A 134053-nucleotide genomic window follows, 5' to 3' on the forward strand; every position below is an offset into this window, starting at 1 on the left:
CTAAGGATATACACCAACATAGCTACACCATCCCCTCCACCTCCCTGCCTGTCCTTTCAAAACAATGTGTATCCTTGGATGTTAAACTCCTATCTATAATATTCTTTCAGCCACAACTCAGGAATGCCCATATCATACCTGCCAATCTCTAACTGCTCTGCAAGATCATCTACCTTATTTTGTATACCGCATGTATTCAAATACATCACCTTCAGTCCTATATTTAATCAGCATTTTCAATTTTGTCCCCATTACACTGCAATTCATTCTATTGACTGCAAGTTTGCCCTATAATCTGCCCGTCCTTCCCGACAATCTCACTACATACTGTTTCTCAGCCCTATAACTCAGTTTCCCATCCCCCTGCAAAATTAGTTTAAACCCTCCCTAACAGTTCTAGAAAAACTGCCTGCAAGAATATTGGTACTGCTCAGGTTCCTGTGAAGTCCGCCCCTTTTGCACAGATCCTACCTTCCCCAGAAGAGATGCCAATGATGCAGAAATCTGAAACCCTGCCCCCGTTCCTCAGCCACACATTCATCTGCCAAATCATCCAATTCTTACCTTCAATGGCACGCGGCACAGGCAGACCCTGGAGGGTCTGTTTTTTCCCCCCAGCTTCCTCCCTAGCTCCCTAAATTCTCCATTCAGGACCACCTCCTCTTTCCTACCCATGTTACTGGTGATTTACCAAGACTTCTGACTGTTCACCCTCCCGCTGTGGACCCAATTCGGGATGCCTCTGACTCTGGTACGGGGGCTGTGCGCAGCGCAGCGCAATATACCATCCGGGTGGCTCTATCACGGCCACAGAATCTTGTCTGCCCCTCTCACTACGGAATACCCTATCACTACTACAGCCCTCTTCCCTTCTAAACCAGAGGGCCAGACTCAGTGCCAGAGGGCCAGACTCAGTGCCAGAGACCCAACTGTTGCAGCTTCCCCATGGCAGGTTGTTCCCCCCACCCACCCAAAACATTATCCAAAATGGTATACTTATTGAAGGGAACAGCCACAGGGGTACTCTGCACTGGCAGCCCATTTACCTTCCCTCTTCTGACAGCCACCCAAGTACCTGCATCCTGCAAGTTAGGGGTCACTGCCTCCCTGTAGCTCCCATCACCACCTCAGTTTCCCATATGAGCCCAAGATAGTGCTCCAGTTCCTTAACACATTCTCCAAGGAGCTGCAACTCGATAGATGTGATACAGATGTGGTTATCTAGGAGACTGGCGGTTTCCCCAAATCTCAAAACAAAGAACAGCCCCTGGAGCCATCCTCATTGCACTATGTACAAACAGAGGAAGAATGAAGAAAAACTTACTAGGTACTTACCTCACCCAAGCCTGATGAGCCAAAGCCTCTCACTCCAGCACTGGTCCACTGACAACGGCTGGTCCATTTGTTCCTGCCCTATGTTTATTTGCCCTTGCTATTGAATCATGGTTTGATTGGGCTGACAGAAAACACTTAAAACCATGTTTAGCTAACATCTACACCGTCTCTTGGGCATCCACTACTTCCAAAGAACAGTTTTTTCAGCTTTTGTGTAATATTCTACAATGACCAATAGCCCTCTAATGCGTGGAGGGCCAAATCCTCAGGAAAAATTTGTCATCACTATAATAAATGACCATGCCCTTTCTTCAAGACTAATACTACAAGTATCCCATTATTCCTTCTCAGAATCTTAATGTTGCAGAAAGACTAGCTCTATTTTTCAACGCACAGGAAAGCTGGAATTCAGCAGGCCTCAAGGACAGTCTTAACTGCATCGAAGTTTTACCTCCAAAGTGAATTCTTACTGTTTTCCCATTGGTGGTACGTAGAACTGCCCTTGCAGTTGTGGTATCAGTCTCAGAAGCAACATCTTTTGATTGGCCCAATATAAAACTAAAATCTCAAAAGTTATAAAAAGGCACATCATTTGATCTAATGTGTGCAACACATTAAGCATGCAAATAGCTGGCTATGTTAAGTTATAAATAAAAATGTCTAGAAATTGAGTAAAGGAAAACTTGTCAAAAACAGTCAACTGGTTAAATTAAACTGAGCATTGATTTAAATGTTTCAAACATGTAAATTTGTACTCTCACATGCAAAACATTAATTTCATATCTTTAGTTTCAGAATACAATAAATCTATTCATTTGTAATGTGTCATGTTAATTTCACTTTTCAACTGGATTTTTAACTCACCTTTTGTCATATAATTTAGCAAAACGTTCATTCAGGATCAGAGTACATGCTAAAATGTGTGCATAATGAAGTCTATATTAATAGTTCAGTACTTATGTAAACTATGGAAACCTTCACTTGAACCCTAGAATTCAATCCAGAATTGTATAGAAAGGCAGACACTGGGACTGGTCACTGTTAGAGCAGGTCATCCTCCATAAAGGGATGTACAGTTGCAAGAAAAGGTTTGTGAACCCTTTGCAATTACCTGGTTTTCTACATTAATTACGCAAAATGTGTTCTGATCTTCATCTTAGTCACAATAATAGACAAACAATCTGCTTAAACTAATAACACAAATAATTGTACTTTTCACGTCTTCATTGAATACATTGTTTAGTCACTCACAGGCCAGGTTGAAAGAGTATGCAAATCCTTGTATTTATTAACTCAGGGGTCCCCACCCTTTTTTGCACTGCTGACCGGCCGACCTGGGGGGGGCGGGTAGGGTTGCCAACGGACAAGAGTAGCAGTCAAATACGTTATGCTTACCCCGAGAAAGATTACAATGACCATGAAGCCTTGCACGGGCACCTGTGTACGCATGCGTGTATGTGCTGATTTTTTTTTTTCCAAATATCGTTTTTGACGATTCTGTTCGGGGGTGGGGGGGGGGGGTTGGTGTTAATCACGACTGGAATATAGGAGATAAGTGGCTAATACACTCAATTTCATTTCCAAAAGGGTTTATCTAACAAATTTAATATTAAACACAGAGCATATTTTCCTCGCATGAATATACTGATAAGTCAATTATCAGGGGAGGACCGGGGAGCTTGAAGTAAGTGTTGAACGAACTTCCAGTAGAAATGGTTGAGGCAGGTTCGATATCATCACTTAAAGAAAAATTGGATAGGTATATGGACAGGAAAGGAATGGAGGTTATGGGTTGAGTGCAGGTTGGTGGGACTAGGTGAGAGTAGTGTTCAGCACGGACTAGAAGAGCAGAGGTGGCCTGTTTCCGTGCTGTAATTGTTATATGGTTATATAAGTCACTTATAAGTCAATAGCATCATAACATTTTAAGTAACGTTTGGATATTAAACACACAGCACATATTTTCCCCGTTAAGAACATATAAAATCATTGCAACACACCAATATCGCTGAATCAGTGGGAGCCCTGGGCTTGTTTCCCTGCAACAAGACGGTGCCATCAAGGGGTGATGGGAGACGGTGATACGCAAAGGGGGTTCCTTATGTCCAGTCTATTCTGCAATTTAGTTTTCATTGCATTCATTGCAGAGATATGTTGGAAATGGAAGCAACGTTTTCAGTGCTTTCGTGGCTATCTCAGGATATTCAGCCTTGACTTTGATCCAGAATGCCAGCAGAGATGTTATGTCAAACATACTTTTCAGCCCGCCGTCATTTGCAAGCTCGAGGAGTTGATCTCCTTCCCACGCTGACATGGATGACGCGTGCGTAATGACCGCACACGCACTCAAGCTCAACAGTGGGCGTAACAGGGAATGAGGAAAGGTGCAGCTGACTCATATCGCCAAATCATATTTCCTTGCGGCCCAGTAGCATATGCTTTGCGGCCTGGTGGTTGGGGACCGCTGTATTAACTGATAGAACCTCCTTGAGTAGCAATAACCTCCACCAAACATTTCCTGTAGCTGCTAACGAGACTTCCACATTGGCAAGGAGGAATTTTAGACAATTCCTTCATACAATACTTTCAGTTCATCAATATTTCTGGGATACCTTACATGAAAAGCCCTCTTCGGGTCATACCACAGCATCTCAATTGGATTAAGGTTGGGTCTCTGACTCAGCCATTCCAAAATATGAATTTTCTTCTTTTTAAACTATTCTGTTGATTTACTCGTGCTTCAGATCATTGTCCTGTTGCATCATCCAACTTCTATTAAGCTCAGGTGATGGACTGCTACCCTGTAAAATGTCTTAATATAATTTTGAATTCATTGTTCCCTCCAATGACTGCAAGCTGTCCAGTTCCTGAGGCAACAAAGCAGCCCCAAACCAAACCTTTCTCCGCATAGCATCTTTTAATACCTCATGGAAAATTACACTTAAGCCTTTCATTCCTGAACCTGTACAATACGTAAAACAATTAGAGAAATAAGGGAGCAAAACTTGTTTTTACAATTTTATTGTTAACCAATGAATGTTCAAAATAGTTATGCTCAGTTGTACAACACAGTACATGGTGCCAGGGAAAAGCATTTGTAGTTATTTTTAGAAGAAACAAACCAATGTATTTTATAACAGGTGTTCTATAATGCTAGTGATAGCAACTTTAGCCTTTCAGTCAATATACACTGGAAATTATGGATGATCAAGGAGTTGCACAATTTGATAAGTGGAACTCTAATCAGGATTACAGTTTTATTAAACTGCATTGTCCAATACCGATACCAATGTACTAACATCAATGTTAGTGCGGACATTTCAGAAAAATCCACTGGAATCCACAGTATTTCAACTTGCTCCTGTAAATCTATTGTCCAGTATAAAAATACTAATGCGCATGCCTTAGTGCATGTTTCTATGCATTAACAGTATTACACTGCAAGTAGAAATACTTCAAAACATTTTTTAAGCATATGCACAACATTCACTAATCAGTCCTCAGAAATTGCCTGCTGTCCCTCTAGAAAAGTTTGGTATGCAATTACAAAAAAAAACTAGATGTTAACTCATGATGCAAATCAAAACTTTACCTGTAATTATAGTCACAAAGAGCGCAACAAAATTGTTCATTATTTTGCCTACCAGGCATGTTAAATGCTCAACTATAAATGGCAATTTAAATAAACCATCATTACAGATATTGAATGCTGATTTATAATGCATAATACCAACAGGAATTTAGCTGAACCAACTACAGAGGAAGCAAGGACAAATCAGAAGTGAATTTATTGCAGTAAAATGGTTATTCAGGAAATGTAGAGAGTTTGATAACAAATGTTAAAACACCATTCACTGTCTGTCCTAATGTAATTTACTCATTACTTGAATTTTATTATGCAAGTTACCTCAAACATCATTCACCTGAAATGTGTGCACATACACATTTGGAAAAAAGCATCCTGGGTTCCAACACAATTATTAAATGCAATACAAATACTTGTCAGCCAATTTTATTTCTAATGCACAGATTAGACCACTCTATATAGTAGGTATTGCAGCCGTACACTTCAGATTTTAGAATAACAGGTACCAAAGATGCAAGAATTTTAAAAAAAACATCTTTTATATGATTCACATGTATTGAGAGGGTGTTTGATTGGCCATTCATCATGTGTATAATATTGAGGTAGTATACTGTCCCCACCTTGGGACTGATGTTTTCATATGCTCCCCTGCCAGAAAGGCCCAATATTAAGAATTGTTCACTAACAGATGCTGTATTAAATTTGATTTATGTAAACATAAAACCCTATGACTCTTCATTACTTGCTGTGTCTTAGAGTAGTTTCTAGCTGAACTATTATCATTTAAGTCTTTGTGAACAGGTAGGCAAAGAAAACCATCTATGATGATAAGACATGAAACACCAACTTTAAAGATATTTAGTTTGATATTTTACTGTATTCAGATAATATTACATTTCAGTCACTGAAATTAGACCTGAATTATGCAGGCTTTGCCATTTAAGGCAGATTGCTTAAATCCTAAGTTCTATACTAACTTTATACAACTTTTAAGAAAAGCTACAGAGATTAAGCCAACTTCACACATGCATTTTACTGATATTAAACATGCCTATTCAACAAAAAGCAACAGTATTTTCTGAATAACTCCAGCTGTTAACTGTTGTGCTATAAAATGTTTTAAGGATAGTTACCAACTGCCTTAAAAAATTTACATCTAACTCCTGCAGATCTAACAAGTACAATACTTTGGCAAGGTGAATTAATGTTACAGTTCCAGAATGCTACTTGTTCCTCTGCTAGTGGTTCAGCTGTTTTAAAGAACATTATAAAGTAACTGCACGCTCACATAGCTTCAAATTCATCAATGCGCTGTTTTGTGTTGCCTTGTCGTATCTGTCGCAGGGTCTTATATTTGTCACGGCCTGCCTTAACATTCTCAGCATGGATGACATCATTTACAGTCTTCTTTGTCTCATCACGGGCATGAGCCAATTCAGAACTTAATGCCTGTTAAACAAATTAAGTAGTTTCAAAAGAGAAAAAAAAAACATGCTTTTAAATTAGAAAAATATGAACAAATATTTTAAGATTGAATATGCAAGGAAAATAATGTTTATCAATTATTAAAAGATTATTCATTCAAGAGTGTGCTTCATCCAGTGTACCAAATAATTCAGACAATATATTCAATCTCTAAGTTGTCTACTGTCTGAAACTTTATTTCAAAAGACTTGTTTTTGCAGAGCTATCACACTTAACAAACACAGATTTAGAATGGATAAAAATTATGAAGTTAATTGCACAATTCCTTTAAAAATAAAGCACAATTGAAAAGTCACGTGATTAAATCTGTGTGATTTTAGAGAGTCAAAAACTCATTTCCTTTTCTGCTCTGAAAAGCCAAATATGTCAACATGGTTCAAATTAAGTTACGTTTGCAGTGTGATGGAAGCACCAAATTGTAACCACCTCTGGAAAGGTTAACAAGTTCTTTTTGATGTTTAAAAGCATTTAAAACGTCACCACTAAGATCCCACAGTGAGTGCAATAGGGTAGGTCATCACTGACCAGCAAATTGACTGGCTCAAAATATTAGGTATCCTACAGGGGACAATTCTGGTCCCTCGTCCCCAGAATCAGTACATTGGCAAGGCATGTGACAAGAAACTGAAGTACAAGAAATAGGAATTTGGTCATATTTGAGATAAACAATCTATAGGGAAGGTGAGGATTGAGATGGATTAATGATGGCATTTTAGGGAGATTCTCACCAAATGTCAGTAGCACTATGGAACCAATGTGTGCTACATAATTCAGGATTTGCATGCATATGTGAAGTCCCACATTTGCTGATTGTACTTCACCAGCAATTCCCCAGTTGTACCCCCTGCAGAATGTTTGCTTACTGCCACCAGACCCATATCCCAGGACTTCCTCAGGGTCAACTTCAAGCAACATTAGTCTTGGTGCAGGAAAAGAAATTCCATTCACTTGCACAGAAGCAACAGAAGTGCCAAGGGAAAACATTAGACATGATTTTAACAAAGTTAGCTTTAATGTTTTTAATTAACTCAGTGATTAAAAAAGTAACAACTTAAATGGTTCTAAATGTCAGGGATATTCAAAAATACTCGTTAAAGTTTTCAGCAGCGATGGGCAGAACAGGTTTGGTTCACCCCATGACATTATTATATTATTCATTTCTATTTTGGATTAGAAAGATTCTGTGGAATTCTTTGCAAGATAGTCGGTCAATTTTCAAATTAGTGAAAATTCAAGTACATATTTGAAGGCACACAATTTAACTGTCAACAACACTGCAAGTTAAAAAATGTGGAGTCAAGATTTGCTAATTATTAATTTGCTTACATTCAATGATTTTACATGGATATATTTCGCATAAAGCTTCAAAGTCTTATTATTTTAAAAACTTAACCTACTTCAGAGCATACACTCAGTAGCCACTTTATTAGATACCCTTGCATCAGAACAGGTATCAACTGCTGGCCAAATTACATTGTGTACTTCTCACACAGGCTTCCAAATTTGCAAACTGAATTTACTTCTCCAACATTGACAAGTTTTGAGTGCTAACATGTGCTTCAAAAAGGTACTGTCTATAAGCAGGAAATCTCACAACAAGTGAATAAAATTTACCAGTGGCTATGAGCAGAGATAAACAGATTTGTTAACCACAAAATTACAAACAGTTGCACAAAATTGCAATACGCAAGAAGCAAAATGAACAAATAAACACTGATGATAGAAATCCAAAAAGTAGAAAAGCTGAAACTTCAGAAGATCAGGTAACATCTGCAGAGTGTAAAACAGTATCTTAGACCTTCAGAAATAGCAAGTTAGAGATAAGACAGGGAAATACAGAGTGGGAAGACTGCAAGAGTACATGACTCAATGGAATAATGGTGCGAAGCAACAGCAGATGAAACTTAAAAATCCAGAATGTCTCTAGCTCAAAAATATACACAACATACAAGTCCACATGTATTTAAGGTTGTGTTGGGTTCCCTTAAGAAACTGCTCTTCAGAAAATAAACTCAACAGGTGCTTTTTCTTCTAAATTAATTAGTTTTGACCAGGAAATATTCAAAATGTGTTTAAAGAGTACAAAGGTGATGAGATGGTATCAGAAGGAACCTGGCAGGCATAGATCGGGAAGGGCTGTTTTCTGGCAAAGAGATGCTTTATAAGTAGGAGGCCCTCAAAAGTGAAAATATTGAGAATACAGAATTAGTATGTTCCTGGTGAGATAAAAAGAAAGGCCAACAGGTTTAGGGAACCTTAGTTATTGAGGGATATGGAAGTACTAGTAAAGAGGTGGCAGCACATATCAGGCCTAGGCAGTTAGGATCAAAAAAGGCACTAGGAGTACCTGAAATGCAATAGAATACAGAGAAATCAGGAAGACTAAAAGACATGACTGCTCTGGTAGACAAAATGAAAGATAATCCCAAGGGCTTCTATAGTTATATTAAGAGCTAAAGGATAGCAAGGGACAAAATTGATCCTCTTAAACATCAGCATGATCATCTATGCATGGAGCCCAAAGAGGTAGGAGATCTTAAATGAACTTTTTGTATCTGTATTTACCTAGGAGACAGCTTATAGAATTGAGGCAAATGAGTAGTGAGGTCATGGACTGTATCCAGATTACAGAAGAGTTAGTGCTGGCTGTCTTGGAGGCAAATTAGGGTGAACAAATCCCTAGGGTAATATATACAAATGATGGAGGAATAGAAAATGAAATGAACAATCAACGTTTCGGGCCAAGACACTTCCTTAGAACTGAAAAGGAAGGGAGAAGAAGCCAGAATAAGGTGGCGGGGGAGGGAAGTAGTACAAGCTAGAAGGTGATAGGTGAAACCAGTTGAGGGGAAGGGAGGTGGGTGGGGAGTAGGGATGAAGTGAGAAGTTGGGAGCTGATAGGTGGAAGAGGTACGGGGCTGAAAAAGGGATCTGATAGAGAATAGTAGACTATGGGAGAAAGGGAAAGTAGGGGGGTGGGGAAGAGGGTGGGTCTAGAGAGATGATCCTGCTGAAGATGGTGCAATTTGCAGAGAATGACGTGTTGCATATGGAGGCTCATGGCGTGGTAGGCAAGAGCAAGAGGAACTCTAGCCCTGTGAAAGCGGTGGGTGAGGATGGAAGTCTGGGAAATAGAGGATATGTGGGGGAGGGAAACCCTGCTCTTTGGAGGAGGAGAACATCTCAGATGTTCAGGAAAAGAAAGCCTCATACTTGGGAAGTGATATGACAGAGACTGAGGAACTGATAAAAGTAAATGGCATTTTTTTTTTTAAACAAGCAACAGGGTGGGAAGTAGTATGATAACTATAGTAAATACACTATACTTCTTCCCACCCTGTCCCTTGTACACTGTACTACTTCCCATCCGCATCACATCAGATCAGTAAGGATTGTGTCACAAGTGTTGCTGCACCTCTGGTATCAACATAGCGTACCCATAATTCACTAATCCTAACCATATATTTATTTAATTAGCGGTACAGGGCAGAGGAATGTGGGAGCAAATCAGAGAACCTGGAGGAAAAATTGTCATGGGCAGAACATACAAACTCCTTACAGACGGCAGTAGGAATAGAACCACACTCTTATAGCTGGGGGTGTAATAACATTAGACTAACCTCTACTCCTTAGCCACAGGTGAGCTGACAAGAGGACTGGAGGATAGCTAATGTTCCACTGCTCAAGAAAGCCAAGAATAAGCCGGTGACCTTGACATCAGTTGTGGATAAATTATTGGAAGATATCATAAGGGATGAGATATATAAGTATTTGGATAGACAGCAACTGATCAGAGATAATTAGCATGGCTTTTTACAGGTTTAACCAACAAAGAGTATTTTGAGGTGGTTACCAAGAAGATTGATGAAGGAAAGATGGTGGAAATTGTTTCCATGAGCTTTAGCAAGGCTTTTGACAGTCCCAAATGGGAAGCTGGTCCAGAAGGTTAAGCCATTTGGCATTAAGAATGAAGTAGTCAATTGGTTTAGTGAGAGAAGTCAGATTAGTAGATGGTTGTCTCTCTGGCTGATGGCCTATATCCCACAGGGATCAGCACTGGGTCCACTACTGTTTATCATCTACATTACTAATTTAGATGATAATATGGTAAACTAGATCAGCAAATTTGCAGATGACTTTAAGACTGGGGGGCACAGTGGACAATGAGGAAGGCTATGAAAACTTGCAGCGGGATCTTGATCAGCTGACAAAAATGGGTTCAAAACTGGCAGATGACAATGCTGATGAGCGCGAGGCGTTGCAATCTGGGAGGACAAACCAGAGTCGGGCTTACATAATGAATGCCAGGACTGTGGTGGAACAGGTGGAGCTGGGAATACACATCTATAGTTCCTTGCAAGTGGTATCACAAGTAGAAACAGTCACAAACAGAACTTCTGGCTTATTGGCCTTCACAAATCAGGGCATGTAGTACTGGAGTTGTGATGTTATGTGTATAAAATATTGAGGCAAAATTTCAAGTATCATGTGCCATTTTGATCACCTACAATACCTGCAGGAAAGAAGGGGAGGAGGCAAAAAGATATTATAGGACAGTTAACCTGACTTCAGTGGTTGGGAAGATGTTGTGGAGTCCATCAAAGATGAGATTTCAGGATACTTGCAGGCACATGATAAAAAGACCAAAGTCAGCAGTTTCCTTAAGGGGAAATCTTGTCTGACAAATCTGTTGGAATTCTTTGAGGAAATAATATGCAGGATGGACAAAGCAGAGTGGATGTTGTTTACTTGGATTTCTGAAGGCCTCTGACAAGGTGTCACATGAGGCTGTTTAACAAAGTAACAGCCCACAGTATCACAGGAAAGAATAGCAGGGGCAGAAGATTGGCTGACTGGCAGGAGGGAAAGAGTCAGAATAAAGGGGGCTTTTCTGGTTGGCTGCTTGTGCCACAGTATTGGACTATTTCATTTCACGTGGTCATACACTTTGGTACAAGGAATAAAGGAAAAGACTATTTTCTAAATGGGGAGAAAATTCACAAATCAGAGGTGTAAAAGGACTTAGGAGTTCTCATGCAAGATTCCCTAAAGGTTAACTTGCCAGTTGAATCTGTGGCAAGAAAGGCAAATGGAATGCTAGCATTTGTTTTGCAAGAACTAGAATAGAAAAGCAATGATGTAATACTGAGGCTTTAAAAGGCATTAGTCAGACGGCACTTGAAGTATTGTGAACAGTTTAAGTCCCCTTATTTAAAAGATGTGCTGGCATAGGAGAGGTCCAGAGGAGGTTCACGAAAATTATTCTGGGAACGAAAGGGTTAATGTGGGAGTACCATTTGATGGCTCTGGACCTGTATTTGCTGGTGTTCAGAAGAATGTGGGGGGTCCTCATTGAAAGCTATCAAATATTGAAAGACCCAGACAGAGCAGATGTGGAAAGGATGTTTCCTATAGTTGGGGGGGGGGGGGGGAGGGAGTCTGAGACCAGAAGGCACAGCCTCAGAATAGAGGGACATCCACTTCGAACAAGGATGAAGGAATTCCTGTAGCTGGAGGGTTGGGAATCTGTGGAATCCATTGCCACCGATGGCTATGGAGGCAGTCATTGGGTATATCTAAAGCAAAAGCTGCTATGCTCTTAATCAGTAAAAGTGTCAAATGTTATGGGGAGAGTGCAGGAGAAGATTGGCAGAGCAGACTTGATGGGCCAAATGGCCTAATTCTGCTCCTATGTCTTACTATCTTATGAAAAGATGTCAATAAGCTGAAACAGTGCAGAGAAAATTTACAAAGATGCTCCCCCAACTTGAAAACCCAAATTACAGCAGAAAATTTAAATAGATTAGGACCATTTCCTGGAGCATAGTATAAGAGAAGATCTTAGAGTTTTGCATGATTATGAGGAGAAAGTTAATGTAGACATCCCTCCCCCCAACCAGGATGAATGAGATGAGGTGATAAGTTTAAGGTGAAAGGTAAAATATTTAAGGGGAATCTGAGGGGAAACATCTTGACTGAGTGGTGCAAATGTGAAGCGAGCAGCCAGCACAAGTGGTAAATGCGGGTTCAGTTGTAACATATTGGAGAACTTTGGAAAGGTACAAAGAGTGGAGCATAGTGGGCTATGGTATGGGTACAGGTAGATAGGACTATGTGGGCGAACAGGTCAGCATAGATTAGATGGGCAGAAAGGCTTGATTCTGTGCTGTAGTAGTCTATGATTTTGAGATCCAGACCTGAATGGAAAAAATCAAGTGCCTTGGATTCTTAATTGCCACTCAACCCTTCTAAGATAATAAAATTAATTTTAGTTTGACGAGGAAAGTATCCTATTACTCAAGTTAAGCTTAACAGCAAGTAGAAAAGAAATAATAACTCATACATGTCAACTATATGGTCTGTAACTGAGTGATATTGATTGATGAAATGACAAGCGGTCTATAAATTCCACTCATTTGAAAATTAGAGTGGAATTACTATGTATCCTGGATGCAAGTTTACGTCATTAAAAAGACCAAAAAAAAGAACATTTTTGATGTAGGGAGAAAGGTTGATTTTAATTATAAAACTACCCAAACTACAAATTCAGAAAAAGTTAAAATATTGAATTAATATTTATTCAAATCTTGGTATAATGTTTTGTTAAACCATATTGAGGAGTGGGCATTCTTACAAACTTAAACCCCAATAAGAATTTCACATTTGGTATAACTGACATCCTGTCGAACTCACCTGCAGCTGTTTCTTTACACGTTCATTCTTCTGTGTTTCAGTTATGCGCTCCTCCTCACTGCGATGGTTTGCTACTCCTTCTGATAAGAGTTCAGCACTGGCTTCAGCATTATTCTCATCCTGCTCATCATCATGCTCGTTTTCAGCTTGTGGAATAACAAGTGGAGGTGGCAGAGGAGGAGCTGTCATCACAATCTTCAACTCTTCCTTGGTTTTTTCCAAGTCTTCCTGAGCCGTGACTGCCTAAAGTTAGGGGGGAAACAAACAGCTTTTGCCAATTTGTACTGTCAGAAATTCTTCACTCATTTTCCAAATACAATTATGACCAAGATTAACCTACTAAATGTATAAGAATTCTCTGCTAGTGTTGTTTGGTAGAAAAATCAGGCATTTTAATCTAATTAGAAGCATTACTGAAAGGCAATATTCCAATAGAATATGCAGCTCGGTACATTTCTGATGAAACAGTTTAATTACTTTCTGCTGCCATTCTGTGGCCTCTTCTTCCTTCTTTCTCTTTGCATCCTCCAGAAGAGCAATTTTGGCAGTAAATTCAGCGAGTTCAGCTGCCTAAAAAAAAAGGAAACTATGATTACTCGAAGTTGCTGAAACGTATGCACCATCACAATCATACATTTTCTGCACCTGAAAATTAGCCACTAGGCATGTAGAAATATAAGAATAAGCGAAGCATTAACAATTTTCCTTCAGCAATAAACATTGAGTGTAAACTAATCAAGGGCAGGTGGTGCCAAACGTTAAACTAAGCAGACTTCAAAGAACTGCCCAAATAGGCAAAGAAATTGGAGATCCTTTTATTTTGGATACAGTTGCTTACTTGGCTTAAGAAAAAGTTACATTGCACAAATGGTGCATTTTTACAAGCGTACCAGTTTGGAGTTAAGGTTATTCAGCCCACCTCAAGGTTGCAGAAGAAAAAAGTTTCATAAACTTGTCTTGTAAACAACAGCGCAGAAGTATCTGTGAACTGGGCAACTGTCAAGAATAGCTAGACAAGTTTATTGCTGAAGCTGACAATACTTCCTACAAAAGTTAGGGAGATGCTGAACATGTACCTCATGGCTGCAGTGTTCACTTGTAATATTTTGTTAATTATACACCCTAATACCTGTTTGGCTGATTTATGCCTATGAAATAATCTTGAAAATTTTATTACGTTACAGCAGGGGGCTGCCAACCTTTTCTATGCCACAGACTCCTACCATTAACAAAGGGGTCTGTGGACCCCAGGTTGGGAACCCAGGTAGAGCAGTGGTCCCCAACCACCGGGCCACAAAGCACGTGAAACCAGGCCGCAAGGAAACAATATGATTTGGCAATATGAAACGATATGAGTCAGCTGCACCTTTCCTCATTCCCTGTCACACACTATTGAACTTGAACATAGGGTTGCCAACTGCCCCGTATTAGCCGGGACATCCCGTATATTGGGCTAAATTGGTTTGTCCCATACGGGACCACCCTTGTCCCATATTTCCCCCGCTAAGGCAGAGCGTTCCTATGAAATCATTCGTAAGCCGAAATGGTGTAAAGTGAAGAAGCAATTACCACTAATTTATATGGGGAAAATTTTTTTGAGCGTTCCCAGACCCAAAAAATAACCTACCAAGTCACATCAATAACACTTAAAACCTAAAATAACACTAACATATAGTAAAAGCAGGAATATGATAAATACACAGCCTATATAAAGTAGAAATAATGTATGTACAGTGTAGTTTCACTTAACAGAATCGGGAAGATGAAGCCAAAACCAATTTGTAGTTTAAAAGAAATCAGCACGTTCGTGCATGCGCACACAGGTGCCCGTGCAAAGCTTCATAGTCATTCTAGTCTTTCTCGGGGTAAACACAAATGTCCCGTATTTGACTGCTACTTTTGTCTCTTATTTGGGAGTGAGAAAGTTGGCAACCCTACTTGAATACCCCCCACACCCCCCTCACTTCGTCGGCCAGTCCGCAAGAATATTGTCAATGTTAAGCCAGTCCGCAGTACAAAAAAGGTCGAGGACCCCTGGTGTAGAGCATCCAGACAGGATTGGGCTTTACTCCAATTAAAGTCTCAACTCAAAAGTAGTTTCACCCTATTAAAAATAAGGATATTTTGAAATTTGTAAAGACAACCTTCTCATTGAAGCCATTTATTGTGAAGAGGGGATGGAGGATAGCTAGAATACTCTGGCAATGCTTGGGATGCTCCATGATAGGGATCAGTCAAGCTAAAGCTAATTATATTCAAAAGATGACCTTTATTTGAAACAGAGAAAGTACATTTGGAGGGAAAAAAGTGACTCAAGAACAATCCAAATTTTTGCACTCGCAGCCAAGACAAGCTGGGAAATCTCTTATATTGTAAAGCTCCCAATGGTTTCACCTTGAATCATCTTTTTTTGTTTCATTTTGTCTTTTTTAACCAAACAAACTCCTGCCCTGCTCAAAAGGACAGGAAGCAGGTGAAAGGGTAACGTTTGCAATAGATTTCTAGTCAAACAAAACAAAAAAAAGAAAAATAGGGTGTTAACTTCTGAGCGGGGAAGAAAGGAAGATTGGTTGAAAAGCTTTTGATTTTGCTTTCTGCATACCTGGCTCTGTAAGTGTACAAATTTGTAGACAAGCTTTTAGAGGAACATTCAAGGACACATCAAGCAATGTTTGCTGAAATGCTCCCATCAACCGATTTTTCCATTCAGATCCAGCTTAACAGAATGCAAGATTTCTTTCAAACAGCCCACAAGATCCTCATTACCTTGCAGAAAAAAGTCCTCATACAAAATGGGGATGAAGCATTAGTTTTTCAAGTAACTTATAGCTGGACTTCAAGATTTGATTCTCAAGTTTTTGAGCTAGTTTGTAGAACATTCTAAAGATACAAGCACAATAGGCAAGTTTTATTTTATGAAGATCAGCTAGGGAAGGGGAGGTTTAGTAGAGGGGTTGGTCTTTTACTCCTCAACCTCTTGCTGGATTCAAACCCAATGAAATATGATTTTATAAAACAAAAATATTTATATTAGTTATGGAGAGAAGGGTCCACAAATTAGTGTCTTCCAAGGGCAAAGATAGCAAATTTAAGGAAGCTGACTGACAAGGAATATTGAGGCACTGGTCAATTGGGATCAAGGAAATCTCAGGAGTATAAGATAGAGAATAGAAAGAACATGAGATAGCTTTGGCAGATAAGGTAAAGGAGAATCCCACAAGATTCTAGAAGAACGTTAATAGCAACAGGGTAACGAAGGAGAAAAGAAATCCTGTTAGGATTAGGGTCAATATGGTCAACTATGTCAGGAATCACATGATTGCATGAGGTACGAACATTCTTCATCAGTATTTACTGTGGAGAAGGTCATAGAGGCTAATGAATTTGAGGAAATGAGTAGCAATGTAACTAAGCAGATCACTGTTGTAAAAAGGTGCTGGTTCTCACAGTAGGAGTCAGGTGTTAATGGAGGGTTCACTTATTTTTTATGTAAATAGAGCCACCGCATGGAACAGGTACTTTCAGCCTCACTGTCCAGCAACCCACTAGCTTAACCCTAGCCTAACCACAGAAAAATTTACCATGTCGCTGGTTCAGTGCTGTTGGTGTTACATAAAACATAGAATTCTACATCACATTACAGGCTCTTCTGCCAACAATGTTGTGCCAACCACATAACCTACTCTAGAAACTGCCTAGAATTACCCTTCTGCATAGCCCTCTATTTTTCTAAGCTCCATGAACCTAACAGTCTTTTAAAAGACCCTATTGTATCCCCCTCCACCACCGTCGCTGGCAGTGCATTCCACGCACCCATCACTCCCTGCATGAAAATCTTACCTCTGACATCCCCCTACTTCCAAACACTTTAAAACTATGACCCTCTCATGTTAGCCATTTCAGCCCTGGGAAACAGCCTCTGGCTATCTACACCATCAATGCCTCTCATCATTTTATACACCTCTATCTGGTCACCTCTCATCATTGCTCTAAGGAGAAAAGGCCAAGTACACTCAACCTATTCGCACAAGGTATGCCCTCCAATTCAGGCAACATCCTTGTAAATCTCCTCTGCATTCTCTCTATAGTATCCACTATAGTAGTGAGGTGAACAGAACTGAACACAGTACTCCAAGTGGGATCTAACTAAGGTCTGGTATAGCTTTAACATTACCTCACGGCTCTTGAACTCAATCCCACGGTTGATGAAGGCCTACACACCATACCTCTTCTTAACAACACTGTCAACCTGCACAGCAGCTTTGAGTGGACACAGACCCCAAGATCTCACTGAGCCTCCACACTGCCAAGAGTCTTACCATTAATATTATATTCAGCCTTCAAATCTGACCTACCAAAATGAATCACTTCATACTTATCTAGGTTGAAGTTCATCTGCCACTTCTCAGCCCAGTTCTGCATCCTATCGATGTCCCGCTGTAACCTCTGACAACCCTCCAGATTATCCATAACACCCCTAACTTTTGTATCATCAGCAAACTTACTAACCCACCCTTCTACTTCCTCATCCAGGTCATTTATAAAAATCAAAGAGGAGAAGCCCCAGAACAGATTCCTTCAGAACACCACAGGTCACGAACCTCCATGTAGAATATGACTCATCTACAACCACCCTTTTGCCTTTTGTGCGCAAGCCAATTCTGGATCCAGAAAGCAAGGTCTCCTTGGATCCCATGCCTCATTACTTTCTGAATGAGCCTTGCATGGGGAACCTTATCAAATGCCCTAATGAAATCCATATACACTACATCCACTGCTCTACCTTCAATGTACTTTGTTACTTCCTCAAAAAATTCAATCAGGCTCGTAAGGCATGACCTGCCCTTGACAAAGCCATGCTGATTATCCTTAATCAGATTATGTCTTTCCAAATGCTCATAAATCCTGCCTCTCAGATTTTCTTCAACAACTTGCCCACCACTGAAGTAGGACTCACTGGTCTATAATTTCCTGGGTTATCTCTACTCTCTTTCTTGAACAAGGAAACAATGTTTGCAACCCTCCAATCCTCTGGTACTTCTCCCGTCCCTACTGATGATGCAAAGATCATCGCCAGAGGCTCAGCAATCTCCTCCCTTGCTCCCCACAGTAGCCTGGGATACATCTTGTCCGGCCTAACTTAATACTTTTCAAAAGCTCCAGCACATCCCTTTTCTTAATGTCGATATGCTCAAGTGTTTCAGTCCACTAAGTCATCCCCACAATTGCCAAAGTCCCTTTCACTGGTGAATAATGAAGCAAGGTATTAAGTACCTCCGCTACCTCCTCCGACTCCATACAGACATTTCCACTATCGCACCTTATTTGTCGTTTTCTCACAAAACTCATCCTCTTACTCTTCACATAGTTGCAGAAAGTCTTGGGAGTTTTCCTCAATTCTGCTCCCCAAGGCCTTCTCATGGCCCCTTAAAAAAAAAAAGAGGATGCTCATTCTTGAGCATCTTCCTGGCACCCTAGTAATTTTCTAGAGCTCTAACAGTACCTAGTTTCTTGAACCTTCTATAAGCTTTTCTTTTCCTCTTAACTAGATTTTCCACATCCTTTGTACACCATGGTTCTTTTACCCTACCACCCTCTCCCTGCCTCAATGGAACATACCTATGCAGAACACCATGCAAATGTTCCCTGAACATTTGCCACATTTCTGCTGCGCATTTCACTGAGAACATCTGCCCCCAGTTTATGGTCCCAAGTTCCTGCCTTTTAGCATCACATTTCCCCCAGCCCAATTAAATGTTTTCCCAAATTGTCTGCTCCTATCCCTCTCCAGCACTATGGTAAGGGAGATAGAGTTGTAATCACTACCACCAAAATGCTCTCCCACCGAGACCTGACATCTGACCAGGTTCATTTCCCAATACCAGATAAAGTAAAGCTTCTCCCCTAGTTGGCTTATCTACATATTGCATCAAGAAACCTTCCTGAACACACTGAACAAACTCCACCCCATCTAAACCCTTTGTTCTAAGGAGATGCCAGTCAATATTAGGAAAGTTAAAATCTCCCATCACAACAACCCTATTATTATTGCACCGTTCCAGAATCTGCCTCCCTATCTACTCCTAGATGTCTGTTACTATTGGTGGGGGGGGGGAGGGGTCTCTAAAAAACACCCAGTAGAGTTATTGCCCCCTTCCTGTTTCTGACTTCCACCCACACCGACTCAATAGATAATCCCTCCATGACTTCCTCTTTTTCTGCAGCCATGATACCATCTCTGATTAGCAGTGCCACGCCCCCATCTCTTATGCCTCCCTCTGTCCTTTTTGAAACATCTAAAACCTGGCACACTCAGCAGCCTTCCTGTCCCTGAAACATCCAAGACTCTGTAATGGCCACAACGTCATAGTTCCACGTATTGATCCATGCTCCAAGTTCATCCGCCTTGTTTATTAAAATAAACACATCTCAAACCATCCGGCTGAGTACATCTTTGCTCTATCAGCTGTCTATCCTTCCTCATAAACTCCCTACAAGCTGTCTCTACTTGTGCGCCAACTGCTCAATCCTCTGCCTCTTCACTTCGGTCCCCACCCCTCCTGCATCATAAAACAGATTCAATATCTTTCCTGTAATACTGTGGCTTCTTACTTAGCAGCCTCATGTCAAGGCAAGTTGCTTTTATCGTCATTTCAACCATAACTGCTGGTACAATACACAGTAAAAATAAAGCAACGTTCCTCCAGGATCATGGTGCTACATGAAACAACACAAAACTACACTAGACTTCAGACCCACACGGGACTACATAAAGTGTACAAAACAGCTTGTCAAAGCACCTTGTCGAAGGCTTTCGATATTCAATAGGTTTCAATGAAATCCTTTCCATTCTTCAAAACTGTATCTACCTACTAACTGGTACATCTTTGGACTATGGGAGGAAACCAGAGTACTCAGCGGAAACCCAGGCATTTACAGGAAAGACAGACAAACACCTTATAGATGATGTCAGAATTGAACTCAGACATCCCATGCTGTAATAGTAACACACCAACAGCTACACTGCTGTGGCACCCCAAGATATAGGAGCTGAACTAGGCCATTCAGCCCATTGAGTCTACTCCACTATTCAACCCCTCCTGAGGTGTTTTCTGAAGCCATTCACTGGCTCATCAACTTGCATTCGCCAACCTCTCCAATTAGTCCTGGCAAATCTCCTCTGTGGGAGGGATTCAGAGCAGCCGGGTGGGAGTGGGAACCCACATGGTCACAGAAAGGACATGCAAACTCCTCGTGCAGGCGGTGCCAGAGGTTGGGATCAAACAGAAGTCTCTGGCAATGTGGGGCAGCGACTCTACACACTGCACTACCTTTCTGAATATCTGCTGAACCGAATGGGTCGTTATCAAGTCAGACTGGAAGCCTGTGACCAGTGGTGCAGAGGTCACCATTGTCTGTCACCTCGATTAGTAACTTAGATGACAATGCTATTAAGTAGGAAGTTATGGATTAACAGCAGAGTTGGTAATATGAAGGCAAGCTAGCCAATAATATAAAAGATAATAGCGATTTCAGATATACAAGATGAAGAATGCAAGAGGCAAAACTGGGTATTAAACCTCCGGAAAATGATGCTGGACCGGTAGTAACGAGGGACAAAGAAATAACGAACAAGCTCAATAAGTATTTTGCATCACTCTTCGTTGTAGGAGGCACTAGCAGTATGCCAGAAATTCGAGTGCGCCAGTAAGCAGAAGTGAGTGCAGCTTCTATTACTAAGGTGGTGTCACTTGGGAAGCTGAAAGGTCTAAAGGTAGATAAACTACCTGGACCAGATGGAATTTGCTCCAGGGTTCTGAAAGAGGTGGCTGAAGAAATTGTGGAGGCATTAGAAATGATCTTTCAAGAATCAGCAGATTCTGGAATGGTTCCAGAGGACAGGGAAATTGCAGTGTCACTCCACTCTAAGGGAAGGAAGAAAAAGAAAGGAAATTATTAAATAAAAATAAAGAAAGTCAGTTAGCCTGACTTCAGTGGTTGGGAAGATGTTGGAGTCCATTATTAAGGACGAGGATTCGGGATACTTGGAGGGGGCATGATAAAATATGCCAAAGTCAGCATGAGTTAAAGGGAAATCTTGCCTGACAAATCTGTTGGAGTTCTTTGAAGAAATAACAGTCAGAATAGACAAGGAGAGTCAGTGGTTGATGTTTTGCAGGCCCAGGACTGAAAGGGTTAACATACGAGAAGCATTTGATAATTCTGGACCCGTACTTACTGCAGTTTCAAAGAATGGGAGGGATCTCATTGAAACCGATTGAATATTGAAAGCCAAGACTCAAGGTCTTAGACTATATTTTTTGTGTGGCATTCGCTTACTGCTATCATATACTGTATGTGCTAAATGTGCCTTGTGTTGTGTGAGAATGTCAGTACTGTTTTGATCCTTGTCCCTGGAGTAACACTGTTCCACTTGGCTGTATTTGAATTTGAATTTGAATTTATTTAGATCTCACATCCATACCACAAGGTGGGGGGGGGCGGGGGGGGAGAGGAGTAAAAATCTTGTGTTATGACTCTGTTGTAATGTACAGACATGTGAATTTACAAGTCTAATGGCTTGTAGCAAAAAGGCGTCTCGTAGCCTGACAGTCCTGGCTTTTATGCTGCGCTACTGTTTGCCAGACAGAAGCAGCTGAAACAGTTTATGGTTGGGGTGCACATACATATTTGGAAAAAAGCATCCTGGGTTCCAACATAATTATTAAAAGCAATATAAATACTTCTCAGCCGATTTTATTTCTAATGCACTGATTAGACCACTTTATATAGTTGTATTACAGCCTAACTTACACCAGAATTTGAGGGCAACAGATTGGCTGGCTGGCAGGTGGCAAAAGGTAGGAATAAAGGGGGCCTTTTCTAGTTCACTGCCAGTGACTAGTGGCATTACACACGGGCCTGTCTAGTGACTGCTTTTTTTCACATTATATGTCAATGATTTGGATGATGGAATCATTGGCTTTGTGGCCATGTCTGTGGAAAATACAAAGATAGGTGGAGGGCCAGATAGTGTTGAAGAAGCAGGGACTTTTCAAAGGACTTGGACAAATTAGAAGAATGGGCAAAGAAGTGACAGATGGAATATAGTCTAGGATAGTGTATGGTCATGGACATTGGTAGAAGGAATAAAGGTGCAGATTATGTTCTAAATGCAGAGAAAATTCACAAATCAGAGGTGCAAAGGGACTTGGAAGTCCTCATTGAGAGAACTAAAATATAAAAGCAAGGATGTAATGCTGAGGCTTTATAAGGCATTTGTCACACTGCATTTGGAGTATTGTAAGCAGTTTCAGGTCCCTCATCTTAAAAAAAAAAGCTGGCATTGAAGAGAGACCAGAGGTGGTTCACAAGAATGAACCCAGGAATACAAGGGTTAACATGAGCATTTGGTAACTCAGGACCTGTCCCCTCACTGGAGTTTAGCAGAATGAGGGTGAATCTCGTTGAAACCTACTGAATATTGAAAGGCCTAGATAGAGTGGATGTAGTGAGGATGTTTCCTATAGTGGAAGAGTCTAGGACCAGAGGGCACAGCCTCACAATAAAGGGATGTCCCTTTTCAATAGAAATGAGGAGAAATCTCTTTATCCAGAGGGTGCTGAGTCTGTGGAATTCGTTGCCACAGATAGCTGTGGAGGTCAAGTCATTGGGTACATTTAAAGCAGAAATTGATAGGTTCTTGTTTAGTTAGAATAAAAGACTATGGGGAGAAGACAGGAGAATGAGATTGAGAGGGATAATAAATCAGCCATGATGGAATGGCAGAACAGACTTGAATAGCATAATTCTGCTCCTTTTGTGTTATAATTGACAGTGAGGGTTACTTAAGGTTACAACACGATCTAGATGAACTGGGAAGTGGATCAAGGAATTGCAGATGGAATTTAACTGTGACAAGGACACTGTGTTGTAAGACAAGTTAAACCAAGACAAGACTGGAGCTGTAACAGGTATAGCACTGGGGAGTATTGTAGAGCAGATAGTCAGAGGATTCAGGGAAATGGTTCCCAAAAGGTGACAAGATAAGTAGACTAGGGTGACAAAGTTGTTTGGCATGATTACCTTCACTGGTAAAAGGCAATGATTACAGAAATTGAAACAGCATGTTAAAAGTGTAGGTATGAAGCATGAGTGAAACCACACTAGCAGTATCTTGTGCAGCTACGGTTACCCAGCTATACAAAAGTTACCAAGCTAGAAAGGTTGCGGGGTGTAGAAACAATTCATGAGGATGTTACCAGGGACTGAAGGGCTTGAGTTATAAAGGATTGTGGGGACTTTCACCCCCTCCCAGAGTTCAGGTGGTTGAGGGGTGATCTTACAGAAATATACAAAATCGTGAGAACTGTAGATAAGGTGGACAGTCTCTCTTTCTTTCCACCCCCCCCCCCGCCCCCACCAAGATGGAGTGTCTAGAACTCAGGAAATGGATCTAAAGTGGGAGGAAAAAAAGAAACCTGAAAAGCATTTTTCCCCCATACAGAGGGTGATGGGGAAAGAGATAGCTACGGGGAACAGACAGCTGGGGGAAGGCAGGCATAACTGCAGTGTTTAAAAGACGTATGGACGGATGAACAGACAACAAAATCTAGAGAGATCGGGGCCAAACACAGACAAATGGGACCAGCTTAGAGAGACATGCTGGATGATATGGACGAGTTGGGCTGAAGTGCCCGTGCCCACACTGCACACCCGCCTGCTCTCTCCAGATCTAAAAATATTTTTCCTGATGCTGCAGAACCCTAGTTTTTCCACGCTGTTTCACTTTAGATTTCCAGTATTTGCCATTTTTGTTTTTACTCTTCAGAAAACAAATCTGCTTCATTTTACAATAGCTGACAATTAATTTATTGATCCGTTTTTGTTCTGCTCAACCCACCAAACTCAGACATTGTTCATGCCTACATGTTCAGAGGACTCTGCTTTAAAATTCACAGAACTACAACAAACCATTGAAATCAGTTTTGGCATCTCTTAGGCACAAATGGTCCGAACTTCGGCGATACAGTAGCACTGTGGTTAGCGTTACACTACTACAGAGCAAGTGACCCAAGTCCAATTCTGTTATTGTCTGTAAGGAGCTTATATGTTCTCCCCATGAAGGAATGGGTTTCCTCCCACATTCTAAAGATGTGCAGGTTAGTAGGTTAATTGGTCATGAGTGTAATGGGCCAATGTGGACTCTGAGGCAGAAGGACCTGTTAGTGCTGTCTCTCCAAATTAACAAAGCTGTATTTTTACTACAAATATTACAAAATGTACAAAAATATTAGTAGGAATTAATCATATTTATACCTACCATCTAATCCTAGCTATAACTAATCCCCCTTGCCTTGATCCCCAGCCTACTATACCTTTGCAATTCAAGTACTTGCAATTTTCTAAAAATACCCCAATGCAATATGATAGGGATTTAGTTTCCATTCCTCCATATCACACCTCAAATCCGGAGTACTCAGAACCTGTAAGTTATCAAGTAGATTTCCAGTTGAGTGATTTGTGATTTGTGATTTGGGAAAAGACCCATTGCCATACCAATTGCTCCTGATTTTTCATTTGATCTTCAGCCTGTTTGGCCAAGGCAGCTTTAGCTTCTTCCGCACTGCGACGCTCTTTTTCCAGTCTCTCAGCCTCCTCCTTTGCTTTTTTCCTTTCCTGCTCAAGCTCTAAAGCCCGTCGGGTTTGATCTTCTAGCTCTATTGGAAACAATTAAAGTAACTTTTGTTTTCATTCTTGAAAGCCAAAGAATTGTTGATAAAATAATGTGTACATGGAAATAAAGACAAAACAGACCACCTACATGAAATTGCACCAATTTCACTATCAAAATAGGTTAACATTGAACTTAAAGGTTGAAACAATTGCTGATATTGAGCTAAACAATTTATGCAAGCCAGGCAGCTTTACAAAAATAAGCCTCTTATGCAAGTCATCTCACCACAACTTTAATTTCTCAATAACAATTTGACATCCATCTGCGGAGTTGATTTGAATGATGGCTTGTATTCTTACACACTTTCGTTTACCATGCCTTTCATCAAAAGAGAAACATCTTTGCAGTGGAGTTGACTTGTAAATTGCAAGGTACTGCTCAAGCTCCAAGACCAATTAATTGTTACCTTAGTACATCATTTAAATCCTAACTCCATTTATGGGAATATATTGATGTCTTCTCCCCAGGGTTGGGGAGTCCAACTTTAGAACAAACAGATACAAGAGGGGAGATATTCAAAAGAGACTGAGTGCTAATTTCTTTACACAGAGGATAGTGAACTCCTCGAACAATCTGCCAGAGGGAAGTGCTGAAGGCAGATTGAACACAGAGCAGCACAGCCAGCTCAGGCCTTTTGGCCTGTGATGTGCTGACCTTTAACCTACTCCACAATCAATCTAGCCCAACATCTTACACATCCCACAGCCATCTATCTTGTTTACATCCCATAGCCTAACAGCCTCTTAATGATCACATTGTGTCATCCTCCACTCCAAAAAGAAAGGCCTCAACCTTCCCTCTAAAGGCATGTTCTCTCATTCAAGCAGGATCTTGGCAAATCTCCTCTGCACCCTCTCTAAAGCTTCCAAATCCTTCCTATAATGAGACAACCAAAACTGAACTCAACACTCCAAGAGTGGTCTAATCAGAGTTTTACAGAGCTGCAACATTGTGTCAAGGCTTGAACTCAATCCCCTGACCATGGCGAGAACACTGTACAGCTTCTCAACCATCTTATTAACTTGCACGGCAACTTTGGGATCCATGAACTTGGACCCCAAGATCCCTCGGTTTCCCTACATTGCTAAGAAATCTGCATTAATCTTGTATTCTGCCTTCAAGATTAAGGAAAACTCCAAGATGATCATCACATATTTAAGGAATGTGATGACTAGAGTGAGGGTAGGAGTGATCAGGAATAAATGGAGAAACATGCCTGGAGGAGGCGGTGGTGGTAGGGGAGGTCATTAATGAATAAATGTTCACCAGTGACAGGGAGCTCAATGTATGTTAATACACTATCTGTAACATCACCACCCTTCCTGTCATAGGTGGCCTTGATGGTCTTCAAGAGGACCTAGTCTCCCCTTTACTGTTAATACCTTTTGGAATTATCTTCAACCTTGACTACCAAATCCATCTCATACCCTCTTTTGTCCTCCTAATTTCCCTCTTAAGATTGCTCTTAAACTTATATTCATCAAGGGATAAATTTTTTATTAGGGCCTAAAAGCAATGCATGTTTCCTTTTTCCTCACCAAAGCCTTGATAGCTCTCATCAGGCAGACTTCCCTGAAGGTGCTATGTCTACCCCAACAAGAATATAATGCCCCTGGATGCTTGGTAAAACCTTTGTAAAAGTCTCTCACTTGCCATGTATTCCTTTGCGTTTAAATAGTCACCCAGTCGACTCCAGCTAGTTTCTACCCAATGCCCTCAAGGTTGACCCTGCTCCAACTCAGTTCTTTAACCTGTGGACTTGTTCTATCTTTTCCCATAGATATTTTTAAAATAATAGATTTGTGACCAGTAGATCCGAAGTGCTCTCCAACTGGCACTTCAGTTACTTGGCCCACCTTGATCCCCAAGAGGTGGTCCAGTGTTGCTCCTTCCCCAGTGCTCCATCTCCAAATAATGTCCCCTTCCTGTTGTATCACATAGTCTGCAGCTCAGGGTACAGCTCAACATCTGAGTTTGCTTTGAAATCACACTGATGTCCAGGAGCTCCCACCCAGTTCAGCCATGTCACCTGTTGTACTGTTTACATAGCAGGCCAGGCAGCATCTCTAGGAAGAGGTGCAGTCGACGTTTCAGGCCGAGACCCTTCGTCAGGAGTAACTGAAGGAAGAGTGAGTAAGGGATTTGAAAGTGGGAGGGGGAGGGGGAGATCCAAAATGATAGGAGAAGACAGGAGGGGGAGGGATGGAGCCAAGAGCTGGACAGGTGATTGGCAAAAGGGGATACGAGAGGATCATAAGACAGGAGGTCCGGGAAGAAAGACAAGGGGGGGGACCCAGAGGATGGGCAAGGGGTATATTCAGAGGGACACAGGGAGAAAAAGGAGAGTGAGAGAAAGAATGTGTGTATAAAAATAAGTAACAGATGGGGTACGAGGGGGAGGTGGGGCATTAGCGGAAGTTAGAGAAGTCGATGTTCATGCCATCAGGTTGGAGGCTACCCAGACAAAATATAAGGTGTTGCTCCTCCAACCTGAGTGTGGCTTCATCTTTACAGTAGTGGAGGCCGTGGATAGACATGTCAGAATGGGAATGGGATGTGGAATTAAAATGTGTGGCCACTGGGAGATCCTGCTTTCTCTGGCGGACAGAGCGTAGATTTTCAGCAAAGCGGTCTCCCAGTCTGCGTCAGGTCTCGCCAATATATAAAAGGCCACATCGGGAGCACCGGACGCAGTATATCACCCCAGCCGACTCACAGGTGAAGTGTTGCCTCACCTGGAAGGACTGTTTGGGGCCCTGAATGGTGGTAAGGGAGGAAGTGTAAGGGCATGTGTAGCACCTGTTCCGCTTACACCGATAAGTGCCAGGAGGGAGATCAGTGGGGAGGGATGGGGGGGGACGAATGGACAAGGGAGTTGAGTAGGGAGCGATCCCTGCGGAATGCAGGGGGGGGGGGGAGGGAAAGATGTGCTTAGTGGTGGGATCCCGTTGGAGGAACAACACCTTATATTCCGTCTGGGTAGCCTCCAACCTGATGGCATGAACATTGACTTCTCTAACTTCCACTAATGCCCCACCTCCCCCTCGTACCCCATCTGTTACTTATTTTTATACACACATTCTTTCCTCTCACTCTCCTTTTTCTCCCTCTGTCCCTCTGAATATACCCCTTGCCCATCCTCTGGGTCCCCCCCCCCACTCCTTGTCTTTCTTCCCGGACCTCCTGTCCCATGATCCTCTCGAATCCCTTTTGCCAATCACCTGTCCAGCTCTTGGCTCCATCCCTCCCCTTCCTGTCTTCTCCTATCATTTTGGATCTCCCCCTCCAACTTTCAAATCCCTTACTCACTCTTCCTTCAGTTAGTCCTGACGAAGGGTCTCGGCCTGAAACGTCGACTGTACCTCTTCCTAGAGATGCTGCCTGGCCTGCTGCGTTCACCAGCAACTTTGATGTGTGTTGCTTGAATTTCCAGCATCTGCAGAATTCCTGTTGTTGTACTGTTTACATGTTTTAATCAACTAAACCTTCTGCCTGCTTTTATTTGAATTTTTTTTCAGATAATCAGCAAACAATTCCCCAATACTTGGAACTGAATGTTGCACTCTTTTCCATTAGCTTAAAAAAGTCTGTAAGAAAATCATTAAACATCTACTCAACTCCCACCAATTTTCCACTTCTAAATCAATGCATCTGTTCAGCTGCTATCCCATTCTTTCATTGCCACTCCTTCCCACTGAAAGGTCCTTGCTTAAGCGTTGCTCATGTCCATGATTACCAGATTGCAATCTAAAACAGCCAAAAAAATTTTGAGATGCAAGGCTACCTTGTACAAGAGGAAGGCCATTTACCTTTCTGGGCTTTTAAAGTCTGCTCTTCAATTTGTCTAAGTCTCTCCATGAGCTCTTCTTTTTCATGTTCTATCCTCTCTTTTTCCTTTTCCGCCAGTTCTCTTTTCTTTTTCTCGTTTTCCAACTGTGCCCTTTTAAAACAAAATTAATCAAAATTAATAATGCATTTTATATTTGTTGTTTATCAGAACAAGTGAATTTGTGGTTTTCACTGTAATGAAAGGATTGTGCTTTTGCCCCCCAAAAAAGTGAATCTGTATATGTTGGGGAAGATGCAAAGGAAAATCAGACATTGATATATCTTGTCTTATCTCAAAGCTGGGATCAAAGGAACAAGAGCACGATGGGGAGAAAGTGATGCAATTAGAAGTTGCACCAATCTGAAAACTGCTTCACAGTCACACAGATAAGGATCAATTAAAGAAAGATTTTTTTTAAAGTACTGAAAATCAAAGTTTTGGTCAGTCTGTCTGGCAGAGGAAAGGAATCCTGACATTTAAGGCAAGTTGTCTTCCTTAGAAATGAATTAGTATATTGGCCTAAGCTGTGCCAGTATCTTATTTATTTAGGATATAGTCACAATTATCAGAAAGGGGGAGGAGGATCTTCCACTCAGGCCTAAAAGGCCAGCGTCGGGCATTTTCATGCCTTACAAGGCGCGGAACGAAAGACTGTGTGGCGCGCCACTCCTCACACAGACATAGAGCAATGTGCCTTGCTCAAGGACACGACACGCTATCTCAGCTAAGGCTCAAACTGGCGACCTTCAGGTCACTAGACGAACGCCTTAACCACTTGGCTACGTGCCCAATTATCAGAAAGGAGCAAGTAAATAGAATTAAATCCAAGGTAAGAATGAAGCATTAAACTTGAATTTAAACATCAAAACTGTAAACAGTGAAGGGTTCCAGAGAATGATCAAAGTGTAAGATTCCCATACAACTGTGGGGGGGGGGCGGGGGGGGGAGAAGCATAGAGAATATGGTTTATCCATGAACTTCAGAATAAAAAGATGAAATGGAAGAAATAGTTAAAGCAGAAGCCCAAACCAAGTGACAAAAAACCTTAAAAAAGGTGAAAAAGAAAGACAATTCAATCCAAAGATATAGAACAGAGATTGACAAAGATGCAATGAGTAACATAGAAAAAATGGATAGTCTGCAATTTATACTCCAGCCAATTTACAGCCAGGCGGTAAAAACAATATCCAGCGCTGAAGAATATCCATTTTAAGATGTTTTTCAAAACTGTCCAAATTCCTGACTGCATGATAAACTTTCTCCACTCAAAGCCTTATTCACTGTTGCTTCAATTGTATAGCACTTGTACCCAACTCTATGCATTCCATTTTTAAGACAATAAGTTAAGTTTGCAAGCCTCATTTTTTTCCCCAGCTGAAGCACCAATTTCTGTAGCCATAGCCTTGATCACTCACCAGATTTCACAATCAGATTCATTTTCCCCCTTGCAAGCATAAATAACTGTACATGAGAAATGCTCTCATATTCACCCGTTGTTAAAGCTCAATCCAAACAGTGCTGGGCTGTGGGAGTGGTTAGAGGAATTTTTCCAGAGTGTGGACTGAGAAGGCTAATACCCAATTGCCAGAGGTAATAATTGTCAATTGCCACTTTCAATTTCTCGTGGGAGCTAACGTCACCATTGTGGCTTATGAAAGTCAGTCAATGATTAACATACTCTGTTAGACCCAGTAAGTGCAGGCTTTCTTCTGACAATCTGATAACCCCATGATCATCTAATGTCACTAAATCTGTAACGAACAGAATTCCTGTCTTTTCTCTGGGTTCACTCTGAGTCCATTCTCTGTATTACTGTAGTTCATCACCAATCTCCAAGTACTAGCTTTCTTAACTGCTTACTTGGATTGAAGTTTAATTATCAAAAGTATTATTCAAAAGGGTAATAACATCCTCTTTATCGAGATGGGAGATTAAAGACAAGAGTCAAACCAATGTCAACACATTGTACAGGGATACTTAAAGCTGACTAACTTACCTTTCTAACTGCTTCTGGTGTTTTTCTTCTCTGGCCTGTGCTTTCATTTGTTGTACTTCAATAGTGTCAGGTTTTCTCCTTCGCATATACAACTCATGATTTCCCATACAAAGTGCTAGAATTCGTTTGTTGATCCGCAGGCGTGGAGCATAGAATACAAAATCCTAAATAAAAAAAAATTAACAAAAATCAAACTGAAGAAACTGATATTACTGGCGCCTCATACAAAATGCTGGAGGAACTCAGCAAGTCAGACAGCATCTATGGAGGGGAATTAACAGTCAGTGTTCTGACAATGCTGCCTGACTTGCTGAATTCCTCCAGCATTTTGTGTGCGTTTCTTAAGATTTCCAGTATCTGCAGAATCACTTGCGTTTATGTGCACCTTCTCTTCCCATTTGCTACTTAAATGTTCACAAGACTATAATTAAGAGTGGCATGAGTTCAGAGCTTTGATCTGATCCGTTAGTGTGGGCTTGTTTAGCTGTCTACTACCTGTATTAAGCACATGGCCCAGGTGTTGTAGCTTCACCAGGTTAGCGCTGATTTGACAGATGCTAATCCCAGCGTTCTCCTTCACTTCTTAATATGGATTATAATTAAAAATCACTGCACAATTTAGAACTGGTTTCAGTAATTAAGCAAATGTAGGAAGATGGGGAAAATAGCTGAACAGAGGAGCACTTTCAGTAATAGACTAAGGTAACTATGCTGCTCCAAAGAGTGCTATATGGGGGTAATTCTTACACTCGGCCATTAGGCTCTATAATGAGTCAACCTACAGCCGGGGAAGTGATGACCCCCTCCTGTTAGAGACTGTTATTAATCTGTTTACTAGAGTTCTGCTTACCACACCCTATCACAGACACCCTGTTCAATACTACCATCACTTCTTATCAGAACAGTGTGAATACACACCCAGTGTATACTATTATAGTAATTCTTGCACTATCATCTCATCTGTGTGAACTTGGAAATCTTGTAACCTTTGTCTTGCAAGCCTTGTACATCTTATTTTTAAGGTAACTTGTCCTTTTATTTTTTCTTACCTCTCTTCTAATATTTGTATATCCGTGCACCTGTAATGCTACTGTGATACTGTAGTTTCCTTTGGGAACAATGAAGTATCTATCTAAAACCAAGTTAAAATTCAGAAATTCTCCAGAGACACCAAGTTTCAAATTTCTTTCACACTGGCACTGAAAATTAGCCCACTGATTTACTTTCTCAGAGGTCCAACATCTTTCTCCACAGCCTAATATTTTAAAAACTTCAACTCAGTTTTGCAGCATTAGCAAACAGAGCACTGAGGATAAACTAAGTAAACGGTGAGGGAAACCGGGATAGGCCAGCAACCGAGCAGATAAAACATGGCATAGAAACATAGAAAATAGGTGGAGTAGGCCATTCGGCCCTTCGAGCCTGCACCGCCATTTATTATGATCATGGCTGATCATCCAACTCAGAACCCCGCCCCAGCCTTCCCTCCATACCCCCTGACCCCCGTAGCCACAAGGGCCATATCTAACGCCCTCTTAAATATAGCCAATGAACTGGCCTCAACAGTTTCCTGTGGCAGAGAATTCCACAGATTCACCACTCTCTGTGTGAAGAAGTTTTTCCTAATCTCGGTCCTAAAAGGCTTCCCCTCTATCCTCAAACTGTGACCCCTCATTCTGGACTTCCCCAACATCGGGAACAATCTTCCTGCATCTAGCCTGTCCAATCCCTTTAGGATCTTATACGTTTCAATCAGATCCCCCCTCAATCTTCTAAATTCCAACGAGTACAAGCCCAATTCATCCAGTCTTTCTTCATATGAAAGTCCCGCCATCCCAGGAATCAATCTGGTGAACCTTCTTTGTACTCCCTCTATGGCAAAGATGTCTTTCCTCAGATTAGGGGACCAAAACTGCACACAATACTCCAGGTGTGGTCTCACCAAGGCCTTGTACAACTGCAGTAGTACCTCCCTGCTCCTGTACTCGAATCCTCTCGCTATAAGTGCCAGCATACCATTCGCCTTTTTCACCGCCTGCTGTACCTGCATGCCCACTTTCAATGACTGGTGTATAATGACATCCAGGTCTCGTTGCACCTCCCCTTTTCCTAATCGGCCACCATTCAGATAATAATCTGTTTTCCTATTTTTGCCACCAAAGTGGATAACTTCACATTTATCCACATTAAATTGCATCTGCCATGAATTTGCCCACTCACCCAACCTATCCAAGTCACCCTGCATCCTCCTCACTGCTAACACTGCCAACACTGCCACCCAGCTTCGTGTCATCCGCAAACTTGGAGATGCTGCATTTAATTCCCTCATCCAAGTCATTAATATATATTGTAAACAACTGGGGTCCCAGCACTGAGCCTTGCGGTACCCCACTAGTCACCGCCTGCCATTCTGAAAAGGTCCCGTTTATTCCCACTCTTTGCTTCCTGTCTGCTAACCAATTCTCCACCCACACCAATATCTTACCCCCAATACCGTGTGCTTTAAGTTTGCACACTAATCTCCTGTGTGGGACCTTGTCAAAAGCCTTTTGAAAATCCAAATATACCACATCCACTGGTTCTCCCCTATCCATTCTACTAGTTACATCCTCAAAAAATTCTATGAGATTCGTCAGACATGATTTTCCTTTCACGAATCCATGCTGACTTTGTCCGATCATTTCACCGCTTTCCAAATGTGCTGTTATCACATCCTTGATAACTGACTCCAGCAGTTTCCCCACCACCGACGTTAGGCTAACCGGTCTATAATTCCCCGGTTTCTCTCTCCCTCCTTTTTTAAAAAGTGGGGTTACATTAGCCACCCTCCAATCCTCAGGAACTAGTCCAGAATCTAACGAGTTTTGAAAAATTATCACTAATGCATCCACTATTTCTTGGGCTACTTCCTTAAGCACTCTAGGATGCAGACCATCTGGCCCTGGGGATTTATCTGCCTTCAATCCCTTCAATTTACCTAACACCACTTCCCTACTAACATGTATTTCGCTCAGTTCCTCCATCCCACTGGACCCTCTGTCCCTTACTATTTCTGGAAGATTATTTATGTCCTCCTTAGTGAAGACAGAACCAAAGTAACTATTCAATTGGTCTGCCATGTCCTTGCTCCCCATAATCAATTCATGCAAAGTCATCTCCTTTAGGAGGTGCTTTTAAAAAAAAAAAAAAATTCATTTTTGAAAAAGTGGAGCAATTAGCAAATGGGCCAAGTTGTCCTGAACCCACCCACTGTACAATGCCCATTCACACTGACTTCCCAACTCCGAGGCTGGATCAGCTTAACTTCCTGAACCAGAAGTCAGATAGGAAAAAAAATGTTGCCACTAAACTGACAGTGGGCCTTAGCATATCCTGAAGCTGTGCCCCCATAATTAATGGTCAGAAATGCCCAAAATCTATTCAGTTTAAAAAGTTTCAGCCATTTTCAAAATGAGTCAAAATAAAGCTTAAAAAAAATTGCATTTCTCCATGTGGAAAGCAACACCATTCAAGTGAATGGAATAGAGATCAAGTTTCTACAAGTAAAGCAGTAAATTCTTGATCACATAGTCCTGTCCTCAAACATACCATCCATTCCATTTTTGATCCTCAAAACAGTTCTGAGCAAATGATGAAAAGGCACAACACAAACCAAATTATAAAGCCTACTTTGCCATAAAAGGTACTAAACGTTCTGTTCCCAGAGAAAATATGAGATTAATGAATTCCTGTTTAAGGATAAAAATATTTGTAACTGATTTGATTCCAAGGATGAATATTAGGTAATAAATACTTACAGGTGCCTTCTTATCAATAGGTTTTATGACAAACTTTTTGTCATTGAAGGATATATTTCTTATTTCACTCCAAGGAAATCCTATTTTAGGTGTCAGTCTGTTGAGTAGTAATTACAAAAAGCATTAGACAAAAGCGTATTCTGACTTTTTTCTTACACTGAATAGAGAGGTCTGGACTCACCCCCACCCCGCAGTCTACTTTTGTAGTTAAGATCCATTTTTGCATACAATTCTTTCAAAAGCATATTTTTTTCAACATGTACTTAAACATTTCCCAAATTTAACTCTACAAATCAGGATATGTCTAATACTTAGCTAATGGAAAGGTCATCTGTAAATTACACGACTAGCCAACATTCATCTCCTCACCCTACTCCCAGTGACTTGAGGACAAGAATCACCGGATGAGTTTTTAAATTGTCATGCTACAGAGTGAAATAACTCTGCTTTGAGAAAGGTGGGGAAACAAGTGTACATAGACGATTGGAAAAAGAAAGCCAAAGGTAAATTTCTGTGACGGAGTACAGATGTATGCAGGGGGAAACCAAATGGGTGCAAGATCTAATGTATAACCAAACTACTTGCAAGCCAGATGTGAATCAAGGATTGTGTCATTGCGCAGAGTAACAAGCCCAACTGGAACCTAGAGCTGCAGGTCACCGAGGCAAACTCACTTGAGAAGATCGCAGAAGAGGGTTTCAACAATACAGATGAACTGAAGAGGAGAAATACAATGAGTAGAGACAGTGTAGAACTGCGGTCCCCAACCACCGGGCCACGAGGAAACAATATGATTTGGCGATATGAGTCAGCTGCACCTTTCCTCGTTCCCTGTCACGCCCACTGTTGAGCCATTACGCATGCAAGGTTGACTTATCGCTATATTCATGCGAGGAAATATGCGCTGTGTGTTTAATATTAAATTCGTTAGATAAACCCTTTTAGAAACGAAATTGAGTGTATTGGCCACTTATCACCTACATTCCCCGGGGTCGGCCAGTCCACAAGAATATTGTCAATATGAAACTGGTCTGCAGTGCGAGAAAGGTTGGGGACCCCTGGTGTAGAAGCTGACCTAGTCCTGTCAAAAGACCGCAGGTCTATGGATTTGATAGTAATTGCACAGCGGAGGTGGGCAAAATGTGACAGGGCACAGGAATCTAGACATTAGAGAAGGGGAATTGAAATGAAAACACAAAAAAAAGGCCAAGTTGCATGATGCACAGGGAAAAGGGGAGAAAATTTCAGATCTAGAAGGGGGATAGAACAAAGATGTTCAAAATGATGAGGTCGGAGCCAATATGTCAGGGGAATAGAATGGGGAAAAAATGCACAATTAAAGGATATAGGCCCTATTGCCAGTATGATGCCAAGCTCTGGAAAGACGGATGAGGGAGTCACCATATGAATACATCAAATCAAGGATATCAATGCAAACATGACTATCAACAGCACACTCAAGAGCAAGCAGATGTTCTGGTATGAATTCGAAGGTCAGGGATTGTGGATCTTCTGGCACTATCCAAGGACGCAGTAAAGAATAGGAAAAGCTAGGAGCTGTTCTCAGTGTGCCCATTGATTGGAAAGGACAGTAATATGCAACTGTGAAAAAGACAGTCAAAATTAATACTTGGTAACAAGGTATGTAGTGATGTTATTAGTCCTCCACTGACCTTTCACTAAAAGAAAATTCATTTGATTCAGCATTTATTCTAAATACATGTCACTTTTTGAAATATAATTTGTCATCTTACTTATCGTCATGTTCATAGATGTTAAGTCCAAGAGCATCAACACCAAGCCACAGCTCTGTTCCCTTTTTGTTCTTGATTTCAAAGTAATTCACACCATACATTTCAAGATCTTGAGCAATTTTGAGGTATTCCATCATTGAATCTTCCCTATTAATAGTAAAAATAATTACTCTATAGCACTATCAATTGAGAATGTAGGCACGGCAGTCAGGCCATTAATTGAATCACAGATTTGAAACAATCTCAACTAATCCAGCCCCATTTATAACTAATTGATCTATTAATATCCTTGTGCCCAGACTTCATGAAAATGCAATTAAAAAGGTTTGTAGTTTGTGGGGTGGGGGGAATTAACTTGCTTATGCTACAATGTAGTTCAGAATGCTGAAAGTTGCTCGGAACAATTTTATAGACAGTGTGGACATTTCAAGTAATAACCTCCTCCCCTTCCCTTCCTTCCATGGCCTTCTGTCCTCTCCCATCAGATTCCCTTTTCTCCAACCCTTTATCTCTTTCGCCAAACGCCTTTCTAGCTCTTTACTTCGACCCCCTCCCCCTCCCAGTTTCACCTATCACCTACTCCCTTGTATTTCTTCCTCCCCTCCCCCACCTTCTTACTATGACTTCTCATCTTTTTTTTCTTCAGTCCTGATGAAGGGTCTTGGCCCAAAACATCGACTGTTTACTCTTTTCCCAAAGATGCTGCCTGGCGGAGTTCCTCCAGCATTTTGTGTGTGTTGCTTCGCTTTCCAGCATCTGCAGATTTTCTCGTTTATGATTACAAGTTATAATTTGTTTCTGCTGTGTCCAGGTGCAAAGATTACAATGGTTTTTATAGCAAATCCAGATATTGGTGGAGTTAAGGGAGGGTCTATTGCCAATCTTAATAACGTCTGCTGCCCACAGATAACTTGCTACCTGTATCATTTTCTCTGTCTCAGTTTGTTCAGACAAAAAAAAAATCAGTTCTTGTATTACTAATACCAGCCTTTTTCCAAGCTCCCAAAAATCTTTCAAATATTATCACAATTGCATATTCACATTTCTTAACTTTGTCTACTGAAGGTACTTGATTCATTTTCTATTTATTCAAACATGAATTGAATGTATTTGGATTACAAATTGAAGCCCCTATTAAACATCATCTTATAAACACTCCATGCAATCTCTTTGGCAAAGGAAATCTTCTGGTGTTGGTTAATCATCCACCTAGTATGGAAATATATTGTATTTCCATTGCATTAAATCACAGAAATTACTATCATTACTTGTGGAGGTCAATGCAATGGATAAACAATCTAAATAGGAAACTAGAATGAGAGATCTTATAAGGCTAATTTACACAATAAGACTCACCTTCTATATTAGTTTAAATTATTTATGAATAACAGGAAAATATTTGTAATGCTCCAACCAAAATTAGCACAATAAACATTCATTGAGAGGCCCACAGCAAAACATACTTAATTCTTTCAGACACCTCAGGACATGAGTATGACTCAATGAGCATTACCTTAACATTCCTCGATGTTCTTCATGCCATGTCTGTATCCTGTCTTCCCACTGTTCTTTTGTCAACTTGTGCTGTTCCAAGACACTGACAAAGAGCATGTAGTACAAACATGAAGGCATCAAGGAGATGACTTGTTTTTGTTTAATATTGCTCATTAATATATTAATCCTGCGGCAAAATTTCTGGCACTTCAATAAGTAATATTAATTCCATGTATTAAATAGGCTCAACAAGTATAAGCTTGATTTGTGTTAGAGAAGTACTTTTCAAACATCAGTTAAGTGGCGGAGGTGAAATTATTAAAAAAAACACTCCAACCAACTTTAGGTTTTAGTTCTTTCAAACCATACAGAAGCAACTCAGCAAATTTTGAATCTAAATCAGCAAAAACACTTCAGAACAATCAGACCAAGGGAATTCAGAACTTCTATCAAAATGTTGAACAAAATGCTGAGTACATAACTAAAATTTAAAGTTTAATAGATGCCCATTTGGAATGGGTTTTTTTTTAATTCTCAACTAATGTTATTGGCACAGTTTGAGTGAAAGTCAGACTTAATTTCACATTATACCACTTCACAGCTAACTAAATCGCATCTACAAATGGAGTTCATAATTTTCAAATTCGAAAACGCAGTGAGGCAAGACAGTCATAAAGTGCAGAATCAGTGTCTTTGGGCCAACTGTACCATGCTGACTATCTAAGCTAGAACCATCTGCCTACATCCTTCTAAACCTTTCCTATCTACGTACACATCCAAATGCCTTTTAAATGCTGTTCATGGACCTGACTCAACCACTTCTTCTGGCAACTCATTCCATAAATGGACAATCCTCTGGACAAAAAGGTTACCCCTCAGGTTATATCTCCTCTCTCAAGCTACACAACTGTGTCCTCATCCTTGATTTCCCAACACTGGGAATATATTGTGCACATTCACATCACTCATGATTCTAAACACTTAAATAAGATCACTTCCTCGTTCTCCTACACTCCAATGAGCAACATACTTGTAAATCTCCTTAGTGCTTTTTCTAGGTTAACAGCATCTTTCCTCTAGCATGGTAACCATAACTGAACACAACATTCCAAATACTGTCTCGCCAACATCTTGCTAAACTGCAACATGACATCTCACCTTCTGCACTCAAATGTCCTGACCAACATGTCACAAGCCTTCTTCCAGCATCCTACTTCCAGTGAACACCTGCATTTGTACTCCTTGGTTCCTGCTTTTATAACACTTCCCGGTGCCTTACCATTCACTGTAAAAGCCTGATTGGTTTCCCCAAGAATGTAACACCTCACACACCATCTACCATTCCTCTGCCCACTTACACAGCTGACCAGGGCACCTCCAATTCCTGATAACCAACTTACTGTATGACACCACCTATTTTAGTGTCATCTGCAGACTTATTAACGATACCTTGCACATTAGTATAGAGGATAGTGATTTGAATGGAAAACAGCAAAAAGTCGGTGGGGGGAGGGGTCATAATTCAGGTGGAATGCAAAACTCAAGCCCCTCAACTCTCTATTTGAAAGTATGAATAGTCAGGGGACCCTAGCCACATGGACAATAGTTTCTTAATATCACCCCACTTCCTTTACTTTCAATACTCAGGGTGGGAACTCCCAGGAACCAGTGGGGATTTGCATTTGTTCAAGGTAGCTCTTAAGGATTAAGGAATCTTTTCAACTATTCACCCATAATCTCTTCCCAAAGAGCTCTTCAGATAAATTTTTCTCCTCAGGCCAGCCAAAGACTGATGAAGGTGAATTTCAAGGTGGCACTCACTATGTAGTGTGTGGTCCACCATTGTGGAAAAACCCTACAGTAAACCATTATTGTAAGGAAGCAGTGTAACAAAGCAGGAGACTTTCGCTTTGTGAATGTCAAGTGCAAGGCCCTTTCTCATGGGCTTCAGCAAATGAGTCAGAGACAACATGGCAGTCTCTGAACATACAAACACAAGCATTAGCAACACACTGCAGTCTCATCATACCAAAATTCTGTAAGGTCAATGATGACACAGTGTTGTCAATGACGACGTGACTGGCTTCTCATCAATCCCATTTCAGCACAGTCTTAGCTAACATCCACAACACTATATAACCTTCCATATGTTCCAGCTAACACTGTTTATTCCAAAATAATTCACTAGTTGAAGTTCTTTGAATATTAAATTCAGAATACATTTTGCTGCTAAATAAGTGCTAAAACCTGAAAAAAGGGAAAAGTTAAATTAAAAAGGACAAACATTTGGGATTGACAACCTTTCTCACTGAAATACAGATCATCAATTCTCCTACCTAATCCACCATCATTCCTCTGCAGAGATTTTACTATATAAAAATCAAGCTGATATGGTAATTCAGATGTTTAGCACCCATTGTTTGCTATTCCAGCTATTAAACAGCATTAGTTCAATACATGACTTTTTAGATAGCGTCTCAAGTATACACCACCCCAGGTCTTTGAATTTATGAGAGATTTGAACTCTTACAACAGAGCAAAGAATCACTAGCATTTTAAACTGTAGCTGGCAGTTTCAACGCAGCAGAGTTAAGTGATGTTTGCTTTGGTAACATAAGCTTTTATAACAGCCCAGTTAGGAAAGCTATCAAGATGCTTCAGGTGCTCGAACTTGGTAAAGGGAAGAAAAGAAAGCAAGCAATAACTACTGGACATGAATCATGCTCAAGTTATTTTTGTCATACAGTGACCCAAAATATTGCCAATGGGTTGGTGCCCTAATCACAAAGTTGTAAAGATGCCAACCTTTGTTTTTGACCATGTTGACCCCTGCCAAAAAAAAGGAGCCTTTTGAAGGAATTTCAAAATAGATCTGTTGCAAGTAGGAGATCAATTTGTAATTGAAAATTATTCAATGTTGAAATCAAAAGCAACTGACAAGCTACACAACTCAAAGCATTTTGTGCATATTGTTTAAATACTGCACAAGTACTTCTGCATGCAGTGCTACAAGTAAAGAAATGCATGCCCAGTTAGATGCAATTGACTTTTATTGAGAAGAGAATGTCAGGCTGAGCATTCCTCTAAATATAGGAATCAAGGACCTCAAAAAATTCCACACAAAAGGTTAAACCAAAGTTGTGGGTATTCAGAGTAAAACTGAGAAGAAAACTAGCTGAAGGGCAAGTTAGAAGCAGCCAGTGATCAATTACATCTTGAAGAACTTAATTAGTTGGGAACCTGGGAAGATCAAGGACAAGAATATTTAATGCTTGCTTTCTTCCCCTCCCTTGACGACTTATGAGGTAGTGGAAAGTATAGTGTACTGCAAAACTTAATGTAGTTTTTAAATCTATAATTTGAATTCAAAACCTGATACTGAATTGAGTATTTTATTTTTCAAACCAATTTTCTACAAGTTCTACTACTTTGCATTATTAAAAAAATCCATATGCAAATGAATAACATAGAAACTAAGAATATATCAGAGAATTCAATGCCTTTGAAGACCGGGAAGAAGATTCAATTAAGTACAACTCCCTGTCACATATATATTATGATTTATTGCCATGGATTTTCTGGTTTTCACATGAGCACCATTTAAAACAAACTCCTATGATGAGAACAAAAAAATCTTGATTATGTAATTGGTGGACCTCCATTTTCATTGATGATAAAATAATTAAATTTATCCAATTTTTAAATTCAATTACTGTGTAACAAACACTTGAAAAAAAAATCTCCACTTCAAAGTCAACAATTTTAGCAAAACTCTACCCTCTCCTTCCCAAGTTAATCTGAAAGATGACAGGATATAACATGATAACTTTGGCAGTTTTCAAGTGGGGAAGAAGTCACAACTTCGCTTCGATTTGTTACAACACACTTATGTAATATTCTAAGCTGGGTTGTTTTCTAGATCGTGAAGTAGACATGGCCAGATTAATTCACAAGGAGACATTTCAATACTTCTAAAATGGAAATAATCCAGTTTTAAGATATTTTCTAATTGGCTGTCCTTTCATATCCACCAAGCTGTGGCTGTGATATGAAAATATAATATGTGGAGTTAGAAGCACATTCATTTTCCACAGAGCAGTTACTGAACACAAAAATACACTACAGAACCCTAGGGCTACTTACCGCTGGGGAAGAAGTCTGTCACTGGCCAGGTAACCCGATTTATGGACCTCTTTGTTAAAATCTGCATACTTGGCTTGCACAGCATATGAAGCAAGCAGGACTGCAGTTTCAGGTGGGCAGTAGATTTCGTCATTTAGAATACCCTCCTTTACTTGCAAGAAGAATAGACGCTGTGTAATTTCTTGGATCAACTCCTCAGACACATCTTCTGGAAAGAATTTTGCTCTGAATTTAAACTGTAGTGGATTCTCTTTTCTTACATCCTGCTGAGTTACCTAGAACATACACAAATTACAGAAAATATTTTCCTCAGCTTCAACACAGAACAACTGCACACTTCATCTAAGCTCATAAAAGAGATTTTTGTGGGACCTCATAAAATTTGTGATACCTTAACTGTATATTATTCCAATGTTTATACTCTACACATAAAACCCACAGTGATACGTGTATCAGTCCAAAAGTGAATATTCCCTAGGTTAAGATACAAAACAATACACTTGTGTTATTTATAAAAAGGATAGTTATGGAGAAATATACAAACCAAAGTGAATATTATCATCAGCTCATATTTCATTAGAACAATAGAGGGAGGAAGACAAGGAATAGCCAGAACTACTCAACTATTTTCTGGCTAGTCCAACCAGAGGCTCAGCTCTAAAGATTGACTATGAGGGCCAATACTAGGATCACTGACATTTATGTTAAAAACATGAATATGAATGTAGGAAGTATAATAAGCAAGGTTGAGGATGACTCGACAATTGGTTTTATGGGTAGCAAGAAGGGCTGTCCAAGGCTACATCACAATACAGATCAGCTAGAAAGTTGGGCACAGCAAGAGCACATGGAATTTAAATCCCAACCAAGGAAGGTAATGCATCTTGCAAGGGAAAACAAGGATAGGACAAGCAAAGTAAAATGATACTGCCCTATGGAGTGCTGATGAACAGGGGGGCCTTGTGATACATAAATTCCTGAAAAATTGGCACCACAGATGCAGCGGGTAAAGGCATAACAGGGAAACTGGAAAACAATGCTACAACTTCCTAAAGCATTGGTTAGGCCATACACTAAGTTATAAATGCAGCTCTGGTTGCTATTGCACTGAAGAGGGTGCAGAGGAGGTTGTGTAGAATGGAGCATTTCAGTTACAAGGAGAGAATAGAGGGGCTGTAAATTGCTTTCCTTGGAGCAAAGGAAACTAAGGTACACAAACATTAGGAAGGGATAGACAAGGCAGATAACAACATTGGTTGGGAGTATCTAAGATAAGGCAGAGACTTAATGTGGGAGGTAGGAGACTGAGGTGACACAAGGAGGATTTTTTTCTTTATTCAGCACGCCCCCGCCCCCCCCCCACAACAGTAGCTGCAACCTAGAATATATTGCCCAAGGTGATGGTGGTTATACTCTTATAACATTGAAGCATCTAGATAAGTACTTAAATTATCAAGGCATAGTCAGCTATGAACCTAATGTGGGTAAACTGGGTTAGTATAGGTGGGTGCTATTGACAGTGTGGTTTGAAGGGACCACTTCTATATTTGCAACTATGGCACCACACTAACCTTGTGCAGATGCCTCTTGATCTCAGAGTCCAGTAACAAAGTGGACTACCAGACATGCTGGGATGTGTCACTCAGTTTGTCCTAGACTTAAGCTCCAGCAGCTCAAAAACTTTGCATACAAATGGCCAAATGGTAAGACTCTTGGCCGTGTGGAGGATCAGCGAGATCTTGCGATCCATGTCCATAGGGCACTCAGAGCTGCTACGCAGATTGACAGTGTTGTTAAGAAGGCATATGGTGTGTTGGCCTTCATCAACTGTGGGATTGAGTTCAAGAGTCGTGAATTAATGTTACAGCTATACAAGACCTTGGTCAGACCCTGCTTGGAGTACCGTGTTCAGTTCTGGTCACCTCATTACAGGAAGGATGTGGATGCTACAGAGAGAGTGCAAGGATGCCATCTGGATTGGAGAACATGCTTTGAGAATAGGTTGAGTGAACTTCGCCTTTTCTCCTTGGAGCGACAGAGGGTGAGAGAGGTGTACAAGGTGATGAGAGGCATTGATCGTGTGGACAGCCAGAGGCTGAAATGGCTAACACTAGGGGGCATAGTTTTAAGGTGCTTGGAAGTAGGTACAGTGGGGATGTCAGGGGTAACTTTTGCCACACAGAGAATGGTGGGTGCGTGGAATGTACTGCCAGCGACTGTGATAGAGGCAGATACAATAGGATCTTTTAAGAAACTCTTAGATAGGTACATGGAGCTTAGAGAAATTGAGGGCTATGTGGTAGGGAAATTCTTGGCAGCTTCTAGAGTAGGTTACATACATCAAAGTTGCTGGTGAACGCAGCAGGCCAAGCAGCATCTGTAGGAAGAGGTGCAGTCGACGTTTCAGGCCGAGACTCTTCATCCTGAAACGTTGACTGCACCTCTTCCTACAGATGCTGCTTGGCCTGCTGCGTTCACCAGCAACTTTGATGTATGTTGCTTGAATTTCCAGCATCTGCAAAATTCCTGTTGTTTGCGTCTAGAGTAGGTTACGTGGTCAGCACAACATTGTGGGCTGAAGGGCCTGTAATGTGCTGTAGATTTCTATGTTTCTATGATGCTGAATCGCTTCACATCCCCTGTCCACAACCAGCTGCAGGTGGCCCAAAGGCTACAGCAAACATTATGGAAAAAAACTCAAACTACCAAAGCACCTAATGAAAAAGGTGCTCCAAGTACTGATTAAACAGTACTTCTTGTGACTTGCAATAAATGTCAGTTAATCAGCATCTGTTAAAATGCAAGCTCTTCATGTTTACAAGGCACATTAAACAAAAACCAATAGCTCAGTACCCCCTCCCCCCTCTGATCCCAGCTCTCATCCGTGCCGGGTCTTTACCATCCCCTCCGACCTTCAACTGTCGGAGGCAGAACGCTCTGTTCTCAGTAAGGGCCTCACGTTTGTCCCCCTTCGCCCACACCTCAGCGAGTTCCGTGTTCGCCATGATGCGGAACTTTTCTTCCGCCGTCTCCGTCTCCGAGCCTACTTCTTCGGCAAGGACTCTTCCACCCCCACCGATGACCCCTTCTCCCGTCTTCATCCCTCCTCTTCTTCATGGACACCCCGCTCTGGTCTTCTGCCTGCTCTGGATCTCTTTATTGCCAACTGCCGACGGGACATCAACCGTCTCGACTTCACCGCACCTTGTCCCCATTCCAATCTCACTCCTTCGGAACGCTCTGCTCTCCACTCCCTCCGCACTAATCCTAACATTATTATTAAACCCGCTGATAAGGGGGGTGCTGTTGTAGTCTGGCGTACTGACCTCTACCTTGCCGAGGCACAGCGACAACTCACGGATACCTCCTCTTATTTACCCCTCGATCGTGACCCCACTAAGGAGCACCAGGCCATTGTCTCCCACACTATCAACGACTTTATCCGCTCAGGGGATCTCCCATCCACTGCTACCAACCTTATAGTTCCCACACCCCGCACTTCCCGTTTCTACCTCCTACCCAAGATCCACAAACCTGCCTGTCCTGGCCGACCTATTGTCTCAGCTTGCTCCTGCCCCACCGAACTCGTTTCTGCATATCTCGACACTGTTTTATCACCCCTCGTTCAATCCCTTCCGACCTATGTTCGTGACACTTCTCACGCTCTTAAACTTTTCGATGATTTTAAGTTCCCTGGCCCCCACCGCTTTATTTTCACCTTGGATGTCCAGTCCCTATATACTTCCATCCCCCATCAGGAAGGTCTCAAAGCTCTACACTTCTTTTTGGATTCCAGACCTAATCAGTTCCCCTCTACCACCACTCTGCTCCGTCTAGCGGAATTAGTCCTTACTCTTAATAATTTCTCCTTTTGCTCCTCCCATTTCCTCCAAACTAAAGGTGTAGCTATGGGCACCCGTATGGGTCCTAGCTATGCCTGCCTTTTTGTTGGGTTTGTGGAACAATCTATGTTCCGTGCCTATTCTGGTATCTGTCCCCCACTTTTCCTTCGCTACATCGACGACTGCATTGGCGCTGCTTCCTGCACGCATGCAGAACTCGTTGACTTTATTAACTTTGCCTCCAACTTTCACCCTGCCCTCAAGTTTACCTGGTCCATTTCTGACACCTCCCTCCCCTTTCTAGATCTTTCTGTCTCTGTCTCTGGAGACAGCTTATCTACTGATGTCTACTATAAACCTACTGACTCTCACAACTATCTGGACTATTCCTCTTCTCACCCTGTCTCTTGCAAAAACGCCATCCCCTTCTCGCAATTCCTCCGTCTCCGCCGCATCTGCTCTCAGGATGAGGCTTTTCATTCTAGGACGAGGGAGATGTCTTCATTTTTTAAAGAAAGGGGCTTCCCTTCCTCCACTATCAACTCTGCTCTTAAACGCATCTCCCCCATTTCACGTACATCTGCTCTCACTCCATCCTCCCACCACCCCACTAGGAATAGCGTTCCCCTGGTCCTCACCTACCACCCCACCAGCCTCCGGGTCCAACATATTATTCTCCGTAACTTCCGCCACCTCCAACGGGATCCCACCACTAAGCATATCTTTCCCTCCCCGCCTCTCTCTGCATTCCGCAGGGATCGCTCCCTACACAACTCCCTTGTCCATTCGTCCCCCCCATCCCTCCCCACTGATCTCCCTCCTGGCACTTATCCGTGTAAGCGGAACAAGTGCTACACATGCCCTTACACTTCCTCCCTTACCACCATTCAGGGCCCCAAACAGTCCTTCCAGGTGAGGCATCACTTCACCTGTGAGTCGACTGGGGTGATATACTGCGTCCGGTGCTCCCGATGTGGCCTTTTATATATTGGTGAGACCCGACGCAGACTGGGAGACCGCTTTGCTGAACATCTACGCTCTGTCCGCCAGAGAAAGCAGGATCTCCCAGTGGCCACACATTTTAATTCCACATCTCATTCCCATTCTGACATGTCTATCCACGGCCTCCTCTACTGTAAAGATGAAGCCACACTCAGGTTGGAGGAACAACACCTTATATTCCGTCTGGGTAGCCTCCAACCTGATGGCATGAACATTGACTTCTCTAACTTCCGCTAGGCCCCACCTCCCCCTCGTACCCCACCTGTTACTCTTTTTAATGCACACATTCTTTCTCTCACTCTCCTTTTTCTCCCTCTGTCCCTCTGAATATACCTCTTGCCCATCCTCTGGGTCACCCCCCCCCGTCTTTCTTCCCGGACCTCCTGTCCCATGATCCTCTCGTATCCCCTTCTGCCTATCACCTGTCCAGCTCTCAGCTCCATCCCTCCCCCTCCTGTCTTCTCCTATCATTTTGCATCTCCCCCTCCCCCTCCAGCTTTCAAATCCCTTACTCACTCTTCCTTCAGTTAGTCCTGACGAAGGGTCTCGGCCTGAAACGTCGACTGCGCCTCTTTCTATAGATGCCGCCTGGCCTGCTGCGTTCACCAGCAACTTTGATGTATGTTGCTTGAATTTCCAGCATCTGCAGAATTCCTGTTGTTTGAGCTCAGTACCCTTCCAACTTTGGTAATGTCAGACTTGAAGATTTCCTGCACTACTGGATGTTGCTCCAATACCCCAAGACAGTTATTTCACTTTATAACTCTGCCCATTACTGTCACCCACCCACACTACATAGTATCACAGATATTCTCCCAGTGAGCTGATAGGGAGCAGGAAATGCACAAGGAGTCCAGAGCACAATTCCAGATTCCTTGGGTTTCAGATCCCAACCCTTTCCAGGCTGCACACCTGAACACCACTCAAGCAGCAGCATCCTGAGCTGTACTCCAGATACCAAATGGACAAATTAGTGAGCCAGGTATTAAACTATCATGTATTCTGAACAAATGGATACTGGATTAGAATTTTACTCTATATTGAAATATGCATCCCAATTACTACACATTTTCAAAGTTCCTTGGCTGATACATTTCTACCCCTTAAACATTATTTTTAAAAAATACCTTTTTGTTCAACTTCAGCCATGTAGTATAACCTTTACTGTCTATGTACTGTAGGCCAAAGAACCACACTTCTCTTAGTCCAACAGTTTTCACAACCTGAAAGAAAATCAATATAGTCACACTAATAAGTAAACAGCATTATATCTTTATACCAAGGCTGAAGATTAGTTTATAACCAGAAATCCATCCTATTCCAATTCATAACACATGATTTTGGTATTTCTTTTAGCAATACTTTTAGTATTAAATCATAACTTTTCACTGAAAGCAAAAAACACTGCGAACACTGGAAATTTGTTCATCTGCCAGCATTCCTGGAAAGACCAATTGTTCTGATGAAAGTCAGAGCTGAAATGTGAACTCTTTCCTCTAACAATGGATGCTGCCTCACAACACGCTGGAGGAACTCAGCGGGTCAGGCAGTATCCGTGGAACCGTTGACTGATCGTTTCCACGGATGCTGCCCGACCTGCTGAGTTCCTCCAGCATGTTGTGAGTGTTGCTTTGACACCAGCATCTGCAGAGTATTCTGTGTAATGGATGTTGCCTGACCTGCTCAGTATTTCCAGCATTTTCTTCCCCCGCCCCTTCGCCTATTCCTACTGGAAAGTATCACAAAGAATACATTTCATCTTACTTTCTAAACAGCATTGCAGATGGTACCAAATGGTTGCAGCAACAAAGGAACCAGACAAAGCCATTTAACCCAGTTCCAACATCGAACTGGGATGCTTAAATCTTTCTATTCCTTTATTTTTGCAAACTGCCCAAGGAGAATGTGTGCAAGATGACCAGATACGCTATTGCGAACCCTATTTAAGCCAGAGGAAAGGGGTAAATAGATGTACACAACACAGATGTAGGAAGCGTTATTCATTCAGCATCATTTTTATATCCTCACCACTTCCCCTGAAGATCACTTTCAACTGCCAAAAGTTTGGTTCCCATTTCTACTTGCACTTACACTTATTACTTCGCCACCCAGTCCCATTTAAATCATATTGGGACCATATCAAGCATCCCCTTCCTTTACACAACTTTTTTCCTAACCAAGAACCAACTGCCATACCATATACTGTACATACCAAATAAACCCATCTGTTTTGATCCTCTTCACTAACTGTACTGAGTTACATCAGAACATTCCCCAGAGGCTAGCATTATAGCACCACTGATTTTATTCCATTCCTGTATCTTGACTTTATTAGTTCCAAATTCATTCTTAAATTCCCTCCTCAGCAGCCTTTTGAACTCCACACTAGATATTGACTGACATTTAAATGACAAAGCAGTTAATCCGGAAAGTTTATGCTGATATTGAATCTGCTTGCCAACATAGTCTCGTCTCCTTTCTCAACACTTTGAATTTAAACACATTATCCACAATTTAAAATCTCTCAATGTTCTTGCATCACACATCTGCTTTAAAAGACTGTTGTCCTTCATTCAAATCCTACTCTAATCCCAACCTTCACAAAATGATTCAGCAATCTATTCTATTTTGAAACATTCTCATTAATTCTACTTGCCCTGAAATAATCCAAACTGTTTGACATAGTTTATTACTTCTGTTTTTTTCCTATTGTTCAAAACACAATGCAAATGGGAATTGCAGTGTTAAATTGCAACTTTAGAACTTCACTACTTCATAATCTTCAAATACACTTAAATATAAAAATTAAGCTGCACACAAGAGTGAACTGTAAATAACTGTGTGCTTACCTGATCAAAGAGCTGCTTGCCAGTTGTATTTGGCTGGATGGCAAACTCGAGCTCTGCATCCATGGTAGTAACCCGTACATTGATCTGTAAACAGGTAGAGAATTACATCCGTTAAACTAATGCTGTTAAGAAAGAAAAAAAAGGGGAAAGAGGAAGATAGAAAGGAAAAGAGATCGTGAAAATACTAACTAATTTTGCAGTCTGGTAAGGGACCAGCATTTTAACCCTCTTCCATTTTGAACAGCCTGAAAGTGCCATTTATGTAAGACCTGTCAAGTATAACCATTTGTCCCAGAAGAAAAATATTTTTGAAGTCAGACTGAAGCATCAGGGGATTGCATTCATCTATAAAAAGAATTAGTGGCACATGACGTGCCAATTACCGGTTAGGCTACGAAAAGAAAAACAACCTTACACTTTCAAAACTGAGAAAAATCAGGACATTAATTCAGAATCAGGATCCAGTATATTTTCTGGATACAATACAATTATGGGCTGTATACAAATAATCAAGGTCATTCCTCATTGCAATATTTTAGAAACACCCTAAGTTTCTACCATCTCTATCCTGCAAGCAGACTGAACAATTTCAAACATTACCAATGTAGCAAATTTTGAAAATCCATGACATACCCCAGAGCATCATAAAATAATATTTTTCTACAAATAACAATTTACTTCATGTCTAGACTGCTAAGTGACTTTGTGCCTCTGCAAAACAAAGTATCATGGATACCATCCTTTAAAACCCATTGCATCAAGTACTCCCATTGACAAACTCCGCAAGCAACCTCTGATTAAAACAAAGTGGGAAATTTCAAACCTTGGGTTGCTAGGAATGCAAAACTGCACCATAGTCAAATATCATTGTACTTAGAACGGAAGACGACAGAGTACTTCATGTTTTAGCAGATCCTGGGATCCTATGAGCATACATATTCGTGCACTGTGTTCATTGAATCAAGAACTTCAGCTTCCATTCTTCCAGGATTGACATATCCTCCAGGTGCCACACACAAAGTTGTCCACTTTTGTTCAAATTTCCCACTTTTCCTTTGTGGAAAATTAGGCCATTTTAAAACCAAACCAAGTGTTTTCCACTATTATGTAGTGTTAAATGTTAAAGAAACAGGCCCACAGATAATTAAAGCAACACACACACAAAATGCTGGAGGAACTCAACAGGCCAGGTGGCATCTATGGAAAAGAGTACAGTCAACCCTTCGGCAGGAAGGGTCTCCACCCAAAACGTCGACTGCACCCTTATCCATAGATGCTGTCTGGCCTGCTGAGTTCCTCCAGCATTTTGTGCGTGTTGCTTAGATTTCCAGCATCTGGAGATTTTCTCTTGTCTGTCCACAGATAATTCAGTGCTTACTTCAAAGCCATGTATTCTGCCCGTAATTCTATACAGTGCTTAGATTTTATGTTAATTAGAAAAGTGAAGGGAGTAGATTGGATAGCAAAGCAAAGCTCAGAGGCATTTCATCAGATTCAAACTGATTGGCAGTAGAGAAATACCAACCACATGCAAGCAAATGGGATTATTTTAATTTGGTATCATGGTTTCTGCTGACATGGCGGGCCACAGGTCATGTTCCTGTACCGCACTTTCCTTGCTTCTCTGTACACAGTCTGCCATTAAACTGAGCTTTCTCCACAATTTATCAAAACCATACTTCTGCCCCCAAAACATTTTCCTGAAATGTCTCCATACTACTCCATTTCCACAATATCCATTGTAAACAAACTCAATGATAGGTTTTAGAGGCTCTAACTCATCTTATTCATATGTATGTATTATTCCTAGGCCCCACCTCCCCCTCGTACCCCATCTGTTAGGCCCCACCTCCCCCTCGTACCCCATCTGTTACTCTTTTTTATGCACACATTCTTTCTCTCACTCTCCTTTTTCTCCCTCTGTCCCTCTGAATATACCTCTTGCCCATCCTCTGGGTCACCCCCCCCCCCGTCTTTCTTCCCGGACCTCCTGTTCCATGATCCTCTCGTATCCCCTTCTGCCTATCACCTGTCCAGCTCTCGGCTCCATCCCTCCCCCTCCTGTCTTCTCCTATCATTTTGCATCTCCCCCTCCCCCTCCAGCTTTCAAATCCCTTACTCTTCCTTCAGTTAGTCCTGACGAAGGGTCTCGGCCTGAAACGTCGACTGCGCCTCTTCCTATAGATGCTGCCTGGCCTGCTGCGTTCACCAGCAACTTTGATGTGTGTTGCTTGAATTTCCAGCATCTGCAGAATTCCTGTTGTTTTTATTCCTATGTCTTCTTGTTTTAGATACCTCCACCATTGGAAAGGTTCTGCCTATCTACTCACACCACCGCCCCACACACACACACACACAATTCTGTATACTTCTATCGAGTCATTCCGTCCTCAGCTCTAGATGAAACAGACTCAATTTCTGCATATAACAGAAATGCTTCAATCTAGGCAACATATTGGCAAACCTCCTCTGCATCTTCACCAGTACAATTTTGCTCTTATAGTGTTGTGACCAGAACTACACACATTAATCCAAGTGTAGCCCAAGCAATGTTCTATAAAGTGACCATTTTTAAAAATATATTATGTGCCATGACTGAATAAAACAAACCCCCACCCCATGTGCCCTCTGCACCACTATCTGCCTGGATACAAGGACTGGTATCCCAAGTTCCCTCTATTCATCAACCATAAAATGGGCCTTACCTGTTTAAGTCAAACCTTTATTCGACCTTTCAAAGAGCATCACTATGCAATTGACAGGATTACATTCCAACTTCCATTCTTCTGCCCAGCTTCCCATTCACAGATCCTGATTGTGCTACAGTCCAACAACCCTCCTCTTACCTACAAGACCATGTTATCTAATCGTACCTCCTCGTTCACATCCAGGTCACAAACATTACTAAGGGTTCCACATACAATCCTTGGTGGTATACCACTGACCACAGATTTCTAATCAAAAAAGCAACCAGCAAAGCTATTCTTTGCAACACACATAAAAGTTGCTGGTGAACGCAGCAGGCCAGGCAGTATCTCTAGGAAGAGGTGCAGTCGACGTTTCAGGCCGAGACCCTTCGTCAGGACTAACTGAAGGAAGAGTGAGTAAGGGATTTGAAAGTTGGAGGGGGAGGGGGAGATGCAAAATGATAGGAGAAGACAGGAGGGGGAGGGATGGAGCCAAGAGCTGGACAGGTGATAGGCAAAAGGGATATGAAAGGATCATGGGACAGGAGGTCCGGGAAGAAAGACGGGGGGGGCGGGGGGGGGGACCCAGAGGATGGGCAAGGGGTATATTCAGAGGGACAAAGGGAGAAAAAGGAGAGTGAGAGAAAGAATCTGTGTATATAAATAAATAACGGATGGGTTACGAGGGGGAGGTGGGGCATTAGCGGAAGTTAGAGAAGTTGATGTTCATGCCATCAGGTTGGAGGCTACCCAGACGGAATATAAGGTTACAAAGAAGGTTCACCAGATTGATTCCTGGGTTGGCAGGACTTTCATATGAAGAAAGACTGGATCAACTAGGCTTATACTCGCTGGAATTTAGAAGGTTGAGGGGGGATCTGATTGAAATGTATAAAATTCTAAAGGGATTGGACAGGCTAGATGCAGGAAGATTGTTCCCGATGTTGGGGAAGTCCAGAATGAGGGGTCACAGTTTAAGGATAAAGGGGAAGCCTTTTAGGACTGAGATGAGGAAAAGCTTCTTCACCCAGAGAGTGGTGAATCTATGGAATTCTGTGCAGCAGGAAACAGTTGAGGCCAGTTCATTGGCTATATTTAAGAGGGAGTTAGATATAGCCCTTGTGGCTAAAGGGATCGGGGGTATGGAGGGAAGGCTGGTACAGGGTTCTGAGTTGGATGATCAGTCATGATCATACTGAATGGCAGTGCAGGCTCGAAGGGCCGAATGGCCTACTCCTGCACCTATTTTCCTATTTTCTATGTTCCTCCAACCTGAGTGTGGCTTCATCTTTACAGTAGAGGAGGCCGTGGATAGACATATCAGAATGGGAATGGGACGTGGAATTAAAATGTGTGGCCACTGGGAGATCCTGCTTTCTCTGGCGGACAGAGCGTAGGTGTTCAGCAAAGCGGTCTCCCAGTCTGCGTCGGGTCTCGCCAATATATAAAAGGCCACATCGGGAGCACCGGAGCAGTATATCACCCCAGCCGACTCACAGGTGAAGTGTTGCCTCACCTGGAATGACTGTTTGGGGCCCTGAATGGTGGTAAGGGAGGAAGTGTAAGGGCACGTGTAGCACTTGTTCCGCTTACACGGATAAGTGCCAGGAGGGAGATCAGTGGGGAGGGATGGGGGGGACGAATGGACAAGGGAGTTGCGTAGGGAGCGATCCCTGCAGAATGCAGAGTGGGGGGGGGGGGAAGAGAGGGAAAGATGTGCTTAGTGGTGGGATCCCGTTGGAGGTGACGGAAGTTACGGAGAATAATATGTTGGACCTGGAGGCTGGTGGGGTGGTAGCTGAGGACCAGGGGAACCCTATTCCTAGTGGGGTGGCAGGAGGATGGAGTGAGAGCAGATTACAGAGAATAATATGTTGGACCCGGAGGCTGGTGGGGTGGTATTATGGAGAATAATATGTTGGACCCGGAGGCTGGTGGGGTGGTATTATGGAGAATAATATGTTGGACCCGGAAGCTGGTGGGGTGGTATTACGGAGAATAATATGTTGGACCCGGAGGCTGGTGGGGTGGTATTACGGAGAATAATATGTTGGACTCTGCTCTTAAACGCATCTCCCCCATTTCACGTACATTTGCTCTCACTCCATCCTCCCGCCACCCCACTAGGAATAGGGTTCCCCTGGTCCTCACCTACCACCCCACCAGCCTCCGGGTCCAACATATTATTCTCCGTAACTTCCGCCACCTCCAACGGGATCCCACCACTAAGCACATCTTTCCCTCCCCCCCCCCTGCATTCCGCAGGGGTCGCTCCCTACGCAACTCCCTTGTCCATTCGTTCCCCCCCATCCCTCCCCACTGATCTCCCTCCTGGCACTTATCCGTGTAAGCGGAACAAGTGCTACACATGCCCTTACACTTCCTCCCTTACCACCATTCAGGGCCCCAAACAGTCCTTCCAGGTGAGGCAACACTTCACTTGTGAGTCGGCTGGGGTGATACACTGCGTCCGGTGCTCCCGATGTGGCCTTTTATATATTGGCGAGACCCGACGCAGACTGGGAGACCGCTTTGCTGAACACCTACGCTCTGTCCGCCAGAGAAAGCAGGATCTCCCAGTGGCCATACATTTTAATTCCACGTCCCATTCCCATTCTGATATGTCTATCCACGGCCTCCTCTACTGTAAAGATGAAGCCACACTCAGGTTGGAGGAACATAGAAAATAGGAAAATAGGTGCAGGAGTAGGCCATTCGGCCCTTCGAGCCTGCACTGCCATTCAGTATGATCATGACTGATCATCCAACTCAGAACCCTGTACCAGCCTTCCCTCCATACACCCGATCCCTTTAGCCACAAGGGCTATATCTAACTCCCTCTTAAATATAGCCAATGAACTGGCCTCAACTGTTTCCTGCTGCACAGAATTCCATAGATTCACCACTCTCTGGGTGAAGAAGCTTTTCCTCATCTCAGTCCTAAAAGGCTTCCCCTTTATCCTTAAACTGTGACCCCTCATTCTGGACTTTCCCAACATCGGGAACAATCTTCTTGCATCTAGCCTGTCCAATCCCTTTAGAATTTTATACATTTCAATAAGATCCTCCCTCAATCTTCTAAATTTCAGCGAGTATAAGCCTAGTTGATCCAGTCTTTCTTCATATGAAAGTCCTGCCAACCCAGGAATCAATCTGGTGAACCTTCTTTGTAACCTTATATTCCGTCCGGGTAGCCTCCAACCTGATGACATGAACATCAACTTCTCTATCTTCCACTAATGCCCCACCTCCCCCTCGTACCCCATCCGTTACTTATTTTTATACACACATTCTTTCTCACTCTCCTTTTTCTCCCTCTGTCCCTCTGAATATACCCCTTGCCCATCCTCTGGGTCACCCCCACCCCTTGTCTTTCTTCCCGGACCTCCTGTCCCATGATCCTCTCGTATCCCTTTTGCCTATCACCTGTCCAGCTCTCGGCTCTATCCCTCCCCCTCCTGTCTTCTCCTATCATTTTGGATCTCCCCCTCCCCCTCCCACTTTCAAATCCCTTACTCACTCTTCCTTCAGTTAGTCCTGACGAAGGGTCTCAGCCTGAAACGTCGACTGCACCTCTTCCTAGAGATGCTGCCTGGCCTGCTGTGTTCACCAGCAACTTTTATGTGTGTTGCTTGAATTTCCAGCATCTGCAGAATTCCAGTTGTTTGCGTTCAAAAAAAGCTATTCTTTGCCTCCCTTTACAAAGCCAGAATTCAGAGCTGGATACGTGGATATGTAGGTCTCTTTGAATGTTACTTGTTTTCACCACTTCAAAAAGTTTTGTTTTGCACACCAAAACTTCACATTTTTCCATACCGCAACTATCATGTACTTATCACTCACACAGCTCATCTTTATCCCTTCAAGTGCTTTTTTTTACATTTTTAATTCTGTTAGATTCTGTATCAACAGACAATCAGCAATGTACATCAGTTTGAAAGAAATTTTTCAAGCAGGTTAGGACATGAGTGGGTTTGGAATGTAAATTTACACTCAGCTGCAGAGTTCTGTGCAACAAAAAAAACGCACACTACTTAGAAACATAGAAAATAGGTGCAGGAGTAGGCCATTCGGCCCTTCGAGCCTGCACCGCCATTCAGTATGATCATGGCTGATCATCCAACTCCGAACCCTGTACCAGCCTTCCCTCCATACCCCCGATCCCTTTAGCCACAAGGGTCATATCTAACTCCCTCTTAAATATAGCCAATGAACTGGCCTCAACAGTTTCCTGTGGCAGCGAATTCCACAGATTCACCACTCTGTGAAGAAGTTTTTCCTCAACTCAGTCCTAAAAGGCTTCTCCTTTATCCTCAAACTATGACCCCTCATTCTGGACTTCCCCAACATTGGGAACAATCTTCCTGCATCTAGCCTGTCCAATCCCTTTAGAATTTTATACGTTTCAATAAGGTCCCCCCTCAATCTTCTAAATTCCAGAGAGTACAAGCCTAGTCGATCAAGTCTTACATCATATGAAAGTCCTGCCATCCCAGGAATCAATCTGGTGAACCTTCTCTGTACTCCCTCTATGGCAAGAATGTCTTTCCTCAGATTAGGGGACGAAAACTGCACACAATACTCCAGGTGTGGTCTCACCAAGGCCTTGTACAACTGCAGTAGTACCTCCCTGCTCCTGTACTCGAATCCTCTTGCTATAAATGCCAGCATACCATTCGCCTTTTTCACCACCTGCTGTACCTGCATGCCCACTTTCAATGACTGGTGTATAATGACACCCAGGTCTCGTTGCACCTCCCCTTTTCCTAATCGGCCACCATTCAGATAATAATCTGTTTTTGCCATCAAAGTGGATAACCTCACATTTATCCACATTAAACTGCATCTGCCATGAACTTGCCCACTCATCTAACCTATCCACGTCACCCTGCATCCTCCTCACAGCTAACACTGCCGCCCAGCTTCGTGTCATCCACAAACTTGGAGATGCTGCATTTAATTCCCTCATCTAAGTCATTAATATATATTGTAAACAACTGGGGTCCCAGCACTGAGCCTTGCGGTACCCCACTAGTCACTGCCTGCCATTCTGAAAAGGTCCCGTTTATTCTCACTCTTTGCTTCCTGTCTGCCAACCAATTCTCTATCCACATCAATACCTTACCCCCAATACCGTGTGCTTCAAGTTTGCACACTAATCTCCTGTGTGGGACCTTGTCAAAAGCCTTTTGAAAATCCAAATATACCACATCCACTGCTTCTCCCCTATCCACTCCACTAGTTACATCCTCAAAAAATTCTATGAGATTCGTCAGACATGATTTTCCTTTCACAAATCCATGCTGACTTTGTCCGATGATTTCACCGCTTTCCAAATGTGCTGTTATCACATCTTTGATAACTGACCCTTGCATTTTCCTCACCACCGATGTTAGGCTAACCGGTCTACAATTCCCCGGTTTCTCTCTCCCTTTTTTAAAAAGTGGCGTTACATTAGCCACCCTCCAATCCTCAGGAGCTAGTCCAGAATCTAAAGAGTTTTGAAAAATTATCACTAATGCATCCACTATTTCTTGGGCTACTTCCTTAAGCACTCTGGGATGCAGACCATCTGGCCCTGGGGATTTATCTGCCTTCAATCCCTTCAATTTACCTAACACCACTTCCCTACTAACATGTATTTCCCTCAGTTCCTCCATCTCACTGGACCCTCTGTCCCCTACTATTTCCAGAAGATTATTTATGTCCTCCTTAGTGAAGACAGAATCAAAGTAGTTATTCAATTGGTCTGCCATGTCCTTGCTCCCCATAATCAATTCACCTGTTTCTGTCTGTAGGGGACCTACATTTGTCTTAGCCAATCTTTTTCTTTTCACATATCTATAAAAGCTTTTACAATCAGTTTTTATGTTCCCTGCCAGTTTTCTCTCATAATCTTTTTTCCTTTTCCTAATTAAGCCCTTTGTCCTCCTCTGCTGGACTCTGAATTTCTCCCAGTCCTCAGGTGAGCCACTTCTTCTGGCTAATTTGTATGTTTCTTCTTTGGAATTGATACTATCCTTAATTTCCCTTGTCAGCCACAGGTGCACTACCTTCCCTGATTTATTCTTTTGCCAAACTGGGATGAACAATTGTTGTAGTTCATCCACGTTGTTGTAGTTTAAATGCTTGCCATTGCATATCCGCCGTCAACCCTTTAAGTGTCATTTGCCAGTCTATCTTAGCTAATTCACATCTCATACCTTCAAAGTTACCCTTCTTTAAGTTCAGAACCTTTGTTTCTGAATTAACTATGTCACTCTCCATCTTAATGAAGAATTCCACCATATTATGATCACTCTTACCCAAGGGACCTCTCACGACAAGATTGCTAATTAACCCTTCCTCATTGCTCAATACCCAGTCTAGAATAGCCTGTTCGTTGGTTGGTTCCTCGACATGTTGGTTCAAAAAAAAAACCATCCCGCATACATTCCAAGAAATCCTCTTCCTCAGCACCCTTCACCCAATCTATATGTAGGTTGAAGTCACCCATTATAACTGCTGTTCCTTTATTGCACGCATTTCTAATTTCCTGTTTAATGCCATCCCCAACCTCTCTACTACTGTTGGGTGGCCTGTACACAACTCCCACCAGCGTTTTCTGCCCCCTGGTGTTATGCAGCTCTACCCATATCACTTCCACATCCTCCCGGCTAATGTCCTTCCTTTCTATTGCATTAATCTCCTCTCTAACCAGCAATGCTACCCCACCTCCTTTTCTTTCATGTCTATCCCTCCTGAATATTGAATATCCCTGAATGTTGATCTCCCATCCTTGGTCACCCTGGAGCCATGTCTCTGTGATCTCAACTATATCATATTCATTAATAACAATCTGCACTTTTAATTCATCCACCTTGTTACGAATGCTCCTTGCATTGACACACAAAGCCTTCAGGCTCGCTTTTACAAAACTCTTAGCCCTTATACAATTATGTTGAAAAGTGGCCCTTTTTGATTTTTGCCCTGGATTTGCCGGCCTGCCAATTTTACTTTTCACCTTACTAGTTTTTGCTTCTACCCTCATTTTACACCCCTCTGTCTCTCTGCACTTGTTCCCATCCCCCTGTTGTGAACTAAGCTCCTCTCTCCTAGTCTCACAAATCTCCCCGCCAGGATATTGGTCCCCCTAGCATTCAAGTGTAACCCGTCCTTTTTGTACAGGTCACACCTGCACCAAAAGAGGTCCCAATGATCCAAGAAACTTGAATCCCTGCCCCCTGCTCCAATCCCTCAGCCACGCACTTATCCTCCACCTCATTGCATTCCTACTCTCACCGTCGCATGGCACAGGCAGTAATCCCGAGATTACTACCTTTGCGGTCCTTTTTCTCAACTCCCTTCCTAGCTCCCTATATTCTCCTTTCAGGACCTACCACGACCTCTGGCTCCTCACCCTCCCACTTCAGGATATCTTGGACACGATCAGAAATATCCCGGACCCTGGCACCAGGGAGGCAAACTACCATCCGGGTCTCTGGACTGCGTCCACAGAATCGCCTATCTGACCCCCTTACTATCGAGTTCCCTATTACAACTGTCCTCTTCTTCCTTTCCCTACCCTTCTGAGCTACAGGGCCGGACTCTGTGCCGGAGGCACGGCCACTGTCGTTTCCCCCAGGTAAGCTGTCCCCCCCAGCAGTACTCAAACAGGAGTACCTATTGTCAAGGGGCACAGCCACCGGGGTACTCTCTATTACCTGACTATTCCCCTTCCCCCTCCTAACCGTGACCCACTTGTCTGCCTCCCATGGCCCCGGTGTGATCACCTGCCTGTAACTCCTCTCTATCCCTGACCAGACGAAGGTCATCGAGCTGCAGCTCCAGTTCCCTTAGGAGCTGCATCTCCATGCAACTGGCGCAAGTGTGGACGTCTGGGAGGCTTGGAGACCCCAGGGCCTCCCACATCCGGCACCGAGAACAACAAGCTACCCTCACACTCATACTGTCCCTCTCTTCAATTAACAACAAAAAAAATGAATACCAAACCTTCCTCGCCTCTCCCGTTTCCGCCTAAGCCCATTGAGCTGAAGCCCTTAAGCCTTCACTCTGCTCCCGGCTCACTCCGCAGCTCGCAAACTACGCTGCCCACTGTAAGAGGCTGTGTTCCTTTTAAATCTTCCGCGCTTCACTGCCCGATGTCACACGCCTGCGCAGTCCCGCCCCTCTGAACGCCAATGGAAAAAAAACGAAAAATTCAAAAATGGCTTCCTCCACACTCCCGCTCCGATTCTCAGACTTCCTTCTCCGAATCATTTACGTAATCATTTCTCAAAATTGAAATTTAAGAACTGCTTCATGCACAACCAGTATAAAATTCTGCATAGCTTATATTAAGTCAACAGAAATCATGATCCAAGGTTGTAGTAAATACAAATTTAGGGATTGTCCTTAAAAAAAGGGAAGCCTACCACTATTGAATTTTAAGTGACAGTCAAGATCAAATAAACATTTTCTCTGGAAGAATTTTTTTTAATATGAACCACATGAGTTTGCAAAAAGGAAAATTAGGCTTAGGAATTGCAAGCCAGAGTGAAGTGTGATAGAGAAATGACCACCATATATAATATAGACAGCAGTATTAGCGTCATGTTAACCATTGGCAATTGACTTTTTTTTTTAGGTTTTTGTAAATTTGGATGGGTTCCACGACCCTGCTCATTACCTTAAAATATTAAATGTTAACAGGTAACAGCTGTCATGTTTAAAACTGATTGGAGTTTAAAAATGACATTAAATAATTGCAAGAAAAAAGAGGCAATGGGAGAGAACAAATGGAAAGGAAACATTGCTCCACTCACTTTAAGTATTAGCATTATTATTACATCAAAAATTCAATTCATCAAACTCCAAATTACTTCATAGTTTAAAAACTTCAATGCTGCATTCTCATCTCACACACCTTTTTCTTCCCCAAATGATGGATCTCCATTGTACTTGAGGGAGTCCATTCCCAGGTTTGATTGCAACTCCCCACTTTTCTAATGTAATATTGACTGCATATGGAAAATAGTTATGATCTCCACCTCATTAGTTTGGATTGTGAGATTGGCAATTCAACCATTCCTTTGAAATACAACTCATTCTGGAAGCACATGCCAGACAAAACAAGAATACAAATCAAAAATGAGGCAAAAAACATGTGGGATTTGTAAAATTGCCATTTTTCTGCCAAACTACGTTAACTTCAAGACAGATTTTTCAACTTGGTATATTACTTTCAAGTTCATATTACTCAAATTTTAAATCATAGAGTGCAGGCTAAACCATTGCTACAAATCACATTTGTACACATTAACATGCTTACCAAAGTGCAAATCTACAGACAATTCAGACTTAGGAAATAAGAGAAAAAACTCAAATGTTTGGCATATTAACTGTATAACTTGAGACAGATTACATTTCTAATGTAGTTAATAATGTTGACATTGTCCCAAAAAGAACTAATTAGTCTTTTACTAAAATAATGGATTATTGCCTTACAAGGCAGTTTAGATCCCAAGGCCTATTAGTCCAAGGAGAAGCCCTTTTGCAGTTTCCCAGAGCATTTTCAATGCAGCCTTTAGTTTAACTGGGGAAGCTACTGACCCTTTATTGAACCTAATCATACTGAGAATTATACTGGGTTCAGATTAACTGCTAGAGGAAAATAATTAGTACATCACAACCTTGAAACATGCATAATGCTTGTACATTTACTACAAGTCAATCTCAGAGCTGAAATAACAATATGAACACAATAAATGTGTGGTCTCTGATTAGCAAGACAAACATACTAGTGTTTACCAGAATGGAGAGATATAACTTGATCTGCAAAATACAGCTCTTCTTCCATGCTACACCTACAATTTCTTAGCCATGCAGAGTACTGGACAGGAGGCCCTTCAGCTACCATGACCACATGAACTATCAAATATCCACCTATTCAAACCTCATTTATCAACACTTAGTCCAGGCTCTTCAATACCCAAGCAGTCGAACTACTGTATACTTAAGTGTTACAAACATACGAGCCTCCACCAGAAGTACCAGACTCCAATTAGTCTCTGAATGAAAGAAATTCTCAGATTCCCCCTCAGTCCATTAGTCCTGATCTGAAACTCAAATTCATTAGTGTTAGAAAAATTTTCTGTGAGGGAAGTTAGTGATGTAGCCACAATCCAAAAATTGACAAAATGATTGAAAATACTTTTTCATACAAGAAAAATGATTGAACAACAATATACTTTCAGCTTTCCATTCTCACAATTCTGCATGTAGCTTTTTTTACAAAAGAATTTTAAATGGTGTAGATTTGCAAAAATGCATTTGATTTCTTCAATAAGAGAATGCACCAGTGTATACTAATTCCTTTTAAAAGGATTTGCTTATCTTCCCTACCCCCTCCAAACACTCAGAAGAATATCTACATTTATTCAATTTTTTTTAAAAAACACAACTAAAAGAATTATGAATCTACGAACAGCTTAGTGCCATAGAATTAGGGGTTCTCAATGCTGAAAGACATTCAAATTAAAGATTGGTGGAGAAATAATCTGGTTAAATAACCTGGCACTGGTTTGTGCTTAATGTTCAATTATATTAAAAAATCAAAATGTAGTATTACTTATTTATGTATGCAACTCGTTCACTTCAATTTAGCATAAGGTATTTAAAAGCAACACAAAAACCTGAAAACATTTCTTAGTTGCTGAGTTCCTCCAGCATTTTGTGTTGCAAACATTTCTTAGCCCTCATGCAAACACATTTGTAAGGAATATTTATCTTTAATCCCATTTTATAGGCTGTGTGTATTTGTATTATTAACTTCTGTACAAAGTTAAGAATGACACTATAGTTAGCAACAGCTATCATCCTGGGTGTAGATAATAGAATTAAGATGGACTACAGGCACTTGACCCCATGACATTTGAGGGCAGATGCACAACTTCTTACTAACTAATCTTCAGGTGGAAGATCTCAGAACTAAAAAGATAACTGGGGAAAATCCTATAAGCACAAGAAGAAAGAACATTAAATAGTACTCAAGCAGCATTCACCCAGAAAAGCATATTGAAGATATGAACCACATTTTTTAAAAAAATGTAATACACCAAAAGTTCAACAGTACAATTCCATACACACAGACAGTAAATACTAGTATGCCTGAAATCCAACCATTTGTTATTAACCAAGCTTGGATTTCTGACAAAAGAGGAATTGAATGCCAATTAACAGCAAAAGAACTAAGCAAATGCAAGCAATAACCAAGACATTTCAGGCAACGGGTACCTGTGCAATATAACCATAAACTGACCTGTAGTTATAGATAGTTAATGCACTTTACATCCTTGGTTGATTATGGATTTTATAGTAGTCAAAAAATCTTGACTTTTGGGGAATGGCATGAGATAATGTGAATGACTGCCACAAATTAGCAAGGTTTTCCAAGATGTCCTAGGGAATTGGCTACAAGGATAACAGTGGATTGGGTGCCCTACACTGAATAGGTCAAACTTTCAGAAGCTTCATGAAATTCCACATTCATAGTGGAACCTGATACGACACAGCACACAATGCATTCTGCTGTAATTCTAGGAACAGCTTTTGAGGGAAGTATCAAGTAACTAAAATGTTTACATGCATACGAGTTTTCCAGTCAGTATTGAAACTATACTGTACATGAAACAAATATAGACCTATTTTCACATTAGAGGCTTGTTGTATAGTCAGATATTAAATGAAACCAGTTCACCTATAATATCACAACGCCCACAAGTAGCCACACAAGCCAAAGCCACAGCTGATCACTAGCCTTTCAGTCAGTTCTCTGGGAAAGTTATGCTACAATAACCCTTAATGTCACTAGCTGAATAATGGAACTTTTAAAAAGAACATTAAAAACTGATACCAACTATGAGTTTTAGAAAAAAAGTTCTAAATCATATAAGATTTATAAAATCTCAAGGATACAGGCAACCTTTGCAAATAAATGGTTGCATTCGTAGAAAGGGGTCTGTATTGTGATTTTCCATAATACGAAGCCTCATTAACTTCTTGATGCATGCGTCGATAGAGTTGCCAAATTCCAGCCCCTCTACCCCACACCACAAATTCTAGAGAAAGCAAGTGTTACTCTGATCTCATTTTGTTTAGTGATTTGTGAATTCTGCAAGGGTCAACACAGGGTTGTGCCTGCAGCGCAAAGACACATAGTTCAACCACCCAGCCCCAACATCAATTGAAAAGACATGTATAGTTTAATGTCAACATGCTTTCACATTCCATTCGCTCAGTCACGGGTCTAGTGAAATCTAAGCCCCAAAGCAATTTGGAAAAGGCAGAGACACATTCTTGACCCAAAATGTCTAAATTACATGAAAACATCACAACTGCCTTGAAGGAAATAGACAAGGAACCAAGTATTTTGGAGGCTTAGAGGTTTAGACAAATTCAAATAAAAACAGCAAATCTCTTGTTAAAATATTTTTCTAAAGCAAATTTCCTTCAGATGCACTAATCATATTGTGGGCACCTTACAACTATGTAGTTCATTCTCAGAGAACATGGTAGACAAGCAAAACTGCAAAAAAAATTCACAAATACCAAAGAGGTAAAAACATTTCTTTAAAAAAAAATCATGGAAGCTATGGATACTGGAAATGTGAAATTTAAAAACAGAAAATGCATGACACTCAGCAAGTCAGGCAGTATCTGCATAAGACAGTTAATATTTCAGGTTGAAGGTTATTCAAAGTTTGGTAGCATGAGGTCCAAGTTACCTTGGGAATAAGCTGAGGATTGAGGTCATTCATTCAGCTATTGACTAGGTGACCATTGGAAATTATTCCACAGCAGCTCAGGACTTGCCTTACCACAGATATTTCCTCAGACTCTTCCATCCATTCCTCCATCTCTTCTACAATTCAAACTTATTTTCCCTTTCCAGTTCTGATGTGGAGCCTTAACACTTTCCCTTTCAACAAACCAGGATCCTAGTTCACACACTGACCTTTAAACTACATTGGGGGTGGGGAGGGGGGGTCCAACTACAGCTCTACTTCCACAAATAATGATGTACCTTATTAAAAAAATGATTTAAATATGGGATCTTAATAGGAACAGCTTTTCTGAACCATTGAATGTCATCAGTACAAAGAGCCAAATATAATGGGTTAGAATTTTACTGTGCATTGCAATTTTACTGGTTTGCAACTCCCTTGTTCTTATTAATAACAATGCACAAAAGAAAACACTTTATATATAGCACAATGCAAAAGTCTTATTCATTTTCCAAATAAGTGCTAGAGAATTTTTGTATCTCACCACTTTTCAAATAAAAACTTGATTACTTTCTATACAGCCCAGTGTATGATTAAACAAAGATAAGAAACAGGATTCTAATGATCAATGACATGATGAGTTGAATGAACTAAACTGATTAACTGAAACAGAAATGCGTTTAGAAGGAATCAAACTGGGTAAAGGACAACCAAACTAAAAGATGAGGGTGTGGCAGATATGACAGTTTAATCTTCAAATCAACAATTCTCACACCATGGCAAGACAGGTGGTCACCTTGCATCAGTAAGGTTTTTCACAAGCAAAAATTTCACAGCAGACGGGTTTCAAGATGTGCTGTCTGAGTTCTTCTGAAGAAGCACTAAGAACAGGCAAGGTTGAGGACCAGAAACAGTGGTCGGCCACAGAAACTAAGTGCAGCAGCAATCAAATTGTCCAAGACTTCTATCAGCTCTGAACTCACAGAAACAACTGGAACCCAAGTACAGCCCCACAATCCAGTGAAGTCTTCTACAGAGAAGAGTTGCTGCCAAAAAGTCATTCCTCCAAAGTGGAAACAAAGCCAAGCATCTCACCTACGGACAAAAATACAGGACTGGGGTTGCTGAACAAGGGCAGCAGGTACTCTGGACCGACTGGTTAAAATTGGAATTTTTGGCTCACACAGAAGGCAATTTGTCCGTAAAAGAGCTGGGGAGTGCAACATGGATGGTATCTACAGCCAACAGTGAAGCATGGCAGAGGTTCCCTACGGGATTGGGGCTGCATTTCTGTAAAGACAGTTGGTGACCTGCTCGGAATTAATGGAACCCTCAAAGCTGAGAAGTACATGCAGATTCTCACCCATCACGCAATACCATCAGGGAGGCATCTGATCACTCCCAACTTCATTCTGCCTCAGGACAATGACCCCAAACCCAAGTTTATAAAGAACTACTTTCAGTGAAAAGAATAAGGAATTTTGAAACAAATGATATAGCCTCCACAGAGCCCTGATCTCATCATCATCAAAGGTGTCTGGGATTACCAGGATCTCACCACCAGGCACATCTCCTTCTCCACGTCCGCCTCCATTTATCACAGGGATCACTCTCGCTGTGACTCTCTCATCCGCCAAACACCCTGCAACCACAATAAGTGTTACATCTATCCCTACACCTCTTCCTTAATCACTCTCCCTCCCAGTGTAGCCTCCTCTACATCGGTGAGACCCAACTAAATTTGGGGATCACTAATTGATGCACAAACGCGAGGAGTTCTGCAGATGCTGGAAGTTCAGGCGGCACACATCGGGGTTGCTGGTGAGCGCAGCAGGCCGGGCGGCGTCTCTGGGGAGGGGTGCAGTCGACGTTTCGGGCCGAGACCCTTCGTCAGGACTCTGGCAAGGGGTCTCGGCCTGGGGCATTCACTGTGCCTCTCCCTAGAGATGCTGCCTGGCTGACTAATTGATGCACCTTCACTCTTTCTGCTGCAATAACCAGTATATCTTGGTAGCCAGTGATTTTAATACCACTCCCCATTCACATACTGACATGCTGCCCATGGCTTTCTGTACTGTGAAGTTGAGGCTAGACACAGATTAGGGGATTAACACCTCATATTCCATGTTGGTAGAACTAGATAAGGAGTACACAGATTGGAGAACCTTGAAAACCTTTGATTCCCCGGTTCTCTGGTGGGAAGCCACCAAGGAGAACATCAAGAAGTTCTTCATAAGCAAGGGTATCCAGAAAGCAAGCCAGGAGCAGAGGGAACTGGTTGAGGCAGGTTTGATGTTCTCATTTAAAGTTAAATTGGATAGCTATATGGACAGGAAAGGAATGGAGGGTTATGGGCTGAGTGCAGGTCGGTGGGACTAGGTGAGAGTAAGAGTTCAGCATGGACTAGAAGGGCCAAGATGGCCTGTTTCTGTGCTGTAATTGTTATATGGTTAAATGGAGAGACAGAAGCAGGCAAGCCAGCCAAAGTCTGCAGAAGAATTGTGGCAAGTTCTCCAAGATGCTTGGAACAACTCACCAGTTGATTTTCTTATAAAACTACACGACACTGTACCTAAGAGAAATGATGCAGTTTCAAAGGCAAAGGGTGTTCACACCAAATGTTGTTTTGATTTTGTTTTTTTTTAAGTTTACTGTCTTAACCATTTTTTTTTTATTTAGAAATTTTTCATTTCACTATTTTTGAAAGCATCTTCACTTTACCCAATTTCTTTTACATCTGCCCAAGGCTTTTGCACAGTACTGCATGATGTCGATGTGCAATAATGGATTTTAGGGGAGTAATCAACCCACTCAACCTGCAAAGTAGTCAATTAATCAACAGCTGGAAATGAATTTAAGATGGACAAGCAGTTCATTGTGATAGATCAGAAATTTCAACTTTTATTTCAAAAACAGTAAGTGCAACCCTAAAAAGGTACACTATGACAGGATAGCGAAAACTAATACAATGCAAGCAAATCATTTGCGCTGGAATTAGAAAGACTCGAAATAAGACTTGACAATATCAAAGCCTGTGCATGCTGAAAAATTATGCAATTTTAGTCTGGACCAAGAAATCTTAATGAAGCTCTTAAATATGATCAACTACTTATGAAGAGCATAGACAATGTTTAACTGTTATAAAGTTAACATAAGGAATAGGAAGTACACTGATGAGCAGTTTGAAAGATCATAGTTGGCCTTGTTTCAACACCATTTGCTAGATACCACTAGAAAAGAACACCATTTAGAATCAATTAGGAATTTCAGCACAAACTAGATGCTGTATGCAGGAGCAAGGACTGCATTAAGGAATATGTTGGTCTTTACTGAATGAGAAACAATGGAAGTACACAATTAGAACATAACCTTAATTTCAGAGCCTCAAGTAGATGAAAATTGACGGTGCAAAAGTTTAAGATTAAGTCTGCATGGATCTTTTGATTACAAGTGACAGTCAAAGCAGAACTAAATGATATTAGAAATACTAGTCATATATATATATATATAAAAAATCACCCCTCTCACTAGCACACTTATTCAATAAACTTATTCCTGTACCTTAACATCCGCCGGATGATGCTGAGGATGTTCTACGAGTCTGTGGTGGCCAGTGCTATCATGTTTGCTGTTGTGTGCTGGGGCAGCAGGCTGAGAGTAGCAGACAGCAACAGAATCAACAAACTCATTCGTAAGACCAGTGATGTTGTGGGGATGGAACTGGACTCTCTGCCGGTGGTGTCTGAAAAGAGGATACTGTCCAAGTTGCATGCCATCTTGGACAATGTCTCCCATCCACTACATAATGTCCTGGGTGGGTACAGGGGTACATTCAGCCAGAGACTCATTCCACTGAGACGCAACACAGAGCGTCATAGGAAGTCATTCCTGCCTGTGGCCATCAAACTTTACAACTCCTCCCTTGGAGGGTCAGACACCCTGAGCCAATAGGCTGGTCCTGGACTTATTTCCTGGCATAATTTACGTGTTACTATTTAACTATTTATGGTTTTATTACTATTTATTATTTATGGTGCAACTGTAACAAAAACCAGTTTCCCCCAGGATCAATAAAGTATGACTATGACTAACCCCATATTTCCCAAATCCCAATCCCCACAATCAACTGGTAAATTTCCGCTATAGTCCTGCTATCACAACTACCGTATATTAGTCTGAAGCATGGATATAAAAATTGTACATACAACAGCCATACCAGCTCCCTATACAATTTCAGCAATACCTTAATTCTTGAAGTCAAATCTTCTCCAGTAAATACCAGAATTGAGTTCTGGGGAAGTGGCAGCTGCTCAGCTAGATGACCCAGGCATCGGCACCATTTGGTCCACGGTTGAAAAGGGAGATATAGCTCAGGCAGAGAAGACGAAACACGCTGCGGTGCCTCCATTACTGAGAGAATGGCCCAGGTTGGAGTTGAATTACCAGATCTTACACCAGGTCACGTCACCTCCGGACCGGCCTCAGTGTTCCCAGCTGGTTCTGCATGAGAAGTATCGGAGGATTGTGTTGAGGTCACTTCATGATGACTCTGGACATTTGGGGGTTGAGAAGACCTATGGATTGCTCAGAGATTGGTTTTACTGGCCCCAAATGAAGCCGGAGGTTGAAGAGTACTACAAGTCGTGTATTCGATGCATACGGAAGACGACTCTGCCTACGAGGGCTGCTCTGTTGTCCCACTTGCAGAGTGCAGGGCCCCTGGACCAGATGTGTATGGATTTCCTATCAATAGACCCAGATGCCAGCAACATGGCGAATGCCTTAGCCATCACGGATCACTATACCAGATATACGCAAGCTTTCCCTACCAAGGACCAGAGGGCATCCACAGTGGCTAAAGTGTTACGGGAGAATTATTTCATTTATTATGGCCTTCCCAGGTGGATACACAGTGATCAGAGACAGGATTTTGACAGTAGGCTCATCCATGAGTTACGGAGCATGTTCGGAATCGAGAACTACTCCCTATCATCTGCAGGGTAATCCCCAACCCGAGGGAGGTTTAATCGGACTTTACTAAACATGAAAGGGTGCAGAGGAGATTTACAAGGATGTTGCTTGGATTGGGGAGCATGCCTTATGAAAACAGGTTAAATGAACTCGGCCTTTTCTCCTTGGAGCGACAGAGGATGAGAGGTGACCTGATAGAGGTGTATAAGATGATGAGAGGCATTGATCATGTGGATAGTCAGAGGCTTTTTCCCCAGGGCTGAAATGGCTAGTATGAAAGGGCACAGTTTTATGGTGCTTGGAAACAGGTACAGAGGAGACGTCAGGGGTAAGTTTTTTTGCATTATGCAAAGAGCGATGAGTGCATGGAACGGGCTGCCGGCGACAGTGGTGGATGCATACACAATAGGGTCTTCTAAGAGATTCCTGGATAGGCACATGGAGCTGAGAAAAATAGAGGGCTATGGGTAACCCTAGGTCATTTCTAAAGTACATGTTCGGCACAGCATTGTGGGCCAAAGGGCCTGTATTGTGCTGTAGGTTTTCTACGTTTCTAAAGGCCACTTTCAGTAATGTATATACATGACACTCAAGTACATCTATTCCTTCCACACTCCCCAAAAAGTGGACTCGCATCTTAGTCTATTTACCATATCCCCCTGTAGGCCTAGTGCCTCACATGGCAACTGAGCCTCATGTACATTTTCTTTGATTAAACTTGGGCCCCCATACCACATCAGAAATGCATACCGAAGAGCCAGGCTTCAGTCTCTCAACCTGCTACTTTATTCTTTTGTTTTTACATCCTTTAACCATTCTCCATCTACACTTGCACATCATCCCCAATCCCATATGCTCAAATTTGCTTCAGTAATATGCACATCTTATCGAAGGCCTTCAAAAAAAAATACAAGTATACCACATCCATTGGCTCCACCACAATCTTGTACCGATAACCTTAATCTACATTGTCAAACAAATTTCCCTTTCAGAAACCCATGCCAATTCTGCTCAATCCTATTACTACTGAAGTCCCTATTCCCTATTTTCTGTCTCCTTCTTTCCCCAAAGAATGGGGAAGGCGCCATTTGAACAGACAACAAACCCATCAACATTACCCTGCTATATTTTGCTCTTTTTGCACTACTTAAATTTATAGTATATTTTATGTATGCATTGTACTACTGCCACAAAACAAATTTTACAACACGTTAAGTGATATTAAACCTGATTGTGATTGCCCTTTGGTAGGTAAAGTTACCTTAAACTTTGAAGTGTGGGAACCATTCTAGAATTTATGGCATTTTGTAAGGTGGCAAGCAATGTAACTACCATCTCCATAAGCACTTCTTAAAACCTTGACTTGGAGGTCAACAAGCCCTGGGCGATTTAAGAGCTTTCAGGCCCATTAAAATTTCCCTTTTTAAAAAAAAAACACCAGTTTCTTCTAGTTCATACTCTGATTTTGTCTCTTCTAACAAGTTTACTTTATAATCTTATTTCTGTAAAAGGGTATTTTGATGGCACCCAATAATTCACCCAAAGCCAGAGCTTTCAATTTTTTAAAACCATTTTTCCATTGCTCTAAAGTTAAGTGGAGATATTCTTTGACTCATCTAATAATACCTTATTGATCACAACTCATTTGCTATTCTGTACTAAGCTATTTTTATTTCAAAAATAAGCCTTTTTCTTAATTAGACCATAAGATATTGGAGAAGAATTTGGCCATTTGTCCATCAAGTCTGCTCTGCCATTTCATCATGGCTGATCTATTTCCCTCTCAGTCCCAATCTCCTGCCTCTCTCCATAATCCCTTCATGTCCCGACCAATCAAGAATCCAGCAACTACTGCCTTAAATATACATAAAGACTTTGCTTCCTCAGCTGCCTGCGGTAACAAATTCCATAGAATCACCACTCACTGGCTAAAGTTCCTCACCTCCATTCTAATTAGACGTCACTCTACGATGAGGCTGTCTCCTCTGGTCTTCGACTCCCCCACAGTAGGAAACATCTTCTCCACATCCAGTCCATTGAGGCTTTTCAACATTCAAAAGGTTTCAATGATGCCCCCCTTCATTCTTCTCAATTCCAGTGAATACAAGGTCAGAGCCACAGCGCTCCTCACATACAGCTCTCAATCCCAGAATAATTTTCCTGAACCTCCTTTGAACCTTCCACAATATCAACACATCCCTTCTTAGATAAAGGGCCCAAAACTGCTCATAATACTCCAAGTGAGGCCTCAACATTACATCCTTGCTTTTATATTCTAGCCTTCTTGAAATGAATGTTAACAACACATTTGCCTTCCCCGCCACCAACTCAACCTGCAAATTAACCTTTTGGGAATCCTGCATGAGGACTTGCAAGTCTTTTTGCACCTCATATTTTTGAATTTTCTCTCCGTTTAGGAAACAGTCTACACTTTTATTTCTTCTACCAAAGTGCATGGCCATACACTTCCCGGCACTGTATTCCATCCGCCACTTTGTCCATTCACTTAATCTGTCTGTCATTCTGTAGCATCTGCTTCCTCAACACTAACCACCTATCTTCATATCATCCACAAAGCCATCATCCAAATCACTGACATAACACAAGCAGTGATCCCAACACAGACCTCTGTCGAACAGCACTGGTCACTGGCAGCCAACCAGAAATGGCTCCCTTTCCTCCCACTCTTTGCTTCCTGCCAATCAACCAATGCGCTATGCATGCTAGTATTTTTCTGGTCGTACCACAGGCTCTTAAACTTATTAAGCAGTCTCATGTGTGGCACTTTGTAATATATAACTGTACGATGCATTGCTTTCTTTACATTCATAATGTCAGTCTAAACAATCAGTGTTACTAGCACTACGCATTGGTAGCATAAGCACATTCTGTCTACACATTTCCAGGGCCATTCATTTGGCCACCTGTTGGAATGGTGCAAACTTCTGCATTTAAAAGGCAATTACAGCTGACTCAGTGTCCAGTGGCAGAAGAATCCTACACCACAGTCCTTCCGCACATTTGGCTGCATTCCACCAAAGAAGTTTCCGAAGGACAATGCCTCAAGAAGGGGGCATCCATCATTAAGGACCCTCAACATCCAGGACATGCCCTCGTCTCATTACTACTAAGGGAGGAGGATACAGGAGCCCGAGGACACTATCTTTTAGTAACAGCTCCTTCTCCTCTGCCATCAGATTTCTGAACAGTCCTTCAATTCATGAACACTACCTCTATTTTACTCTTTCTGTACTATTTAAATGAACGTTCATGCTGTAAATTTATAGCAATTTTTATGTATTGAACTGTACTGCTGCCACAGAACAAATTTCACAACATGTCAATGATAAACTAGATTTTGAATCCTCTCCAGGCATTTCATTGTACTGCAAGACAAAGGTATCAAGCAAAATAAAAATTCTAGCAGCAGTTGATGTGTGCCTTGAGGAACAGCCAATAGATCAGACAGTCCTCAGTGATACAACTGTTCAGAATGACTAATAAGGACAATGCGTCCTTTTCCAAACCTCTAATGCAAATACACAGTTCTTAAAAAAGGTGGAAGACACTCATTTTTTTTTTGCAGCCTGCTTGAGAGCAAGATTCTGACTGCACAGAAAGAATACAACAGGGAGGTCTCTTCTCACAACCAGTCAACAGAAGTCTTGATACTTATTGGCAAGTTCTGGTGATGAGGCATTCTGCCTGATGATTTGGATCGTCTGCTTAGGGATCCACCCTACAGAACACATCATGTCTTTGATCAGCAGAACATTCCATGGAGACTACCAACTTCTGGACTTGTAGTCAGGGCGCTTTTCTGAAAATCCTCTTCCCCAAAGGATAGGTAGTGTGAGGTTATTGCATGAAAGCAGGCCCAGGCCTAACCTTCACAATAGAGACAGGTGGAACTTTTGCACATGATGACACAGTGGCTGAGCGCTTTGGTTTCAGCATAGCCTTCTGCAAACAAACATTATAAAAAAAGGGTACCAGCAGGACAAAGGCAATGTTGGATATGCTTTTGCCCCTTTTCTCCAGGAAATATGCATAGCTACCCACACAACCCATTCCAGCTCAGATTCCCAGAAACACCAGAAGATGGCTCAGACGACTGCCAAAGCAGAGATTCAATGAGTGATCACCTGCACCAAAACAGAGAACTGTGCATTTGATGATCAGGCGTATACCAGTTATTGACAGGGAGTACTGCTCCCACAGTTCCTACTTTTGTTTCACCTTGGTTGGTCACTCAAACCAATTTTTTGGTCATACATACACCCCTGAACCAGCCTGGCACCTTCAGGTAGCCACACTAGAAGGGAACGGAGTACTAGTCAGCTCCATTGCCCAAGAGCACAGCCTCACTGTTCATGCCGTTGACTCTGGCCCTCGATGACAACTCAGACTGGCTACAGATCTGTGGACCAACTGTCAATCCACTCAAAAGACTGCAACATAATCCAATGTACAGGGAGGATTTGATCAGAGTACTCCACCTGCCTGGCATCACCCATTCTGTCCACATCCATGCCCAGTTCTATGCAGCACACGAAAACCAAGTGGGAAACTCTGCCTTCCTTTGCACTTGGTAGGAAAGCTGCTACCTGCTCATTTAATTTGCTGAGACTTTGCTTCAAACCAGACCCATACAAAACTGTTCCAATGGAACAGCCCCCTTTACCCAATGATCTCCGAATTGAAATTCATTTCTGCTACACCAATATCTCAGTCTCTATTGCACTGTTGGCAACTCCCATGGAGCTCAGGTAGAAATACAATAAAGTAATCGGTTTCATCCTGCAACATAAATTGGATCTTTCCCTCCAGTTACTCTCCAACTCTTGAGATGCATTTAATGATGGTATCAACCAGACAACAGCCTACAGAACAGACCCCAACTGAATAGAATGGCAAACAACAGGAATTCTGCAGATGCTGGAAATTCAAGCAACATACATCAAAGTTGCTGGTGAACGCAGCAGGCCAGGCAGCATCTATAGGAAGAGGCGCAGTCGACGTTTCAGGCCGGGACCCTTTGTCAGGACTAACTGAAGGAAGAGTGAGTAAGGGATTTGAAAGCTGGAGGGGGAGGGGGAGATGCAAAATGATAGGAGAAGACAGGAGGGGGAGGGATGGAGCCGAGAGCTGGACAGGTGATAGGCAGAAGGGGATACGAGAGGATCATGGGACAGGAGGCCTAGGGAGAAAGACGGGGGGGGGGTGACCCAGAGAATGGGCAAGAGGTATATTCAGAGGGACAGAGGGAGAAAAAGGAGAGTGAGAGAAAGAATGTGTGCATTAAAAAGAGTAACAGATGGGGTACGAGGGGGAGGTGGGGCCTAGCGGAAGTTAGAGAAGTCAATGTTCATGCCATCAGGTTGGAGGCTACCCAGACGGAATATAAGGTGTTGTTCCTCCAACCTGAGTGTGGCTTCATCTTTACAGTAGAGGAGGCCGTGGATAGACATGTCAGAATGGGAATGGGATGTGGAATTAAAATGTGTGGCCACTGGGAGATCCTGCTTTCTCTGGCGGACAGAGGGTAGATGTTCAGCAAAGCGGTCTCCCAGTCTGCGTCGGGTCTCACCAATATATAAAAGGCCACATCGGGAGCACCGGACGCAGTATATCACCCCAGTCGACTCACAGGTGAAGTGATGCCTCTCCGCCAGAGAAAGCAGGATCTCCCAGTGGCCACACATTTTAATTCCACATCCCATTCCCATTCTGACATGTCTATCCACGGCCTCCTCTACTGTAAAGATGAAGCCACACTCAGGTTGGAGGAACAACACCTTATATTCCGTCTGGGTAGCCTCCAACCTGATGGCATGAACATTGACTTCTCTAACTCCCGCTAGGCCCCACCTCCCCCTCGTACCCCATCTGTTACTCTTTTTAATACACACATTCTTTCTCTCACTCTCCTTTTTCTCCCTCTGTCCCTCTGAATATACCTCTTGCCCATCCTCTGGGTCCCCCCCCTTGTCTTTCTCCCCGGACCTCCTGTCCCATGATCCTCTCGTATCCCCTTTTGCCTATCACCTGTCCAGCTCTCGGCTCCATCCCTCCCCCTCCTGTCTTCTCCTATCATTTTGCATCTCCCCCTCCCCCTCCAGCTTTCAAATCCCTTACTCACTCTTCCTTCAGTTAGTCCTGACGAAGGGTCCCGGCCTGAAACGTCGACTGCGCCTCTTCCTATAGATGCTGCCTGGCCTGCTGCGTTCACCAGCAACTTTGATGAATAGAATGGCATGTTGTCCCCCATCACTACAATGTTTTTCACTCCAAACTTAAAATAGTTCACATACCGCTGTTCTGTGGGTAAGTTTATCCTCCCTGCAGTCTCTCTCATCTATACAGCAGTGCAGTACCTGCTCCTATACCATTTCACCATCTACTGAATTCCACACTATTTACTCTCTTGAAATAATTCCAAGCAAACTTTCCCCCTCCCTAAAGCACTAAAGTCCAAACCTCACACATCAACTTGACAACTCCGAGCCAAAGTTCAGCCCTACACACATTTACGGTCAGCACACCAGGCTGGAAATCCCACGAGATGTTGCAGGCATACAATAGTTAGAGCACATTTCCACTCCACTCATTGATACACGAGCCACTCAGAAGCCGACCAAGGAGAACAGAATGGCATTGATGGATGCTAACAAACTAATGTAGGAGTCGGAGAGGCAAAGCAGAGGTTTGCCACTTCACTTTGATAATGAACTTCTAATACAGCCACAAGCCTCAGGAGAGGAGGGGGAAAAAAACTGCGAATAAGAACATTTCCATCATTTTCTGCTCTCATTTCAACAGGTCCATCAATATCTGTGGAAAGAAAGCAAAGTTGATTGTTTAAGGCATAGCTTTCGAAGCTCAGAAAAAAATTTGATATCATCCAGAGTGAACAAGTAAAGGAGCAATGCAAAGGAGAGGGGAGGCAGAATTAAGTTCAGCATTCCCAGGAGACAAGTAGCAGAGAAATAACAGATGAATAAAAACAGAAAAAGATCGCAAAATGAAATGCGAAGTAAAATTCAGTACCACAGCTGAGCCACAGTCACAAGTACTGGAAATTGTTACACAACCAAATAAAAACACAGGGTCAGGCACCATCTCTAGAGGCAGAAAGAATTAATATTTCAGGTCGTTAGCCCCTTATCTAGTTTGGAAGGTCAGCTATCAAACAAGTGTTAACACTCTTCCTCTGCCCACACCACCACTATCCCCCACACAGATGCTGATCAACAAGCATTTCTAACATTTGTTTTAATTTTATCCAGTCAGCCCTGTGAGTATTCTTGCCTTCCACAATACCACAAGGGATAATGAAAAGTCTCACTGACATTTACAGGTTGACAAATTAAAACTATTCTCAACTCTACTGGGATCAGGTGCAAAAAAAAAGACATAACCAAAAAGGAGCAGCATACTACAAGAGATACAAATGAAATGCCACCCTTAATCATCAGAAGGCACAGCAAAGTATCAAACAGCAGTGGCAAACCGTACACCATCGTCTAAATCTTGTGATTTATGACAGACACTATCTCCTACCTAAACAGCGACAACCTAAGTATTTTGAAGACAACGACAAAGTACAGAAAACATAGTTATTATGTTGCAATATCTCTCCTCTTGCAAGACTGATTGATATTCCATTGTGTCACTTGACCTAGAAATCTCTGAATACATAGAGAAGTTTGGGGCAAAAACATTCATTTAGTCTAGGTCTTGAAGAAAAGAAGCCGCCTTCCCATGGAGGTGAAAGCACAAGTGTTACCTTTTGTTTAATTAAGCATTGTTCACTTAAATCACCATTTATCACTGAAACAGAAAGACAAGACAGCTACCAGCAAAATACCTCCAAAATGCATAATAGCAACTTAACTGTAAAAGTTCATTCTGTGCATTTTAAAGTGGACACCCTCGCAGTTTGCATATTTTTCAAGGATATGACCATAATTATAGTTGTCAACATGTTGCTTTTAATAAAGTTGGTACTTCCATAAACTTCATTGAAAAAAGGCACTGAATATGCTTTTGTGATACAATACTACTGCTGGCAAAAATAATCTAAGGGCTGCTCGGTTTAATGTAAAGAGCTTGCCATGTTCAGGTAGATATTTAATATTGCCTATTCTCTGTTTAAGCTTCAAGTTCTAAAATTACTGCAGATTTCTAGTACCCTTATAGTGTAGATTTCATTAACAAGAATCAAACAGAACTGCTAAGATATGCTACACATTTGTACTGTGAATGCATCTTAACTACCACAAACACACTGTGAAAACATCAGTCCCAAAGCTTTCCAGGTGGTTTTTACCAAGGTCATCCAGGCAATTATAAAAGCTGCCTAATGGGACTCCAGTGCAACCATTATAATTAAAGACACTTTAGATTGCTTGAATAGAAGCATATCAAAAAGGAGCATTATTTATTAAACTGTGCTGTTATTTTAGTTTTATTCTTGAAGGAAAGTTAAGTGAGGAGCACATGGAATTCCAAATTTCAAAATAGCTTTGTTCAATAGGTTTATGACCCAAGAGGTTACAGTAAGTTACAAAATATAGTGATTGAACACAACATTTGCAGCAATAATTAAGAAAGATCCTTTCCAAATAGCTATCTCCTTTTCTGGTGCAATTCATTTTATAGCAAACTTCAAACAAGCTCATTAAGTCACTTATATTGAGAAAAAAAGCATTAAGGGGCATTATTTTTGTACATCAGCAAATGGTATGATAAAAGCACATCTTAACTCATTCCAGAATATGAATCTTAAGCCACTGTTCAACACTGACAAACAATAGTTTCTCCAAAATATTTGAAGACCAAAGCCATCATCTCATCATCAACCATAATAAATTCTTGCACATGTCCAGTTCTCATTAAAAAGTAGCAATAAAAAAGCAAAAAGGCAGCTGTTTCCCCATACAAAATGCATGTGAATAGGCACCAATTCAAACCCATCTACAATCAAACAAACCACCTGAACAACAGCTAAATATAGAAGGAAATAGACAAGTGGGTGACCCATTGGGGCACCTCTTGAGAGAAAGGTAGTGTAGTGTGATGTGATGTGCTTTGGAAATTAAAGAACTCTATGTATTAAAGAAAGACAGATGCGTAGCAAGACAAATATTGCTCCTCCTCGTTTAACGAAGGATTCTTTATACGACCACATTTCTGGTTGATCTGCCAGCCTTCAGGAATACACTAACATTTTCATTTCTTTTTCCACAGCTTAAAGCCACATACAGCTGACCATGCTGGAATACCGGTTTCTCCAGAAAAATCAACACATTCTCCATGGTTTGGCCTTGTGCCTTAAGTATAGTCATAGCAAAGCATGACTGTATCCGCAACTGGCTCCACTGAAGAGGGACATCTTCCCCTTCTGATAAATTGAGAATAATTCTTGGGATCATGACAATATCATTTTTGAATGCACCAATGTTTATCTTTGCTACGATGAGATTGTCGTGCAGTTCTTCCTCCATCATTTGCGTTCCATTGCAAAGCCTTGGTGGATCCAAGTTCCTCATTGAAATGATGGGAGATCCCCTCTTCGATTCCAGTTTATGTGGTGGCAATCCAGAGAGTTCGACGGAATCAAGGAATTCTGTAGGAAAATGAGTGGTGTTAGCTCCTTCACTTACGGCACTGAAGAAGCAGTATTCTTTCATGATTCCAGGGAAGTGTCTAATGCATGTGAAGTTTATTTTTCCATCATTTCATTAAGAGGAACCAAGATAGAATTCCTCGAGAAGAGTTCTGCAGGATTGTCGTATGTCAGGTAGATGAAATCAATGCATTCTTCCATAGTTGTTGGTGGCAGAATCATATCTTCAGGTAATTTGATTTCATTGTTTTCATTTTTCTCAATCTTGTCTTCTCCAACATCCAATAAGAACTGAGAATATTGTCCTTCTCCCTCACTCAATCACATTTCTCTTCAACTGAGACTTGATGAAGCTTCTCCATAAGTATGATTTTTTAATGCATGAATTCTCCACATCAGCGTCATTTTCGTGTTTCACAACTGTTAGAAGCTGATGGAAATCGCCACAGCAAATGGTTAAAATACCCCCGAAGGCCTCATTCTTGCCGCATACATCACAAAAAGTGCGGTCCTCGGCTTCAAAGCTTTCCCTCCTGATCATGGGGCACTCATCCCAGCCAATAGGCTTCGCATTTTGGAGTAAATTTGCAGTATTGGAGTTTTTAAAATCGATGTTACAAAGGGCAACCTCATTGACTTTGAGGGGTATTTTGAATTGTGAATGCGCTGTCCTACTACCAGGCACCTCTGTCTCTTCCTCTCTCCTCCTTCTCTGCCTGTTGTTGTCATTCTGGAGACGTGCAAGCCTGTCCTCCTCTGTCTCCTCTTCTCTCATCTTTTTTGTCCTAACTCTTTGATCCTGGAGTCGTGCCGCCCTGGCCTCATCCGATTCTTGTTCTCTCTCTCCCCTTGCCGCTTCCCGACGATGTTTGCAATCATCTCTTATCATAATGTCCCCCTTCTCTTTCCACTTGGTATAATTAGGCTATCCATATATTTTTTACCCTAATGCTTGATAGAAGATAGGAAGCAGTAACACCAAAGCCTCCAAAATGCTGTTGATTCTTGATGATGTGGTTGGCGCTCTCCTAAGTGGATGTGATATAGTCACCGCTGTCCTTTGACTGCAGCAAAGGGTTTTATGGGAGTCTCGAAGTACATCACCACAATAAGATTTAATTTTCTCTTATCAATGGGTGGCAGTTCGATCTGTCCCAATCCTGCACATGCTGATTAGCAGAATGTGACCCCTCGAAATCCCTCCCCCTCCCTTCCCCCATCCCAGTTTCACTCTGCCCCCTCCCCCAGCTGCCTATCTCCTCATGGTTCCACCTCCTTCTACTACCCATTGTGCTTTCCCCTATTCCTTCTTCACCCTTCCTGCCTATCACCTCCCTGCTTCCCCTCCCCCACCCCTTTATCTTTCCCCTTACTGGTTTTTCACCTAGCACCTACCAGCCTTCTCCTTCCCACCCTGCCCCCTCCCCCTTCATTCCTGATGAAAGGTTCTGGACCTACACATTGACTGTTCTTTTCCATGGATGCTGCCTGACCTGCTGAGTTCCTCCAGCGTATTGTGAGTGTTGCTTTGACCCCAGCATCTGCAGAGTATTTTGTGCCCTCGAAATAGAGCTGCCCTGCCCTTTTGCTCTGATAAGTGTCGCTGCTGAGGCTGGCCATGCGCATGCGTCAGGCTGTCGCGTCCTGATTTCCATGATGGCCGTTTGGGTCTCGGGTGAAAGCCAGCCTGTTGATTTTTAGCGAATGAGCAATTTTATACGAATATATAACCCTGAACTTTGCGTGCATTCTATAAGTTAGCGCATTTGAATTCAATTTAGCCAAGTGCCGCTATAATGCACCATTTGCGCTAATTGGAGGTCACAAACAGACAAACAGAGCATGAGAGTTTTAGTAGTATATAGATCAAATGAATGCCAATACCCACAGAAACACGTCAGGAGACAACTTAACACTTTTCCCTCTCTTGGAAAATGTTTTTTGGAAATTTAATTAGAAACTGTCAGCTCCTTATGGCAATTGGGTTTGAAAGCAAGGCAACCATAAAGATCTAATGGATTATAGATTCATAACACAAGGGGGTGGGGGGGGGGAAGAGAAGAGACTGGGAGATAGAGACATTCACCATACATACCCATCAATTCCCTCTAGATTCTATAACATGTACACAGCAAGGAATTTGCACTGCAGGTCTGTATCAACTCAGGTCAGTGGAGCTGTGAGACAATGACTCTGCTACCAGCACTACCTTGTGATGATGTACATTTCTACTGCTGATGATCACAGGACCTCATGGATGCCTAGCCCTGCGCTGCTCAACCTGTCTGAAACTATCCAATTTAGTAAGTTCATAGTGCCACACAGCACAATGGCTGGCAACTTTGTACAGAGCAAGATTTTGTCTCCAAAGACTGCAGTGGTTATATCTATCAATGCAGTCACAAACAGATGCAAATGCCACAGGCAAACTGGGGGAACATGCAAGTTTAACATTGGTTCACTCATGATCAGCAGCAGACCCAGAAAGGTAGCTACATACTTCAGTACTCAACTAGCTCATTCTGTGGTAGTGCGAGCCAGTCACTGTAGATCCCCTTGTGTGCCCCTGCTACTTTCAGTATTGTTCAACAATTGAAGCCACTGATCAATCAGTTGAGGCAAGACAGTAGATAGCACTTGAAGTTTCCTTGCCCATGTTTGACCAGATGTCATGAGTCTCCAAGGTGTCTGGAGATGTTACTGAAGACCAAAGATACTACTGCCTCCCATACTGACACGTGGGTCTGACCTGCCACTGAGAGAAGGCACAACCAAGAATTGCAATTGGATCTAGCACACTGTCTACAAAGCAAGATAATGAGAGTATATTAGGCTGTTGAGTTATTAGGCTGTTGAATAGTTCTCCTAATATAGACACAAGGCACCAGACCTTTGCAAAGACCTTGCAAGGTCATCCAAACTGTAATCAACTTTGCTGACTCCACATTCAGGTATCTGAATCAACCGCAAATAGTCCATTCCATTTTATTCCTTTCTGTTCAAACAGAAGTTATACTGATACACCTGAATGACTTGCTAGGCTACTTCAGAAAACTTTTTTTTCAATAAAAGAAAGGGAGCAATCTGGAAGATTATCATAGTTATGATTACTAGCTTATTTCCACCATCACCATCCCTCTCCCAGTTCCCAACTATTGGCCAAATTTAAATTTCATAGCTGCTGTTGTGACATGTGAACCTTTCCCTGCTTTGTTAGTCCAAGTATCTGGATTATTGGTCTGGTAGTCCAGTCACTACACAATCACCAAAGCAACCCACCTCAATACAATTTATTCTGCTTGCGATCTGGGCATCTCCCGAAGGCAAACATTCATTGACAATACATAAAAGATCATAAGATGATCATTCTTATTTTCAGAAGATCCAGGATTTTGACTCAGTGAGGAAGGAATGGCAAAATATTTCCAAGCCCCTTTGTGTAACTTGAAAGGAAGCCTCCAGGTTATCATGTGTTCGTGCAACTGTCCTTGTCCTTTTTGACAATAGTTATGAGTTTAGGGACTGTCAGTATGATCTATGTGAACAACAGTACACACAAAACCTACTGCACACCAATAGTGTGAAAATTCCTAGTCGTGTTCAAAGTAGAATTTATCAGAGTACATACACATCATCACATAGAACCAACCCTGAGATTCTTTTCCTGCGGGCATACTTAGCAAATCTATAGAACAGTAACTGTAAACAGAATCAATAGACAACAAACTGTGCAAATATAAATAAATAGCAATAAATAACAAGCATGAATTAACAAGATAAAGAATTCTTAAAGTAGACCATTGGTTACGGGAACACCAGAAGTAGAATGAGTGCAGTTATCCCCTTCTGTTTAAGAGCCTGATGGTTGCGGGGTAGTAACTGTTCTTGAACCTGGTGGTGCAAGTCCTGAGGCACCTGTACCTTCTACCTGATGGCTGCAGCAAGAAAAGAGCATGGTCTGGGTGGTGAGGATCTCTGATGATGGATGCTGCTTTTCTATGGCAATGCACCACGTAGATGTGCTCAATGGTTGGAAGAGTATTATCTGTGATGTATTGGGCCAAATCCATTACCTGTTGTAGGATTTTCTTCTCAAAGGCATTGGTGTTCCCATACCAGGCTGTAATGCAGCCAGTCAGCACACTTTCTACCACACACCTATAGAAATTTGCCAAGGTTTTCGATGACATGCCGAATCTCTGCAGACTCCTGAGGAAGTAGAGGCTCTGTAGTACTTCTTAGCAATTTTATTTATATCATTGGTCCAGAACAGGTCCTCTGAGATTAGTAACACCCAGGAATTTAAAGTTACTGACCCTCCCCACCTCTGATCCTCCAATGATTACTGGCTCATGAATCTCTGGTTTCCTCTCCTGAAGTCTACTATTAGTTCCTTGGTCTTATTGAAAGGTTGTTGTTATTATACAATGTTATTAGTGAAATAACAGCAAGTTACTGGAGAGCATGTACAGCTTGACAGAACTATGACAGCACTTGTTAGCAATCTACTACTAACTGAGTGCAATTGGAAGGCATTTAACTGATGGAATTTATCTTGTTTTTTTTTGTGTAAGCCCACCTACCAGGCCAATTCAGGGCTGTCAGGCAACAATGTGGCATTCAAGGACATATTCTAAAACAAACCATATCTTCAGTACTACAACAATTATAATAAACTTGTGTCAGTAATGCACAACCACCAATAAATTTAACAAGCAATCTGCTGACTTATAGTCACCTTCAATACCATTCCAAGCAATTCTTTATGGATTTGTCCGTTGGCAAAATAAGCAGCATTTACAGAGGCTCAATTTCACGACACTATCTAAAGAAATTTCTGGAAGATCATACATGTGGTTCACAAATTATCAATACCCAGATATTTCCAGTTCATTACTGCTCATTTCTACTAATCAACAAGGGCACAGTAGATGGCACTCTGTGACAAACCCCCTTCTCCCCCCCACCCCCACAATCACCAACAATGAGGGAAGGATGCAAGCTCTCCCAGTGGCAGGCTCAATACATCAGCTTTAGACATACCCATTTCCCGCCATTCATGCAATGTGACACAATATCTGTCTTCACCAACAGATACATACCAAATTTAATTCTCATGTGGCAAAATTCTAAAGGGCAATTGATGTTATACAATTATATGGGCATCCATTAGTCTCATGAGACCATGGATTTGCACCTCGGAAGGTTTCCAGGGCGCAGGCCTGAGAAAGGTTGTATGGAAGACCAGCAGTTGCCCATGCTGCAAGTCACCCCTCTTCATGCCACCGATGTTGTCCAAGGGAAGGGCATTAGGATCCGTGCAGCTTGGCACCGGTGTCGTCGCAGAGCAATGTGTGGTTAAGTGCCTTGCTCAAGGACACACACACTGCCTCAGCCAAGGCTCAAACTAGCAACCTTCAGATCACTAGACGAACACCTTAACCACTTGGCCACGTGCCAACACTATACAAACAGCACTTAAAATGCATTGGTGCTAGTCAAGAAGATTAAGGACGTGAAGTTTCTAGCAGTGGTCGTTAATAGATTGTACTGATCCAACTAAATAGACACCATGGCCAAGAAAGCACATAAGCACCTCTACTTTCTAGGGAGGCTAAGGAAATTCAGCATATCCTTGTCCAGCTTCACTTTTATTCCCCCTCCCCCCCCCCCACATAGATGCACCACAGAAAACATCCCAGCTGGAAGCATCATCTCAACTGCTCTGCCCAACACTGCAAGCAACTGCAAAGAGTTGTGGACACAGCTCAGCATATCATGAAAACCAGCCTCCTCTCCATGGAGTGCCTATACTTGTCACTGCCTCAGTGAAGCCTCAATGACACCCCCTACACCAGGCATTCTCTTTCTTCCCCCTTCTATTGGGCAGAAGAATGAAATCATGACAAGATAGACCCTCACAACTTACGTCATCATGGATTGGCCCTTTATTATCTGCCTGCACTACACTCTTAACACTGTTCTGTATTCTGTAATTACTTTTTCCCCTTGTACTACCTCAATGTGCTCAAGTGAAGAAATGATTTTTAAGGATGCATGCAAGATTCTTCTACTCTACTTTGTAGATATAATAATTTATCAAGTTACATTGATCAGTTGTAAGATTAGTATTCTAACATGTTAACTACTGAATTAAGAGTTAGCTCAAAGTTCAAAGTAAATTTATCAAATGACATATGTCACCACAAACAACTCTGAGATTAGTTTCCTTGAGGTCATACACAGTAAATCCAAGGAACATAATAGAATCAATGAAAGACCGCACCCAACAGTGTGGACAAACAACCAATAAGCAAAAGACAAAAACTGCAAACACAAAAATAATAATAAATAAGCAATAGAGAACATGTGATGGAGTCCTTAAAGTGAGTCCATTGGTTGTGAGAACAGTTCAGTGATGAGACAAGAGAAGTTATCCCCACTGGTTCAAGAGCCTGATGATTGAGGGGTAAAAACTGCTCTGAACCTGGTAATGTGGGTTCGGAGGCTCCCGTACCTACTTCCTGATGGCAGCAGTGAGAAGAGAGCACGACCTGGGTGGTGGGGGGGCCTTGATGATGGATGCTGCTTTCCTGCGACAACACCCATGTAAATGTGCTCAATGATGAGGATGGCTTTACCGTCGATGGACAGGACCATATCCACTACTTCATGTAGGAATTTCTATTCAAGGGCATTGATGTTTCCATACCAGACAGTGATACAACCAGTCAATATACTCTCCACCACATATCTAAAGCTTATCCAAGTTTTGCATGTCATGCTCAATCTTCAGAAAAAGTATGAGGCCAAGGTCATGAAGCTTATCAATTTTGAGGAGATGTTAGTATTGAATGTGGAGCTGTTGTCAATAAAGAGCATCCTGATGTATGGATCTCCCCTGTCCAGATGTTCCAGGGTTGAGTGAAAAGCAAATGAAATGGCATCTGCTGTGGACCTGTTGCTCCAGTTGGCAAACTGGTGCTGACTCAAATCATTTCTCAAGCAGGAGTTGATAACTTTCATCACCAACCCCTCAAGGCCCTTCATCACAGTGAATGATAGTCATTGAGGCAGATTACCATGTTCTTCTTGGGCACCGGTACAGTTGAAGCCTGCTAGAAGCAGGTGGGTACCTCTGACTTCCGAAGCAAGAGGCTAAAGATATTGGTGAACACTCCAGCCAGTTAGTCAGCACAGATCTTTAGTACTTGGTCAGGTCCTCCATCCAGGCCAGATGATTTCCAGGGTTCACCCTCCTGAAGTATAGTCACGTCAGCCTCAGGGATTAAAATCACAGGATCATCGAGGGATGCGGAGGCTGTAGGATTTGAGAAGGTTCTTCCATGTTTTGACTGTCAAAGCAAGCATAAGGAGCACTGAGTTCATCAGGGAGTTAGGCCCCGTTGTCACCCATGTCATTTGGTTTCACTGTGTAAGAGATAATAGCATTCAAGACCTGCCACAGCTGTCGAGCATCCTTCAGTGATTCAAGTTTAATCCAGAATTGCCACTTCACCCATGAGATGGCTTTCCAGAGATCATTCCTGGACCTCCTGTACTTTACTTGGTCACTAGACATGAATGTCATTGATCTGGTCCACAGAAGATTAAAGATCATGGTTCATCCAGGGCTTCTGGTTAGGGAAGACTCTGAATGATTTTGTGGGGACACACTTGTCTATGATTGCTTTTATAAAGTCTGTAATAACTGATGTATTCATTCAGATCTCCTGATGAATCCTTATACACGGCCCAGTCCTCCAGCTCGAAGGAATCCTGCAGCCATTTGTTTGCTCTTGTGACCACCTTTTTGTTGTCCTCATCCCTGCAGCCTTGCTCTTTACCAGCTGCCTGTCTGTATCAGGCAGAACAGCCAAGTGATCAGATTTCCTGAAATACAGTCTGGGCATCGATTGGTAGGCATTCCTTATCATGGTACAGCAATGATCTTGTGTTGGGCCCCTGGTGATGCAAGTTATACATATGCTGATTGTAACTGGACAGAGATTCCCTCGAATAAGCCTTCAAAGTCAGCATTCACAAATCCGCCTCTGAGCATAGTCACAATTAACAAACTCTGGCAGAATTACCATACAATTGCTGCTTTTGGTAATGCACCTGTATTTAATTAACACATTTAACAGCACATGCCCTATAAAAAACCTTACAGAAATTTAACTGCTGTTTTAATACAGGAAACAAGTCATTGTACTTTAAAATCACCAATCAGCTAAGTTACATTGACCACAATTTGAAAATTCATGGGGTTAGAGGTTCTGGGCTCAAGTCCCACCAGAGAAGTGTAAATACCCAAGTCACGACTCCAGTATAGAACAGAAAGGGTGCGACACAGCGGTACAGTCTTTCAGACTAAATGTGAAGTGAAGTTTCAGGCAAATGCAAAGATCCCACTGCGCCATTTCAAAGACCGGGAGGAGAGTTACCCAACACAATACATCCTCATTCAACATTAATGCAGGTACTTCAACACTTTGTAATAGTTCTAGGATTTTATCATGCTGCTTTTCCAGCATTAAAATAAAATCAGTGAAACATAACTGGAAAGTACTTCAGGACATCCTGAAATATCAATGCAGATGAATCTTTGAACGTTCTTACTGTTAGTCATTATCTTCACCTTTCTTTTTAAGATAGGCTGAGAAGTGCTGCAAAATCTTCCACAGATGGGGCAACAGGTGATGGGACAGGCTCGTGGTAGTTTGTTGTCATCAAGGACTTCATTTTATGCTGGCTACTATATATTCCCAGCACATGGACTCAATCCTCAGCACTACCTCAGATACCCCTTCTGTACTTTGAATGGTTGTGGAAATCAGTACAGATCCTACAAATTGTAATGATGACTTTGAGAATACCTCTGGAGTTGTCCATCTGCCATAGGCGAGGCCCCAGAGGACTAGAGAGTAGCAAATGGTATTTCTTTGTACAAGGGAAATAGAGGCAACTCAGGTAATTATAGGCTAGTGAGCATCATGTCAGTGGCAGAGAAGCTATTGGTGAGGATACTGAAGGATAGGATTTATGCACATTTGGAAAGGCATGGCCCAATTAGAGACAGTTAGCATAGTTTTGTGTGGAGTGATCACTTCTTGCATCTTGATTGACTTTTCTGAGCAGGTGACCAAGGTGCTTGATGAGGGCAAGGCAGTGAATGTTATCTACATGGATTTAGTAAGACACATGACAAGATCCTCATGACAAACTGATTCAAACATGCGTCGGATTCAGGGTGAAAACTGAAAGATTAAATTCAGAACTGGCTTGTCCATAGAAGAGCAAAGGTGGAAGGCTGATATTCTGGCTGAAGGTCCGTGACCAGAGCTGTTTCACAAGGATCAGTGTTTGTCATATATATCAGTGATTTGGATGAAAATGCAAGTGGCTGGATTAGCAAGTTTGCTGACGATACCAAGATGGCCGGAGTTGTGTACCATGTAAAGGGCTACCAAAGAAAACAGTGAGGTACAAATCAGTTACAGATATGGTTGCAGATGGAGCTTAATCCAGCCAAGTGTGAGATATTGCACTTTGAGAAGTCAAATGGAAGGAGCAGCTATCTAGTTAATAGTAGGGTCTTTAGTCGCACAGAAATCTTGGGGCCCAGGTCCATAGCAAAGATATAAAGATTGGCTTCATTTGTCAAATGTACATCAAGATGTACAGTGAAATGTGCTGTTTGTATTGACAACCAACACAGTTAGAGGATGTGCTGGGAGCAGCCTGCAGGTGTTGCTGTGCTTCCAGCACCAACATAGCATCCCCACAACTATACATGGTTGGAATGTGGGAGGAAATGTAAGCGCATGGTCACGGGGAGAATGTACAAAAACTCCTTACAGACAGTGGTGTGAATTGAACCCAGATCACCGGTGCTGTACAGTTGTACGCTAACCAGTACACCACCGTCCACCCTTCACTGAGAGCAGCTACACAAGCAGATAGGATGGTAATGGCAGCATATCAAATACTTGCCTTCAGTGTAAAAAGTAAGGAAGCGAAGCTGCAGCTACACAAAACTTTAGTCAGACTGCACTTGGAGTATTGTGCACAGTTTTATTTTTATACAAATGCAGACAGTGGTAGGTGCCTACAATGGGTTACTAGGGATAGTAATGGAAGCAATGGAGTTTATGAAGCTTTCAGATAAACATGTGAATATGAAGAGAACGGAGGGATATGGAGGGAAGGACATTTAGTATAAATCTGCATTACGATCAGCACAACGTCGTAGGCCGAATGACCCATGTAGTGCTGCACTGTTCCCTGATCCTTGCTAATCTCTTCAAGACAGAGCTCTAAATGGAAGCTACGTTTCAGAAATGGACATACAAGCAATATAGTTTATCCATTATAGACAATTCAGTTTCAACAGGGTCTTAGTGCTGGGGACATTTGCCTAGGAAAGGCAAACTCATTTATCTTTCCTATGGACCTGGATGAATTTGCAGTGTGAAGCAAGCCCACACATTGCCTTAACATCTTGCTCCAATACTTCCCACCTCTGACATGCTTCCTGCTGAAGTGGTGCTAATTATGCTAATGAAATCAATATTCAGTGTCTGCAGTCTGCAACCAAGATTTCCATTACCCCCCCACCCATTTCACTGGTACAATTGTCTGTGCAGAGACAGAACTCCCAAGATATCATTAACTCTGTGACAAGAATAGGGGTCTTACATAATACAAGGTCCTCCGTTCCACTCCCACTGTAAAACACCACCTTCCAGCAATTAAAGTTTCATTGCAAGAAACTGAAAAACCTGGACCACCCTCACCTCCCCTTCCAATCGAAAGCAGACATCAAGTGAAGCTCATTTATTTTAAAGAGAGTGTCAGTGTTTAAACATCAAGGACTCAAGTCTATACAAATTTCATGGTCTACAGACTAAGACCTGAACTTATTTCAACCAACACTTCAACTGATTAGCTTCACTGTTTCAACAGCATTGCACTAAAAAAACCATTAATACATCACGAAGATGCAAGTCAGGTACAGTTTTGCCAAAAGGTACCCTACCTCCAGTTATGACCTCAAAATTAAGCTCATTTTATAGAAGCCACCAGTATTTACCTGCCCATTTGTAAACAACCCTTGAAACACATTATAGGTTTCTCAGATCAATATAAAAAACAGAAATAACACTGAAATGCATTCCCTTTAAAAGGCATCAAGGTACAGTTTAAATGAATTTAACTAAGCCACAATAATTTAAGGAGAATATATCTGTACCTCCCTCTGCAATTGGATCCTCGACTTCCTAACTGGAAGACCACAGTGTGCGGATTGGTGATAACGTTTCCTCCTCGCCGACAATCAACACTGGCGCACCTCAGGGGTGTGTGCTTAGCCCACTGCTCTGCTCTCTGTATACACGTGACTGTGTGGCTAGGCATAGCTCAAATACCATCTGCAAATTTGCTGACGATACAACCATTGTTGGTAGAATCTCAGGTGGTGCCAAGAGGACGTACAGGAGTGAGATAGGCCAACTAGTGGAATGGTGCCGCAGCAACAACCTGGCACTCAACGTCAGTAAGACGAAAGAGCTAATTGTGGACTTCAGGAAGGGCGAGACGAAGAAACACGTACCAATCCTCATAGAGGGATCAGAAGTGGAGAGAGTGAGCAGCTTCAGGTTCCTGGGTGTCAAGATCTCTGAGGATCTAACCTGGTCCCAACATATCGATATAGTCATAAAGAAGGCAAGACAGCCGCTATATTTTATTAGAAGTTTGAAGAGAGTTGGCATGTCAACAAATATACTCAAAAACTTCTATAGTTGTACTGTGGAGAGCATTCTAACAGGCTGCATCACTGTCTGGTATGGAGGGACAACTGCACAGGACTGAAAGAAGCTGAAGAAGGTTGTAAATCTAGTCAGCTCCATCTTGGGCACTAGCCTACAAAGTACCCAGGACATCATTAGGGAATGGTGTCTCAGAAAGGCAGCGTCCATTATTATGGACCTCCAGCACCCAGGGCATGCCTTTTTCTCACTGTTATCATCAGGTAGCAGGTACAGAAGCTTGAAGGCACACACTTAGAGATTCAGGAACAGCTTCTTCCCCTCTGCTGTCTGATTCCGAAATGGACATTGAAGCTTTGGACACTACCTCACTTTTTTTAATATACAGTATTATGTACAATGTTTTTGTACATTTTCTTAAATTTATTCAATATAAGTAATTGATTACTTATTTATTGTTTTATTTTATTTATTATTTTTTCTTTCTCTGCTAGATTATGTATTGCATTGAATTGCAGCTGCTAAGTTAACAAATTTCACATCACATGCCGGTGATAATAAACCTGATTCTGATTCTGTGATGCACTTTTATTCAGGAACTTGAATGGGACTACACCATACAACGTAGACTTAAGAAAAATAAGAATCTAAAAATTTGTTACAAGTAGCATCAAAATATTCTCAAATGGAACAAATACATGGACAGGTCCATGCATAACAATTTCAACAGCAAATAAATCTGATGGAGGAACTCAGCAGACAGAACAGCATCAGTGAGAGAAAAGAAAATGTCAACAATTTGGACTGAAATTCTGCACCACTGAAACATTGACAATTTCCTCCCTCCCACTGATGCTGCTCTACCCACTGAGTTCTTCCAAAGGACTGTGCATTGCTCCCGATTCCAGCATCAATCATCTCTTGTGTCTGCACAGTTTTAGACAAAAAATTTCATCTCAGATAAAGAGAAAATCCATTGGATTTCTTCCAAAAAAGACAAAGTACTAAATGAGAATCAATGAGTCCCATGTCCAACATTTTGCAGTAAGTGAAGCAAATTGCCCTTGCCACTAAATTCAAAGGAAGATTTAAGTTTTTATGCCAAGGACATGGTATCTGATGCCAGGTATCAGTACAATGGGATCCCTAGCATTCAGCAAGTATGCTAATAGAACGGCCAACCACAAAGAAAGTCTCAAACAAACCCACAAGGATAAAGCACAACTTAATTAATAATGAAACATTTTCTTTAGAAAAGTACAAAATAAAAATTAAACACCAATGGTAAGTAAAGAAGCAAACTTAAGTTTTACTTTGAAAACCTAGTTATTTCTCTCTAGATCAGAGAGCTTAGTAATAAAGATTCAGTAAAGTATTAGAATTTCAATATTATAAGCTCATGAACAATAGACTTGTTACTGTAACCAAAAAAATCTGGGTCATCCTATTTAATATGCACAAAAGACAAGGTCTAGACCAAGAATAATTTTCTGTAAAAAATACTAATGTTACAGTTCAACTTAAATCAAACATGCATAATTATGAGATTACACAAAAAGAAAAAGCTTCCACTATTCACATTAATCACTGGTTCCTCTGAACCAACATTATATCATGTACAGTTCCAACTTTTAAATGGAATTGTTTAAAAACATTCAAATCACCACAGGATTTGAAAGAGGGTTGGTTTACTTGCGAGTCAGGGAAACTGGCACTAGGAGCAAGGTAAAATGAAATTATGCAGACACGAGGAAATCTGCAGATGCTGGAAATTCAAGTAACACAAAAAAAAAATGCTGGTGAACGCAGCAGGCCAGACAGCATCTATAGGAAGAGGACTTAGTCCTGACGAAGGGTCCTGGCCTGAAACGTCAACTGCACCTCTTCCTAAAATGAAATTATGCAGGCCACAGTGAAAATGTCATGAATAAAAATCATGTAGACTTATTGCTCCAACTTTTCTTCACTGATCTATGTAACTAAATTAAATCAACTACTTTTGATCAGAATTGCTAATCTCCAATTTCTACTATGTGCCTCGAATCCAGGGGAATCATTAGTGTGATGTATTAAACTCCAAGACAGGTTTAAATACATCCTTGGGTAAAAGATGGCTTTCAAGAAACTTACATCAAGTGAGTTTGAGTAAAGTAACTGAAGCATCTAGAATGAGGACTTCCATGAAAAATAGAAACAGCAACATGAATAAGTAAGACTAGTTAGTCTAAAGACTGAAGAAAACTCAATATCAACAAGTTATTCTAGTCTCCAACATTCACTTCTTTCACATGAATGGGCAGTGAATAAATAAACAGAACTAACTTCACATTAATACTGTACTTCTAACTGCAAAGGCAGCAGCTCAGACCCATCAGGAATACTTCAATGAGAAATCTCTTAACAAAATGTAACAAAACCTTGACACAGTTGGGCTGAAGGTTGCCATAACAAACCATATGCACAAATGTAAAGATTCTGACTGGAGCCAAAAAGTCATTTCAGAATGTATCTTACGAAAGTTATGCTATTCTACCCAAATAAATAATGCATTGAAAAAGCACTTGCAATCTGGAGAATGTCAGTTGTACAGAGAATTTTACCACATTTTGTGGTAATGAGTAAATGACCCTTTCTAACAAATTCAGATTTGTTGGTGATTCAGGTTATTGACTCAAATATAAAGCATCATATTATTCTACCTACATTAATTGAATTAAAATGTGCCTTTATGCTTCAAAATCAACTCCAATAAATGAATCTCCAATTTATGCTGAAAACAGTTATATTTTCTTACACATTTTCTAATAAAATACAAATTACTAGTTTTAAAAATATCCTCTTGCTACAGATGCCCGAGACATTATATTTCCATAATTCTTCCAAATAGACTTGCTCATTTCATCACAAAACACACCAATAAACAAAATAATTACTGTTTACAAAAATATTATAATTTTCTTTAAAACCCAAAACAGTGCCTGACAGTACTTAATTTCAAACTTTCCATAGACAAGAATGCATTGATTTAACACTCAATAGTTTAGAATGAAAATACAAGCCAGGATTCAAGTGCTAACCTAGACTTCAGCAGAAGTGGGAAAAGGAGTGCAAATATAGTAATAGAGCTAGTTTTTGCGTATTTGCTACAAAAATAAACACACGATTGCACAGAAAGAAAGTGATAGTAGTTTAATGCTAGTTTAGTCACTACAAAATAATAGACAATTGCTCAGAATCTGTTCCGAACACATACCAAGGAAACCTCAAAGCTGTAGTAGAATAAAACTTCTCTCATCAATGCCCAACATCATTTTTTCAAATGGGGGTACTAGAAAAGGCAAGAATCAGTCACATCAGATACATCTTTGATTTAAAGCAGCATGAAAATAAACAGTGATTAAAAGAGCTATGAAATTTAGGACAAAGCCCAAAGATTAAAATTATTAAATCCTTGGCTGAAAAAAAAGAAAAACAGCACACTTTGTCATTTCAGCTTTGTAAGTGGAGAAGTTTAAAACTACGAGCTGCTTGAAACAGCTACTTGGCCAACAAATGAAGAAAGCAAGAGAAAACAATGACTAATTTGATTATATTTTTAGATAAGGGGAAGAGTGTATGTGTTGGCAGTGTAATCAATGTGGGAAATTGGATAGGATGTCCTTGCAACTCTTAACTCCAAGACAGCGTCTTAACTCAACTTTGATCACTGGTATCCCAGAGTCTGTAAAACAAGGTATAGAGTACAAAAGACCATGCTGGACCCAATATGGAAGACAGAACCCTAATTTGGAACCTATACCAAAACAAAGACTTCCAAAACAGTACAAGTATTATAGTTGCCTGAACAGACTAGAGGGGTTGAGAATAATCATCAGTACAGAAGGCTAACAGAAAGCTACAAGAAGTTAATAGATGCATTTTAAATAATGCACAGTTATAGAGAGAACAAGGAATAAAAACATGTTTAGTGACTAAATTACTGATTAATATAGATTTTGGGAAATTGGCAAAAGAATCAGATGAAAACCAGATTTAGATTCAAAATTGCACCATGCAGAATGGTTGTGAAATTAGTTTCCATTGCACTTAACAAAGAGAACTTATCAAGAAGACGTTTCAATGAAATGTGGAAGACGTTTCAATGAAATGTGGAAGGCGTTAATAGGGAAGGAAAAGGCAAGGCAAACTGGATTACTCTTCAGACTCCGAAAGCAGAACGATTCTTGTGTGACAAGAGTCCTAGACTAAACATAATACACAATTAATACTGAGGGAAAAAGGACACTCTTACAGAACTCAACAGGTCAAATGCAGGAGTGATATAGGTGCCTAGAATCAGGTATCTTGTTCTCAAAATAGTAATCATCCATTCAGGGCAGATGTGCAGACATTTCTTCATGCAAAACTTCAGTTACTGAATATATTTAAGTCGTTTTTCCTTATCAAGAGAAATATGAAATATGGGGTTAGTGCAGCAGATGGCCTGAGGTAGAGATTAGTCATGATCTTAAAACGGAGGAGTGGAATGGCCAACTCCCGTTTTCATTTCTTACGTTCCTAAACGAATCTCCTACATGATTTTCAACTCAGCCCTTCCACACACCCCATTGTAACCCTAGCCCAAATACAGAATATCAATATCCAATAAGTTTTAGAAAAACATTCAGACGTGCAACATTTTAGGATTACATTGCTAAATACATTAAAAGTAGTGCAGATAAATATCCATCATTTATTTACCGGCTTCGGCATTTTGCTTCCACCCCCTCGGTAGCAGCCTAGCTCGGTGCGGTCGGTCTAATCCCTCTGTTAATACAAAGGAAGGGGATTATATATAAAGCATTAAGTACATATTTTGTCTATTTACAGATCACCTTGTAATTACAAGATATCGACAATTGCATTGTACCGTATCGTATTAAATCACTCTACCTACCATTCGGTGGCCCAGCTCGACCAACACCAATTGCACACCCTCTCCCGTTTAATGATTGGCAGCTCCAACGTTTATGGAGAAAACCACCAGGCCGACAAGCAACACGTTAAATGACGAGATTGACAGCCTCTAACGCCAATGAAGATGGTGATGAGGCGGGGTTTCCAACTCCAGCCCCACCACCACTTGTGCAGGCGCCTCCGATGTAATTGACAGCGGCAGCCGCCACTGTAACTGCCCCTAACCTTTAACTGTGGTTGGTCAAAACATAATCGGTACTATTAACGGTTTTAGTAAACCAATCAGTGGGGCCGGAAGGCGGGATTTACATTATTCTCTGCGATTCGATGCCTCGTTGAGTTTGATTATCGGGAGTGAACACCAAGTTACTACTTGGCGCCGACGGACCGATGCTAGCTTTTTTTGGAAGAGAAGCGCAACCAAATTATCCGCGGAGCAAAATTTGTCAAGTTTATTGAAAATAGTAATTAAATATGGACGCTGACATAAAATTAATAAATTTCTCACAATCTTACGAATCTTATTCTACAGAGACAGCATTAGGTGCAAAGAAAACGATTTAAATGTTGGCGCAGTACGTTCAATACATGAACGGAATAATACCGCATTGTGACTATATGATCCTTGCTGCGACAGTGAAGGAATGCATGCTTTAAACAAAAACACTATTAAAGTTAATTTAAGTATACTTTGTTTAAACCAGTAACTGTCACAAGCAGTTGAATACCGACCCGAAGGAATTAATTCCACCCATGTGAAGCATTTACACGTATACAACAGACGAAGGGATCGTTTAAAAGATTTTGCAAACAATATTGATAACCATTCACACTTAAACCTATAGTTCGAAAAATTAAGGTGTAGCAGTAGAGGGGTACACTTCAAATCATATTCTCAATACGCGATCCCTTTGTTCCACTGGCCGCAAATATTCCCGTTCATTCAACTGTTGCAGTTCAAAGTCTTACTCAACCGGTTAGTTACCATGTTTCAATATTGAACCAAATAGACGCAATGTTGCCAATTAGAGTTCAATGATTCGCAAAATGAACAGTCTGTCGTGTAATATAATTGTTAATAAGATTTCCTCTCATCTATGTATTGGAATATTTTTCACATTCATTTGAAGAAGTTAAGCAGAGGAATGTAGCGGATAAGGCCTTTACTCAGCCTTCATTAATACCTTAAGGCCCGAAACAGGGAGAAGCATTCGGGCAGGGAATTCCTCACACTCGCGACTGGTATTGCTCTAGAAGTAAGGCAAAAAAAAAGCAGCAAAATTTACCTGGTCGTATAAACTGACCTCTTTAGAGGTCACGTGAGAAAACTCCCAAGCAAATTGTCCTTCTCAGATTTCTCTACTGTTGCTGATGAAGCGATGCAATTTTCAGCAAAAGGATCGCAACATGGCCGCCAGCGAGAGTAAGGCGTGGTCCCCTCTGACACATCTCAGAGCCGCCGTCATCTACATGGCGCTGCCTGCCTGTGCCCCCTGCCTCGCTCGCTTTTCCCCCCTTTCTCCTTGTAAAATGAGACGGTACAAGCAATGCCAGAGATGGCCGAGGGAACTGCCCAGGGCGATGTCAGCTGCGCCAGTGACCCACGCTTTACTGGTGACAGCGCACTGCGAACGTTCCGAGCCCCGCTGCTGCAGAGCTCGGCTCGACTCACTTCCAAGCCAGGGAAGGACGCGATTTGATTTATTTTCATTACCTAGACTGAGTAACAACTGTCTAATAGGATTTTAAAACCCAAACTATGTCTGCCACGAATGTGTAAAATAGGTTCTGCAAGCGGGCATTACAGATTTTTTTATCACTTCATTATACGGAGAATTTGCCAATTGTGATAATCGTCTTTGTTGTTCTAAAATATATATATAACAGAAAATTATACAGACATACATTATTTCTTACTATACTTGTATAGCCCGGTGTTCACTTCCAATAGATAGTAATTGTCAAGAACATAATTAAAAGATCTTTCACTGTTTTAAAAAAAAGTATGGTTTCAGATAACTTAATCCCAGATGGCGTTAATTTTCTTAATTAAGTAATACGAACATAGTTTCTTTAACTTGGCCTGCCCAGACTCATTCATTCAAGTTCGCTGGGCCGCACGTCACAAGCGTGGAAATAGGCACCGCAGGCTGTTCTGACTGCGCAAGCCATAATTAATGGACAATAACTTGCTGTCAAAAGAAGAACAAGGCTATTCGCACCCGTTATTATCGCATGAACAAATACTGCTGCAAATTCTGGCGAGGTCAGATACGTGCATAATTCTCAAATTTGCCGTGTGATTTGTACCCTCCTTAATGACCTTCACAAGACGGCATTTGCTGACTGTCTCGCTATTGAAAGGCATGGAATGAAATGAAGATACAGCAAAATTGTTATAGATGCAAATTAAATTTGCCATAAAATGATGTCTTGCAGATTCCAGTCTGACGACTTCAATAAAAAAACTTATAATGCTGGGGAAACAAGCAGTTAAGGCAGCAGAAGTGGCGAGCAAAACAGCTAATGTTTCAAGCAAGTCTCCTTGCCACCTAGTCATGTGATAAATTACTGTCATTCAGCATCTCTGATAACATTTGTTAATAGTATAAACTTTTCAGACCAGTTATTAACTGGTAGTAGCTTTATAAGTGCACAATTGTATTGTGTTCAACAAAACCCAAAAAAGATTTTCAGGAAAATTGGCCCAGTTGCACCCAATTTTTTTGCCAAGTTATGTCCACTGCAGCTGGAGTGGTGTGGTATTCTTCCATGTAAGTACCAGCCAGGCTGAGAGTGCTTAGCCAGCTGCAGCAATAGGCAGAATTCAATTTACCCACTCTATACTTTCCACACAGTCCTGTGGTCAGTTCAGTTAAAGAACTACTCTAATGCTTACTCTGTTCACCTACAGCCTGGGTGACAAGTTATCCTTACACTGACATGATCAATTCACACATTTAGTAACGTGCCGTGAGTGGGATGACTTGCTAGTGGAATTAGTGGATGCGTGTTGGGTGAGATTTGTATAGGCACGTGTATGGGACAAGTACGGACACTATTGTCTGGGTGCAGGTCGATGGGATTGGGCATGAACTAGCTGGGCCAAAGGGCCTGTTTCTGTGCTGTAGTGGTCTCTGACTATGAAAAGAAAGGTTTTAATACAACCTTTTTCCCGTGACAGGTTATCAAAAACGAGAAGGCATAGATTTAAGGTGAAAGGAAGACGTTTTAATGGGTCTTTAATTTTTTTTTACACAGAGTGTGGTTGATATTGGGAAGTTACTGCCTGGAGGAGTCAGTTACAAATATTATGTTTACGAGAAAGCCAGACAGGCGTGCTGAATGGGCAAGGCATACAGTACCAAAACACAGACCTAATGCAAGCAAATTGGGTCAGCATTTTTGGGCAAAATGGCTGGTGTTAGAACATATTTTCGACTTAGGCTACGTCCACACCAGACCGGATAAATCCATAACCAAAGCTTTTTCTCTTCGTTTTGACCCTCCGTCCACACTGAAATGGCGTTTTCCTCCCCCAAAAACGGAGATTTTCTGAAACGCCCTCCAGAGTGTGTAAATTTGAAAACGCCGATTGTGCAGAGCAGTGTGGATGGGGTAAACGGATATGTTTTAAAACGCTGTCATGACGTGCTGGAGCAGACGGTGGCAGCACGGCATGTCATTGTTTTCTTGAACGCAACCCCCACACAATCTAACAATTTCAAAACAGACGGCAACGAGACTGAAGCCAGAAGAGTTAGAAATGTAATCACCAAATACTTTGACCCATAGCTTACCGAATAAATAAATATACTCACTTTGCCCTGTTTTCTGTCCTTGCTTGTATGAAGATGGTTTACCTATTTATGCAAGTACTTCACTGACAATAATATGTAACAGCCTAATGTAACATTGTATGGAAATACAAGATAACACTGATGCAGACATGTTTTATACATTTAATAAGGCGCTTTATTTGTCATGGTCCCTTCTGGCAATCCCCCACCGTACTATTTACCTCAGGAATTGGGCTTCAATCCCCTCATTTAATTTCTAATCATTCCCAGTTTTCACTAACTACACACACCTGCTTTCTATCAGAAAATGCAGGATAAAGATCCTGTGATCACAACAAGGAGCTGCCAGTTTGTTGGTTGACTCCAGTGTGAGTAACCTCGTTTCATGGTTCTTAGGGTTGTTCTAAGTCTAGCATCGCTCCTGGATTCTCTCCAAACCCAAGACTTCGGGTAAAGGCTCTCCTGCAAACCAATTCCACGCTTGCTATGGCGATAACGCCTCCCGACTCTGCCCTCGCGCCCATGTTCTGCACTTGGGTTCGTCCACCGCCATGCTTGTGTAACATTATTAATGTATTGCTTGTGCAAACATTCAATAGATACAATTGTCACTTTTGCCCAGTAACTTGTTTTTATTGCAAATGTTAAATACAGCAAAATAATACACAAAGACATGGCAAAAGTAAAGGCAAACAGATGAGGTAACAGCAGATTTCACTTTTGCCGAGTAACAAACCTTATTGCATTTAGTTGTAGCTGTCGTCCCTTTCATCGGTGAAGAGACTATGGCTGTAGGAAATGTTTCTGGACAAATGCACACCAAGTCTTTCATTTGGCAATTTCCTTTTAAGTTTTTCTAGTCTAACTGGGCAAATGCACACCAAGTATACCGTTTCCTCTTCGCTTGTTTTCTGTGTGTCCTGCGCGTGCCCAGTAGGAGGAGATTCACCCAAATTTCCATTCTAATGTGGACGGAGGTATTTTGAAAAATGCCTGGTGTGGACGCCTATCATTTTTACGCAAAACCAGTGTTTTCAATATTATCCGGTATAGTGTGGACATAGCCTGAGGGTGTATAGTGAAGTATTAACTTCAGCAACCAATCTTCAGACCTGAACATGACTGTAAATTAAAATTTAAAATGCAGCTCTGGGCAATAGGTTCCCAGAGCTGTGAACTGCAGTTAATTGAAAAACCAATGTTGATTAACATTTATTTTGGGTGTCTGGAGTGTGGGTGCAAAGATGGTGTGAAAGTTATCTGTAATTCAAAGGAAGCATTGTAGATACGTTGTAAACATAGAACCGTCCTTCGATCTTTAGCATATAAGATGTCATAATGTTGGGTCAAACAGGCCTCTTCCTCCCCAGGGGTCTCCATATGATGCCTGCTGTGTCTTATTTTGTCAAATAAAAGACAACTTCACATCTACCAGCACCATCTCTCCAGTGACTTTGTACACATTACAACAGCTGGTAGGGACTTGGGCAAATGCAGGTCAATGGGCACGTCTCTGCATGGTGCAACTTTGTAACCTTCCGGCCTTTCAACCTCTGACCACATGGTTGGTGGCAAGAGCTGTGGGCTCACTGTGGTGGGTTGTGAAGCCTCCAGCAGAACATCACAAATCTTGACACCTTTCTGCAAGGTATGTCCATGGCTTTTGTTATATGCATCCTGCCTGGGCAGGGCTGCATTGAGAACCAAGGTCATTGGCTATCTTGTCAGAGGATAGTCCCTTTTGCAAAACAGACATTGACTTATTGTGGTGGCTCAAATACAAGCAGAAATAGCATAGAATGAAAACTACATTACTGTTGCCAGGATACCATCTATGACTTGTATGATGTATTGCTTATAATCACAGAGGAGCTAGATGCTTCAAGCCAAGCACTACCTCAGCTTATCAGAACAAATTTGCAGCCTGATCTGTTGAATACTTTAAACACGTTCTAATTTTATTTTATAACAGTTTGCCGGTCCATATGGCTAATTACCCCAACTACAATCCACACTTACTAAGCACATTTCCAGAGATATTAATTTATAGAAGAATTTGTTGGATGAAGCAACTTTGGATCCTGAATAATGAAAAAATTATTTTGTATGAATAAATAATGTGCTAAACAACAGGCATCGTTAGTGTCATTTGGAACATGCACATATTTGTGGGTTCCTATTGTTCTGGATGCTGTTTCATTGAGTGCTTTAGTCTACAAGTGGACATTTATTGGAAGTATGCACAGCAGGGAGGTCATGATGTCACTTTTTATGCTATGCTACTTTGATGCCACTATATTCATTTTAGAGCAGAAGAATCCAGGTATTGGCTTCTCTTAACTTCACACAACTACAGACTTGTGCCCAGAACCAAGAAGATCCATTTAACCATCTATACTTCAAAAGTTATCCACTACATACATATTAATTTTAGGTTGATATTTAGGGTGTTTGAGACCTTCAAATTTCAAATGCCTGAACTTAGGAACGGCATGGCATATCGTGAAGGAATAACTCATCACCACAAGGTTTAAACACAAACTGCTTGCTCTCAGTGGATTCTCCTTTCAATACAGCAAGACCAGGAGAGTGAACATAATGCAACCATTGCAGAATGAGCTGTTGGGAGAGTCGGGAAGGGAGGAATAACAGGGAAACCTAACTGAAATGCTAGAGTCGGATGAGCTTTGCATGTGGATTGGTGCTGAGGTACAACAAAGCAACACTGGGCAACATTCTGAATTTCTGAATGCCAGAATGTCTCTCTTTTCTCCATAAATTGGCATTGATAGCAACTAAACAACAGGCAACTAAACAACAATTTGGTATCAAGCTTAAACTTGTAATGGAGAGAAGCTTCCCCTCAGCAATTTTCCTTGCAGCAAATCGTCTCGTGAAATTCTAACAACATCTTTCAGTTCCTCAGTAAACTGCTTGATAAGAATTTGTCCAGAATCTCACTGTAGATAAGCTAAGAATTGACCTGTGTGCTGTATGGCAGGTCAGATCTGTCCAGGGTTTCTAAAAAAGCAATTCTTCTTCCCAACCCTGAAACATCTGTGAGACATTTGTGCCTCAAAAAGGACATCTTTATGAAAATCTGCCACCTGCTGCAGCCAAATGTGCCATCAGAAAGCATGGCAAGGAACACATCACAGTAACCATATCACGTTGATAGGTCTCAGGATTTTCCATCCACTGTTGCTTAAGAGAGGTCAGTCAGCTTTGTGTTTTAGAGGGTGGGTTATAGTTTACTTTCTCTTCCTGAAAAGCAGCAAGAGAAAAGGATGCGGTGCCTTGCTAAGATTGCCACCCTCCATGTGATGCGATATAAACGTGCAACACTCTGCAGTTCAACTCTTCCCCACACTACAGAATTCTTCACTCACAGTGTTAGCTGACATCTGACTACAGGCAGTAACTCGGGGAAATCACTGTCCTATAATCATAACCACAATCACGATGTTCTCATCCAGTTCTGGCATGTCATGTCTACTGCATTAGAACCACAGTGGTAATTCAAAGAATTGGTACTAGTTCTCAGCGTGGCTGATTACTCTGTTGTGCTTCACCGAGGAAATGAACAAAGTGTCCGCTATCAGAGCTACATATACGAGAGGTGGTTTTCAGATGGGAAAATTGCTATGGGGAAATTACTTCCTTCAAGATTTGATCACAGTAATAGGGTCTGTTGTTTCATTTCCAGTGATGCCAACTGGGGACAAAAGTAATGAGCTTCAAGTTCCTGAGCATCAACATCTTAGATGATCTACAGTAGGTCCAACACATTGATGCAATCATGAAGAAGGCATGCTAGTAGTTCTACTGCATTAAGAGTTTGAGATTTGCTGTGTCACCAATGATTCTTGCACATTTCTACAGATGAACATTAGATTAGATTAGATTCAACTTTATTGTCATTGTGCCGAGTACAGATACAAAGCCAATGAAATGCAGTTAGCATCCAAACAGAAATACAAGAATAATGTTATTTATAAAATAACTGTGAATAAAAAGTTAGTACTACAGCACACAAATATAAAAGTACTGAGACAGTACAATATGGGTGCAATACTGCTTAGCGCTGTGATGTGAGGTTCAGCAGGGTCACAGCCTCAGGGAAGAAGCTCTTCCTGTGCCTGCTGGTGTGGGAGCAGAGGCTCCTGTAGCGCCTACCGACTGGGAGGAGAGTAAAAAGTCCATAGTTAGGGTGAGATGCATCCTTGATAATGCTTTTCGCCCTGCCCAGGCAGCGCTTATGGTAGATGTTCTCAATGGTGGCCAATTGGGTGTCAATAATCCGCTGGGCAGTTTTCACCACACACTGGAGTGCTTTGCGGTCTGATACGAGACAATTGCCATACCACACTGAGATGCAGTTGGTGAGTATGCTCTCAATGGTACAGCGGTAAAAGTCCGTCAGTATCCTGGGACAGAGGTGAGCTTTCTTCATGCTCCGCAGGAAATAAAGGCGCTGTTGCGCCTTCTTGATCAGGATGGAGGAGTTCAGGGACCAGGTGAGATCCTCGGAAATGTGGACACCAAGGAATTTGAAGCTTGATACACGCTCCACTACAGCTCCGTTAATGTAGATGGGGATGTGAGTGTGGCTCCTAGCATGCCTGAAGTCCACAATGATCTCCTTGGTGATCTCCAGGATGGAGAGCATCCTGACTATTTGTATCACCACCTGGTATGGAGGCTCTAATGTGCAGGATCAAAAGAGGCTGAAGAAGGTTGTAGACTCAGCCAACTCCATCATGAGGACAACCCTCCCCACCATTCAGGACAGCTTCAAAAGGCGATGCTCAAAAGGTGGCATCCATCATTAAGGACCCTCCCCATCTGGAAATGCTCTCTTCTCATTACTACTTTTGGGAGGAAATGCAGGAGCCTGAAGCCCACACTCAACATTTTAGGAACAGCTTCTTCCCTTCTGCCATCAGATTTCTGAATGGTGCCTGAACCCATGAACACTAACTCACTATTCCTCTTTTGCACTAGTCATTGTAACTTACAGTAATTTTAATGTTGCACTGCACAAATTTCACAACATTTGTCAGTGATAATAAACCTGATTCTGATTCTGACTGATGTACAAGTATTCACTGTAACTTCAGTCGGTGGTATTCTAACATCAAGCTAAACGCAAAGCTGATTCTACTGTAACGCTGCATTTGCAGTTCTACGCACCAGTCTTTCATAACTTCTTATTCCTAAACACACGTTCAGCAGCAGGAAAGCTGCTTCACAAAATGTATTTAAAAAGCAACATCAACTACATGTAGGCTAGATGTCGGTTGATTTTGTGTGGGTGTTGGAAAGACTTTATAAGGATTCTTGCTTCATGTTCCTAAGGTCTACAGGGAATGATATGACAAGAAGGTTATTTAACTGACTTCAACATTTCATCAAAATGCTCTTTCTTCCTGCCTTATGTGCATCTGCAGGGTTTATAATATTATATTCCCTTTATAATACATCATGACTGGGAAAATGAGGAGAGCATACATACAGTGAGGCAAGCTGCTACAAGAATGAAATGGAGGGGGAGAATTGCTTTCACCTGGAGGCTACATGAGCCAAGAGTGTTCCAAGGAGCAACCTTCAATAAGGAAGCTCTACAGAGTCAAGCAGCATTCAAACACGCCCTTCAGCCCATAAGACCATAAGATATAGGAGCAGAAGTAGGCCATTCGGCCTATCGAGTCTGCTCCACCATTCAATCATGGGCTGATCCACTTCATCAAGTCATCCCCACTCCCCTACTTTTACCCCATACCCTTTGATGCCCTGGCTAACTGGTCCATGCCCATCCAAGCCAGTTCCATTTGCCAGCATTTGATCTATAACCTTTCAAACTTTTCCAGTCCATGTACCTGTCCACTGTCTTTTAAATATTGTTATTCTCCCTGTCTCAATCATTTCTTCTGGCAGCTGATTCCACATAGATACCACTGTTTATGTAAAAAGAATTACCCCTCATGTTATTTTAAAATCTCTCCCCCTCACCTTAAAACTGCTGTCTTGTTCTTCATTCCCCAACTCTGGGGAAAATACTGACTGCATTTACCCTATAAAATCATATACATCTCTATAAGTTCACCTTTTAGCCTCCTATGCACAAAGAATAAAGTCCTAGCCTGTCCAATCTCTCCTTCTAACTCAGTCCCTCAAGTCTTTGCAGCATCCTTGTAGATATTTTCTGTACTCTTTCGTGTTTAATAACATATTTCTTATGGCGGGGCAACCAAAACTGAACACGATAATAGTGCAAGTGCATCCTCACCAGCCAGACCATGATCTCCCAGCTTTTATACTTAATGCCCTGACTTACGAAAGCCAATGTGCCAAAAGCCTTTCTCACCATCCTGTCTACATGTGACTGCACTTTCATGTACTTGTACTCCGAGTTTGCTCTGTTGAACCATAGAACACTACAGCACTACACACTGTTCTACAACACTTCCCAGGGCCCTGCTATTCTCTGTAAAAGTCCTACCTGGATCTGTCTTTCCAAAATGCAACACCTCGCACCTATCTGAATTAAACTCCATTTGCCCGTCCTCAGCCCGCTTACTCAGCTGATCAAGATCCCTCTGTAATTTTTGATAACCTATTACATTCTTCACTATACCACCCATTTCAGTCATCTGAAAACTTACTAACCACACCTTGTACATTCTTCTTTTAATTGTTGATATAGATAACAAACAAGAATGGGCCTAGTGCCAGATTCTGAGGTTCACCACGTCATGGACCTCCAGTCTGAGAATCAACCTTCCACCATCACTCTCTGTCTTCTACCATCAAGCTAATTGTGTATAAAATTAACCAGCTATCCCTGGATGCCACGATACCTAACTTCCCTGAGCAGCCTAGCACGTGGAACCTTATCAAAGTGCATATAAACCACATCCAGCACCCCACCCTCATCCATTTTCTTGGTCACCTTATCATAAAAACTCAATCAAGTTATTAAAACATGATCTCTCATGCACAAAGACATGTTAATAACCCTAATCAAGCCTGTCTTTTAGAATAAAAATGTATATCTCATCCCCCAGAATCTTCTCCAGTAACTTACCTACCACAGATGTTAAACTTACTGGCCTGTAGTTCTCTAATTTTCCTTTGCTGCCCTTTTTAAATAAAAGCACTGCATTCACTACCCTCTATTCTGCCAAAACCAGGACTCCCACAATTTCTTCTCTAATCTCTCACAATGTTCTTGGATAAACGTGATTAGGTTTAAGTCTGAAGTATTTGTGGGACAGTTCCAGTAACACAGAAGTTCCATCCATCAATGTTATTTTCAATGATTTTCAATGTCAATGATAACTTTATTCATAATCATAAAATAATACAAAAAAGAACAATGCACAGATCTTTACATTAATTGTAAGCATGTCAGTATGGATAGAGTGGATGCTTCCATTAGCAGGAAAATCTAGGAAAGCAGATCACAGCCTCAGAATAACGGAATAAACATCTTCACTTGTTGTCACAGAAGGCTGTGGAGGCCAAGTCATTGTGTGTGCTTAAGGGAGAAAGCATGAAAATGGGGTTAAAAAGTCAACCATTATTGAATGGTATAACAGACTTGATGCACTAAATGATCTAATTCCGCTCCTACATCTATGGTCTTAAAATGTCTACTGTTACGTACCCCGTAACTGGGTTGCCAAACCAGCAGAAATGGATCACTCAGTTGGAGTCTGGAGTACTAGAACTAAGAACGTTTTATTAAAGAAACAAGCAACACAGTAATCGAAAAGATAATAAATGCAACAGTTCAGCGATGATAAACACACATATGCACAGAATTAAGATAACAGCATCAATCAAGCTCTATCGTTGTCTAGGGGTAAATGACCAAATTTCAAAGTGACTCAAAGTTCAGTCCAGTTTAGTAGTTCAGTTCGCAGTAATCGTTGCCATGGCGATGGACAACGTGGGGGGAGAGAGAGAGAGAACAGGAACAACTGATCATTCAGACACGGCTTCACTCACAGACCGGCGATATGGCTCACAAGCAGCTTTTGGGCAGGTCCTTGGTGATGTCACTTGAGGTCACCGACTGTGACCCCTCCTCCAGATGCGGTCGATCCTCTGCAGTGAACCCGGCACCCAGGCAAGGGCGGACACACACCGGGTTCCCGCTGATCGTACCTTTCCACCCTGGCCGATGTCTGGTACTTCCCACCGACTCGTGAGAGGCGTACCACTTCCAGGGTCTCGTTACCTCGGGTGGCGTGTGTGTCCTGCCTTAGCGAACCTGTCTTTTTTTATACCTCTGCTGGGGCATCGCCTGTCCACCACTTCAAATAGTTCAGGGTTCAAAGGGGGAGCCGCTCCAGACAGCTCTCTCACCCGTCCCTTCATTACACATCTCCAGACGCTGCTCCATTGTTCCTTATCTCTCCTTCCCCTGAGGGCAGGTGGCAGACCACTTGCTGATGTCACTGATGCTAACCCAGGCCAGCAAACATCTTATCTATGTGTATTCGTCACACTATTTATTAATGATATTTGGCCAATACATTTAGTAGTAGTATCAGAACATTATTTTAGCACCATTGTCACTCGTGGATCCCTGGGGTCATAAGTAGTACATGTATCTGTGTATTTTCAATCTCAAAAATAAACTTTATTCATAAAAATATACATACATACAAAAAGAAAGAACACAGTGAAAAACTTTACCTTCTTAGATCATTTGGTTAATATATTCAGTCATGTTAAAGCATTTTAAAATGTTGCTACCCATGGTTCCCTGCGGTAATACGCCCTTCCATTGTTTGTGGGGCTTCTCCTCTGCATTCAGACTCTCAATGTCCAATAGTGGTGTGATCCTTCCCTACAAAGACTTCCCAAGGTTCAGTACAGCCCTCATTAAGTACTCCTGCAGCCTGGAATGTGCTGGTCAACAGCTGTGCTGGAAGAGCAATAAGTTTCACATGGACCAAATAACGTTTTTTACTAAGTTGATAATCTTCCAGCCGCTCTTGAACAGAACGGACAGACCTTTGCTTCACAGCTGCTTGGAATGAACTAAGACAAGAATCCTTATGTGCTTCTCCACACCCTCTTAGCAAATCCACATTCTGCAAAGAGCTGGGTAACTATCTCCTCAGTGCAGTCACCCCAAGTCAGCATGTTTTGGGAATGATATTTCCACTGTACAAAATAGATCTGACCAGGAAGGTCCCTCTTACCACCAGCCAAGAGGTGTGTTGAGGCATTTTGCCAAATAGACTAATTTGATTAGATTAGATTTGCTCAGATTTATTAATTATATGTACATCGAAACATACAGTGAAATGTGTCTTTTGCATTAACAACACAGCTTGAGGATGTGCTGGGCAGCCCATATGTGTTGCCACACATTCCAGCATCAATATACTATGCCCACCATGTCCAGCAGAGTAACACACAGCCAACATACAACAAGCAACAACAGCAAAACAAACCCCTTTCTCACTCCACATACACAGACAGGCCTGCAACCCGAGAACAGGCTGCCTCTGGGCCTCTGATCTCCAGACTGCAGCCCTGGTCTTACAGACATCAGGGCTTTGAACTCCAGTCTATGGCCCTGGACTCATAGACAACAGGCCTCTGAACACCAGACTGTGGCCCTAGTCTCACAAACATCAAGCTTCTGAACTCCAGACTTGCCAGCTTGGGAGCTTCAATCTTCTGGCTTTGGCCTCCAGACTCACCAGCCTCAGTGTTGCAACCTCCAAGCTTCACCCTTCATAATCACCAACCTCAGGATTGCAGCCTCCGGCTTCACCAACCTCAGAGTTGCAGCCTCTGGATTCACCAACCTCAGAGTTGCAGCCTCTGGATTCACCAACCTCAGAGTTGCAGCATCTGGATTCACCAACCTCAGGATTGCAGCCTCCAAATTCACCAACCTCAGGATTGCAGCCTCCAAATTCACCAACCTCAGGATTGCAGCCTCCGGATTCACCAACCTCAGGTTTGCAGCCTCCAAATTCACCAACTTCAGGATTGCAGCCTCCAAATTCACCAACTTCAGGATTGCAGCCTCTGGATTCACCAACCTCAGGATTGCAGCTTCCAAATTCACCAACCTCAGGATTGCAGCCTCCGGATTCACCAACCTCAGGATTGCAGCCTCCAAATTCACCAACTTCAGGATTGCAGCCTCTGGATTCACCAACCCCAGGATTGCAGCTTCCAAGTTCACCAACCTCAGGATTGCAGTCTCCGGATTCACCAACCTCAGGATTGCAGCCTCCAAATTCACCAACCTCAGGATTGCAGCCTCCGGATTCACCAACCTCAGGATTGCAGCCTCCAAATTCACCAACTTCAGGATTGCAGCCTCCGGATTCACCAACCTCAGGATTGCAGCCTCTGGATTCACCAACTTCAGGATTGCAGCCTCTGGATTCACCAACCTCAGGACTGCAGCTTCCAAATTCACCAACCTCAGGATTACAGCCTCTGGATTCACCAACCTCAGGACTGCAGCTTCCAAATTCACCAACCTCAGAATTGCAGCCTCTGGATTCACCAACCTCAGGATTGCAGCCTCCAAATTCACCAACCTCAGGGTTGCAGCCTCTGGATTCACCAACCTCAGGATTGCAGCTTCCAAATTCACCAAACTCAAGATTGCAGCCTACGGATTCATCAACCTCAGGATTGCAGCCTCTGGATTAACCAACCTCAGGATTGCAGCCTCCGGATTCACCAACCTCAGGGTTGCAGCCTCTGGATTCACCAACCTCAAGGTTGCAGCCTCTGGATTCACCAACCTCAGGATTGCAACCTCCAGATTCATCAACCTCAGGATTGCAGCCTCTGGATTCACCAACCTCAGGATTGCAACCTCCAGATTCATCAACCTCAGGATTGCAGCCTCTGGATTCACCAACCTCAGGATTGCAACCTTCCGATTCATCAACCTCAGGACTGCAGCATCTGAATTCACCAACCTCAGGATTGCAGCCTCCAAGCTTCAACCTCAGGGCTTTAACCATTGGACTCACTAGCCTCAGGTTTTGATCCCAGAACTTGCCAATCACAGGCCTGAAACCTTAGGACCTGTGAACTGGCCTCGGGCCTAGGACTTGCTGATTTTGGACCTTCCAATGCCAGGGTTAGATCTGAATAGTTTTCTGAGGGAACCACACATGTTCAAATGGTAACTGCAGGGTGTTCCATACCTACCACTGCCTGTTGGAGTCCCTGTTACTCCTACAGATGATTACCTTCTCATTCTCTATCTAACTTTTATATTTTACCCTTGGTGCCTGAACCATCTGGATGCTTGGCTGAGCAGATTTTAAAGTGTACATTTTCCAAAATCTTGTCTTCAGCCCATCTGTAATTATAGCCACTTTCTATGTGAGGTAAAGATCTCTTCTCGGGACCTTCCATTTTCCAACATTTTGTAGCATCTCAGATGTACTACATAGAAACACAGAAATCTACAGCACATTACAGGCCCTTCAGCCCACAATGTTGTGCCAACCATGCAACCTACTCTAGAAGCTGCCTAGAATTTCCCTTCCACATAGCCCTCTATTTTTCTAAGCTCCATGTACCTATCTAAGAGTCTCTTAGAAGACCCTATTGTATCCACCTCTACCACCTTCGCAGGCAGTGCATTCCATGCACCCAGCACTCTTTGTGTGAAAAACTTACTTCTGACATCCCCTCTGTACCTACTTCCAAGCACCTTAAAACCCCCTAGTGTTAGCCCTTTCAGCCCTGGGAAAAAGCCTCTGGCTATCCACACGATCAATGCCTCTCATCATCTTATACACCTCTATCAGGTCACCGCTCATCCTTCGTCACTCCAAGGAGAAAAGGCCGAGTTCACTCAGCCTATTCTCATAAAGCACGGTCTCCAATCAAGACAACATCCTTGTAAATCTCCTCTGCACTCTCTCTATAGTATCCAGATTCTTCCTGTAATGAGGTGAACAGAACTGAACACAGTACTTCAAGTCTGATATTGCTGTTACATTAAGGTCTTATGTAGCTGTAAATTACCTCATGGCTCTTGAACTCAATCCCATGGTTGATGAAAGCCAACACACCAAACGTCTTCAGAGCAACACTTAACTATACTTCTTAACAATACTATTGAGTATTTCATATTAAATCTGAGAACGCAGACCTAGGCTTAATTGTTTTTTGAAGATAGCCATGCTCCACAACAAAGCAATAAATGCTATAGTGTTTAAACGGTGTTGCCTAAGAGAAACAATTTAGCAGGAAAACTGGAAGAACTCTTGAACTCTTGCACCTTGAAAACTACCATGGGATCTTCTATTTGCAGCGGAGAGACAGGAATTTCTTCATTTTAACATTTCAATAACACCTCATCCTAAGTACAGCATCTTCAATAATGCCTACCTTATTGGTATTGTTCTGAGGCATCAAGTTTTTGATGCCTCAGAACATCAACTACGTAGCCCAATTCTGCAGTGAAATTTAAATTTATGACCTTCTGACTCAGAAGGTGCTGTGACCACACCAAAACTGACAACGTAAGCGCCTTTTAAGTGGCAATTTGTGGTAGACAGAGACAAAAATAAAGGAAAAAGATATTCCTTATTCTACAAAATCACTGTATTTAAATTATGTTATGTGAGATTATTAAGACTTATCGTTTCAGAAGAGAACTTCAGATAACTATGCTTGCAATGCAGTTTCAAATGACATATGTAATAGAACAATACCTGTTCTTCAACAAGGTCAACAGTGAATCAATGCCAAACCACAAACCATTAAACAATGAAAGAAAGTTAAACTTAGTTAATATGTACCAGAATACTTTTTTTTAATTATCCTGTTTTATAAATATACCATAAAGTTGAAAGACAAGATATATAACGTATACAACAAATGAGAAGAACAAATAATATTAACTTGTGATTATAACACTGAATGTCTAGGCGACTAGTTAAATTGCATCAACTCAGTAGTATCTAAGTATAAAAAATGGTGGAAATACTCTGCAGGTCAGACAGCATTTAGAGATACTTTATTGTTGTTGTTGTTCGTCCATCGTTGACGTCGATGAGGACCTCGACACCATTTAATGGTGTCCAGACTAGCGCGTGATTTGGATTTAAGTGAGGGAGAGTTGCGCAGCGTCAGCCTCACTCTCTCTTCCCAATTCCCATCTGGATCCAGTGGTGAGACAGAACCTAGACGGCTGGAGATGGGACTAGTCGCAGTAGATGACCAGGACATCTTCTGTGTCTTGTCCTGCTCTACACGTTCCACGACGCTTGCAGAGACCGCCTTCTTGACCGTTGGACCTTCCATTGGTCTCATCTGCTCAATCCGCCGGAGTCTGTCTTCACATGCTGGGATAGACAACTCCGTATCTCACCGAGGGTTTGAGACCCGTCGGCTACCCTCACCTGGTTTAGCCGGCTTGTCGAAGCCGTTGCCCGGGGTGTGGCCGCTGTCGCATGCAAACAGCTACGGGGAGCCACAGGTGAGAGCTGAGTGCCAGGTGGGGACCAAAGGTGGACTAACTGCCCTGAAAAGGACGTGACATGTTCCCCCACCAAAGGTGCTACCCCTCCCTGACTCCCCATACACCCCAGAGATACTTTATATTTTATACTTTATTGGTACTAGAACGTACAAACATCACAGTGATATTTGATTCTGCACTTCCCACTCCCTGGATTACAAATATTAAATATTAAAAATTAGTAAATATTAAAAATTTAAATTATAAATCACAAATAGAAAATAGAAAAATGGAAAGCAAGGTAGTGCAAAAAAGCCAAGAGGCAGGTCCGGATATTTGGAGGGTACTGTCCAGATCCGGGTCAGGATCCGTTCAGCAGTCTTATCACGGTTGGAAAGAAGCTGTTCCCAAATCTGGCCATACGAGTCTTTAAGCTCCTGAACCTTCTCCTGGAGGAAAGAGGGATGAAAAGTGTGTTGGCTGGGTGGGTCGTGTCCTTGATTAACCTGGCAGCACTGCTCCGACAGCGTGCAGTGTAAAGTGAGTCCACGGGCAGAAGATTGGTTTGTGTGATATGTTGCGCCGTGTTCACGATCTTCTGCAGTTTCTTTCGGTCAATAGACAATAGACAATAGGTACAGGAGTAGGCCATTCGGCCCTTCGAGCCAGCACCGCCATTCACTGTGATCATGGCTGATCATCCACAATCAGTATCCAGTTCCTGCCTTATCCCCATAACCTTTGATTCCGCTATCTTTAAGAGCTCTATCCATCTCTTTCTAGAAAGCATCCAGAGACTTGGCCTCCACAGCCTTCTGGGGCAGAGCATTCCATATATCCACCACTCTCTGGGTGAAAAAGTTTTTCCTCAACTCCGTTCTAAATAGCCTACCCCTCATTCCTGAACTGTGGCCTCTGGTTCTGGACTCACCCATCAGCGGGAACATGCTTCCTGCCTCCAGCGTGTCCATTCCCTTAATAATCTTATATGTTTCAATAAGATCCCCTCTCAGCCTTTTAAATTCCAGAGTATACAAGCCCAGTCACTCCAATCTTTCGACATATGACAGTCCGCCATCCTGGGAATTAACCTTGTGAACCTACGCTGCACTCCCTCAATAGCAAAAATGTCCTTCCTCAAATTTGGAGACCAAAACTGTACACAATACTCCAGGTGTGGTCTCACCAGGGCCCTGTACAGCTGCAGAAGGACCTCTTTGCTCTAATACTCAATTCCCCTTGTTATGAAGGCCAACATGCCATTAGCTTTCTTCACTGCCTGCTGTACTTGCATGCTTGCTTTCAGTGACTGATGTACAAGAACACCTAGATCTCATTGTGCTTCCCCTTTTCCTAACTTGACTCCATTTAGATAATAATCTGCCTTCCTGTTCTTACTACCAAAGTGGATAACCTCACATTTATCCACATTAAACTGCATCTGCCATGCATCTGCCCACTCACCCAGCCTGTCCAAGTCACCCTGCATTCTCATAACATCCTCCTCACATTTCACACTGCCACCCAGCTTTGTGTCATCAGCAAATTTGCTAATGTTACTTTTAATTCCCTCATCTAAATCATTAATATATATTGTAAACAGCTGCGGTCCTAGCACTGAACCCTGCGGTACCCCACTGGTCACCGCCTGCCATTCCGAAAAGGACCTGTTAATCGCTACTCTTTGTTTTCTGTCAGCCAGCCAATTTTCAATCCATGTCAGTACTCTGCCCCCAATACCACGTGCCCTAATTTTGCCCACTAATTTCCTATGTGGGACTTCATCAAAGGCTTTCTGAAAGTCCAGGTACACTACATCCACTGGCTCTCCCTTGTCCATTTTCATAGTTAATTCCTCAAAAAATTCCAGAAGATTAGTCAAGCACGATTTCCCCTTCGTAAATCCATGCTGACTTGGACCAATCCTGTTACTACTATCCAGATGTGTCGTAATTTCATCTTTTATAATTGACTCCAGCATCTTTCCCACCACTTACGTCAGGCTAACCGGTCTATAATTCCCTGTTTTCTCTCTTCCTCCCTTCTTGAAGAGAGGGACAACATTAGCCACCCTCTAATCCACAGGAACTGATCCTGAATCTATAGAACATTGGAAAATGATTACTAATGCATCCACGATTTCTAAAGCCACCTCCTTAAGTACCCTGGGATGCAGACCATCATGTCCCGGGGATTTATCAGTCTTCAGACCCAACAGCCTATCCAACACCATTTCAGGCCTAATATAAATTTCCTTCAATTCATCCATTACCCTAGGTCCTTTGGCCACTATTACATCTGGGAGATTGTTTGTATCTTCCCTAGTGAAGACAGATCCAAAGTACCTGTTCAACTCGTCTGCCATTTCCTTGTTCCCCATAATAAATTCACCCGCTTCTGTCTTCAAGGGCCCAATTTTGGTCTTAACTATTTTTTTCCTTTTCACATACCTAAAGAAGCTTTTACTATCCTCCTTTATATTCTTGGCTAGTTTACCTTCGTACTTCATTTTTTCTCCACATATTGCCTTTTTAGTTACCTTCTGTTGTTCTTTAAAAGTTTCCCAATCATCCGGCTTCCCACTCTTCTCCGGTCTTGGACAGGACAACTTCCATACCAGGTTGTGATGCACCCTAGAAGAATGCTTTCTGCAGTGCATCTATAAAAATTAGTGAGGGCTTTAGGGGACAGGCCAAATTTCTTTGGTTTTCTCAGGAAGTAAAGGCTCTGGTGGGTCTTCTTGGCAGTGAACTCTGCTTGGTTGGACCAAGTCAGGTCATTTGTGATATTGACCCCAAGGAACTTAAAGCTTTTGACCTGTTCCACTTGCGCACCACCGATGTAAATTGGGTCATGTGGTCCGCTACTCCTTCTGAAGTCAACAACCAATTCCTGCATCTTGCTGATGTTGAGGGATAGGTTATTGTCTTCGCACCATGTCACCAGGTTCTTAATTTCCTCTCTGTACTCAAACTCATCATTACCCAAGATACAGCACTGTAACAAGCCCAATTATAGTCATGTGATCAATTAACCTACTAACCTGTATGTCCTTGGAATGTGGGAGGAAACCATAGCACTGTAGGAAACCCATGTGGTCATGGGGAGAATGTACAAACTTCTTACAGACAGCAGTGGGAGCTTAAGTTACAGATCACTGATCTTTCACTACAAGATTCTGAGTTAAAGCACATTTGTTGTGCTAACTAAGCAGGAGAATCTCAATGATATTTCATGATCACCCACCAGCTAAACATTCTAACCACAGATTACTTAATCTGAGAAAACATTAAGCCATCCAGATAATTCAAATACAAATTGTCTCTTAATTCAGGATCAATGAGGAGGGAAGAAAACCTGACATATAAGAAGTACAAAGTCTAGAGTCATCTGGGTAAAATGAATCTGAAAACTAATGCTAGACTTTGTTAAAAGACTGGTAATGAAAAAACATGGTCTTAGAAATTATTTGGTATTATATCCAATATACATGTATGAAATGAACTTACTAGTGTCCAGTATAGCAGGCAGTGTGCATCTATCTGACAGTGGTAATAATTGAATTACTCTTCTAAAGAACAAACTTTATCAAGTGATAAATCTAGGCATATCAATGACTGATGAAACTCCATTCTGGTAAGTATGAAGTGATGCCTTTTGGGAGGTCTAATGAAGGCACCACATACATCATAAATGGATGGCCTTGTGGTCATTATTGACAAGGAACTTTTGTCTACAAGTCCATAGATCTGTAGAGGTGGTAGCACAGATAGATAAGGTGATGAAGGGGACATTTGGGATGCTGAGCTACTTGAGTTATTGTCACCTTCCTATCAGTATGAACCAGTCTGGCCATTCTCCTCTGACCTCTCTCATTAAAAAGGCATTTTCTTCCACAGAACTGCTGCTTACTGAATATTTTCTTGCTTTTTTGCGCCACTGTAAACCCTAGAGACTATTGCATGTGAAAATCCCAGAAGATCAGCAGATTCTAAGATACTCAGACCACCCCTTCTGGCACCAACAATCATTCCACAGTCAAAGTCACTTAGAACATATTTCTTCCCCATTACAATGTTTGGTCTGAACAACAACTGAACCCAGGTTTAAGGCACTGAATAAGAGGGTTAGAAGGGATCAGTGCAAAAATGTTTTAACCCAGAGGGTGTGCGCTGCCTGAGAAGGAAATAGAGGCAGGTATTTGAACAGAATTTAAAATGTAAGTGGACAAGTAGTCAGATCACCAAGGCATGGAAGGAAGGCTGTGAATCAAGTGATGGGAAATGAGATTAGTACAGATAGATACTTGGTGGTTGACATGGAGATTATGATCCCAAGAGCCCATTTCTCTACTGTATTACTCCACAGTTCTGTGACAAATTCCATAAAGGAAAGTAGTGACACCACTGCTAAAGACCTTGATGTACCAGGTTTCCTTCGGCATCCGAAGGTAGAGCGTTCCTATGAAACAGTTCGTAAGCGGGAATGTCATAAAGCGAAGAAGCAATTACTATTTTATTTATATGGGAAAATTTTGTGAGCGTTCGCAGACCCAGAAGTAACCTACCAAATCCTGCCAAATAACACATAAAACCTAAAGTAACAGTAACATATAGTAAAAGCAGGAATTATATGATAAATACACAGCTTATATAAAGTAGAAATACTTTTCCACAATCATTGCCTGAACTGTTCTCCGTAGCAAAAATCTCACGCAAGCGCCGTCGGCAAAAACACGGTGCAAGTGCTCCCCAGTAACCTTTAAGCTATGAAGCTGCCAAATCATACCAAATAACACGTAAAAATACACAGCCGATATAAAGTAGAAATAATGTATGTACAGTGTAGTATCACTTACCGGAATTGGGACTGCGCCGAGCACACTGATGACGGTGTGATAGGCTGAGTCATCAGAGTTTGGGTGTTGCAGTGGCCCCCACCCTCCAGGCCGCCGACCGATACCGATCCACGAAGCGGTAGCCGGGACGCACCCAGCACATCTTTAAAAAAGCTGAAATAAACAAGCTAATTAATTAGGTGCCGCCCGGCACGTAATTGTCGGCCCAGATCAGAGACGATTGCCGATTGCGGCCTGGGTGTTGGGGTGGTGCGACACTGGGGTGTCACCTCATCGTCGTCTGTTTCCATTAGAGCAGGCATCTCATCTTCTCCTATGACTGCCCGCCTCGATGTCGAAGGTCGAGGTTCATCGTCTGTTGTGGCTGATGTGGAAGGCTTGCTTGACTGCTGAGCCTCGTGCATTTTTCTATCATACAGTTCTTTGTAAGCACTCAAACCATCCTGCAAATATGCCCTAAACCTACGTACCCTTTCAAAATTAAAGTCGTACTTTATCATTACTCATTCGGTTTCGATTGTTATCCTTTCCTCTTCCGATTGCATCAGCTCTTCATCTATCAGTTCTTGGTCATGGATGCCAAAACCTCTTCAACATCATCTTCGTCAGCTTCCACAAGCCAAACTCACTTAGTCCTTACTTCGTTCACTACGATCAAAACACTTAATTATGTCTAGTTTTACGCTAAGTGTAACACCCTTACGAGCTCTTTCAGGCTTTTCCGATACCATAGAACTCATCTTGCAAACGGCAGCTCACAGGCACGTGTTTAAGCAATGCCAGCAAGAATGCCATTCCAAATCCGGGGAGAGCGGCTGCTCGGGGCGCGTGCTGCCTTTTATCGCACTCTGATTTTCTTCGCGCGCTGCTTTTTTCGTAACAGTGAAAACACCTTCTGTTAGCGAAAACAGGGTACTAATGTAGGTCTTTCGTAACAGTGAGGTTTCGTAAAGCGAACGTTCGAAAAGCGGGGGATACCTGTATTCCAGTGTGTCACCGAGGCTTCAAGAAGAGATTTCAGTGATGTTTGATGATAATTAAACATAGAAACATAGAAAATAGGTGCAGGAGTAGGCCATTTGGCCCTTCGAGCCTGCACCGCCATTTATTATGATCATGGCTGATCATCCAACTCAGAACCCCGCCCCAGCCTTCCCTCCATACCCACTGACCCCCGTAGCCACAAGGGCCATATCTAACTCCCTCTTAAATATAGCCAATGAACTGGCCTCAACTGTTTCCTGTGGCAGAGAATTCCACAGATTCACCACTCTCTGTGTGAAGAAGTTTTTCCTAATCTCGGTCCTAAAAGGCTTCCCCTCTATCCTCAAACTGTGGCCCCTCGTTCTGGACTTCCCCAACATCAGGAACAATCTTCCTGCATCTAGCCTGTCCAATCCCTTTCGATCTTATACGTTTCAATCAGATCCCCCCTCAATCTTCTAAATTCCAACGAGTACAAGCCCAGTTCATCCAGTCTTTCTTCATATGAAAGTCCTGCCATCCCAGGAATCAATCTGGTGAACCTTCTTTGTACTCCCTCTATGGCAAGGATGTCTTTCCTCAGATTAGGGGACCAAAACTGCACACAATACTCCAGGTGTGGTCTCACCAAGGCCTTGTACAACTGCAGTAGTACCTCCCTGCTCCTGTACTCGAATCCTCTCGCTATAAATGCCAGCATACCATTCTCCTTTTTCACCGCCTGCTGTACCTGCATGCCCACTTTCAATGACTGGTGTATAAGGACACCCAGGTCTCGTTGCACCTCCCCTTTTCCTAATCGGCCACCATCCAGATAATAATCTGTTTTTAAACGCAAACAACAGGAATTCTGCAGATGCTGGAAATTCAAGCAACATACATCAAAGTTGCTGGTGAACGCAGCAGGCCAAGCAGCATCCACAGAAAGAGGCGCAGTCGACGTTCCAGGCCGAGACCCTTCGTCCAAGGGTCTCGGCCTGAAACGCCGACCGCACCTCCCTCCACAGACGCCGCTCGGCCTGCTGCGCCCACCAGCAACCTTGACGTATGTTGCAATAATCTGTTTTCCTATTTTTGCCACCAAAGTGGATAACTTCACATTTATCCACATTAAATTGCATCTGCCATGAATTTGCCCACTCACCCAACCTATCCAAGTCACCCTGCATCCTCTTAGCATCCTCCTCACAGCTAACACTGCCACCCAGCTTCGTGTCATCCGCAAACTTGGAGATGCTGCATTCAATTCCCTCATCCAAGTCATTAATATATATTGTAAACAACTGGGGTCCCAGCACTGAGCCTTGCGGTACCCCACTAGTCACCGCCTGCCATTCTGAAAAGGTCCCGTTTATTCCCACTCTTTGCTTCCTGTCTGCTAACCAATTCTCCACCCACACCAATACCTTACCCCCAATACCGTGTGCTTTTAGTTTGCACACTAATCTCCTGTGTGGGACCTTGTCAAAAGCCTTTTGAAAATCCAAATATACCACATCCACTGGTTCTCCCCTATCCACTCTACTAGTTACATCCTCAAAAAATTCTATGAGATACGTCAGACATGATTTTCCTTTCACAAATCCATGCTGACTTTGTCCGATCATTTCACTGCTTTCCAAATGTGCTGTTATCACATCCTTGATAACTGACTCCAGCAGTTTCCCCACCACCAACATTAGGCTAACCGGTCTATAATTCCCTGGTTTCTCTCTCCCTCCTTTTTTAAAAAGTGGAGTTACATTAGCCACCCTCCAATCCTCAGGAACCAGTCCAGAATCTAACGAGTTTTGAAAAATTATCACTAATGCATCCGCTATTTCTTGGGCTACTTCCTTAAGCACTCTAGGATGCAGACCATCTGGCCCCGGGGATTTATCTGCCTTCAATCCCTTCAATTTACCTAACACCACTTCCCTACTAACATGTATTTCGCTCAGTTCCTCCATCTCACTGGACCCTCTGTCCCCTACTATTTCTGGAAGATTATTTATGTCCTCCTTAGTGAAGACAGAACCAAAGTAATTATTCAATTGGTCTGCCATGTCCTTGCTCCCCATAATCAATTCACCTGTTTCTGTCTGCAGGGGACCTACATTTGTCTTTACCAGTCTTTTCCTTTTTACATATCTATAAAAGCTTTTACAGTCCGTTTTTATGTTCCCTGCCAGTTTTCTCTCATAATCTTTTTTCCCCTTCCTAATTAAGCCCTTTGTCCTCCTCTGCTGAACTCTGAATTTCTCCCAGTCCTCAGGTGAGCCACTTTCTCTGGCTAATTTGTATGCTTCTTCTTTGGAATTGATACTATCCCTAATTTCTCTTGTCAGCCACAGGTGCACTACCTTCCTTGATTTATTCTTTTGCCAAACTGGGATGAACAATTGTTGTAGTTCATCCATGCAACCTTTAAATGCTTGCCATTGCATATCCACCGTCAATCCTTTAAGTGTCATTTGCCATGTCTATGTCTTTGGACTGGGGAAGGAAACCAGAGCACTCAGAGAAGACCCACGCACTCCACAGGGAGGACGTGCAGACGCCTTACAGACAGAACCAGATTTGAACTCTGAACTACAGAAAGTCCCGAGCGGCAATAGTGTCATATTAACCGCTGCACCGCCATGCAGTCTCCGATTACATATCCTGTAAAGATCTTATAGATTTCAATAAGGCCACCCCTCTTTTTTTCAATCTCCAAAGTATACAGATCCAAATCTTCAGCTTCTCACAATAACACAACACTCTCTTCTCAGGAATTAACATCTTATGGACTGCCTCCAAGGCCAGTATATCTTTTCTTAAATAACTGTACACAATACTCAAGGTATGACCTCAATCCCTTACTGTACAATAGTAATAGACCATCTCTAATATCAAACCTCCAACCCCTTATAATAATAGAGGTGATGGGTTAAGGAGGAAAGGTGAAAAGTTTAAGGGGAACATGAGGGGAAATTTCTTCACGCAGAAGGTAGTGACAGCGTGAAACAAGCTGCCAGTGCAAGTGGTGCACATGAAGGAGTTTGGATGGGTACCTGGATGGTCAGGGTATGGAGGGCTATGGTCCAGTTGCAGGTCGATGGGAGGAGACAGTTTACATGGTTCAGCATGGACTAGACGGGCCAAAGAGCCTGTTTTTGCTGTACTCTTCTATGACTCTATGATTTCATAAACATTTGATAATCTACCTTCCAAATTACTTGCTGCACCTGTCTGCTAATTTCTTGTGATTCATACACAAGAACTCGGAAATCCTTCTGTACTTCACTCATCTACAATTTACCCCCAGTTACTGTAGGTCATAGTCTGCCTTTATATTCTTCTTACTGAAATGCATGACTTCACACTTCTCACAATAGACTCTATTTGCTGAGTTCCGTCCCCACTACGCCGGATAATTTTGAAAACGCCGGTTTCGAGTAAAAACGACAGGCGTCCACACTGAGCGTTTTTCAAAATACCTCCGTCCACATTAGGTGGATATTTGGGCAAATCTCCTCCTACTGGGCATGCGCAGGACACAGAAAACAAGCGAAGAGGAAACTATATACTTAGTGCGCGTTTGTCCAGTTACAGAGTAGAAAAACTTCAAAGGAATTGCTCTTGGCTCTCGCGCAGGAGGACTTAAAACTTAAAAAAAAATACTGGAGCGTATGGAGGCAACCGACAGGGAGTTCACAGACAGTATGACCCAGCTGACGACGAACCTTGAAAAACTGACTAACTCTGTTGCAATAATAAAGTACCTTGTTAAATGTGTAAAACGTCTGCATCAGCGTTATCTTGTATTTCCATACAATGTTACATTAGGCTGTTACACATCTATTGTCAGAGAAGTACTTGCATAAATAGGTAAACCACCTTCATACAAGCAAGGATAGAAAACAGGGCGAAGTGAGTATACTTATTTATTCGGTAAGCTATGGGTCAAAGTACTTGGTGAGCACATTTCTAACTCTTCTGGCTTCAGTCTCCTTGCCGTCTGTTCTGAAATTGTTAGGTTACGTGGGGGGGCTGCGTTCAAGAAAACAACGAAATGCCGCGCTGAGGCCATCTGTTTCGGCACGTCTTGACAGTGTTTTGAAATAGTCAAAAAAGCTCACTTTACAATTTAACTCTCACGCCGTTCACACCGACTGCGCCTTATAACAGCTTGCGCAGTACCAAGCAGAAGCAGAAAAAAGCATTGTTGTGGCGTTGTCATGACAGCGTTTTTAAATCTCTCCGTTTACCCCGTACACACTACATCGGATATTCGGCGTTTTCAGATTTATTCACTCTGGAGAATGAATAAATTAAATGAATAAAAAATAGCTGGTATTTATGTACATTGGAGGGAGAAACTCTCCTGTTGCTCATGTCCTATGAACTCAATTTTTAAAAAAATTAATGTCAGGTTTGAGCTGTTCTGGACAATCACTTAAAAATAAAACCATACAAGAAGAAACAGGTAAGTGCCTACACAAGGGCAAACCTACCTACATGATTCAGGTTTCCAGCACCAGACTACAAAATCCTGCAAGAGAGATCTACAGATGATATGGTGATGAGCATATGAATGAAAATTACAGTAATGGCTTCTCGGCATTCACCAAATGCCACTGTATGTTTGTACAACATCTGTGGTTCTCAATGCACAGGCTAATCAAACACACACAGTGACCAGAATAAAACTCTTGAATTTAATAGAATTTAAAAGCTCTACGCTTCTTTTTGGATTCCAGACCTAATCAGTTCCACTCTACCACCACTCTGCTCCGTTTAGCGGAATTAGTCCTTACTCTTAATAATTTCTCCTTTTGCTCCTCCCATTTCCTCCAAACTAAAGGTGTAGCTATGGGCACCCGTATGGGTCCTAGCTATGCCTGCCTTTTTGTTGGGTTTGTGGAACAATCTATGTTCCGTGCCTATTCTGGTATCTGTCCCCCACTTTTCCTTCGCTACATCGACAACTGCATTGGCGCTGCTTCCTGCACGCATGCAGAACTCGTTGACTTCATTAACTTTGCCTCCAACTTTCACCCTGCCCTCAAGTTTACCTGGTCCATTTCTGACACCTCCCTCCCCTTTCTAGATCTTTCTGTCTCTGTCTCTGGAGACAGCTTATCCACTGATGTCTACTATAAGCCTACTGACTCTCACAGCTATCTGGACTATTCCTCTTCTCACCCTGTCTCTTACAAAAACGCCATCCCCTTCTCACAATTCCTCCGTCTCCGCCGCATCTGCTCTCAGGATGAGGCTTTTCATTCTAGGACGAGGGAGATGTCTTCCTTTTTTAAAGAAAGGGGCTTCCCTTCCTCCACTATCAACTCTGCTCTTAAACGCATCTCCCCCATTTCACGTACATCTGCTCTCACTCCATCCTCCCACCACCCCACTAGGAATAGGGTTCCCCTGGTCCTCACCTACCACCCCACCAGCCTCCGGGTCCAACATATTATTCTCCGTAACTTCCGCCACCTCCAACGGGATCCCACCACTAAGCACATCTTTCCCTCCCCCCCCCCCGCATTCCGCAGGGATCGCTCCCTACACAACTCCCTTGTCCATTCGTCCCCCCCATCCCTCCCCACTGATCTCCCTCCTGGCACTTATCCGTGTAAGCGGAACAAGTGCTACACATGCCCTTACACTTCCTCCCTTACCACCATTCAGGGCCCCAAACAGTCCTTCCAGGTGAGGCATCACTTCACCTGTGAGTCGACTGGGGTGATATACTGCGTCCGGTGCTCCCGATGTGGCCTTTTATATATTGGTGAGACCCGACGCAGACTGGGAGACCGCTTTGCTGAACATCTACGCTCTGTCCGCCAGAGAAGGCAGGATCTCCCAGTGGCCACACATTTTAATTCCACATCCCATTCCCATTCTGACATGTCTATCCACGGCCTCCTCTACTGTAAAGATGAAGCCACACTCAGGTTGGAGGAACAACACCTTATATTCCGTCTGGGTAGCCTCCAACCTGATGGCATGAACATCGACTTCTCTCACTTCCGCTAAGGCCCCACCTCCCCCTCGTACCCCATATGTTATTTTTATGCACACATTCTTTCTCTCACTCTACTTTTTCTCCCTCTGTCCCTCTGAATATACCTCTTGCCCATCCTCTGGGTCACTCCCCCCTCCTTGTCTTTCTTCCCGGACCTCCTGTCCCATGATCCTCTCGTATCCCCTTTTGCCTATCACCTGTCCAGCTCTTGGCTCTATCCCTCCCCCTCCTGTCTTCTCCTATCATTTTACATCTCCCCCTCCCCCTCCAGCTTTCAAATCCCTTACTCACTCTTCCTTCAGTTAGTCCTGACGAAGGGTCTCGGCCTGAAACGTCGACTGCGCCTCTTCCTATAGATGCTGCTTGGCCTGCTGCGTTCACCAGCAACTTTGATGTATGTTGCTTGAATTTCCAGCATCTGCAGAATTCCTGTTGTTTGTTTGAATTTAATAGTGCTCATAGTTGAATTGTTCATTACTCAGGTTGAATTCTTTCACTGGTTTGTGAAAAAGCTTCCAAGTTGGGAATCCTTTGCAAAATTAAAGGAAAGCTGAATCCTATTCGTTCATCATATCAAGTTTGGCAAGATTAAATTACGTGTATGGTTCTCTGCCTACCTTTTGGCTGTATTGATATGCAAATCTGTGGATCTTTAAACTAGCAATTACAAGACTATTTTCTTACTGATACAGAAATGAGAAAATGATTCCCCAGCAATAAATCTAGTTGAAGATAATGAAATCCCCTACAAATTATTTGTGAACGCAGCAGGCTAGGCAGCATCTCTAGGAAGAGGTGCAGTCGACATTTCAGGCCGAGACCCTTCGAAGGGTCTCAGCCTGAAACGTCGACTGCACCTCTTCCTAGAGATGCTGCCTGGCCTGCTGCGTTCACCAGCAACTTTTATGTGTGTTGCTTGAATTTCCAGCATCTGCAGAATTCCTGTTGTTTACAAATTATTTGGCTTGCTTTGACAGAATAAAGGAGAACCAAGCAGTAGTTTTGATCTTACTACAATTGCTTCTTACTGTAGTTTTAGTAATAAAATTGGATAAGGAAAACAAAAACTAAACATTTGAGTTAAAAAAGCCGGGTTCATGTTGCCAATATTATATTCCTGTTTATTGTTTGCACTAATCTACCTACCCAAATTTAATATTTTTGATTAATAAGGATGACAGTGTATATCAATGTGTGCTTTAAAGAAATTAAGGAAAGAAGTTACAGAACAAATTTGGTTGGAGTCATGTCGTATCATTTTTGTTTCTGTCTCTTGGCCTGCTCCATTGCCAATACGATTGCAACCGTCTTTACCCCCAAAATCTGCTTTCGTTTTTATCATGTGCTCTTTGGTTTAAATGCTTTACTTACCACGAGCAATGCACTTTCAGTGCCCATGTTATTAGGTAATAAAGTTGGCACTGAGTGCAAGTTCATGGTCTTCTGCTGCTGTAGCTCATCCATTTCAAGGTTCGACATGTTGTGCACCCAGAGGTGCTCTTCTGCACACCACTGTTGAAATGCTTGGTTATTTGAGTTACTGGTACTTGAGCCAGTCTGACCATTCTCCACTGACACCTTTCATTAACAAGGCGCTTTCACCCACAGAACTGTCACTCTCTGGATGTTTTCTTTGTTTTTCACACCATTCTCTGTAAACTCTAGAGACTGTTGTGCGTGAAAATTCCATGAGGTCTGCAGTTTCTGTGATGTTCAAACTACACCATCTGGTACCAACAATTACTCCATGGTCAAGGTCACTTAGATCACATTTCTTCTCCATTCTGCTGTTCAGTCTGAACAACAACAGAACTTCTTGACCATGTCTGCATGTTTTTGTTCACTGAGCTGCTGCCACACGAATGGCTGATTAGATATTTGCATTAATATACAGGTGTACCTAATAAAGTAGCCACTGAGTGTGGTTACTATACAAATAGGAGAATTGCCTAAGTGTGTGATAGGATGTATTGTATTTTCCAGTTTATTAGTCAAGTACAAGAGTCCTTGTGATGGAATATCAAAATTAAAGAATATATAGCCAAAATGTGGCTCCTGTCGCATCATATCCATATTGTTTCTCTCAACGAGCAATCCAATTTTTCCTGCCCATCTGATTTTTCCTATGTATCCACAACTCTAATTACCTTTTGAATAGTAATACTGAATTTATTTCTATCACTATCTTAGGGAGCGGATTTCATTCCCTAACCACTTCAGGGGTAAAAAGGATTTGCTATACGTTGCCTCAATTCTTTGTCAAGTTTTTAAGTTTCTTTAAACTGAAGTTCAGTTTATTGTCATTCAACCATTCTGGTGGTCAAAGTGAGCCTTCTATGCTCTAATCCAGACAGAGTACCTGGCCAAGTACTGAAGACCTGTGCCGACTATAGACTAGTGTATTCATGGATATCTTCAACTTCTTGCTCCGGCAGTATGTGCTACCCACCTGCTTCAAGCAGTTTTCAATCGTACCTATGCCAAAGAAGAGTGTGGTTACTTGCTAAATGACTATCACCCAGTGGCACTTACATCAACAGAGATGAAGTATTTTGAGAGGCTGGTGTTGAAACATATCAGTTCCTATCTGAATGGCTACTTGGAGCCACTTCAATTCACCTATTGAGGCATCAGGTCTACAGCAGATGCTATCTATTAGCTCTTCACACAACCCTGGAACATCTGGACAGTGAAGATGCATACATCAGGATGTTGTTTATCAATTACAGCTCAGCATTTAATACCATCATCCCCTTTAAACTAATCAATAAACTCCAAGACCTGGGCCTCAATACCTCCTTGCACAATTGGATCCTGGGTTTCCTCACTTGTAGACCCCAGTCAGTTCAGAGTAGCAAAAACATCTCCTCCACAATCTCCATCAGCACAGAAGCATCACAGGGTTGTGTACTTAGCCCTCTGCTCTACACGCACCAATGACTGTGTGACTAAGTACAGCTGCAACACTATATACAAGTTTGCTGACCACACCACTGTTGTGAGCTGTATCAAAGGTCATGATAAATCGGCATACAGGATGGAGACTGAAAACTTGGCTGAGTGGTATAATAACAACCTCCCACTCAGTCAATAAGACCAAGGAACTGATTGTAGACTTCAGGAGAGGGAAACAAGAGGTCCATGGGCGAGTAATCATCAGAGGATCAGAGGTAGAGAGGGTCAGTAACCTTATATTCCTGGGTGTCACAATCTCAGAGGACCTATCTCGGACCCATCATATAAAGATTATTGTAAAGAAAGCACGACAGCACCTCTACTTCCTCAGGAGTCTGCAGAGGTTTGGCATGTCATCACAAACCTTGACAGACTTCTATAGATGTATGGTACAAAGTGTGCTGACTGGCTGCAATATGGCCTGGTATGGGAACACCAATTCCTTTGAGCAGAGGTGGATTCAGCCCAGTAAAACCCTTCCAACCATTGAGCACATCTACATGAAATCTACTCAGCTGTAGAAAAGCAGCACCCATCATCAACGATCGTCACAACCAAAGCCATGCTCTTTTCCCACTGCAGCCATCAGGTAGAAGGTACAAGTGCCTCCGGACTCACACCACCAGGTTCAAGAACAGTTACTACCCCTCAACTATCAGCTCTTGAACAAAAGGGGATAGCTACACTCATTTAAGAACTCTGTTATATTGTTATTTCATGCTCGTTATTTATTGCTAATTATTTATATTTGCATTTGCAGTTTGTTTACAGTTACTGTTCCATAGATTTGCTAAGTATGCCTGCAGAAAAAGAATCTCAGGCAGCACTCTGATAATACATTTTACTTTGAACTTTGAAGACATGTATAGCGCCAAACGATACAACATTCCTCTGGACCAAGCTGCAAGGGCATAAATCATAGAACTCAAACACATAACACATGAAGTAATATTACCACAACTAAATTGACAAGTAATAAGGCGGATTCATGACACAAATTAAAAAGTAAAAGGTATAACATTACTCTTGCTTCATGGTGATGAGACCTGGGTGGCGGCAGGGAGTTCAGTAGTCTCATGGCCTGGGGAGAAGAAGCTGTTTCCCTTTCTGACAGTTCTATTCCTAAAGCTACAGTACCTTCTGCCTGATGGTAGGGGGTCACAGAAATTGTTGAATGGATGGGAGGGATCATTGACAACTCTAAGGATCCTGCATTCACAGCGCTCCTGATAAATATCTTGGATGGGTGGAAGAGAGACCCTGATGATCCTCTTAGCTGTCCTCACAACCCTTTGTCCCTACAAATTCCCGTACCAGACGGTGATGCAGCTGGTCAGGACACTCTCAATAGTGCTCCTGTAAAAAAATTGATTAGAATGGGGGTGGGGACAGTCTCCCACCTCAATCTCCTCAAGAAGAGCTGTGCTTTCTTGACCAAAGAAGTGGTGTTGAGGGACCACAGATTTTTGAGTTAAATCTCATCTGTTATACCAGCCCTCTTGCTGCTGGTAAAGTACAAGGATAAGGCATATTTCATGAACTTTTTTTTTAAACAACTGAAACTCCATAATGTTCCTTTAAACTCTGGACAAAGCAAACAGAGGCCACAGGTCAAACTGAAACGTATTTCTAGATTTATTTATGTACTGGGATGCAGCATCATTGACAACGTCAGCAAGCATTTCTGATCTCCAACAGCACCTGAGGTGATGGCCACTTCAACCACTGTGATCCTTCTGGTGTTAATTGGGTAAGAGCTCTAAGATTTAAAGCCAGTGATGAGGAAGGAAAAGCAATATGTTTCCACGTGAGGATAATGCACAATTTGGAGGGGAAATTCTGTCATTCACATGCTACTCTATAGAATAAGCAGCAATTTGTTTACCAAGATGTCTCATAAGGAGAGAATGTTCAACCATCACAATAAATTTCAGTCATTATTTTGCAAATGAAAGATTATTTTGACTTTGTTATGTAGTTCATAGACATTTAGCTCCTCAAGGTTCTAATGCAACTTATTGCCACTAGTGATAACACTTCAGTGAGAGAAATTAAGTGGAAGATGTGGTTATGCTATGATATAATCAACATATGACTCATTTGCTGTGTGGGTGTATAAAAGTTGGTAGGATGGGTGTGGGTTGCAAAGAATAAAATAATCATATGTTCATTTATAGTTGGGTTAAATGATGATCCTGGAATGGATTTCAATGATGATTTGTAATTCAAAAACAGTTTTAACTTGTATAGAATAAAATCACTCAAACAATGCCTTTTACTGTCATTTCAGTGTGCCATTCCCATTACTAATTTCTTATCAAAGGCATTTTTTATAATATACCAAGAGCTATTTGCTGATATACTTCAAATAATGAGATGTAATACTTCTGAGAGTTTTTTTTATATGATATGCCCACTTCTTGTTACGACCATAGGGGCAGAGCCTGAAGACACACTCTCAATGGTTCAGAAACACCTTCTTCCCCTCCAGATTACTGAACGGTCCATAACCCCATGAAAACTACCTCATTGGTCCTTTTTTTAAAAAAAAATTATTTATTTTTGTCATTCGTAGTATCTTTTATGTCTGCACAGTACTGCTGTCGCAAACAACAAATTTCACGTCATATAAATCAGTGATTTGGCTCCTCCCATTTCCTCCAAACTAAAGATGTAGCTATGGGCACCCGTATGGGTCCTAGCTAAGCCTGCCTTTTTGTTGGGTTCGTGGAACAGTCTATGTTCCGTGCCTATTCTGGTATCTGTCCCCCACTTTTCCTTCGCTACATCGACGACTGCATTGGCGCTGCTTCCTGCACGCATGCAGAACTCGTTCACTTTATTAACTTTGCCTCCAACTTTCACCCTGCCCTCAAGTTTACCTGGTCCATTTCCGACACCTCCCTCCCCTTTCTAGATCTTTCTGTCTCTGTCTCTGGAGACAGCTTATCCACTGATGTCTACTATAAGCCTACTGACTCTCACAGCTATCTGGACTATTCCTCTTCTCACCCTGTCTCTTGCAAAAACGCCATCCCCTTCTCGCAATTCCTCCGTCTCCGCCGCATCTGCTCTCAGGATGAGGCTTTTCATTCTAGGACGAGGGAGATGTCTTCCTTTTTTAAAGAAAGGGGCTTCCCTTCCTCCACTATCAACTCTGCTCTTAAACGCATCTCCCCCATTTCACGTACATCTGCTCTCACTCCATCCTCCCACCACCCCGCTAGGAATAGGGTTCCCCTGGTCCTCACCTACCACCCCACCAGCCTCCGGGTCCAACATATTATTCTCCGTAACTTCCGCCACCTCCAACGGGATCCCACCACTAAGCACATCTTTCCCTCCCCCCCCTCTGCATTCCGCAGGGATCGCTCCCTACACAACTCCCTTGTCCATTCGTCCCCCCCATCCCTCCCCACTGATCTCCCTCCTGGCACTTATCCGTGTAAGCGGAACAAGTGCTACACATGCCCTTACACTTCCTCCCTTACCACCATTCAGGGCCCCAAACAGTCCTTCCAGGTGAGGCATCACTTCACCTGTGAGTCGACTGGGGTGATATACTGCATCCGGTGCTCCCGATGTGGCCTTTTATATATTGGTGAGACCCGACGCAGACTGGGAGACCGCTTTGCTGAACATCTACGCTCTGTTTGCCAGAGAAAGCAGGATCTCCCAGTGGCCACACATTTTAATTCCACATCCCATTCCCATTCTGACATGTCTATCCACGGCCTCCTCTACTGTAAAGATGAAGCCACACTCAGGTTGGAGGAACAACACCTTATATTCCGTCTGGGTAGCCTCCAACCTGATGGCATGAACATCGACTTCTCTAACTTCCGCTAAGGCCCCACCTCCCCCTCGTACCCCATCTGTTAATCATTTTTAGGCACACATTCTTTCTCTCACTCTCCTTTTTCTCCCTCTGTCCCTCTGAATATACCTCTTGCCCATCCTCTGGGTCACAACCCCCCCTTGTCTTTCTTCCCGGACCTCCTGTCCCATGATCCTCTCGTATCCCCTTTTGCCTATCACCTGTCCAGCTCTTGGCTCCATCCCTCCCCCTCCTGTCTTCTCCTATCATTTTGGATCTCCCCCTCCCCCTCCAACTTTCAAATCCCTTACTCACTCTTCCTTCAGTTCGTCCTGACGAAGGGTCTCGGCCTGAAACGTCGACTGCACCTCTTCCTACAGATGCTGCTTGGCCTGCTGTGTTCACCAGCAACTTTGATGCGTGTTGCATGATAAATCTAATTCTGATTTTGAAAATAAATCTTAGTTAATTGATACAAAATAACAGAGAGCATAAAATCTCTAGCAAAACTGGTGTTTGGTAAAGTGGATTTGTTCAATCTGGCTTTGAGTCCACTGCCTTGGTATTTCTTGGTGGGAAAATAGATGAAAGGAGATAAGATCATATTTCTGTTGATTGTCAGATTCTTGTACTTTTGCTCTTAAAATAAAACTAGATTGATTTGACAAAACAAAATTATACAATTTTTCTTTCTCATACTGATAACTGAAGTATAATTGACATATGATGAGTATTTAACTAAAATGAGTTTAAAAGAAAAGAAATGCAAACAATGTTTAAGAGATGGGAGACACAAGAGACTACAGATGCTGGAATCTGGAGTAACAAACAATCTGCTAGAGGAACTCAGTAGGTTGAACAGCTGCTGTGTAAGAAAAGGAATTGTTGATGTTTTGGGTCAGAAGATTAAGGAGATAACATATTTCAGACAGGACACTGTAAAACTAAAAAAAAAACAGAAATCTGATTGTGTACCACTTTCTTTTCAGCACTACATAAACGAAGCAATTCTGCATTTCTATGTTGGATTATGCCAGAACAGGAACCTGACCAGAAACTTCCTGTCTGAATTCACACCTGTTCTGATGTTTCTTCCAATAAATACTTTCCTTTCAACATACACAAAACGCTGGTGGAACGCAGCAGGCCAGGCAGCATCTATAGGAAGAAGTACAGTCGACATTTCGGGCTAAGACCCTTCATCAAGACTGTACTTCTTCTTATAGATGCTGCCTGGCCTGCTGCGTTCCACCAGCATTTTGTGTGTGCTGCTTGAATTTCCAGCATCTGCAGATTTCCTCGTGTTTGTGTTTTCAAATACTTTCCCTTTAGGAGGATTTTGCATTTAGATGTCTTGCTCATCCTTTGGTCTGATCTTTAGATTTCTCTTCAGATGAACTTTCTACAGAGGCACAATTAAGAGCATCCTGACTGGCTGCATCGCTGCCTAGTATGGGAACTGTAGCTCCCTTAAACGCAGGACTCTGCAGAGAGTGGTGCAAACAGCCCAGCGCATCTGTAGTTGTGAACTTCCCATGATTCAGGACATTTACAAGGACAGGTGTGTAAAGAGGGCCCGTAGGATCATTACGGACCCAAGCCATCCCAACCACAATCTATTCCAGCTGCTACCATCTGGGAAACAGTACCACAGCATAAAAGCCAGGACCAACAGGCTCCAGGACAGCTTCTTCCACCAGGCCATCAGACTGATGAACTCGCGTTGATTTGAGTGTACTCAATATTATATTGACTGTTCTATTTATTATAAATTACTATGATTGCACATTGCACATTTAGATGGAGACATAACATAAAGATTTTTACTCCTCATGTATGTGAAGG

The 134053-nt window shown here is 42.1% G+C and overlaps 1 protein-coding gene across 4 annotated transcripts; it reads right to left on the reverse strand.

The window, feature by feature from the left end:
• Positions 1-4342: 4342 nt before the first annotated feature.
• On the reverse strand, positions 4343-97930 carry LOC134349591 (radixin). 4 transcript variants are annotated; one of them, XM_063054148.1, is made up of 14 exons: positions 97609-97930; positions 96107-96172; positions 49543-49626; positions 47821-47916; positions 41850-42124; positions 37726-37809; positions 36213-36359; positions 34459-34555; positions 30662-30825; positions 28646-28776; positions 24659-24819; positions 13577-13669; positions 13100-13342; positions 4344-6370 (listed from the first exon to the last, which is right to left on the reverse strand). In XM_063054148.1, the coding sequence occupies exons 2-14, from the start codon at positions 96116-96118 to the stop codon at positions 6206-6208; spliced, it is 1752 nt and encodes a 583-aa protein (XP_062910218.1). In that variant the 5' UTR covers positions 96119-96172; positions 97609-97930; the 3' UTR covers positions 4344-6205. The 4 variants fall into 4 exon arrangements, with proteins under 4 accessions (XP_062910217.1, XP_062910216.1, XP_062910218.1 ...); XM_063054150.1 differs by lacking the exon at positions 97609-97930 and adding an exon at positions 96303-96379; XM_063054147.1 differs by lacking the exons at positions 96107-96172; positions 97609-97930 and adding an exon at positions 94620-94695 and having other exon boundaries at positions 4343-6370.
• Positions 97931-134053: the final 36123 nt, after the last annotated feature.

Source organism: Mobula hypostoma, chromosome 7 (genome assembly GCF_963921235.1).
Source record: "Mobula hypostoma chromosome 7, sMobHyp1.1, whole genome shotgun sequence".
In the NCBI taxonomy this organism is placed as follows: Eukaryota; Metazoa; Chordata; class Chondrichthyes; order Myliobatiformes; family Myliobatidae; genus Mobula; species Mobula hypostoma.

Bases quoted from the DNA above. Each gene is read 5' to 3' on its own strand.
- LOC134349591 (XM_063054146.1), bottom strand. From the start codon at position 49,800: ATGGCACTTTCAGGCTGTTCAAAATGGAAGAGGGTTAAAATGCTGGTC. The intron at 24,820-28,645 runs GTAAATGGCCTT...TGTTTCCAATAG, and splicing joins GACTTTAAAAGCCCAGAAAG to AGCTAGAAGATCAAACCCGA. The intron at 6,371-13,099 runs GTGAGTTCGACA...TTTGTTTAACAG, and splicing joins GTGTAAAGAAACAGCTGCAG to GCATTAAGTTCTGAATTGGC.